This window comes from Anomaloglossus baeobatrachus, chromosome 9 (genome assembly GCF_048569485.1).
Source record: "Anomaloglossus baeobatrachus isolate aAnoBae1 chromosome 9, aAnoBae1.hap1, whole genome shotgun sequence".
In the NCBI taxonomy this organism is placed as follows: Eukaryota; Metazoa; Chordata; class Amphibia; order Anura; family Aromobatidae; genus Anomaloglossus; species Anomaloglossus baeobatrachus.
The window spans coordinates 23,810,646-23,939,033 of record NC_134361.1 but is presented as its reverse complement, the minus strand read 5'-3'; the positions used below and the strand labels follow the sequence as shown (position 1 = coordinate 23,939,033).

General features: G+C 50.6%; 3 protein-coding genes and 1 long non-coding RNA gene across 6 annotated transcripts in view; 3 read left to right on the top strand and 1 right to left on the bottom strand.

The window, feature by feature from the left end:
* APOM (apolipoprotein M) overlaps positions 1 to 535 on the top strand; it is a 17,936-nt gene extending 17,401 nt beyond the window's left edge. For both annotated transcript variants that reach the window (XM_075323294.1, XM_075323293.1), the window contains exon 7: positions 458 to 535. In XM_075323294.1, coding sequence (XP_075179409.1) covers positions 458 to 480 — 23 coding nt within the window. In that variant the 3' untranslated portion in view covers positions 481 to 535. The remainder of the gene's footprint in view (positions 1 to 457) is intronic.
* Positions 536 to 24,771: 24,236 nt separating this feature from the next.
* Positions 24,772 to 29,073, bottom strand: LOC142250951 (uncharacterized). 2 transcript variants are annotated; one of them, XR_012725279.1, is made up of 8 exons: positions 28,970 to 29,073; positions 28,586 to 28,615; positions 28,279 to 28,415; positions 26,554 to 26,583; positions 26,292 to 26,376; positions 25,607 to 25,636; positions 25,286 to 25,435; positions 24,772 to 24,860 (listed from the first exon to the last, which is right to left on the bottom strand). It is a non-coding gene; the product is annotated as an uncharacterized LOC142250951 (long non-coding RNA). The 2 variants fall into 2 exon arrangements; XR_012725280.1 differs by having other exon boundaries at positions 25,324 to 25,435.
* A 261-nt stretch (positions 29,074 to 29,334) lies between these two features.
* On the top strand, positions 29,335 to 116,068 carry DDX39B (DExD-box helicase 39B). Its single transcript, XM_075323285.1, has 11 exons — positions 29,335 to 29,439; positions 70,749 to 70,975; positions 71,120 to 71,247; positions 71,448 to 71,540; positions 92,727 to 92,910; positions 94,479 to 94,597; positions 105,266 to 105,397; positions 106,791 to 106,900; positions 107,133 to 107,277; positions 114,427 to 114,574; positions 115,544 to 116,068. Exons 2-11 carry the CDS (start codon positions 70,765 to 70,767, stop codon positions 115,558 to 115,560), a joined length of 1,287 nt encoding a protein of 428 aa, XP_075179400.1. The 5' UTR covers positions 29,335 to 29,439; positions 70,749 to 70,764; the 3' UTR covers positions 115,561 to 116,068.
* Positions 59,632 to 62,147, top strand: LOC142250944 (uncharacterized). The gene has a single exon (XM_075323283.1). It carries the CDS (start codon positions 59,688 to 59,690, stop codon positions 61,764 to 61,766), a length of 2,079 nt encoding a protein of 692 aa, XP_075179398.1. The 5' UTR covers positions 59,632 to 59,687; the 3' UTR covers positions 61,767 to 62,147.
* Positions 116,069 to 128,388: the final 12,320 nt, after the last annotated feature.

Sequence of the window (128,388 nt, the reverse complement as noted above, 5' to 3'; positions counted from 1 at the left end):
ATTTTTTTTTATATATATATAAATTTAATAAAATGTATATTTTTTTATAGGCATGTCTGTCCTCCTTTTAACATATCCTTATGTGTGGACATATGCTTGATCACCATACTGGGAATTATGTATTTTCATACCATGGTTAAAATATTTTACATTTCTGTCTAGGGACCCCTGTACTCGGTGCCAAATTGTGTCTGCAGCCGTGTAGCACTTACTCAGTACCATATTCCCATATTCACACCCCCACTTGGTGCTCCTAGGCTGCAATATGTGGCCCAGATACATAGGGTACACTGTGCCCCAATACCCTGTATCCGGGCCGCCCCCATGGAGCTCTGACCCTTGCTGCACCGTGCTCGAGGGTGACACTGCCTTCTGCTGGTAACACCTGGTATAGCAACTCTTCATACAGACATCACTAGTAACTTTGACTTTCATATTTTCTCTTTTCAATCATCAGAAAAGTGTCCTGAGGACGAATAATCCCGGCGTTAATAGAAGAGGAAGAACTGGTGTGAAATAACTAATAAACTGAGTCTGTATGTCTCCTCAGGATTTTATGTCTCTTCAATTCTCAAAAATTCTATTCCGTCTCTTGTGATTGACCTCTATGGAGATTAGTGCATCTGCATCCTGCCACACTGTGTCTTGGTGGCCTGACTCTCTATAGCAGCCATGTACAGGATGTGTGTCCCCCTCCATTGACTTCTATGGGAGTTAGGCTGGAGCTGCACGATGACTCTGGACCCAACACGAGGCCAAAGATCACAGTATCCGATTCTGCTTATTGTATTGGAAGGTAGCGGAGCCAAAAACACGACATCACCAGAAATCCAGTAGGCCAAAGTCACTGTCACAGCCTTATGGAGAGACGAGAGCCAGTAATGCCCTTAGGGCTCAATAGAGAGAGTCGTATACACCTCTATAGAGTGTAGATATACCAAATTTCCTAACTTGCTGTCATTGGTAATATGTAGGGATCCTAGAGGTGAGCAATGTACACACAACCCCTATAATTAGTAGTGATCCAAGGGGTGACCAATGTACACACAACCCCTATAATCAGTGGGGATCCTAGAGGTGAGCAATGCACACATAACCCCTATAATCAGTGGGGATCCTAGAGGTGAGCAATGTACACACAACCCCTATAATCAGTGGGGATCCTGGAGGTGAGGAATGTACACACAACCCCTATAATCAGTGGGGATCCTAGAGGTGAGCAATGTACACACAACCCCTATAATCAGTGGGGATCCTAGAGGTGAGCAATGTACACACAACCCCTATAATCAGTGGGGATCCTAGAGGTGAGCAATGTACACACAACCCCTATAATCAGTGGGGATCCTGGAGGTGAGCAATGTACACACAACCCCTATAATCAGTAGGGATTCTAGAGGTGAGCAATGTACACACAACCCCTATAATCAGTGATGACCCTAGAGGTAACCAATGTACACACAACCCCTATAATCAGTGGGGATCCTAGAGGTGAGCAATGTACACACAACCCCTATAATCAGTGGGGAACCTAGAGGTGAGCAATGTACACACAACCCCTATAATCAGTGGGGATCCTGGAGGTGAGCAATGTACACACAACCCCTATAATCAGTGGGGATCCTAGAGGTGAGCAATGTACACACAACCCCTATAATCAGTGATGACCCTAGAGGTAACCAATGTACACACAACCCCTACAATCAGTGGGGATCCTAGAGGTGAGCAATGTACACACAACCCCTATAATCAGTGGGGATCCTAGAGGTGAGCAATGTACACACAACTCCTATAATCAGTGGGGATCCTAGAGGTGAGCAATGTACACACAATCCCTATAATCAGTGGGGATCCTGGAGGTGAGCAATGTACACACAACCCCTATAATCAGTGGGGATCCTAGAGGTGAGCAATGTACACACAACCCCTACAATCAGTGGGGATCCTAGAGGTGAGCAATGTACACACAACCCCTATAATCAGTAGGGATCCTAGAGGTGATCAATGTACACACAACCCCTATAATCAGTGGGGATCCTGGAGGTGAGCAATGTACACACAACCCCTATAATCAGTGGGAATCCTGGAGGTGAGCAATGTACACACAACCCCTATAATTAGTGGTGATCCAAGGGGTGAGCAATGTACACACAACCCCTATAATCAGTGGTGTTCCCAAAGGTGAGCAATGTACACGCAACCCCTAAAAGCAGTGGGGATCCTAGAAGTGAGCAATGTACACACAACCCCTATAATCAGTGGTGATCCTGCTGGTGAGCAATGTACACACAACCCCTATAATCAGTGGTGATCCAAGAGGTGAGCAATGTACATGCAACTCCAATAATCAGTGGTGATCCTGGAGGTGAGCAATATACATGTAACTCCTATAATCAGTGGGGATCCTAGAGGAGAGCAATGTATACACAACCCCTATAATCAGTGGTGATCCCAGAGATGAGCAATGTACATGCAACCCCTATAATCAGTGGGGATCCAATAGGTGAGCAATGTACACACAACCCCTATAATTAGTGGTGATCCAAGGGGTGAGCAATGTACACACAACCCCTATAACCAGTGGTGATCCCAAAGGTGAGCAATGTACACGCAACCCCTATAATCAGTGGGGATCCTAGAGGTGAGCAATGTACACACAAACCCTATAATCAGTGGTGATCCCAAAGGTGAGCAATGTACACGCAACCCCTATAATCAGTGGGGATCCTGCTGTTGAGCAATGTACACACAACTCCTATAATCAGTGAGGATCCTAGAGGTGAGCAATGTACACACTACCCTTGTAATCAGTGGGTATACTAGAGGTGAGCAATGTACGCAATGTACGCAATCTCTATAATGAGTAGGGATCCTAATTGTGAGCAATGTACACACAACACTTGTAATCAGTGGGGATCCTAGAGGTGAGCAATGTACATGCAACTCCTATCAGCGGGGATCGAAGAGGTGAGCAATGTACACTCTAAAGTTCATACATGAGACCCCCAGGGACCTACTAAGGTAAAGCGTATGTTCATAGGCACCAGGCCACTGTGACCATGTTACCTCCGCCTTCCTCATCCCTAACCACGATAGGCTACTATGGTGGCTAAAAAGAAAAAGACAGTGTGGCTTTAGGATTACCCGGGATGCAGCCTGCAGATGTGGGTCCACCTATACAATTTCTTGTGGGTGGTGGAGGCCCTACGCCCATTGTGTCTTCCCTTTTAATTTATATAACCCATTCCTAAAATCTTCTGTGCTGTCGGTGAATGTTTCTAACTTGTTTTTATAGTCACCAATTTCTCCCTATAAAAAAGGGTGGTTATTATCTGACCGGGTCGGAGTTTTTTGAGGTTGCAGGTATTTAGGGTGAACAAGCTAAAATACCATGACAGAGTAGTGTCTTGTGTATATCCGACATGGTGGGGTGGGGGTCCGGACCACCCTCTTGTTATACATCAAGGTCCATTCACAGGTGAAGCCCGGATTTCTGTGCCCAGTTACGTGGAGCTGAGCTGCCGCCTTACCATGTACCTGTGCTACATAAATAATCATAGGGCGAGGTATATACGTTGCAGGTCTCGGCCCTCACATTTCTCAGCCCTGAGTCATGTTTCTTATTGTTCACATTTCCGTCTTATCTCCTTTACCCATGGACTCTATAGACAGGAATAAGGCCAAGCACCGGTCTTAAGGTCCCCATTACACGTTAGATAAAAGTCTACCGTACCTGATGATTTCGGCCTTACATGGTCTCTTTCTGACATTACCTCCCAACAGATGATGTTTAGGGAAAAGAAGGATCGGAGGTAGTTGGAATTTCATTATGATCCTTTTGTTTTTCTATCGGCTCGTTGAAAACACACAAACGCTGAGCCCAACCGGGTGCTCACGTGTAGTGCTAAGTCGGAAGAGATAGTTAATAGTTCCTGGTTGTGTAGGTCGGTAAAGCTTTAGGCTATATTCACACATCAGTTTTTTTCCATCAGGCACAATCTGGAAAAAAACTGATAAAACGGATCCGGCGCCGGATCCGTTTTATCCCCATTGAATTGTATTAGCGCCGGATTGTGCCTGATGGCCTTGCGTTGCATCCGGCTTTTGACGGATCCGGCGTAATTACTCAATGCGGCGGCCGGATGGAACGTCTCATTGAACGTTTTTTGTCTGTGGAAAAAAAAGACATATTGCGCCGGATCCGGCGCTGTACGGCGTGATTTACAATGGAAGTCTATGGACGCTGGATCCGGCGCGATACGGCGTGATTTACAATGGAAGCCTATGGGGCAAAAAACAGATGCAGCCGCTGGATCTGTTTTTTTAAACTGAGCATGCTCCAATTTATTGTAAAAAACAGATCCAGCAAAAAAAAAAAAAGACAACGGATGAAACTGATGCAAAAACGGATGCGCTGGATCCGTTTTTTGACGGATCCAGTATACCGGATCCGGCAAAAAAAAAGGATCCGGTGTATCCGTTTTTGCATATTCTGTGCAGGATCCATTGCATCAGGCACACGCCGAATTGTGCCTGATGCCAAAAAACTGATGTGTAAGCATAGCCTTACATGTTCTACTCCAGTCATTGGGCAATTTCCGAGTTTGCCATCTCTGAATTTGGTGAGGTAAAAGCCTTGTTCGGAGTCAAGCTTTTCAGAGATGATCTATCAATCTAGAAAGTGGTGGCAGGAACAAATCATGATAAATCCATCCACCAGATACCATCAGCTTGGACTGGCAGTGCCAAACAGTACATGTGTTACGACTGAACCCTAACACTCTCACGGGGATGGACAATCCAGGGGAGATATAAAACCTGAAATCCACAGGTCCCAAAACAGGCTAATACTTGCCCTAGACCTGACTCTGATGTGTCCGTGCCTGACCATGGAGGTTGACACCCTAAGATCACGTAATGGCGCCACCACTCGTCGACGACCGACCCACAGTGTCCTTAACTGCATCCTTAGCTATAAACCAAGTATAACATAAAAAAAAACAATAAAAGGAAGAGCATACCGGCAGAGGGTGAAACACAGGGCTAGGAGTGTGCCAACACAGTCATACAGGAATGATAGAAGGAAAGAAACCAAATAGAATAAGAGTACATGGAAACCCTCCTAAACCTAATAGGAGATAACTGGGAAGGGATTCGCACAAGCTACAGTGAATAGAAATAACAATGTCTCAGTAACAAAAACCTTATACGTGGAGCTGGGACTCCAGACAACCATTCATCCAGATATATAGCCAGCACTGAGGCATGTGAGTAGTGAGTATAAATAGACCCTCCCAAAATGTGATTGGGAAAACCAACTGAGAAAGTGCACACACCTGAATAGAAGTGAAACAGGAAGGCAAAGAATAAGAAAGAGAGACAAGAGATCCTTCAACAGTTGGACCAACACAAAACAGGCTGTGGTCCAACTAAGATGGACCAACAACCATAGACCACCTGGATTGGAGAAATGTCAACTTGTCATTTCTATCAACCAGTCACTGCTATGTATGAGGAGGGCCATCAATCATTTTCCACCCACCACCCTTAAAAAGGAGTACCATTTGAAGCACAGTGCCCTGTCCTTCCCCTTGTGTGAACATGGTTTCATTAAACAATGCCAGAGCTGATTAGTTTAAGCCATTCCATTCTGGGATTTTCCATAATTGTTCTTTAACCGTGGCCTTCAAACTATTAACAGTGATGCTATAGGTATTCGATCAAAGAGGAATGAAATATTCAAATGTTTTCCAAAGTTTGGAGCTGAATTACGAGTCCAGAATTGGCAATGGTTAAAAAAAAAAAGTGAGAACGTGAAAGCACCATTAAAAGGGAACTTGTCACCAGATTTGGGGCCTATAAGCTGTGGCCACCACCACCGGGCACTCATATGCATAATTTTAACATGCTGTATATAAGAGCCCAGGCCGCTGTGTAGAGCGTAAAAATCACTTTATAATACTTAAATCGGTCACTGCGGTGGAGTTGGGTCATATGGGCGTCTCCGTTGTCCGAAGCCGCCGTCTCCTCTTTTGGCCATCTTCGTCCTCCTTCTGAAGCCTGGGTGCATGGCGCGTCCTACATCATACACAATCGCCGGTCGCACGCAGGATCACTACAATATTTTGATCTGCCCTGCTCAGGGCAGATGAAAGTGTGCCTGCGCAGGACCTCAATGCCGGCGAGTGTGGATGGAGTAGGACGCGTAATGCACCCTGGCTTCAAAAGAAGGATGAAAAAGATGGCCGAAAGAGGAGTCGCTGGCACCGGAGAACGGAGACGCCCATATGACCCAACTTCACTGCAGCGACCGTTTAGGTAAGCATTATAAAGTGATTTTTTACGTTATACACAGCGGCCTGGGCTCTTATATACAGCATGTTAGAATGCTGTATATAAGAGCCCACTGGTGGTGGCCGCAGTTTATAGGCCCCAAATCTGGTGACAGGTTCCTTTTAACCCCCAATTCTAGACCTTACTGGTCAGACCTCAAGCAATTAGATATCAATATATCTTCGAGGTGGGACTTGCAGAAGAGCCTCTATGTGCATACTTTAGAAGCCCTTGAAAAATTGGTTTACGTCAGTGAGGATTCAGTAGCAGTTTAGTACCGTGATCTCGTGACCCTGTCAAGCAAGTAGCAGGCACCAGGTTCATAGAAGGGTCCCCCAGGGCCTAAAATATATAGATGACTTGTTCTTGGTGGACAATACGTCGTTTCGCTCCGTTTCTCACGGTCTACAGAATGGAAAATGTTGTTTTCTCTGTAAACATTACAAGGCCGGTGGAATTCGGGGTGTGTAAATGAGAAGTACTGAGAGACTGTTCTTCAGTGGGATGTGTGTGGGCACGAGAAAACCTCGTAAGTACTTTTCCAATTATTAAAATATATTGTGGTAGAGTACAGAGAAAATAATGAGAAAATGATCCCAAACCCTGTGCATAATTTGAGATGTTCAGAAGACCACCGATTATCTACACCGGCTTAGCTTCATTGACCGCAACATCAACAGGATTTTTAATTGTGGAACCACCACAAATTTAGTGTATTTGTTGAACTGGTTTGACTGGATCCTGAAGTGTATGAAGCTACATCTCTGCTCTTACAGACATCCGTTGTCCAAACAGGACTCCTTAAAGAGAACCTGAAACTTGCCACAAACACTTACTGTTTTGTTTTTTTCACCAGGTGTAAATGTCACCATTCTCCTGAATCTGGCGATATTTGGCTTTTGTTCCCTCACCTCTTTGTTCCTGAGATAAAAGGAAGAGGCAGCCGTATATTTTAGAATGAATCAGAACCCGGCTGCACGATTGTGGCTATTTATATTTTTGTCTGAAACATTCCGAAATTTTTTAGAAAATTGAGTTTCAAGATCTGTCTAGGGACCATAGCTGGAGAAGACACTAGTCTGGCATGAGCGCTGCCTTTATGCCGTTTTTTTTATACAACCCAGATGGTCACTATCCAGGAGAGAGGTCACGATTGTGGTCGCAAAAGCTGCAACCACGACTATGCTCAGTCGGGAGGGTGGGGGCGCTTGCGACATCAGGGTCCAGTTTACATGAATTTGCAAAAACAACGAAGAAACCTGCCAGCTCCCTGCACCACACTACACGCCACTGGCCAATCAGAAGCTGGCAGCTGACGGCAGCTTACCAGTCACAGGCAGTGCTTGTCAGTGACATTATACACTGCCTGAGCCAGCAAGTTGAAGTTAGCTGCCAGCTACAGAGGAGGACGTCGCACGTAGTGTCATTGGAGGAAGGTACAAAAAATTGGTTTCTTTTTAAAATGTGCTGGAGAAGAGAGGCAAAACAGGGGACATTATACCAGGAATGGTCCCAAGATGGAGGACTTTAATACAGGATGGGCAACATTATACCTGGAAGAAGCCCAGCATTGAGGACATTATTACAGGAAGGGGTCATGATGGGGACATTAATACTGGAAGGGGCCCAGCATGGAGGACATTATTACAGGAAGGGGTCAGGTGGGGGACATTATTACTAGAAGGGGCACAGCATGGAGGACATTATTACAGGAAGGGGTCAGGATGGGGACATTAATACTGGAAGGGGCCCAGCATGGAGGACATTATTACAGGAAGGGGTCAGAAGGGGGACATTATTACTAGAAGGGGCACAGCATGGAGGACATTATTACAGGAAGGGGTCAGGTGGGGGACATTATTACTGGAAGGAGCTTAGCAAGGAGGACATTATTACAGGAAGGGGTCAGGAAGCGGACATTATTACTGAAAGGAGCCCAGCATAGAGGACATTATTACAGGAAGGGGTCAGGAGGGGGACATTATTACTGGAAGGTGCCCAGCATAGAGGACATTATTACAGGAAGGGGTCAGGAGGGGGCCATTATTACTGGAAGGAGCCCAGCATGGAGAAAATTATTACAGGAAGGGGTCAAGAGGGGCACATTATTAATTGCAGGGGCCCAGCATGGAGGACATTATTACAGGAAGGGGTCAGGAGGAGGACATTATTACTAGAAGGGGCCCAGCATGGAGGACATTATTGTCGTAAGGGGTCAGGAGGGGGACATTATTACTGGAAGGGGCCCAGCATGGAGGACATTATTACAGGAAGGGGCTAAAATGGGGGGTATTATTAAATAAAAGGCCCAACACAGGGGTCATTATTACTGTATGGCGCCTAGGATAGAGAGCATTATTACAGGAAGGAGCCAGGACAGGTGACATTGTTACATGAGGGTGCAAACGTGCATGTCTGTATAGAATCTAGAATGCTACAAGGGCACATACATCTGATCAACACTTAGTGGGAGCTCAGGTCCAAATTTTGCATTGGGGCCTATCAGACACTAATAGCCACTAGCGCTATCGATTACATTTTAAAAGCCAAAATGCAGGCAAGATGAGCCACAATCCTCTTACGTGGTGATTGTCCAGGGCAGATCACAATAAAATCAAATACACCAATGTGAAACGTTAACTTTTTCGCAATAAAGTAGTACACAGACGTCATAAATACATTTCAGAGTTGTCTCTTACACATCTTATCAGTGCATTCTCGCCTCCTCTGTCACAATAACTGGATGAGGACCATCCAGAGGACCGGCAAAGTCAACATTATATGAAGCAACTAGCCCAGAGTTTCATGTACCATTAAACAAGGCACTTGCCTAAGCCAGCACATATATATTGATCTATTATCGTTTTTTGTCTGTTACTCTATCACCCAACCATTTCTGGCTCAGAAGGAGCATTGATCCCTGTAGTGATTCTTCTCTGGTCCCCGTTCTGTAGACAAAGACCTTGATTTCCAGTGGGCAAATATTGACCTTCCATGTCTTTCCAATCGTCTGAAACCTAAATGGTCCCACTTTACTGTTTGGCACAGATACAAAGTCTTGAAGACAGAAAAAGTTTATAAAATCCTTAAAATAATATTATTTAAATTATTGCTTCCTAGACGCCTCTTTGTGATAAAGGATTGACTTGGTACCTTCACAGTTTTGTGGGATCGTGATAGTAAAAAATATGGATTTTCTTTTGTGGACCACATTTTGAAGACCAGTTTATTTCTGCTACATGTTCCCTTCAAAAACATCATCCATAAATCAGTCAAAAACAGTTCCTTTCAAGTTTTCTCAGGCATGCCCTACTTCCTCTTCTCCTTCACTCTCCCACTCATCTTGGGAAGCTCCTTCATCATCCTCGTCCCCACCAGCCCATCTGTCTTCTGGATGTCCAACTTCACTTGTAATCTCATCCTTCTGGTCACTTAATTTTTCTTGTTCTTCTTCTTTTTCCTGCTCCCTGCCTTCTTCTTGCTCTGCTTTCAGGCTTACAATTAAGACCAATGTTTGTAAAATACCATAAAATGATGCCAACTGGAAAATGTATTCTTGGGCCAGCCAAAAAAGGAGATACATGCCATACGTTGTGGCCAAGAAACTGGCAAGTCCGTGAATCCACAGCTTGAGGGCTCCTTGAAAACCAAAAATATCCAACGTTATACGAAATACTGGTGAAAAAAGCCACAGACAGCCAGAGGCACAAATATCTATGATGTGATGGACCAAGTTGATGCAGATCTGAAAGTGTTCGAAATCAATGTTAGGATGAGCAGAGGTCCTTGCCTTCTCACCTTTCCTTAAGGAAGGAAGAAGCAAACGGAGGCTTGGTAAACTTGGCAAAGGCAGTACCGGGAAAGTCCATCGTTTTGATTTTTGGGGAGAGCTGTCTGGTTGTGATGGAGTACCTTGTGAGGAACGAAACAGTTTGGGTAGGAATGCCGATGGAGAAGGCCACTTCATTGACTGATACATGAACATCTAAAAGGGATAGAAAAGAAAAGGTGTCAATAAACAAAAATACAGCATATGATTAATTTGCACTGAAACTATAGGCACACAAAATTAGTGCCGATCAACTACCGGTAAATTACAACGTACATCAATGTTCACACATCCTCAAAGTATATGCTGTAAGGCTCAATGTATGCAGGTAGGTTGCATCTATCCCAGAGTTAATTCACCATATCAGGTGGGTGACATGTTGGCCTATCTACGTAATCTATTGTGCCAACCTTTCAGCGCTTCGGCTATAGATTGTGACTCCGGATGCTTTCTGGACAATCATTTTTCCAGGACCCTAAGGGGGACCTGCTCCAATATTTGTGGCGAGTCTCATGCACATTTTCACTCTTAGCATTTTATGTGGTTATTTGCATTACCTGACCTTCGATACTGCATCTGGCCTTTGTCTGTCCATTACCAACCTAGATTTCTCCTGACCACATGTATAACATACCTTGGTATAATTTGCCTGACCATCTCCTGTGGACTATCCTGGGACCACAGCCTGGTGTCCAACTGGTAAAGTCCTTCTGGTGAGAAATGGAGGTCACCATAGACTAGGCACATCTGTTTTGTTCTTTTTTTGGTGCCTGGAACTGTTTGGAGAGGCAAAGCTTCTTCAAACATCTTTAAGTGTGACTTGGCCTCATGTCTCGAGAAACCAGTTGTCTATGAACCTACTGCTACCTCGCCGAGAACTGGCATCCAAAAACGCTCTTGAGTTAGGGTCTGTAAGGAGCTTCACATCCGAAATCCTCATTTTTATGCAGTCTTACACGAGGGGCTGCTGATAAGTCTTTGGCTTTGTGATCTTTTTTCTTTCTTTGGTAATGAATGTTACATCACATGAAAGCCTTATGTGTCTAATGTACTGTCTGAAAATTTTATGTTTGTTGCTTATGGCAACAGTGTTCTACGCACGCGGGAAAACAAAATGTCGGAGTCTAATGCAATATTCACAGCAACTGAGAGCAGAGGAGTGATAAAATTTTTGTTTCTGTAAGGAAAGTCTGCGAAAGATATTCATGGTGATAGGTCGCAGACATTGGGGGATCAATGCCCTTTATATTCCACCGCTAAGAACTGGATTGCCAAATTTAAAATGGGCCACTTCAGCCCCAATGATGAGGAATGTCCTGGATGACAGAGTGGTTGTTGTTCCGGAGATCGTCGATGCTTTGCACACCTTCATACTGGAGAATCGACAAATTTCAGCTAAAGCCATAGCAGACATCATGGGGATTTCCTGTGAACATGTTTGTGTCATTATCCATGAACATTTGGACATGAGGAAGCTTCTGCAAAGTGGATTCCCAAATGTTTGACAACAGATCAGAGAAGCATGCGAGTGAAAAATTCCTAGGCCAATTGTCAGCGTTTCCAGACTGATAAAAACTTTCTGGATCGACTGGTCACTATGGATGAGACCTGGATTTATTTGTATGACCCTGAAAACAAGGAGCAGTCAAAAGAGTGGAGGCACAGTGGTTCTTCTTGTCCAAAGACGTTCAGGGTGCAAAAATCAGCCACTAAGGTGATGGCGTCTGTGTTCTGGGATAAGGTGGGCGTTCTGCTAGTGGACTACCTTCAAAAGGGTTCCATCATCAATGCAAGGTATTACATTGAACTTTTGGACCAATCGAAGGCAGCTCTGAAGGCCAAAAGGCTTCAACCTGTCCAAAGGAATCTTGTTCCTGCAAGACAACGTCTCTGCTCACACTGCACAAGTGACCACGGCAAAACTGGCAGAGCTGGGCTTCCAGCTGGTGACCACCCATCTTATTCCCCAGATCTAGCTCCCTCCAACTATCATCTGTTTCCAAACTCGAAGAAACACCTCAAGGCACCAAATTTCACCCCATTTCTGATGCCATGGCTGCTACGGATGCCTAGTTTGAGGCACAACCAAAATCCTTCTTTTTGCTAGGCTTACAGAACTTGGACTACCGATGTAAGAAGTATGTTGTCATCATCATCCTATCTCGTTTCTTTCTGGACAAAGCCAAAGACTTATCAGCAGCCCCTTGTACATAGTAGAGCTGGATATACACATGACGTAGAGATATACTGGGTCCCACTAGTTGAGGAAAAGGTTCAGGGTTCAGCTGTTTTTGATCTATTGTGTATGGTCAGGAGTCCAGATCCTTATACTATATTACCTATAGGGTGTCTCACACAAGACTACGCATCATTAATCACTTCATTACTAATCCTTCCAAGAAAACCCTGATCAGTCATCAGATAGTAACGTGACATGTCGGCACAGTTACGAGCTCCTGACAGTGGAGGAATGTGAACCTTCACATTGCGATAGTTTTGAACATGAACATTCTCTGAACAAAAAAAAAAAAAAGTTGAGCAAGAACCAACAACTATAAGTCTACGAGGAGCTAAAATCCTGGAAATAACCTAGTACATTTCCAGAAATGAAAGGAAAACAATACCCTTGTTGTTTCATCGCTCTATCCCACATTTAGGACCTTCATCCATTAGCGAGAGGGAAGAGCTGCTCCAAAAACAACATCTCTCACCCCAATATCACTCATAGATCAGTGTAAAATTCTAAAATAAAGTTGTAAAATGCAATAACTTCCGTAAGTTCGTGCTGAAATGCATCATGTCAAGGACTTTTGACTACATGGTTGCCCATGGATACGTCCTGTTGTTCTTTCATGACAGGTCGCACATGCTCAGTAGATACCAGCTATTCTGGAGAGCAGTGTATTGTTTAAAGATAGTGCCCCAGACTGTGGGGTGTTCTGGGTCGCCTCTTGCTCCCTCCTCTCCCCTCCTCCCCTTGCTTGTTGCTATTGTCCCTCAGGGCTTGCTGTCCTGGTCCCGGTGCCTTGTAGGGATGGGGATGTGGACGCCCCTGCCCCTCCCCCCCCCTTGTTGCCGTTTTCCCATATAACACCCCTTTACTTCCTGGGGGCGTCCTCTGCCCCCCATGGTACTGGGATCCAGCTATAGTGGATATCCTCTTGCAGAGAGACCCTGCATAAGTGATGGCACCGTCCTCATTGCACAGGGTGGACATGGCCATGGTGCGCCCCCCACTCCGGTCAGAAGAGGAACAGTTCCCCTCCTCTCTGACAAGCGCTGAAGTATCAGCTACTAAAAACAGTAGTTTTTTTTATTGGAATTAAGAATATTTATATCTGCGCTTGTTATAAATACAATATATACACAATCGGGCCTTTATCCACAATGCCTAAAAGAGACATGGTCTTGCGTTGTTCCTAGCAACCAATCAGAGCTCAGCTTTCATTTATAAAACAGCTCTGGTAAAATGAAAGCTGCTCTGTGATTGGCTGCTACAGGCAAATATGGAGTCAGGAGAAAACATAATGGGAATATATCTAAAACACATACAAAATCGGAGGATTAGAAAACTTTACACAGGGTGGTGGGACAGATAAGAGCAGGGCCGGGTCAAGGTTTATGTGAGCTTTTGGGTGATAGGGGAGAGGTAGATATGAACTTTTATATTTTTTATTTTGTTTTGTTTTTTTTTTACATTTTCTATTAATGCTTTTAGGAAATTCCAATTAGGGATGACTCGATCTCTCATACAAAACACTACCAATGACCTGAATCCTAGGAAGCCAAGCCATAGGTTATGTATCGTAGGTGTAAAAACATGGCAGACACTAAGGCCTTCAGTAGAGATGGGAGGGGACGATAAGATTAGCTATATCGGCAAGCTGCACACGCCGATATAGTTAAAGGTAGCACAGCTCCGGGTGGGCCTCTGATGAGCATGGGGCCTGGGGCGAACGCACCCTCTGCCCCCCAGTAGCTACGCTGCTGATTGAAAGTAAAGGGACAGCGCAGCTCCTTTCTCACTGAGAGGAGCCGGCTGTTTCTCTGTAGAGCGGTTGCCGGGCCCCCAACCCTGCTGGGCCCGGTCATGGTGGTGACCTCTGCGACCGCGGTTGTTAGGCCCCTGATCGGAGGGGACCTCTTTCTACATTTCCAACCCCAAAGTGCCGCAGTCACAAATGACAGTAGTATCTAAGAGGTTGAACTGCTAAAGTTGAAGCTATCTCAGATCTTACCAGTTAGGCTCAGGTGCCGGCTGTATAACATCATGATAGTACTATAATAATACTATGGGCCCATATTGTACCACCATGATTTTATATGAAGGCATATGAAAAGTTCTATGGCGTGCTATGTTCCAGAACAATTATCTTCTAGGTATATTGGTGTCTCTGGAAGATTAAGGTGCCTTGTAGAGGTACCAAGTGGTGGCATAAGGATTGACCATAAACCTGTAGCCACTTGTCGTGCCACCTAAAAAAAAAATAATTGCATCACCGGTGGAATATAGCACTCATAAATGTATGGCGTGTCACTTAGATTGTGACAATACTTGTAAGGTGATCATCGGCTCCATGGAGCCTGCTCTACCACCATGAGGCACAGTCATCCGAGAGAGGTCACAAGGAGAGGTCACCAGCACGTAAAAATAGTAGTTCTCCTGCAGGAGGACGGATCAGGTAACTGACAATTAGCTGCAGGGTGAAGACAACTGGAGATGAGCAGGACACATGTTAAAAGAGGGCTGCCGGCAGAGGAGGGGGGAGTGGAGAATTATCAGGACTGCCATGCATGTCTAGATGATGGGGAAGACATCTGCTGGTCCTGGAGACAATACATCTGCCACCTCTATTATTGTCGGAAACGTATAAGAGCATCAACAAAAGCGAAAAGCAGGACATCAGTTCCCTACACCTGGAAGAATTTGACCGATGATCATAAATGGTCCAAATCTTCCCATACAACAGCAATTCTTGGAGCAAAATATGGGCAACATGCAACCATCTGATGTTCAGAGCCCACATTGGAGTTTCGGTCATACTTGACTGCAAGCATAGCTCACAGTGTCGGGCAGTTCTTGCTGTCAATATGATGGAAACCTCGGTAGGACCCTGACGGAACCCAATAGGGTGGAAACCGTGGGGTTTGTTATGTCAATGTGAACAGAGCCTATTACAGAAATTAAACAAAAAATACCCTCCTCCCCAATTGATCATGTTCGAAGTCCACATTTGGGTTTCGGTCACCGTGCCGGGCAGTTCTTGCTGTCAATATGATGGAAACCTCGGCAGAACCCAGAAAGATCCCAATAGGATGGAAACTGTGGGGTCCGTGATGTCAATGTGAACAGAGACTATTACAGAAATGAAACAAAAAATACCCCCCTCCCCAATTGACCATGTTCGGATTCCACATTGAGGTTTCGGTCACCCTTGATTGCAAGAATAGCTCACCGTGCCAGGCAGTTCTTGCAGTCAATATGGGGGGAACCTCAGTAGGACCCTGACGGTTCCCAATGGGGTGGAAACCGTGGGATCCGTGATGTCAATGTGAACACAGCCCATTACCAAAATGAAACCCAAAATACCCCTCCCCCAATTGACCATGTTCGAAGTCCACATTGAGGTTTTGGTCACCCTTGATTGCAAGAATAGCTCGCCATGCCAGGCAGTTCTTGCAGTCAATATGGTGGGAACCTCGGTAGGACCCTGACGGATCCCAATAGAAAGGAAACCGTGGGTTCCGTGATGTCAATGTGAGCACAGCACATTACCTAAATGAAACACAAAATACCCCCCTCCCCAATCGACCATATGCTACTTGCCTTCTGAAGTGTTTTTGTGATCCGGAGGAGGGAGGCGCAGTATTTTCACTCGGGGTGATGGTTGAGATAATTCCAAAAGTTGGACTAAGTTCAGGACTTTCTCTGCTCCTCGTCCTCCGTCTCTCCGCACTTTCAAAGCATTCTTCTCTTCACACTTTTTTCCTAGTCCCGTCTCCTTACACTTTTCCTTCTTTTGGATTCATGGACTCGTCCGTCTTCTTTTGACTCACTTTCTTAACCTTTTTGGTTCCATTTAGGCTGTAACCTTCCAGTTTCTCTCTCCCGTCCTGCCAGCTCACAGTCCCCTTCTCTCTTCCACCTCTCCTTTAGGTAGGAGGTAATCTGCACGGTGCTCTTCACACACAATAGGTGTGGTCTGCCTTCCTCTGTCTTTTCTCTGTGCCTCCCTCCTCCTCCTTCTCTTTCTAGGTCCTCTATGTCTCATAGCCGGAATTCCAAAAAGGGTGCAGCTGCTACGGAAAGCGTCAGAGGACATCCTCTCACCAGACAAAAGGCTTATTTTTTTTTATTTTTGCAAATCTCCGCCCTCAAATGATCATCCCTAGAGATCCAAGTTTTGCTGCTGGGCACAGAATAAGAGGGAAGAGGAGCTGCTGACCGCGCTCCAAAATAGGAAGGGGCAGCAGTGACCACAACTGGGAAAATGCAAGATTGCAGAAACTGCCACGTCCTCCTATAGCGCCAACATATTCCGAAGCACTTTACAATTAACTGGGACATGTCCAGACAATAAAACAAAGGAACACAGAGTTTACAGATACAGGAGGAGTGAGGGTCCTGCTCGTAAGCTTACAATCTATAGGGGGACACAGTAGGTAGACCATGCTTGTAGTGTCTGATCCGGCCATCATTATGATACTGGTTTTCATATAAAGTTGCATGATCCGGTCATCAGACAGTAACTGTATAAGTGCACATACTGTACGTGCTATTGCCTGTATGGAGGATGTGAGGACAGATTAATAGGAGAGAAAAGGTTACGATTAACAGAAGACGGGAACAGGGAGCGTTATGTTAGTGAGTTGAGGTGATAAGCTTGTCTAAAACGTGGGGGCTGCATATTAGTTGCATGGTTTGGGGTAGTGCATTCCAGAAAACTGGCGCAGCACAAGAAATGTTTTGGAGGCAGAGGTTCAAATTATGGAAGATGTTGGTTTAAGATAAGAAAAGGGACAGGTAAGTGACGGAAGGAGACTGCGGGGAACATGCTTTTGCATGCGTCCTCATCACATCCTGGCCATATGATTCGGTCCATTCCAGTGGGACAGTTCCTGCGCCTCCGTAGGATCTGTTCCACTGATCTGGATTTCGAAAAAAGAGCCGTTGACCTTAAGCATAGATTTTATGCAAGAGGTTACAGCAAGCGATGTGTCAAGAGAGCCTATAACAGGGCAAGACATTCTATTCGCCATTCCCTGTTATATGCTCCCAAGAGACCTCAAGTATGTGATACTCTAAGATTTGTCACGGATTATCATGGCCAATTTTCAGCGATGAGATCATGTCTGCAGAAATTTTGGCCCATTTTACGGGCTGACCCGATCTTGGCCAAGATAATTCCGGACAGACCCATGTTGAGTATTTGGAGATCTAAAAATCTACGCGACCTTCTTGTTGCCAGCCACTATGAGGGAGTCGCTCAGCCTTCTCCGTTTGGCCCTGTGACCCCTCGCACTGGCTGTGCACCCTGTGGCCGCTGCGTGGCCTGTCCAAACGTGGACAGGACGGATTAATTCTCCGACTCCATGGGGAAACATACTTTTTCCATCAAAAAGCACATCACTTGCACAACAACGGCGGTAGTCTACTATGCCACCTGCCCCTGCCCCAAAATTTACGTCGGCTTGACGACTAGGCAGTTTAAAGTGCGCATTCGAGAGCACGTGAACGGGATAGTTGCAGCAGCAGATTATCTTGATATCTTATCATTAAAAACTATCCCACGTCATTTTAGACAATATCATCAGTCTAATCCGACGTTGTTACGGGTCAGAGGTATCGACCACCTTGATTCCAATATCCGTGGTGGCAAGATTAGCCAGAGATTGGCCAGGATGGAAGCTAGATGGATTTGGACTTTAAAAACTCTCCACCCCATGGGTCTAAATGAAAATATTTCTTATGCCTCATTTTTGTGACGGTCGTGGTCCTCTTTTTTGAGGGGGTTTATCTTTCTTGGTTTTAAAATGATATACTTATATGTTCCTTTTTATTTATTTATTTATTTAGGCGCCCTCTTTTCATTTGTGGGATGTGTCCTGCATGTGATTGTGATCTGTGTACGTGGCCGGAGTACACTGAATGACTAGGGATGTGTTATGGCTGGACCAAACAAGAAATATCCTATATGAAGAAAGAAGTCGACAATTATGATCTTTAGTCCTTCCTTAGCGATGTTTATCCCCTGTCGTTTGGTTGTGGGTGTGTGTGCATGTATTTATGTATATGCATGCACGGGTATGTATGTGCATATATGTGCATATGTATCTACACCCCATATATGCGTGCATGTGAGTTTTGTATGCATGTGTGTATACATGCGTGTGGGTGTATGTGTGGGTGTGTGTGTATTTGGTGTGCATATGTGTGTGTATGTAGGCACATATGTAGCACGTGCATGTGCACGCATGTACATATATATGGGTGTGTCCCCGTGTGGGTGTACGCATGTGTATGTATGTGTGTATATGTGCGCGTGTGTGCACGCGGGTATGTGTGTGGGTATGTGTGTGTGTGCGTGTCTGCACGTGTGTGTGAATGTGTGTGTGTGGGTATGTGTGTGGGTATGTGTGTGTGCGTGTATGTCTGCACGTGTGTGTGAATGTGTGTGTGTGGGTGCGTGTCTGCACGTGTGTGTGAATGTGTGTGTGTGTGTGTGTGGGTATGTGTGTGGGTATGTGTGTGTGCGTGCGTGTCTGCACGTGTGTGTGAATGCGTGTGTGTGTGGGTATGTGTGTGGGTATGTGTGTGTGCGTGTCTGCACGTGTGTGTGAATGCGTGTGTGTGTGTGTGGGTATGTGTGTGGGTATGTGTGTGTGCGTGTCTGCACGTGTGTGAATGCGTGTGTGTGTGTGTGTGTGTGTATGTGTGTATGGATGCGCACATGTGGGTATAATCAATTACAATTACATGTATCTTTGTGGATATTGCTTTTTTCTGTCCCTTTTGAAATTGATCCTTATGTCATTTTGTAATTATATTATGGGATATCCACATTTGTTAGTTATTTCTATGTTTATATTCAAATGCGGTAAATTGCCTGAGTTGTAAGTACTATATGGTGCTTGATAGCAATATATAATGACATATATGATGGCAACTTTATATTTAATTTTATTTACATTGGCTGTTCAGTGCTATATGTTTACTATAGCATATCCAAGATTTCATATTTCGGCCACATTCCACTCTTACTTTTGTAACAGATCCCGTGGTTCTAGCTGACGCGTGTGTGCCGCAGGCGCCGGGACGCCATCGCGGTGCCGCACTGAATTACCCAGCGTGACGTCTGCTTACATGGCCGCCATGTGATGCGCACACGTGGCGGTCATGTGACCGGAACTGTCAGGCTGGGAGCGGCGCGGCGCGCGGTGAGCGTCCATGGTTGCCCGTGGCGCTGCGCGCGTCACGGACATGCCGATCCACGATGATTGGCGGATGCCCTATTTTAAAGCCCCACTTCCCCTCACTATACCACGCCCCCTGACGAAGGCTTCACTGCCGAAACGGCCGTCGGGTTGTACACAGGCTTTGGTTGATCACAGCATCTCTCCGGGTAATAATGATTAATTGAACTGGTTTTGGTTTTTCTGGCATTTGGGGCGCCAGGGTCCCTCCTCCACCCCTTTCCCCTCATACATGGTATGACCCATATTAATAATATAAATATTTAATATACATTACATATGGTTGCTATGAATGCCATAAGGGGTAATTTGTTCAGACTGGGACCTTAGTATACTGATGTTCAGCAGCTCTTTTAACTGCCTGGAGGACTACTGACTTTTTGAGCATATATATGTGTAAATTATTTTTCATATGATATATCACATTCATTGATTGTTAATGATCTGTCAGTAGTTGGGTATGATCCCTTTATTCAGTGATCACCTGCCTATGTCCACACTTGGTCTGTGCCGCTCCGCACCTTTCCATTTAATAAAGTTTTTCACTTTTTGTACCTTGGACTCTGGTCGTATTTTTCTCCAGTTTGTATCTAAGTATAAACGACTTGTCCTAGTCCCCATCCAGTCATTATGATCATTATGGTGTACTATATTGTTACATAATTTTTCTGATAAATTATGGTGTGGCTGTGGCTTTTCTTTAATAAGTGATAGACAGAGCAGAGGGATGAGGTATAGGGTGGTGCAGCACTGTGGAGAGCTTTGTGGGTGAGAGGTATAAGTTTGTATTGCATTTTATAGTGAATGGGTAACCAGTGTAATGACTGGCACAGGGTGGAGGCATCGGTGAAGCGGCTGGATAGAAATACGACCCTGGAAGCCGCCTTCAGGACGGATTGGAGAGGAGAATGTTTGGTTAGAGGGAGACTGAGCACTAGTCCAGACGAGAATGAGTAAGAGTGACAGTCAGGGGTTTTGCAGTTTTAGACCGCTTTCACACATCCGGCTTTTCTTCACTTTGTCGGATCCGGCGCGCTCCCGTACAGTGTATACAGTACAATGGTCGTGCAACAAGCTCTGGTCACGTGCTGTGATCAGAGCATGTGACCCGGAAGTTGCGGCGCTGCCACTGTACTGTATCATACTGTACTGGTGTGCGCCGCATCCGTCAAACCGGCGAAACGCCGGATGTGTGAGAGCGCCCTTAAAGGTGAGAAACAATTGGATTCTGGAGATGTTTTTAAGATACAGGTGACATGAGCGAGTGAGTGATTGTCACCACGTTTTTGCTCCCCCATCTGAGAGCAGCATAATGAAGAGACAGAGACCCTGATTCCAGTGATGTCACTTACTGAGCTGCCTACTGTCATTTTGATAAAATCACTGCAGATCTAGCCGTTATACAGAGCTCATAAATATGCTGGACTACCTGTAGCACACCAAGTAGTCATGTAATGATAATCTGCTGCTGATTAAACAGTGATTTTATCAAAGCTACACTAAGCAGCTCAGTAAGTGACACATCGCTGGAATCAGTGTCTCTGCCCCTACATTACGCTGCTCTCAGGTTAGGTGGCAAAAACCTGGTAACAGATTCCGGACGAGCTCACCCAAAACGCGTCAGTTGCTTATGTTAAACTTATTCCATGGACTTCCATCATTTTTATTTTGACTCATTTTAATGATTATAAGATTTTAATTACATTAGTGCTGGATCAAACTTTTTCTACTTGCATCTCATGAAGTTCTGAAGCAGCTCTGTCGCACCTTGATTCTCAGAATCAATGGGAGTCCCAGCAATTATGACATCTAGCGATCTGTATACACCCTTCATCTGAGGTTTATACAGAATATGCTGCTCCAAGAGATGATCCCTGCACAGCTCTATACCAGTCTCCTCAAGCTCCAAATTCTCTTTCCCCTCCGTGAAATTTTTCACGTATCAAACACATACTCATTATAGCCCAGGGTGCTAGTAACGTCTGTCAGACACATCCGATTTTGATCTCCTCTTAGTATGTACTGAATTATGTATCACTAATTTCTGAGAGTCTGTATTTCTCCCCTCTGTAAAGTGCTACAGAATACGCTGGCACTATAGAAATAAAAAAGGTATTACGAGTCCATGAAAAATCACTCAAAGCTGTCTGAAAATCACTCAAAGCCGTCTGAAAAATCACTCAAAGCCATCCATGTTTTGTCTATTTTTAATACTGTAATGGATAGGAGAAATATTTTAAGTTTTGCATGTGAGAAAATCACTGATGGTAAAAATTGATCAAACCATGATGAAAATATGATCCAAAGCACAGATGGGATGTCTGAAGAAGCCCCAAACCCACTCACTGGAAGTCCATACTGTAAAGTCCTAGGCCCATATCCCACCATTATTCACTTATGGCACAGCTTTGTGCAACACTTGCCTATTACTTATACCATCATAAAGTAGGCTGTAGCCATCAGAATTTAAGATCATCACTCTGGAAAACCCAGTTTGCACAGGAGATGTAATAAATAGAGTTGAGCGAGTACCTAATTCATACTCGCGATACTCATAATGGAGTACTATCCAATACTCGCGTATTCTTTCCGAATGGCATGTGCAATGTAAGTCAATGGGGAAAACTCACAATGTAACGAGTAACCCAAATTCCACACTATTTGTGAGTAGCAAATAGTGCGGCATTCGGGTTACTCGTTACTTTGCGAGTTTTCCCCATTGACTTATATTGCACATGTCATTCGTAATGAATACGCGAGTATTAGGCTATGTGCGCACGCTGCGGATTTGCTGCAGAAAATGTCTAACATTTTTGCAGACATTCCCCAGCAGAACCTATGGCTTTAATAAAAAAAAAAAAAAAAAATGCTGTGCGCACACTGCGGTTTCTTTTATACCTGCAGATTTTCCGCTGCAGAATTAATGTGCATGTCACTTTTTTTCTGCAGGTACCTGCGGTTTTGCAATTAATAATTGTTAAAAATCCGCAGGGACCAACCTGGGGAAATACCGCACCAAAAAGCGGCAAAACCGCATGCGGATTTCGTTGAGGTTTTGGTGCGGTTTATTACCGCGGGTACGGGATTATTTCAGAGGGTCTGGTTTTTCCTCAACAAAAACTCACTTTCTAGTGCGCACATGGCTTTATACAATACTTGTTATGAGTATAGCGAGTACCAATAGTTAGCTACTCGATCAACTCTAGTAATAAATCCACGTGTATGGAAGCCTTGTGTTAGACGTCCATGGTTTGTAGTCTCCAGACCTCAGGCAATGGCCACAGCAGGAGAAATCAACCATTATATCAATGCAAGTCTTCTAATAAACATTAATGGAAGCTGCTCTGCTATATGGGGCAGCCGAGGCCTCCATGTCCGGAAGGCAAAGTTTGCAGATATTCTACAAGACCTGCATGATCAGAACTGGAGGGAGACAACTGGAGGGAGGTGGGGGGGATGAAGGGGGGGGGGGATCAATGCTTCTCCCTGACCCAGGGAACTCAAGGACTCCTGTGATCATTTCTTCCACCTTGATGGAGAAGTCCCACAGCGGCTTGTTTGCTGAAAATTCTGGATTTGTAACGTGGTTTTTGCTACCACATTTCCTGCAGCATTATGCCATGCATTGCAAATAACACCTAAAACCAAGTTGTTGTTTTTTTTTTTATAAAGGACCTTGGTGCCATCTAAAAAACCCAACCCTATAAAAAAAAAAAATTTAATAACTGAAAAAAAGTATTATTTTGCTTAAATATTTGTTTTTAATTGAGAAAAATATATAATAAAAAAAAAGTAAAACATTTTTATATTTTCCACTCTTAAACATTAGGGGGAGCAGTTGCTGAAATCCAACTGTAGAACTAGCTCACATTACAGCTGCAGTAAAAGTGGGCGGAGTCTGCTCTCCTGTGTGTGACGTCACAGCTTCCCCTCCTGTTCTGGGGTGTTCGAATATAAAAATTTACATATAAAAAAAAAATAGGGAAAATGACATTTAGGGACACAGTGCGGAGCCATTTTGTTGGGGACTGCAAAGTAATCCTAATGTCTAAAGTATTACCAAGGACAGCTGCATGGTGCTCCCCACACAGCGCTCTGCCACACACCCATCGTGTACACTGTGCTCTGTTCAGCTGACGCCTGAGGTGCGCACACGAAAGCGGGAGGAGCAGCAGTGGGAATGACAACAGCCCAGTGCCAGTACTCGCACATCCCGGGTGACAGAGGGAAAGTGCAGCACACAGCATATGCTGTGGGCTCCACAAAGATGGTGGTGATCTCCTCCCTCTGCTGTGTCCAGGTCACAGCAGGGAGATCTGTGTCTAGGGGTCAGCACACAACTATCAGATCCAAGGCAAATCCAAGATGGCACTGCCCAGTTTCAGTAAAACTAAATAAATTTTGTATTAAAATACTTTATTTCATAATCACTATTTTTAATACCAAAATAAAAAAAAACACCTTACCTTTATTTAAACTTAAGATTTATTGCTGGAAAAGAAGCTTTGCTCTGGATTTTAGTCATAGCACCTGAAAAGTGTAGACTGATGTGGCCTCTATAGAGCTCATACAAAACCCTAGGAGCCAGCAACATCCGGCAGCTACTACAAACCCCTCTTTTAGAGCAAAAGCCCCACAAGTGAGCACAGCCGGCCCGCTCATGATCACTACTGGTTTCAGAGATACTGTTTTTCAGCAAAACCTATAGGAGCAGGGCCCTTAATTGCAGCGATGGGTTACTTAGTGGGCTGCTGCTATTGTTGATAAAGATCATTAACATCTAGCAGTTCTCTGAATGCTGAGCTCTATATAATCCTTCCCACATCAGTGATAGCCAGTGGTAAGGTTGGGAAAGGCCCCAGATTTCCCATTCTTTATTACCCACATTTTACCCTATTTATTATTATAGCGCCATTTATTCCATGGCACTTTACAAGTGAAAGAGGGTATACGTACAACAATCATTAACAGTACAAGACAGACTGGTATAGGAGGAGAGAGGACCCTGCCCGCGAGACACAAGTCAGCCATTTTTCCTTGGCCTGCAGCTATCAGACGTTGTCACTTTGTAGCAATGAGGACGGCGCAGCGTTCTATAGACTGACACTAATAAGACTCGATTTAGGATTAATGGCTTGTTTTCATGATCTTTATTGCAGAATATCAGATTACAGAGTGGTGAGAGCAGCTCGGCTCCAGACGGCAGCGCTGGGAGATGCGGCTCCTGTAGAAAAGAGGGGGGACAATAAGTAAAAGGCACAGAAAGACCCAAATAATTCATTCTCCCCATTAGGGAGGCTACACGCCTCAAACTCCTCAGGTTCCCAATAGCCAGATATGATTGTAGTTCAACAATGGTGTTTATTGGGAATGATTCTGGACAGTTTCAGATGTGATGCAGCCCCCCCCCCCCAAAAACACAATGGTGCCCAATGGAAAATAAAAATGTGGCCACACTATGCTGCCAACCTGCACACAGTCAGCACAAGACAATCTGAGGGACTTTTGGGGAGGTACCGAGTGCATCAGAGCGTTTACTGTAACTTCATGAGAAGTCAGAGACTCTAGTCAGTGTCATCACATACACTCAGGCGAGAACCTGCCACCAGGGGGCCCCCTTACACTGCCCATAACTCATACCAGGCTCACCTTCAACTTGTCCGCAGCCCCTCGTAGTCCGGCCTCACCTTCAGCTTATCCACAGCCCCTCGTAGTCCGGCCTCACCTTCAGCTTATCCACAGCCCCTCGTAGGCCGGCCTCCCCTTCAGCTCCTTGAAGGCCGACATCACTCACTGCATCTACAGAAAGGATATTAGATCAGACTGAGGAGAGGGGAGAGCGGAGGAGCTGCAGAGGGGGGGCGGTCATCAGAACGCTGCGGTGATGACATCACAGGACGAGTCAGACAGCATGAGATCATCATGTACAGACCACAGAGGATTGAGAAATGGGGGAGAGGGCAGGCTTACCGCGTCAGGAGCTCAGCCCAGGACCACCACCTACAAGAGAAAGCGCAGAATAAACCGGGGCAGAGACCAAACACTGCAGAGTGATGGCGGCAGGACCGCACCGAGGAGGCCCCTGACCTCTGCCTCATACTGGCATGGTTTATCATATAAATGTGCAGTCCACAATCCATAGTCACAATGATACTGACAGGCCAATTAGTAGAATAGCACAAGCCAGTCAGTTATATGAGACCCCAGTAGTGTCACATGACTGCCAACCATGCTGCCATTACCCTGCGCTCACACAACCTCAACCCCCGGCAGGCTCTCCGCCAGTCACCCACCGCCAGCCCCTGGCGAGCTCTTCCCAGTGCTAGCCGCCCCGGTGGGCTGCCCCTTCCCTAGCCATTCCACTCCAGCAGTCTTCTCAAACACCCCTCCCCCCACCATCATGATGCTTAAGACATTCGGCAGCACATTTTACCATGGCAGCTGATAGCGGTGCCTACAGGCGCAGTACTGAGTGCATCAGAGCGTTTACTGTAACCTCACGGTAAGTCAGAGACTCTAGTCACAGTGTCATCACATACACTCAGTGCAGAGCCCACCACTAGGGGGTTGGCCCCGCTAGCCCACCACTTGTCCAGTGCAGCAGCACACTGCACTCCCTTACATGGCCCATGAGACCAGCCCTTTCCAGGCTCACCTTTGGCTCGTCCACAGCCCCTCGTAGTCCGGCATCACCTTCAGCTCGCCGGCAGCCCCCCGTAGTCCGGCCTCACTCACTACATCTACGGAAAGAATAATAGATCAGATTGAGGAGATGGGAGAGCGGAGGAGCCGCAGAGGGGGGGCAGTTATCAGAACGCTGCGGTGATGACATCACAGGACGAGTCAGACAGCATGAGATCATCATGTACAGACCACAGAGGGGGCGACTGAGAAATGGGGGAGAAGGGGAGGCTTACCGCGTCAGGAGCTCAGCCCGGGACCACCACCTACAAGAGAAAGCGCAGAATAAACCAGGGCAGAGACCAAACACTGCAGAGCGATGGCAGCAGGACAGCACCGAGGAGGCCCCTGACCTCTGCCTCATACTGGCACGGGGTTAGAGGACCAACCACCAGGATTTTGTGATATGAACTGGAGGCTATGCGATACAGGCACTAAGTTGCTGAGTGCAGGCATAGCTGTTGTAGAAAGATCAGATGCTTGGTTGATGACATATCTTTAATCAAAGTTACAGAAATGCCCTGCACTGACGGGTGCAATGGGGGAGCCTTTGTGAGTCGGGTCCTCTTGTTTATTCCTCCTCCTGGCTAGCCCCCTTTTCTTTATCTGAATATCGTACCACAATTGCTGTTGGCGGAGTCTGCACATTGCCACAGTAATTCTGTCTTCACTAAAATGGCGCTGGAGTCCACACATGCGCGTACCGGGATTCCGGCACCATTTTATACAAGACACTGGTGAAGACACAGGCATTGGTGCGTGCTCTATATCTGCCCACGTGCCCCTTCCACTTAAGTCTTCAATAAAATGGTGCTGGAGTTCGCAGTTCGTGCATGCAGACTCTGGCGCCATTTTAATGAAGACCATTACTGTGGCGCTGTCTATGCACCTAACAGTAATGGTAATGCAATAAAGAAAAGGGAAAGCCAGGAGGACGCTGGAAGAATAAACCCCGAGGACCCCAAAGGTCACCTACATTGCACCTGTGAAAGTGCAGTGCATTTCTGCTACTCTGATTAAAGATCTATTTCTGCAATCAAAATCAAATCTTTATATAGCGCTAACATATTCCGCAGCGCTTTACATATATCAGTAACCCTGTCCCCATTGGGGCTCACAATCTAAAGTCCCTATCTGTATGTCTTTGGAGTGTGGGAGGAAACCGGAGAACCCGGAGGAAACCCACGTAAACACGGGGAGAACGTACAAACTCCTTGCAGATGGTGTCCTTAGTGGGATTTGAACCCAGGACCCCAGCGCTGCAAGACTGCAGTGCTAACCACTGAGCCACCACAAGACTGCAGTGCTAACCACTGAGCCACCGTGCCACAATCAAGCATCACATCTTTCTGTATCAGGTATGCTGCATTCAGCATCTCACTGCCTTTACTTCATATTGCAAGATGCTGGATCCCTTTAGTATGTACAAAACACCACCCCCCCAATCTGCCTAAAAAAAAACAAACAAACAAAAAAAACAGGCCATGATCAGTTTTACGAAAGACCCCAGGCCACATGACTGCCAACTAGGCTGCTATTACCCAGATCTCACCGCTACCCCCTCCCATCTTTATACTCTAGGCTCCTGACCACTCCCACTTGCCTAGCCATTGCCCTCCAGGAGTCTCCCCTAAACTCTCCTCCCCCCCCCATGATGCTCAATATTTACAATATTTGTCTGCACCCTCTGTGCTGCCGCAGTCCACTATTCAGCACAGCCAGCACTACGAGACATTTGGCGGCACATTTTACCATGGCGGCGCCTACAGGCGCGGTACTGAGTGCATCAGAGCGTTTACTGTAACTTCACAGGAAGTCAGAGACTCTAGTCAGTGTCATCACATACACTCAGTGCAGAGCCCACCACTAGGGGCCCCCCTGGTCATCAATTGCTGTGGCCAGTGCAGCAGCACACAGCGCCCCCTTACATGATGCAGGATAACAGCTCTTTCTAGGCTCACCTTCAGCTCGTCGGCAGCCCCTCGTAGGCCGGCATCCCTGACCGCGGCCCCTCGTGGGCCGGCATCACTGACCGCGGCCCCTCGTAGGCCGGCATCACTGACCGCGGCCCCTCGTAGGCCGGCATCACTGACCGCATCTACAGAAAAGATAATAGATCAGATTGAGGAGAGGGGAGAGCGGAGGAGCCGCAGAGGGGAGCGGTCGTCAGAACGCTGCGGTGATGACATCACAGGACGAGTCAGACAGCATGAGATCATCATGTACAGACCAGAGGGGGCAATAAAGAAATGGGGAGGGGAGGCTTACCGCGTCAGGAGCTCAGCCCGGGACCACCACCTACAAGAGAAAGCGCAGAATAAACCGGGGCAGAGACCAAACACTGCAGAGTGATGGCGGCAGGACCGCACCGAGGAGGCCCCTGACCTCTGCCTCATACTGGCACAAAGTTTATCATAGCTACTAAAAAAACCTCCTGTGCAGAAGAAAAATGGTACAGTCCATGCAGTCACATGATACTGACAAGCCAATCAGCAGCAAAAGAGCTGTGAATCGGCATGTACCACTGTTGTAGCGAGGTGGCATAAACAGCAATGTGTCACGTGACTATCCACCGTGATACCTTCTATTTTAGCCTATAAATACTGCCCCCTATAGATGAAGCGCGGCCTCCTGCACATATATAGTGTGTACCTGGCTCCGATACCGCAGGATGGCAGAGATAGCACTCGGATTCCGGGGATCGCCCGCCGCCAGGTTTCAGGATTCTTCGCGCACAGGAAAAAGAACCCCCAGTGTGCCGACGGGTTCTTATATAGGCACTGAAGGCCCCTTCCCCCTCAGACTGGTTTCGAGCTGTCAAAGTGACGCCTGATTCCAAATGAAACAGACCCAGTCCCGTCATTTTCAACAATAAAGCAGAATAAATTGCGGGTTCCTCAGACGTTCAGGAGAATGAGCTGCCTGCTTGTCCCGGAGAGCTCCGCGCACTGAATCCCGCTCATACATTGTGATCAGGCACTGAGCCGGACAGCCTTGGCTGGCAGATACGTTAAGAAGGGCCTTCGCTCATCCATAGGGAATTTGCCAACCAGACGTCGCTTTCCACCGGAAGTAAAATCCGTGTCGTTGGCGCCTCAGGAGAAGAAGAAATAACGGCTGAGGTAAGCGGGACGTACTCCCGGCCCGGCATCTCCGCCATCCTGTCACACGGCCGTGATCCGGGGCCGTCCGCATAAAGGGCGCGAGGTCTCCGGCACTGCGCCCCCTATATTTCAGTCCCAGGAGCCGGGGGAGACAAGATGGAGGCAGTGAGGCTTCTGCTCTGTCTCGTCTGGGCCGCAGTGTCAGCCCCTGCACCTGTCACCACACCTCCCCGTGTCTGCAAGGCAGGCTGGGACTTGTAGTTCTCCAGAAGATGGCGTATTGCAGACTGTGGCTGCACCAGGTGCTTTCCATATAGAAATCCTACAGGAATCTCTACAGCGGAGACCGAGGGCAGAAACCTGCGCCCCAATGTGGGTGATGGAGACAATCCCCCCAGATGTCGTGATCTTACACTAAGGCGGCCATAAAAATGCAAACACCTGTGTGGGGGCGTCCACAGGGCGATAGGGGGTGGGGACACATTTTCGCGGGGCAAAGGGGGGACACATGTCCACGGGGCAATATGGGGGTGAAGACATGTCTGTGGGGCAAAGGGGGGGGGGGGGGGTGAAGACATGTCTGTGGGGCAAAGTGGGGGGGGGGGGTGAAGACATGTCTGTGGGGCAAAGTGGGGGGGGTGAAGACGTACCCGCAGGGCGAAGTGGTGGGGGGAGACACACGTCTGTGGGGCAAAGTGTGTGGGGGGGTGAAGACATGTCTGTGGGGCAAAGTGGGGTGGGGGGGGGGTGAAGACATGTCTGTAGGGCAAAGTGGGGGGGGGTGAAGACATGTCTGTGGGGCAAAGTGGGGGGGGGGTGAAGACGTACCCGCAGGGCGAAGTGGTGGGGGGAGACACACGTCTGTGGGGCAAAGTAAGGGGGGGACACACACATCCACGGGGCAAAGTAAGGGGGGGGGATAGACGTCCGTGGGGCAAAGTAAGGGGGGGGGGGGACAGACGTCGGCGGGGCTATGTGGGGGGGAGGGACAGACGTCAGCGGGGCGATGTGGGCGGGAGGGACAGCCGTCGGCAGGGCGATGTGAGGGGAGCGGTGGACACGTCCGTGGGGGGAGGGGCAGACACGTCCGTGGGGCGATGTGAGGGACAGGCGTCGGCGGGGGGGGAGGGGCAGACATGTCCGTGGGGTGATGTGGGGGACGGTCAGACGTCCACGGTGCGATAGGTGGGGGCGCCTGTCCGTGGGGGGCAACTCCCGTCTGCAGGGTAGTGGGGGGACATGACTGCCTGCAAGGGGGGGGGTGATGGGGGCAGGAATGGGTGCCGCAGCTCTGAGGACCCCTATAATGCCACACATGAGGGGAAAGGGACCGAGAGGACTTCTCCATACGGAGAACTTAAAGGGGTCTTCTGGAGAAGACCAGATATGGCCCAGCTGCAGGATGGGGCAATGGATATTGGGGTCTGTAGAAAGGAGGATGGAGGTAATGGATATTGGGGTCTGCAGAAAGGATGATGGGCACACGCCCGGCCGCCGCTCCATTCATATCTGTGGGGGCTGCGCTCTTATGTGTGGGGGTCGGCATGTACTCTTTCTAATGCCCCGTCCCCCAGACTAGTGACGCTCGGACCCCCACAGAGCAGCACGGCATCACCTGGGCTTCCTCCTGTTACAAGATGGCTCCAATCAGTGCCGGGACCACCGAGAAACTTTCCATCCCACCTCCTCATTAAATGCCGACCATCTTCTTTGTTCCTCGGTGCGGTGAGGCCACGTTCTATCGTTGTATTGGCATTGTATGATTTGGTATACTGCAAACAATAATCTCCCTTTTCCCCCCACCAAAAGTATTATTTTTTTTTTTTCTTGCTGAACTTTTTAAAACCTTTTTATCTTTTGAATTTATAAAGCGAAACAAACATAAGATCATAAAGCACGAGCCGTGCCGAGATCTATCCGAATAAACAATCACCGAGGGACGGGAGGATCGACCAAAGACATGAGCTCATTCCTCAGACCCCGGGGGCTGCACAGGAGAGGAACGATAAAGAGGAAAAACCGAAAAGAGAAGCGAATAGGGGGAGGATAAGGGGGGCTTTACACGCTACAATATCGGTCCCGATATCGCTAGCATGAGACCCGCCCCCATCGTTTTTGCGAGAGGGGCATATCGCTGCCCGTCGCGCACAAAATCGTGCACCCCCGTCACACATACTTACCTGCCCTGTGACCGGCGTACCACCTCCTTTCTAAGGGGGCGGGTCGCTCGGCGTCACTAAGCGGCCGCCCAATGAAAGCGGAGGGGCGGAGATGAGCGGAACAAACATCCCGCCCACCTCCTTCCTTCCGCATTGTGGGCGGGCGCAGGTAAGGAGAGGTTCCTCGTTCCTGCGGTGTCACACGTAGCGATGTGTGCTGCCGCAGGGACGAGGAACAACTTCGCCCCAGTGACAGCAGCGATAATTGGGAGAGGACCCCCATGTCAACGAGGAGCGATTTTGGACGTGTGAGGCAAATCCCGGGATATGAAGATGAATTATGACTCCAGTCATAATCTCTCATCACTCCCTGGCAGTGCCCCCTCCCTTCTTGTTCTCAGTGTTCCACTTACACCTCCATGGCCATGTCCTGTGATATGGAAATGAGGTGGTGTGGGAACAATGGACACAGGATGACTCCCTGCCGTCACCCTGTAACAAGAGTTGTATCTCATTAGCAAGGCTATGGAAATAGCCAGACAGAACGACTCCAGTAAAAAATGGTTCATATCTCGCAAGCCATATTTCCGATAAATATGGCAACCATAAAAATGGTGTCTCTGCATGCGGACGATGCCGGCACACCCTTTTTATGGGAGCAGGACATTGGGAAATGCCCCAGGCGTGATATCAGCCAATGGGGAACTGGCAGACAGGTCATGAGTCCCCTCGTTCTGTAGCTAAATTCATAACTGTCACAATGAGAGCATTGGCGTCCGCCTACGACGCTCCCAGGCAAAGTTATGGCCCATATTCCATGTTGGGATATTGTCCATAACTCAAGCCAGGGGTGGAGCAGTGCTCCCTGTGAGGTCACTAAGGTAGGAGGGGACCTGGATCTGCCCAGGTTGATAACCCTACTTCGGCCATTTTCCAGGGTTCTTTTCGCTGGGGGCACGTGTAGGAAACATCTGGGGGAAGGATCCTAGAAACCTGGCCTACAGCGCCCCCCTGTGGCCAGACGCACAAGGTAACTGATTGAACTGTGTATGCCTGTTTGTAAACCATGCTTTATCTGTAACTGTACTCTGACATATGTATATTCTGTAGATTCCCTATTGTATATATTGTAGTTTCTAGTGTGCTTTAGGCTGATTAAATTATATAATTAATCTTGGGCTGTTCTGTTATCTCGATCTTGAATCCCACGTCTGTGTGTTCGGCTAATAGTTACCGTGAAGCGGTTGGTGGCAGCGAGTTTGTGCCAAGGATTATTGTGGGGAGGCCAGTGAGATTCGGGGAGATTTTATATATTCCGCCCGCGGAGGTCGGGGAATATATACCCTACTCTCACCGGGGACCCTTCAATAATCGGCATAAGTAGTATAGCGGCCTCCTTGCTTATTGTCGGGCAATTCCATAATTGGCCTGACTATAAGAGGGGCGCTAGAGAGCGCATCACGTGCTCTGTCGGTCGGGAGGCATAAAGGAGGGGTGACCCCCACTTGTTACCCCCCGATTGTGACGTACTGGTAGCCAGCGCGGGGGATTTCTGAGTGACCCCCCCGGTGGTTTGTGACATATTGGTGGCATAGCGGTGGGATCGAGATAATAGTGTGTGTGAGTGTGAGACCCATACTCCCAGACACTAAAGACTGCCTGCAGCAGCTGTGGCTGCTGGGGTCTTCAGACTAGCTCAACACTAGAGTGTCAGAGTGCAGATACTGTAAGGTGTGTGGAGGCATCAGGTGTCAGTTCTGTGTCAGTGACCAAAAGTCTGCAAGAATGGCTGATGGCACCAGGAGCAGAGCTATGCAACTGGCCAATGCTAAGGCAGGAGCCGAAGAGAGGGAGGACGGTGCTGTGGACAGCAATGAGGAGGTTGCCCACGAGTCCTCCAGGAGCTCGACGCCAGAAAACCGTTCTGCCGAGGACATTGCGCAACCTGGCACTGCTGGACAAGATGAGGAGGAGCTCACCCAAGGTTCCTCAACGAGCCAGATGCCAGCCCTCCGCTCTGAAAGGGACAGTGAATCGCCTAGCTCTGCAGCGTGCCGCAGATCACCACGTGCCATTCCACCGAGCCTGGGAGGCTCGGATAGCCTTCTTCAAATGGCTATGGCCCTTCTCCAGGCTGGAGACCAGGAGGGCTACAAGGGACTCCTGGCAGAGCGCAGGGCAGAGCGGCAAGCAGCGCGTGAGGCTGAGGCTGCAGAGCGGCAGGCAGCGCGTGAAGAGCGCCAGGCAGAGCGTGACTACCAGCTGCAGCTAGCTCAGCTCCGGCCCTCATCAGCCACATGTGACCTTCGAGACACCAAACTTCCAAAGGTCCGTGTTGAGGACTTCCCAGTGCTGGAGAAGGATGGAGACTTGGACTCTTTCTTGACTGCTTTTGAACGGACTTGCTTGCAGCACCATCTGGACAAGGACCAGTGGGCCAAATACCTGACCCCCCGTTTAAGGGGTAAGGCCCTGGATATCCTTGGTGACTTGCCTGCTGAGGCAGATCAGGGCTACGACACCATCAAGCGGGCCCTGATCCAACAGTACAACCTCACTCCAGAGTCCTACCGCAAGAAGTTCCGGAGCCTACAGAAGGGACCAAAGGACTCCTGGGCTGACCACCGGCGGGCACTTGCCCGAGCTGCCGACCACTGGACCCAAGGCCTGCAGCTTTCCACCGGACCGGAGATCCTGGACTTGTTCATCACGGAGCAACTCTTGTGGAACTGCCCTGAGGATCTCCGCCAGTTCATCCGAGACCAGAAGCCAAAGGGGTCCACGGCTACAGCTGCCCTTGCCGATGACTACACCAACAACCGGGCCCCTGAGGCCAGGAGAGCGGCCACCAGCAGCACCTGGAGAGGGGGTAAGATGAATTCTGCGACTGCCCCACCTGCCCCTAGACTGCAGGGGGTGTCCCCCTCAACTCCCCTCTCCAGGCCCGTGGCGGAACCAAGACGGTGCCACCAGTGCAACCTACCTGGACACTTCAAGGCCATGTGCCCTCAGCGTCCCAAGGCCCCGGCTCCGTCCCCGTCCCAAGGGCCGCCCAAGGTGTATTGTGTGGGTGGGGGTGGTGGTAGGTCCCTGGACAGCTTCCAACCTGTCACCGTCGGCCGGTCTGTGACCATAGGACTGCGAGACAGCGCCTCGGAGGTGACTCTGGTGCGGCCTGAGATGGTGTCCCCCCAAGACTTGATCCCTGGAAAAACCCTCGCTGTCTCCGGGATTGGAGGCACTGACCCGGCGCTGCCTGTTGCTGACATTTATGTGGACTGGGGCGCAGGGCGGGGGGTGAGGGAGGTGGGGGTAACTGATCGGATCCCTGCAAACGTGCTACTTGGGACAGATTTGGGGCAGATAACCTCCCAGTTTGGGCCCCAACCAAGGGCTGAACCTTCAGCCAGTACTGACATGCCTCCGGACAATGTTAATGTGTTATCTATGAATGATGTAAGGGAGGAGGGAGTGAACTCTGATATTTCTGCTTGCATAGACACCATAGACACACACACAGCCGCAGCTGTGACAGGGGAGGGGGTCAGAGAAAGGTGTGACAATGCCTCTACAAGTAACCAGCCTGTGAGCTGGGATCTGCTGCCCTCTGCAGGGATAAGCAGAGAGCAGGGTGCTGCAGGGGGAGGACCAGTGTGTGGGGTGGGGGCTACCACAGCAAATGTGGGGTCCCCAGAGATTTCACAGCGGGGTTCTGTTGCTGCAGGAGGGGAACAGGCAGGTGAGATTGGGGCCGGTCCAGGAGCGGAAGTGCTCCCAGGTAAGATCTCGGTGCATGGTTCCCCCACAACCGGGGTGTCAGGAAGCCAGGTCGGTCTGCCTGAACCGGCGACTTGGTCAGGAACGGAGGAGGAGCAGGCACGACCCACGGTCGCAGCGGCTGTGGCCGCTGTCACCCGCAGTGGGAGTGCTGGAAGCCAAGGGGCCTCCCGGAGGTCCGATAGCTCTTCCCCTTCTGACCAAGTGGCAGCCGAGTCAGGTGGAGGCCAGGACACAGGTCCCGGGGTACTGACTGAAGATGTGACAGTCTCGTCGATTCTGGCCACATCTAGTCAGGGGTTTCAGGCAGCGTTAGAAGCTGACGACAGCCTGAAAGCTCTTAAGGAGCAGGCGGCACAGCCTCCCTCGGACTCGGACCCGGAGCGAGTGGTCTGGGACCAAGGACGGCTGTACCGGGCCACGGTCCAGCAGGGTTCACCGGAGGCGTGGCCCAGGGACCGACAGTTGGTGGTACCCTATCCGTTCCGGACGGAGTTGTTGCGGATCGCACATGAGATTCCGATGGCCGGACACCTAGGGATCGCTAAGACCAAGGCCAGGTTAAACCAGCATTTCTACTGGCCAAAAATGGGGGCCGATGTGGCTGCCTACTGCCGTTCGTGTGAAACCTGTCAGAGAGTGGGGAAGGCGGGGCCACGCCCCAAAGCCCCACTAGTATCTCTGCCAATCATCGATGAGCCTTTCAGGAGGGTGGCTGTGGATCTGGTCGGCCCGCTGGCCATCCCCAGCAGCTCCGGGAAACGCTTCCTACTGACGGTAGTGGACTATGCCACCCGGTACCCAGAAGCAGTGGCCTTGTCGTCCATTCGGGCTGACAAGGTGGCCACCGCATTGCTGGAGATTTTCTCCCGAGTGGGTTTTCCCCAGGAAATGCTCACTGACCGGGGGACCCAATTCATGTCCCAGCTGATGGAGGCCCTCTGTAAGCAAGTCCAGGTGCGACATCTGGTGGCCAGCCCGTACCATCCACAGACTAATGGCCTGTGCGAGCGGTTCAATGGCACCTTAAAGCAGATGCTTAAGATGTTGGTCGACTCCCATGGGCGTGACTGGGAGCGGTATCTCCCACACCTGTTATTTGCTTACCGGGAGGTTCCACAGGCCTCAACAGGATTCTCACCGTTTGAGCTCCTGTACGGGCGACGTGTGCGGGGCCCCCTGGCTCTGGTGAAAGAGGCTTGGGAAGGGGATTTGGCCACCCCTGGAGTGTCGGTTATCGAGTGTGTCATGCGCTTCCGGGACAAAATGCAGGCCTTGACGCAACTGGTACACGACAATATGGCTCAAGCCCAGGCCGATCAGAAGCGTTGGTACGACCAGAACGCTTGTGAGAGGACCTACCAAGTGGGTCAAAAGGTGTGGGTACTGGTCCCCGTACCACAGGACAAGCTTCAGGCAGCCTGGGAAGGCCCATACCTCGTGTACCAGCAGCTCAACCCTGTAACGTACCTGGTCACCCTGGACCCTGCCCGTGGAAGGCGGAAGCCCTTCCATGTGAACATGATGAAGGCACATCATGAGCGGGAGGCATGTGCGCTCCCCGTGTGCAACCTGCCCGAGGAGGGAGAAGCGGAAACCCTCTTGGATATGCTAGCCCAGGTTAGGGCAGGCGGATCCATTGAGGATGTGGAGGTTGGCCACCAGCTCTTGGAAGACCAACGGTCCCAGCTGTGGGCCACCCTCCTCCCCTTCCGGGGGTTGTTTACCAACCAGCCCGGAAGGACTGACTTGGCTGTCCATCACGTGGACACTGGGGATCATCCCCCGATCCGGCGTTCAGCATATCGGGTCTCCCTGGAGGTGCAGCAACACATGCGCCAGGAGATTGACGAGATGCTGAAGCTGGGGGTGATCCAGGCATCCAACAGCGCTTGGGCCTCGCCTGTAGTCCTCGTCCCTAAGAAGGACCGAACCACTCGGTTCTGCGTGGACTACAGGGGGCTCAATGCGGTCACGGTCGCCGATGCGTACCCAATGCCACGCATCGATGACCTGCTCGATCAGTTGGCCGGGGCTCAGTACCTGACCATCATGGATCTGAGCCGGGGATATTGGCAGATCCCCCTGACTCGCAAGGCCAGGGAACGCTCTGCCTTTATTACCCCATTTGGACTGTACGAGTCCACGGTGATGCCATTCGGGATGAGGAATGCCCCTGCCACTTTCCAGCGGATGGTCAACACCCTGCTCAAGGGACTTGAAGGGTACGCGGCCGCGTACCTGGATGACATTGCCGTCTTCAGTCCCACCTGGGAGGACCACCTAGAGCATCTAGCACAGGTGCTCAGGCGGATCCACCGGGCAGGTTTGACCATCAAGCCGGGAAAGTGTCAGCTGGCCATGAGCGAGGTCCAGTACCTCGGTCACTGGGTAGGTGGGAGAACACTGAAGCCCGAGCCTGAGAAAGTGGAAGCCATCGCATCCTGGCCCACCCCCAGGACCAAGAAGCAGGTGATGTCCTTCTTGGGGACCGCTGGGTACTATAGGAGGTTTGTTCCATGCTATAGTAGCCTGGCAAAGCCCTTGACGGACCTCACCAAGAAGAAGCTGCCCTCTGCAGTCGATTGGACAATGGACTGCGAGACAGCCTTCCGGGCCCTAAAGGACGCCCTGTCCAGCCCGCCCGTGCTACAGGCAGCCGACTTCACGCGGCCGTTTGTAGTACAGACCGACGCCAGTGACTTCGGCCTCGGTGCGGTGCTCAGCCAGGTGGACTCTGCGAGCCAAGAGCACCCAGTCTTGTACCTGAGCAGGAAGCTGTTACCAAGGGAAGTTGCCTATTCCACGATGGAGAAGGAGTGCCTGGCCATAGTGTGGGCCCTGCAGCGTCTGCAACCCTATCTATACGGGCGCCACTTCATCGTGGAGACGGACCACAATCCCCTCAGCTGGTTGCACACCGTCTCTGGGACGAATGGGCGATTGTTGCGATGGAGCCTTGCGCTCCAGCAATACAACTTCACCATTCGCCACAAAAGGGGCCGTGACCACGGTAACGCAGACGGGCTGTCCCGACAAGGAGAGGTCGCGGACGGGCGCACGGGGGAACACCGGAGTGTGCTGCCCCCTAGCGCCCTCAAAAGGGGGGAGGTGTGAGGCAAATCCCGGGATATGAAGATGAATTATGACTCCAGTCATAATCTCTCATCACTCCCTGGCAGTGCCCCCTCCCTTCTTGTTCTCAGTGTTCCACTTACACCTCCATGGCCATGTCCTGTGATATGGAAATGAGGTGGTGTGGGAACAATGGACACAGGATGACTCCCTGCCGTCACCCTGTAACAAGAGTTGTATCTCATTAGCAAGGCTATGGAAATAGCCAGACAGAACGACTCCAGTAAAAAATGGTTCATATCTCGCAAGCCATATTTCCGATAAATATGGCAACCATAAAAATGGTGTCTCTGCATGCGGACGATGCCGGCACACCCTTTTTATGGGAGCAGGACATTGGGAAATGCCCCAGGCGTGATATCAGCCAATGGGGAACTGGCAGACAGGTCATGAGTCCCCTCGTTCTGTAGCTAAATTCATAACTGTCACAATGAGAGCATTGGCGTCCGCCTACGACGCTCCCAGGCAAAGTTATGGCCCATATTCCATGTTGGGATATTGTCCATAACTCAAGCCAGGGGTGGAGCAGTGCTCCCTGTGAGGTCACTAAGGTAGGAGGGGACCTGGATCTGCCCAGGTTGATAACCCTACTTCGGCCATTTTCCAGGGTTCTTTTCGCTGGGGGCACGTGTAGGAAACATCTGGGGGAAGGATCCTAGAAACCTGGCCTACAGCGCCCCCCTGTGGCCAGACGCACAAGGTAACTGATTGAATTGCATACCTGTTTGTAAACCATGCTTTATCTGTAACTGTACTCTGACATATGTATATTCTGTAGATTCCCTATTGTATATATTGTAGTTTCTAGTGTGCTTTAGGCTGATTAAATTATATAATTAATCTTGGGCTGTTCTGTTATCTCGATCTTGAATCCCACGTCTGTGTGTTCGGCTAATAGTTACCGTGAAGCGGTTGGTGGCAGCGAGTTTGTGCCAAGGATTATTGTGGGGAGGCCAGTGAGATTCGGGGAGATTTTATATATTCCGCCCGCGGAGGTCGGGGAATATATACCCTACTCTCACCGGGGACCCTTCAATAATCGGCATAAGTAGTATAGCGGCCTCCTTGCTTATTGTCGGGCAATTCCATAATTGGCCTGACTATAAGAGGGGCGCTAGAGAGCGCATCACGTGCTCTGTCGGTCGGGAGGCATAAAGGAGGGGTGACCCCCACTTGTTACCCCCCGATTGTGACGTACTGGTAGCCAGCGCGGGGGATTTCTGAGTGACCCCCCCCGGTGGTTTGTGACAGGACGTTTTTGCAACAATCCAAAATCGCTCCTAGGAGTCTCACACAACGAGATCGCTACAGCGGCTGGATGTGCGTCACAAAATCCGTGACCCCCAATGAGATCGCTGTAGCGAAATCGTAGCGTGGAAAGCCCGCTTAAGGGGGGACGGTGATATGAGTGTTCCCAGGAGGGCCTCGGGAGCAGATCAGGTCTCCCCCATAACGGTGGGATAATCCAATGTTCTAAATTCCTTCTAATAACACTAGGCTTTGTGGAAACGCTCATAAGGCTACATGCACACGCTGCATCTTTTTGTGTTCACAAACTGCAGCCAAAACTGCACCTTGTCAGAGAGAGCCTGGAAATGTCACAAAAAACGCTTGTAATTTTAGGTGCGTTTTCGCTGCGTTTTTGTGACAAATGTTGACAAAAACGCAGGAAGAATGAACATGCTGCATTTTTTTGTCACAAACCTTTGACAAATAAAACGCTGACAAATAAACTGCAAAATGTGCGCAGCAAATCTGACTTCTCATAGACTTTGCTGGGAAGTCACAGAAAGTGCTGACAACAAAACTGCAGCCAAAAAACACAGCAAAAAACGCAGCGTGCGCATGTAGCCTAAGGCCATGTGCCCACGGGAGATCGCACCTGCGGACCTATCCGCAGTTACAGCCAGGGCTGTGGAGTCGGTAAGCCAAACCTTCGACTCCGACTCCTCAATTTCTCTTGCACTGACTCCGACTCCTACATATATTGCTTATAGTTAGGTGAAAAATTTATTGTAATACATGAACATGTGTATGTGAACATCAGACATTTAATATTTCTTTGTCGCTCTATTGGGAGACCCAGACAATTGGGTGTATAGCTACTGCCTCCGGAGGCCACACAAAGTATTACACTTAAAAGTGTAAGGCCCCTCCCCTTCTGCATATACACCCCCCGTGGGATCACGGGCTCCTCAGTTTTCATGCTTTGTGCGAAGGAGGTCAGACATCCACGCATAGCTCCACTGTTTAGTCAGCAGCAGCTGCTGACTATGTCGGATGGAAGAAAAGAGGGCCCATATGGGGCCCCCAGCATGCTCCCTTCTCACCCCACTTTTGTCGGCGGTGTTTGTTAAGGTTGAGGTACCCATTGCGGGTACAGAGGCTGGAGCCCACATGCTGCATCCTTCCCCATCCCCCTTAGGGCTCTGGGTGAAGTGGGATTTACCGGTCTCCAGGCACAGAGACCGTGCTCCGTCCACAGCCCCTGGGGAATCTGCTGGATATGGAGCGGAGTATCGTCAGGGACAGGGCCCTGCTACACCAAGGTACTCTGTGTCCCCGTACAGACCGCGCGCACACTGCAGCATTGCTGGGTGTGTTAGTGCGCCGGGGACAACAGCGCTGCGCGCTGGTGCCATTCCTATCTACAGCTTTGCTGAGAGGGGACATGTATTTGAAACTGCCGCGCGGCCGCTGTTGTCAGTGTTTTCGCTGCGGCGCGGCTGGGACTTGTGGTGCGGCCTAGTTTCGCTTCGTTCCCGCCCCCAGGCCTGCCAGTCAGGGGAAGGGCGGGACGCTGTGCAGAATGTCAGCACAGAGGTTTGCATACTCCAGCCCTCACACTGGGCACAGTGGGACGCCAGTTTCCCGCACTTTTGTTTGAGGCACGCCCACGATCCACCTCTCTTCACAGGACGCCGGCAGCCATTCCTGTGCGCAGTCTGAGCTGGAGAGAGGAGACTGGGAGACCCAGACACGGGATTCTGGTGCCCACACACCCGCTTTTCAGCGGGCGGTAAGCTGCCCTCAAGGGCTGACCCCCACTGGTGCCGAAGTGTATATTGTATTTTATGCTTGCAGCTTTACATTCCACTGTACGGTCGCTGGGGATCCTCTGCTATATACCCTCCTAGATTCTCAGAGGACACAACAGCATGTCGACCGCAAAAAGCGAAGGTGCCAAGGCACAGGCTTTCTATGCTGCTTGTACCGCTTGTGAGGCTGTTCTACCGGCAGGTGCCACTGACCCCCATTGTGTGCAGTGCTCAGCCCCTGTGGCAACTGCTCGGCCGGGGCCTCTGCTGGAGGTGACCCAGGCAGAACCTCCTGTAATTACTGTCCAGGTGACAGGGACGGAGTTTGCAGTCTTTGCTGACAGATTGTCTGTGACTATGACTAAAATTCTTGAAACATTGCAGTCTAGACCAGTACCTCAGGCCATGGACACTGTTAACTCATTGCTCCCTGGTCCCCCTCAGTCGGAACAGCTCCGGGATCCGGGGGTGTCTCTTGCATCCCAGGGTGATGGCTCTGACACGGACGACAGTCCCAGACAGCCTAAGCGAGCTCGCTATGAGCGGCCCTCGACTTCATCACACTGGTCAGGGTCCCAGCAGGAGGACTCTCTGTTTGATGAGACAGAGGTTGCTGATCAGGATTCTGATCCTGAGACCGCTCTCAATTTGGATGCACCAGATCATGACGCCATAGTGAATGATCTGATAGCGTCCATCAATAAAATGTTGGACATTTCTCCCCCTGCTCCTCCTGTGGAGGAGTCAGCTTCACAGCAGGAGAAATTCCATTTCAGGTATCCTAAGCGTAAATTGAGTACTTTTCTGGACCACTCTGACTTTAGAGAGTCAGTCCAGAAACACCACGCTTATCCGGATAAGCGTTTCTCCAAACGTCTTAAGGATACACGTTATCCCTTTCCCCCTGACGTGGTCAAAGGCTGGACCCAGTGTCCAAAGGTGGATCCCCCAATCTCCAGGCTTGCGGCTAGATCCATAGTTGCAGTGGAAGATGGGGCTTCACTTAAAGATGCCACTGACAGACAGATGGAGCTCTGGTTGAAATCCATCTATGAAGCTATCGGCGCGTCGTTTGCTCCAGCATTCGCAGCCGTATGGGCACTCCAAGCTATTTCAGCTGGTTTGGCGCAGATTGACACTGTCACACGTACATCTGTTCCGCAAGTAGCGTCCTTAACCTCTCAAATGTCTGCATTTGCGTCTTACGCTATTAATGCTGTCCTAGACTCTACAAGCCGTACGGCAGTGGCGTCCGCCAACTCCGTGGTTTTACGCAGAGCATTGTGGTTAAGGGAATGGAAGGCAGATTCTGCTTCCAAGAAGTGCTTAACCAGTTTGCCTTTTTCTTGTGACAGACTGTTTGGTGAGAGATTGGATGAAATCATTAAACAGTCCAAGGGTAAGGATTCATCCTTACCTCAGCCCAGACCAAATAAACCCCAACAGAGGAAGGGACAGTCGGGGTTTCGGTCCGTTCGAGGCTCGGGCAGGTCCCAATTCTCCTCGTCCAAAAGGACTCAAAAGGATCAGAGGAGCTCAGATTCTTGGCGGGCCCAGTCACGCCCAAAGAAAGCAGCCAGAGGAACCGCTACCAAAGCGGCTTCCTCATGACTTTCGGCCTCCTCTCTCCGCATCCTCGGTCGGTGGCAGGCTCTCCCGCTTGGCGACATTTGGCTGCCACATGTCAAGGACCGTTGGGGTGAGAGACATTCTGTCTCACGGGTACACGATAGAGTTCAGTTCTCGTCCTCCAACTCGATTCTTCAGAACTTCTCCGCCTCCCGGCCGAGCCAATGCTCTTCTGCAGGCGGTGTGCTCTTTAAAGGCAGAAGGAGTGGTGATCCCTGTTCCTCTTCAGGAGCAAGGTCACGGTTTTTACTCCAACTTGTTTGTGGTGCCAAAGAAGGACGGGTCTTTCCGTCCTGTTCTGGACCTAAAACTGCTCAACAAGCATGTGAAAACCAGGCGGTTCCGGATGGAATCCCTCCGCTCCGTCATCGCCTCAATGTCTCAAGGAGATTTCCTAGCATCAATAGACATCAAAGATGCTTATCTCCACGTGCCGATTGCTCCAGAACACCAGCGTTTTCTACGCTTCGTTATAGGAGACGAACACCTTCAGTTCGTAGCCCTGCCTTTCGGTCTGGCGACAGCCCCAAGGGTCTTCACCAAGGTCATGGCAGCAGTAGTAGCAGTCCTGCACTCTTAGGGTCACTCTGTGATCCGTTACTTGGACGATCTACTTGTCAAGGCACCCTCTCAAGAGGCATGCTAACACAGCCTGAACGTTGCACTGGAGACTCTCCAGAGTTTCGGGTGGATCATCAACTTTTCAAAGTCAAATCTGACCCCAACCCAATCGATAACATACCTTGGCATGGAGTTTCATACTCTATCAGCGATAGTGATGCTTCCGCTGGACAAACAGCGTTCACTACAGACAGGGGTGCAATCTCTCCTTCAGGGCCAGTCGCATCCCTTGAGACGCCTCATGCACTTCCTGGGGAAGATGGTAGCAGCAATGGAGGCAGTCCCTTTCGCGCAGTTTCATCTGCGTCCATTACAATGGGACATTCTCCGCCAATGGGACGGGAAGTCGAAGTCCCTGGACAGGAACGTCTCCCTTTCTCAGGCGGCCAAGGATTCTCTTCAGTGGAGGCTTCTTCCCACCTCATTGTCAATAGGAAAGTCTTTCCTACCCCCATCCTGGGCGGTGGTCACAACAGACGCGAGTCTATCAGGGTGGGGAGCAGTTTTTCTCCACCACAGGGCTCAAGGTACGTGGACTCAGCAAGAGTCCACCCTTCAGATCAATGTTCTGGAAATCAGAGCAGTGTATCTTGCCCTACAAGCCTTCCAGCAGTGGCTAGAAGGCAAGCAGATCCGAATTCAGTCGGACAACTCCACAGCGGTGGCATACATCAACCACCAAGGAGGGACACGCAGTCGGCAAGCCTTCCAGGAAGTCCGGCGGATTCTGACGTGGGTGGAAGACACGGCATCCACCATATCCGCAGTCCACATCCCGGGCGTAGAAAACTGGGAAGCGGACTTCCTCAGTCGCCAGGGTATGGACGCAGGGGAATGGTCTCTTCACCCGGACGTGTTTCAGGAAATTTGTCGCCGCTGGGGGAGGCCGGACGTCGACCTAATGGCGTCCCGGCACAACAACAAGGTCCCAGCCTTCATGGCACGGTCTAACGATCTCAGAGCTCTGGCGGCGGACGCCTTAGTTCAAGATTGGTCGCAGTTCCGGCTGCCTTATGTGTTCCCACCTCTGGCGCTGTTGCCCAGAGTGCTACGCAAGATCAGGTCCGACTGCCGCCGCGCCATCCTCGTCGCTCCAGACTGGCCAAGGAGGTCGTGGTACCCAGATCTGTGGCATCTCACGGTAGGACAACCGTGGGCAATACCAGATCGGCCAGACTTGCTGTCTCAAGGGCCGTTTTTCCATCAGAATTCTGCGGCCCTGAGCCTGACTATGTGGCTATTGAGTCCTGGATCCTAGCGTCTTCAGGACTATCTCGAGAGGTCATTGCCACCATGAGACAGGCTAGGAAACTATCCTCTGCCAAAATCTACCACAGGACGTGGAAGATATTCTTCTCTTGGTGCTCTGCTCAGGAAGTTTCTCCCTGGCCATTTGCTTTGCCTACCTTTCTTTCCTTCCTGCAATCCGGGTTGGAAAAAGGTCTGTCGCTCGGCGCCCTTAAGAGACAAGTCTCTGCGCTATCTGTATTTTTTCAGAAGCGCCTAGCACGACTTCCTCAGGTACGCACGTTCCTGCAAGGGGTTTGTCATATCGTCCCTCCTTACAAGCGGCCGTTAGAGCCCTGGGATCTGAACAGGGTTCTAATTGCTCTCCAGAAACCGCCTTTCGAGCCTTCGAGGGATGTTTCCCTGTCTCGCCTTTCACAGAAAGTGGCCTTTCTAGTAGCGGTCACGTCTCTTCGGAGAGTGTCCGAGCTAGCAGCGCTGTCATGCAAATCTCCCTTCCTGGTGTTTCACCAGGACAAGGTGGTTCTGCGCCCGATTCCGGAGTTTCTCCCTAAGGTGGTATCCCCCTTTCATCTCAATCAGGATATCTCCTTACCTTCTTTGTGTCCTCGTCCAGTTCATCAATGTGAAAAGGATTTGCATTTGTTGGATCTGGTGAGAGCACTCAGAATCTACATTTCCCGCACGGCACCTCTGCGCCGCTCGGATGCACTCTTTGTCCTTGTCGCTGGCCAGCGTAAAGGGTTGCAGGCTTCCAAATCCACCCTGGCTCGGTGGATCAAAGAACCAATTCTTGAAAGCTACCGTTCTGCTGGGCTTCCGGTTCCATCAGGGCTGAAGGCCCATTCTACCAGAGCCGTGGGTGCGTCCTGGGCATTACGGCACCAGGCTACGGCTCAGCAAGTGTGCCAGGCGGCTACCTGGTCGAGTCTGCACACTTTTACCAAGCATTATCAGGTGCATACCTATGCTTCGGTGGACGCCAGCCTAGGTAGACAAGTCCTTCAGGCGGCGATTGCTCACCTGTAGGAAAGGGCCGTTTTTATGGCCCTATCACGAGGTATTATTTTACCCACCCAGGGATTGCTTTTGGACATCCCAATTGTCTGGGTCTCCCAATAGAGCGACAAAGAAGAACGGAATTTTGTTTACTTACCGTAAATTCCTTTTCTTCTAGCTCTAATTGGGAGACCCAGCACCCGCCCCTGTTTTTTTGTATACACATGTTGTTCATGTTGAATGGTTTCAGTTCTCCGATATTCCTTCGGATTGAATGTGCTTAAACCAGTTTATTGGCTTTCCTCCTTCTTGCTTTTGCACTAAAACTGAGGAGCCTGTGATCCCACGGGGGGTGTATAGGCAGTAGGGGAGGGGCCTTACACTTTTAAGTGTAATACTTTGTGTGGCCTCCGGAGGCAGTAGCTATACACCCAATTGTCTGGGTCTCCCAATTAGAGCTAGAAGAAAAGGAATTTACGGTAAGTAAACAAAATTCCCTTCTTTTTATGATACAATAATCAATATATTTGGATAGAACATAAATATATTTATTGGATACAACTTTAGAACACAAAAAACTGTAATAAATTGTAAATATGTAACTATGTAATATACAGTAGATTACATATATATCTTGTGTATGTGTGTGTGTGTGTATATATATATATATATATATATATATATATAATATATATAATTTTTTTTTTGTTTTTTGTGTTCTAGAGTTGTATTCTAATATATTTATGTTCTATCCAAATATATTGATTATTGTATCATAAAAATAATTAAATGTCTGATGTTCACATTGTACAATAAATTTTTCACTTAAATATAAGCATTATACTAAATGTTATTATTTAGTAAAATATTCAGCACATTCTGCATTGCACTGTCCCCAATTTATTTTATATTTTAGGAGTCAGAGTCGGTGCATTTTATACCGACTCCGACTCCACGAAAATGAGCTCCGACTCCACGACTCCAACTCCACAGCCCTGGTTACAGCCGCGGGTTTCCCGCAGCTGCCCGCCGGCCTCCACAGCTATTTTTAGCAGCGGTAGTACAGCGATATAGCTGCGGTAAACCTGCGGACTTTCATGCCATTTAGGCTGCTTTCACACTACGTCTTTTTAACATGCGTCCTGAACGTTTTTTTGCTGCAAAAGCAGATCCTGCTTTTACAGCAAAAAACGCATGCAAACGCATGTGTTATTTTGCAGGATCCTGTCACTGGATGTTTAGGGGCGGGCATTGGAGTCATGTGATCGGGAGTGAGGGGAACTAAACGTGCCAGACTGGGAGCCGGCATCTGACAGCTGCGGAGGCTCGTAACCAAGGTAAACATCGGGTATACTTGCTTGGATACCCGATATTTACTTTGGTTACGAGCGTCTGCAGCTGCTAGGAGCCGGGCTCCCTGCACACGCAACCAACGTAAACATCGGGTAACTAAGATAAGTGGTTACCCGATATGTACCTTGGTTACGAGTGTCCGCAGCTCTCAGGTGGAGGAGAGGGAGGGGGAGAGACAGAGAGAGAGAGGGAGGAGAGAGAGGGGGAAAGAGACAGAGAGAGAGAGGGAGGAGAAAGATAGACTGATCACGGAGGCTGGCTTCTGGGCATGCTCAGTAGAGCAAGCAGGATCCTGTCTATCAGCATGCCAGCGTTCACATGCGTTTGCGTACAGTATAGTCAGGATACAGTAATTTGCAGAAGTTGGACGCAGCTCAAAAACGCTACAAGTAGCGTTTTTGAAAGATGTTAAAAAACTGCAAGTCGCTGGATCCTCACTATAACGCACGCAAACACAGGTGAACGCAAGTTAACGCAAGTCCATTGCAAATGCATTGAAATGAAAACGCATTTGTACTGCATCCGTTTTTGCGTTAAAAAAACGTTCAGGACGCATGTTAAAAAGACGTAGTGTGAAAGCAGCCTTACCTGTGGAAGTCCCGGCCTCTATCTGCATAGTGGAGGGCTGGGATTTCCGCAGGTAATTCCGCAGGAATAATTGACATGCAGTTACGTGCGGCAGCATGTTCCACAGCCGCACTTTCCGCAGCGTGGACACAGACATTTCCCATAGGATAACATGGGGAGTGTCTGTACATGCTAAAACCTGCAGATTTATCTGGAAAATCCAGATAAATCCACAGGTTTGCCGCAGCAAAATCCGCAGAAGCAAGCTCCCGTGGGCACATGGCATGAGTGTTATTGATCGTAGAGGTGCGTTCTTCCATTAATATCATTTACTTTAGTGAACCAGAGGGAGATTGTCGGAGCGGTTTCTTCCTTCCGGAGCCAGGGACACACAATCTTCCAGTCGTGATTAAGGGAATGTGCCCACGATCAGGACTTGCAGTGTTCAGAAAGCAGCGAGTCCTGACCGGGGAGGGGGCCGCATGTCTCCTCCGCAGGAGACCGCAGCTGCTTGTACCCACGATCAGGGTTCAGTGCGCTCCAGTCCCTCGCTTGTGTTCTCCCTACGGAGGCTGCATGGGATTCCGCAGCAAACAATTGACATGCTGCGGTCTGGAAAGTCGCACCACAGGTCAGTGTTTGCTGCAGAAAAAACAAGCACAGTGGGCACAGGATTTCTAGAAATCCATCCACTGTGCTTGTACTGTACAACGCAGCGGTTTGGACGCAGCTGAGGTAGGCTGCATCCAAACCTCTGCAAACACTGATCGTGGGTGCGCAGCCTAAGGCTATGTGTGCACTAGAAAAGTGATTTTTCTCAAGAAAATTTCTTGAGAAACTTCTGGGAGTTGAAGATTACCGCAGTTGCGGTAAAAAAAACGCGGGAAAAATGCATGCGTTTTTGCCGCGATTTTGCCGCGTTTTTTCCGCAGGTTGGTCCCTGCGGTTTTTTTTATGCTGAACTGCAGTAAATAATATAAATAATAGATAATCGATAGATAGACAGATAATGGATAGAGGGAAAGATGGATGGATAGATAGATAGATAGATGAGAAAGACCTATATAATGTCCCACCCCCCTGCATTTTCTAAGCTGGCACCCTTTAGTGACTTTCATGTGGCACTAAAGGGTGCCTAGCCTTGTATTTAGCCATAAAATAAATAAATAATTAAAAAAAAATGACGTGAGGTCCCCCCATCTTTTGTAGCCAGCTAGGGTAAAGCAGATGGCTGCAGCCTGCAGACCACAGCAGGCAGCTTCACCTTGGCTGGTAATCCAAAACAGAGGGCACCCCACGCTGTTATTTTACATTAAATAAATAAATAAATAAATTAAAACAAAAAACGTGGGGTTCCCCCCCCCCAAATTGGATCACCAGCCAAGGTAAAGTGGACAGCTGGGGTCTGATATTCTCAGACTAGGGAGGTCCACTGTTATTGGACACTCCCCAGCCTAAAAATAGCCGGCTGCAGCCGCCCCAGAAGTAGCGCATCCATTAGACGTGCCAATCCTGGTGCTTCGCCTCCAACTCATCCCGTTGCCCTGGTGGCAGACTGGGTAATATATGGGGTTGATGCCAGATGTGTAATGTCACCTGGCATCAAGCCCTGGGGTTAGTGATGTCACGCGTCTATCAGATACCCGACATCACCAACCCAGTCAGTAAGAAATAAAAAATAGACAACAAAAAAAGTTATATTTGAAAAAACACTCCCCACATTCCCTCTTTCACCAATTTATTGACAAGAACAATCAAATCCGGGTCCGGCGTAATCCAATAAGGGGGGGGGGGTCCCACGACGATCCATACCATAGTTACTGTCCCAGTCAAAGAAGAACAGAAGGTTCCCCATTGGCTGGGAGAGTAATGCAGTGACCTGAGCTAACATCAATAGCCCAGGTCACTGCAGGGGATGACGAGCGCTGCTGCCAGGAGGATAGATGAGATCATTACCTGCTGTGATCATCTCCTGTACTGCTGACGTCAGCGCTGTCACTGACTTCTATGCCCGCCGCGTTCTCAGCTGTATCGCGAGAGCCCGTGACGTCACCGCTAGTGACAGTCTCGGGCCACGGGCATAGACGGCAGTGACAGCGGTGACGTCAGGAGGCAGGAGATTGTCACAGCAGGTAATGATCTCATCTCGCCTCCTGACAGCAGCGCTCGGCATCCCCGCGGCTGCACGCACTGCTGTGTGTCAGTGTCTGCCTGCGCTGCAGGGTGACAAGCTGCTGACACTGCGGGCAGACACTGACACACTGCAGGGCAGGCAGCGGCGGGGCCGGAGCGGGACACAGACTGCACGGGCACCTGGAGGTCAAACATTTCTCAAGAAATATCTGCAGCAAAACCGCGGGTAAATCCGTGGGTAAAACGGCCCAGTGCGCACATAGCCTAAAGGTTTTACTATAGATTTTAACCCCGCTGTTCTGTTTGGGTCCATATGATTCGAAATTTGAGACCCTCCATATCACTTATGCGGATCTGAAACTTGACTAATTGACTTTCCATCATTTGAGGGGTTCTTACTATGAGTGTTTTGTTTTTTTTTTTTTTTTGTGCTACACGCTAATTGTTACACTTGTACTGTTTGGGTCAATGTGACCCGATAACGTTTTAGGCCCTGTGCGCACTAGAAAAAGGATTTCTTTATCGTTCCTATGGGAGACCCAGACCATGGGTGTATAGCTACTGCCCCCGGAGGACACACAAAGTTACTACACTCAAAACGTGTAGCTCCTCCCTCCTAGCATATACACCCCCTGCTAGCCAGTCCTAGCCAGTTTCTTGCTTTGTGTCAGGAGGATCCACACACACACATGCATCCCTTTTTGATTTTTCATTTTTTACAAAGATTTGGAAGAAAAGCGGGTCCACTGGACCCCCGGCATGTCCCTTCACACTCCCCTGGCGGCAGTGCTGTTAAGGTTGACTTCAGGGCAGGAGCCCTTCATGCCGCGCTCCTTCAACATCCCTTAGGGGCTCTGATTTGAAGTGGGAGCCAACACGGTTCTCACTGCCTTGCAGGAGACCGGCCTCCATCCGCAGCCCTTGTGCAGGACCCTGCTGGACGGAGCACTGACCCCCACCCCACAGGGACTGGACCCTGCGTCTCAAAGCTAAGTATAGAGACGTTTATTCAGAGGGTCTTTCTGCATGTGGGGCACTTTTATTGGGGGGGACAGTGATTGCTGAATAATGCTGCTTTGTTTACTGTGTTTCCGGCCGGTTCCACAGTTTTTACTGAGAACCGCGCCGATGAGGCCTGATTTTCGGCCGCATGCATAACTTTAGGCCCCGGCTTAGGCCCGCGGCCTAGTTTCGTTTCGTTCCCCTGCATGTCAGGCATGCAGGGGGACGCTGCAGAGCCGCCCGCCGGCCGCTCTGCACAGGGGAGGACGCTCCGTTTTGAGGTGATGATTCCCTCCCCTGTACATCTCCTTCGCCCTCCGATTCCCGCTCCTGGGTTAACCCCCGCCTCCCCCCCTCACTCTGGCGCCATTTTCCAGCGTCTTAGTACACTGGTCGGCGCTGGCTGCCCTGCAGCACAGGGAGGGAATACTGGCTGAGGGTCCAGGCTTGGAATCCGGAGGGCACTCATAATATGGCCTGATAAGTCACAACCCCTGGTTGTGCACTTTTTATACACTCTCAGGCATTCTGAAGGAGTTAATTCTTTATCATAGAATCTCCTCCTCAGCAGCATGACACTCTCAGGCATGCTGAAGGAGTTAATTCTTTATCATAGAATCTCCCCCTCAGCAGCATGTCTCACTCTAGCAGCAAAGCTACAAGGCTGTACTCTACATGTGCTGCATGTAACCTCATATTGCCTGAACCGGCACACTGTAATGGTTCTTAGGTGGGAGTCCCCCCAGGCTGAACCCCTGTCTTGGGTATTCTACGCATGCTGGACAGAGCCCCCACCTCTGCAGCATGTCTCACAGAGCGAGGCTGCAGGCTGTTTCTTTATTATCCACTGCAGGTAGTCTCGTACGGCTATACCGAGCTCCTAACCACTGTGGCCCCTCAGCATGGGGGCTCATTAATGGTCCCTCCAGCTGCTCCGGTTTTGGTGGCTGACCCCCATAGGATTCCTATTTCCAGGGGTCGGCTGTCCCGGCATCTGCTGAGCATGCAGTTCCCCTCTCAGGGCGTTTTCTGCTCGCTCGGCCAAGCTCACAAGGGACTCTCCTTCTGGGCTCAGACCCCGTTCTCCTGACAGGGAGACGCAGGGTCCCCTGTCCTCCCCGTCCCGCAGCTCCGATTACGAGCTGATTCACCGGACGAGGAAGATGTCTCTACCGCGGACACGGACGCTACTTTATGTACATTGATCCGTCCGTAGGTGACGCAGATGCGAATGATTGGCTTGCGTCCATTATTCTTGTGTCCGCCTGATCAGGGGAGTATTCCCCGCTGGCAGAAAGGCACAGTTTACCTTTAGCAGGTCAAGGAGTGTGTTACTTAACCACTCCAGTTTTCAGCCCGCTGCGTCCAAGCCCACAGCCTATCCTGCAGACCCCACAGCGGGGTTCTGCTGCCTGTCTCCCCCTCCCTTCAGAGAGGGTAGCCACTCCGGTCTAGACTGCCCGGTTAGTTGTATCAGTGGCTGACGGCACCTCTATAGGATTCTACCGTACATTAATTTTGTACTGGACCTCACTCCGCTCTGAGATGAAGCGTGTTTCTGAGGACTGTGTTTCCCCTGTCCACCCATGGTGGTCAAGAAGTGGGCTCATTCACTTCAGGTGGCTCAGCCCGGACCGTTATGTCAGTGGCGGATGGCTCCTCACTTAAGGTTCTGCGGTCCGCCCGGTTGTCCTTTGGGCCAAGTCGGTATGGGAACGGCAGGAGCTTGTTCTCCTCAGCTTACAGCAGTGCGGTTTTTTGTAACTTCTCTGCTTCTCTGGAGGAGATGCATTCTCTCACAGGGACTCTATGCCCAAAACGGTTGCCTGAACTCCAGACTTCAGTCTTTTCATCCTCTGCCAGGTCTGCCATGCTAGACGCCGCACGGCGGTGGTCTGGGCTACCTTCCTCGCTATCCGCAGGCTCCTGTGGCTTCGAAATTGGAAGGCAGATGCCTCTATGGAGGTTCCTGGCTGGGCTCCCCCTTGGTGGGCCCAGTTTCCCCGGAACCAAGCTGGGTGAAATTAAGGAAGCTCTTGGCGGGGAGTGTGCTTCCTCGCCACAATCCTAAACCAGGGAACCTGTCCAGGGCAGGAATCAGTTGAGGTTTCGGTGGTTTCCGTTCCTCCATCTGATCGTCCTCTAGCTCGGCCTAGGTTCATAGAACCAAATGGCTCGAAGCTGCGTCTTCAGAAGACCGCAGGAGATGCTGCCACTGAGCCAGCTTCCTCCGAGCTATCTAGCCACGCCAACAACCTCCTTGGTCGGTGGCAGGCTCTCTCCACTTGGCGACGTATGGTTCTAACACGTCTCCGTTCAGTGGGGGCGGGATTATATCTCCCATGGCTACAGGATGGAATTCTGTCCACCCGCCAAACAGATTTTTTCTGTCAACTCCTCCCGGCTCCAAGGCCGCCGCCTTCTCACAGGCCGTGGCATTTCTTGCAGACCAATGGAGTAATTGTACCGGTTCCCGACTGGGAACGGTTCTGAGATTTTTGCTTAAATCTATTCCTAGTCCCCGAAGAGGGCGGTGCCTTCCGACCTGGATCTTTAGCTTTTCAAGCATAGTCAGGTGTGGCGTTTTCACATGGAGTCTCGGTCTTGTTCCGTGTGTTTTTCACCGGATCAATCAAGAACCCAAGGAGATTCCCTAGCAGCCATCGGCATCAGAGATGCCTATCTGCAGGGGTCAATCGCAGTTTCACACCAGCGTTGACTACGTTTTGACAATCGGAGTGGTCCAATTCGTGGCTCTTCCCTTGGGGTTAGCCACGGCCCCTCGAGTATTCTCATTGGGGCAGCTGTGATTAGGGTCCTGCACCCCTAGGGATTGCCAGTGATCTTTTGCCCTGGACGGCCTTCTTGTCGGGGCTTCATCCAGTGCTGACTCTTAGCAGAGTGCTTCGCTCACTCTCGCCACTCTAACCTATTCGGGTGGCTTGTCTTTCTGCCCAAGTCCACTCTGACTTCGAACCAGAGGTTCTCAGGGACGCAATTCGAGACTCTATCGGCACTTGTGAAGCTGCTCTTAGTCGATCAGTAGTCCCTCCGCTGGCGGTCGGCGTCGTTCTATCAGACACCATATACAGGTGCTGGTCAGACGGTGGCATCAATGGAAGCGATTCCTTGCCCAGTTTCTCCTGCGTCCTCTGAGACTGGATGTTTTCCGCTGTACAAGCGAACTCCCTCCTCCCACGGGGTGGTGGCTTCGCCACTGACCAGAGGCTCGTTTCAGTGGTGGCTTCGGCCACTCTGTCTCAGGAGCGCTCCTTCCTGGCCCCGTCCCGGGTGAGCCTCACCAGGATGCTAGTCTATCCGCCTTGGGAGCAGTATATCTCCACCGTGGAGCGCAGGGCGCTTGGACTCTGTCCGAATCAGCCCTCTGGATCAATGTGCTGGAAATCAGAGCTGTATTTCTAGCTCTCTAAGCCTTCACCATCTGTTGGCAGCTAGGCACATTCGAGTCCAGTCGGACAACGTGACAGCGTTTTTCCTACATCAGCTTCCAGGGCGGGACACTCAGCCGCCTGGCAATCTTGGCGGCTCAACATTCTTCAGTGGACAAGGGACTCCTAGTCCACCGTATCCGCAGCCCACATCCTAGATGTGAAAACTGCGAGGCAGACTATTTCAGCTGTCCAACCGTGGTCCACAATCCTCAGGTTTTGCGGTAGACACACTGGTTCATGTTTGACCCCAGCTTCGTCTCTTTACGTATTTTACCCTCTACCTCTTGTCCAGAGTCCTGCGCAAGATCAGTAAAGAGGGCCGTCGGGTCATTCTCATACTCCAGACTGACCCAGGCAGGCTTGGTACTCTGACCTGCTCCTTCTGTCTGTTGGGTTGCCATGGCATCTTCCGGACCGTCCAGACCTTTTCTCAAAAGGTCCGTTTTTTCCATCAGAATTCTGGATTCTCAGATTGACGGCGTAGCTCTTGAGTCCCGGATCTTGGCGACTTCTGGTATCCTTCCTGAAGTCATCTCCGCTATGACTCGAGCTCCAAAGTGTCCTTTGACCTTTTTGGCCTTGCCGACCCTCCTGTCCCTTCCACAGTCCGGTCTACAGCTAGGACTATCCCTCATTAAGGGACAGGTCTCGGCTCTGTCAGTATGTGCCAGCGGCGTATCGTCCGGCTGGCTCCGGTGCGCTCCTTTAAGGGCGCATCTCACATCATTCCGCCTTTCCGGCGGCCTATGGAGCCCTGGGACCTTAATCCGGTCCTCCCGGTTCCCGGAAACCCCCCTTTGCGCCTCTTGGGGAGGTTTCTTTGTTTCATCTTTCACAGAAAGTAGTCTTTCTAGTGGCTATATTTTCCCGCCAGAGAGTTCTGGCTGCACTCTCTCGGAGTCACCCCCTTTTTTTTTGGTCTTTTGCATCAAGACAAGGTGGTCTCCGTCCGACTCCGGACTTTTTTCCCTAAGGTGGTTACTGCTTCCACCTTATCCGGGGCAATTTTCCTGCCTTCCTTTTGTCCGGCTCCTGTTCATCGCTTGAGGAAGCGTTGCATATCCTGGATCTGGTGCGGGCGCTCCGGATCTATGTGTCTCGCACCGCCGTTATTAGGCGGTGCACCTCTCTCTGGTGCTGACTGCTAGTCAGCGTAGCGGTCTCTCTGCATCTAAGCCGACCCTGGTTCGTTGGCTTAGGTCGGCCATTTCGGAGACCTACAAGTGTACTCAAGTGCCTTCCCCGCCGGGGATCAGAGCACATTTGATCAGACCTGTCGGCGCCTTTTTGGGCTTTCAGGCACCAGGTTACGGCTCAGTAGGTCTGTCAGACTGCAGCTCGAATTAGTCTGCATACTTTTTCGAAGCACTACCCAAGGCATGCTCATGCTTTGGCAGACGCGGGCTTGGGCAGACGCATCTTTCCGGCGTCTGTCGCCCATTTGTGAAGTTAGGTTTGCCTGCTTCTCAGTTGTCTGTTTATTCCCACCCATGGACTGCTTTTGAACGTCCCATGGTCTGGGTCTCCCATAGGAACGATAAAGAAAAAGAGAATTTTGTTTACTTACCGTAAATTCTTTTTCTTATAGTTCCGTCATGGGAGACCCAGCACCCTCCCTATTGCCTGTTGGCAGGTTTCTTGTTCCGTGTGTCTTCACCGGCTGTTATTGTTGTAGACAGAGGTTCCGGCTCTTCCGGATTTTACTCTCTCTTCTTGTGGGTGGATGTCCTCCTTCAGCTTTTGCACTAAACTGGCTAGGACTGGCTAGCAGGGGGTGTATATGCTAGGAGGGAGGAGCTACACGTTTTGAGTGTAGTAACTTTGTGTGTCCTCCGGGGGCAGTAGCTATACACCCATGGTCTGGGTCTCCCATGACGGAACTATAAGAAAAAGAATTTACGGTGAGTAAACAAAATTCTCTTTTTTTCTCACGCAATCTCTTGAGTGAAAGATTGGCGCACTTGCGTTTAAAAAAATGCACCAATAACGCATGCGTTTTTGACGTGTTTGTGGTGCGTTTTTTTTTTTTTTACCATTGCGTTATTTTACCAATATCTATGGCAATAACCGCAGGTACCTACAGAAAAGAAGTGACTGCTCATTCTTTTTCTCAAGAAATTCCGCAGAAAGAATTCTCTTGAGGGAAAAAAACACAGCGTGCGCTCAGCTATTTTTGTTTTTTTTTTCCCATAGGTTTTGCTGGGAAATGTCTGCAGAAAGGTTACAACCATTTTCTCAAGAAATTTCTGCAGCAAAAACGCAAAAAAAAACCCGCGGGTAAAAACGCAGCGTGCGCACAGGGCCACATACAGTTCAACAGGTCACCAATTATTTCTGCCTGCAAAATGCATTTGTTTTCCTGTGTACTTCATCTCATTATTCATAAGGGTGGAGATGTCACTGTTCAGTAACCAAGTACTCACCCAGTCACTGTGAGAGAAGACACTGGATTCTGTGAGAGGACCGCGAGCTGTGAATACACCTCTATACAGGTATGTAGCACATAAGCTTTGCTTTTCTTCTCAAATTCTTCAATTCGGTTTAGATTGCATACTGTAAAGCCATTTTTTGATTAGTGTGTCATGATGTAAGCTAATGTGTGCCTGTCTAAAGGTCCCCTAAAGGCCCCGTCACACATAGCGAGGTCGTTAGCGAGATCGCTGACACGTCACAGGTTTTGTGACGTCAACCGCAACCTCGCTAGCGATCTCGCTACGTGTGACACATAGCAGCAGCCGCCCCCCCCTGCGATCTTGCTACGTGTGACACATAGCAGCAGCCGCCCCCCCCCTGCGATCTTGCTACGTGTGACACATAGCAGCAGCCGCCCCCCCCACCCCTGCGATCTTGCTACGTGTGACACATAGCAGCAACCGCCACCCCCCCCTGCGATCTTGCTACGTGTGACACATAGCAGCAGCCGCCCCCCCCTGCGATCTTGCTACGTGTGACACATAGCAGCAACCGCCACCCCCCTGCGATCTTGCTACGTGTGACACATAGCAGCAGCCGCCCCCCCTGCGATCTTGCTACGTGTGACACATAGCAGCAACCGCCACCCCCCCTGCGATCTTGCTACGTGTGACACATAGCAGCAACCGCCCCCCCCTCCCCCTGCGATCTTGCTACGTGTGACACATAGCAGCAAACGCCACCCCCCCTGCGATCTCGCTACGTGTGACACATAGCAGCAACCGCGTCCCCCCCCTGCAGCGATCTTGCTACGTGTGACACATAGCAGCAACCGGCCCCCCGCTGCGATATCGCCGATCGTACCTGAACATCCTGGTCCATTTTTTGATCGTTGGTGTCCTGCTGGGCAGCATGCATCGCTGTGTTTGACGCCATAACAATGACAAGCGACCTCGTTGGCGACTCAGAACTCAGCGACGCAGGCGTGTTTTTGCTTTGTCTTTTGAACACCCCCTCAGCTCCGATTGGTGGTCACATCTGCGTTATGATTGGGTGACCTTGCCATAAAGAAGGCAACGTAGTAGGAAGGAAGCGCTACTGCGTTGCCTTCTAATGGCAAGGTCGCCCAATCCGAGAATGACAGCACGGCAGTAGTGGCCACCAATCGGAGCAGAGCGGTGTGGAAAAGGCAACGCAATAGCACGCCTGGGTGGAAACACTACGCCTCTATCGAGGTCTGAGTCGTCAGAATAGCTGCTGTGTGACAGGATCCCAACGACCACCGAGGTCGTTATACGGATCGCCGTATCGTTGCTGCATCGTGTCTGTTTGCCTTCTCACTTGCGACCATGTAGCGACGTACCAGCAATACTGACCAGGTTGTATCGCTGTCGGGATCGCTGGAACATCACTACGTGTAACGGGAACCTTAGGCTTGTGTAGACTGAATGTTTGTCTAGGAGGGGATGTATTCTCGCTGCTGTGATATATCGATTGCATGGATGAGCGTTGAGTACAGATTTGAACAGGGTCTGTTTTAGGGCCCCATCACACACACACCGGTGCACCCCCCCTGCGATTGCGATGCTGCAACGTCACAAAGGCAAGGCTCCAGCATCGCATGCGCAGCGGTCACACCGCACGCTCTTCATCGCTGGGAGAGTATGATGCGTGACAACCGTTCTGCTACAACACCGTATACTCTATGTATATTATTATTTACTATTATAGCGCTATCAATTCCATGGCGCTTTACATGTGAAAGGGGTGTACATAATAGGGACAATTACAATAATCATAAACAATACAAGGCACAGACTGGTACAGAAGGATAGAGGTCCCTGCCCGCGAGGGCTCACAGTCTACAAGGGATAGGTGAGGATACAGTAGGTGAGGGTAGAGCTGGTTGTGCGGCGCTGTATCAGACTGAGGGCTATTGTAGGTTGTAGGCTTGTCAGAAGAGGTGGGTCTTCAGGTTCCTTTTGAAGCTTGTCAAGGTAGGCGAGAGTCTGATGTGTTGAGGTAGAGCATTCCAGAGTATGGGGGAGGCACGGGAGATATCTTGTACGCAATTGTGGGAAGAGGAGATGAGAGGGGAGTAGAGAAGGAGATCTTGTGAGGATCTGAGGTTGCGTGCAGGTAAGTACCGGGAGACTAGGTCACAGATGTAGGGAGGAGACAGGTTGTGGATGGCTTTGTAGGTCATGGTTAGTGTTTTGAACTGGAGTCGTTGGGTGATGGGAAGCCAGTGAAGGAATGGGCAGAGAGGAGAGGTCGGGGAGTAGCGGGGGGACAGGTGGATTAGCCGGTCACCATAGTTTAGAATAGATTGTAGGGGTGCGAGACTGTTAGAAGGGAGGCCACAGAGCAGGAGGTTGCAATAATCCAGGCGGGTATATGGCGTATACGGTGTCATATCCCCGCTGCCGTTACAGCAGAATACGTACAATGAAAAAAAGTCTAGCTTTTCTTTTCCGTCGTACGAGGCGCACCAGGGGGGCCCGATTGTAGCAGCGTGTCACACAGAGCGAGCCTGCAACGTCACAGATTATACGCTCGAAACGACAACACCTGTGATGGGGCTATTACTGTCGTATATAAGCTATTTTTGTTGTAAAACTGGTTATAGCTTTTTTTTTTTTTTTTCTTTATATAATTTTTTTTTTTTTTTTATTTCATAGTGGTGACTCTACCTCCCCGTGCAAGTTGGGACTGTGCATAATTTCCAAATAATTGGATAAATGGATACAAAATTGGATAAAATGTCTCGAAAACGTCTATTGACTGACGCGGAATTGGAAGAGGTGGTCCACGCCTCTGATTCAGAAGATGATATCCCACAGGAAGACGTGTCCGAAGAGGAGTACCACATGAGTGACGGGGAAAGCAACGCTGAAGAGTCTGATTCTCAAGAGGAACATGAAGAGGAACATGAAGAGGAACATGAAGAGGAACATGAAGAGGAACATGAAGAGGAACATGAAGAGGAACATGAAGAGGAACATGAAGAGGAACATGAAGAGGAACATGAAGAGGAACATGACACCCATTCTGAAAACGAGGATTTAATTTGGAACTTGTGGCCTAGTCAGGCTGGAAAATTGTCCTCCGACAATATCCTAAAAGCTACTCCTGGTCCTACTGGGTACGCTATATCAAGAATATCCGATATAGGATCAGCATTCGCATTGTTCCTAAATACCACGATCCTCAATATTGTAATACAGATGACAAACCTTGAGGGACAACGAGTTTATGGCGACAAATGGGACAAATTAGATGTGACGGCTCTAAATGCTTTTATCGGGTTACTCCTTTTAGCCGGAGTATACAAATCTTACGGTGAAGCAACTAAAAGTTTGTGGAATTCCGAAACCGGCCGCCACATATTCAGAGCTACGATGTCTCTGGAAAGGTTTCATGAGATCTCTAGAGTGCTGCGGTTTGATAATAAAACCGATGAAAATGAAGGAAGAGCTAAAGATGAACTGGCCCCTATTAGAAGTGTTTGGAATAAATGGGTAGAGATTCTACCAAAATTGTATAATATCGGTGAAGCTGTAACGGTCGAGGAACAACTGGTGGCGTTCCGAGGCAGGTGCCCGTTCAGACAATATATACCGAGTAGGCCGGCAAAGTACGGCATCAAGATATGGACACTTTGTGACAGCAAAAGTTCATACGCTGTGAACGCTCAAGTGTATACAGGAAGACATGCCGGAGAAAGAGCTGAAAAAGATCGGGGTATGCGAGGAGCGCTCGATTTGAGTCATGGACTAGAAGGACAAAATGTCACAATGCCGGACATGTTAGATAATGCCACAAAAGGGGTAGTTCATACTCTAGATCAAGCAATATCAACATACACATGCAAACGCAAAACCAACCGCTGGCCAATGATTATATTTTACAACGTTCTGGATGTTTCTGCGTACAACGCATTTGTTTTATGGAGAGAAATCGACCCCAATTGGAACAGAAATAAGCTGCATAAAAGAAGGATTTTTCTCGAAGAATTAGGAAAATCCCTGGTTAGGCCATATATCGAAGCCAGGAAAGTAAACCCCCGAAGTGAGGGAGCGGCAGCCATTGTGAATAGTGTCCAGCACCACGCTCAAGAAAGAGCCACCACCAGCACAGCTGCGATACCCACGGCCTCCACGAGCACAACTACAGTACCCACGGCCTCCCCCAGCACAGCTATGGTACCTACAGCCTCCCCCAGCACAGCTACGGTACCCACGGCCTCCACGAGCACAACTACGGTACCCACGGCCTCCACGAGCACAGCTACAGTACGCACAGCCTCCACCAGCACAGCTACGATACCCACGGCCTCCACCAGCACAGCTACGATACCCACGGCCTCCACCAGCACAGCTACGATACCCACGGCCTCCACCAGCACAGCTACGATACCCACGGCCTCCACCAGCACAGCTACGATACCCACGGCCTCCACCAGCACAGCTACGATACCCACGGCCAACACCAGCACAGCTACGATACCCACGGCCTCCACCAGCACAGCTACGATACCCACGGCCTCCACCAGCACAGCTACGATACCCACGGCCAACACCAGCACAGCTACGGTACCCACGGCCAACACCAGCACAGCTACGGTACCCTCGGCCTCCACCAGCACAGCTACGATACCCATGGCCAACACCAGCACAGCTACCAGCCGAAAAAGGAGGAGATGTAGCTTCTGTCCATCTTCTTGTGACAATAAAACAAATCTGACATGTGCTGGGTGTGCAAAATATGTATGTAAAGGACATGTGTTTTATTATTGTGTTCAATGTATAAATGCATGAACCTGTTTTCAACCTTTTTACAAAGAAAAACTGGAGTTTTTATTATTTATCATGTGGTGTTTTATAAAATATGTTATCACAAAGTTAGATTTCATGTTATAGTAATAGAATTCTAAAGCCTGTTTGTTATTTGTGCGCAGAATGCTGTAAAGTGAACCTACTGTATTTTTCGGATTACAAGACTCACTTCTCCTCCCAAAAATTTGGGAGGAAAATGATGGGGGCGTCTTAAAATCTGAATGTAGCTTACTGGGGGGTAGTGAAGAGGGGTCAAAGAAGCCAGGGGCAATGCTATGCGGTGTGCTTCCGGCTCGGCTCTGTGCGGGGCTGCTTTGCGCAGCAGGCGGTGAGTCACGGGTCATTCTGAAGATGTCGACGGTGAGGGCTTCTTCAAATAATGGCGCCTAGAGTCGGAGCGTGTGCAGATGGAGGTCTTGGCTCAAGCTCTCATCAGCGCATGCGCCAAATCGGCCGCTATTATTTTGAAGAAGCCCTCGCTGCCCACATCTTCAGAATGGCCCGTGACTCACCGCCTGCTGCGCAAAGCAGCCCCCGCAGTGAGTACTGGGCCCGCCTATGTACCACTCGCAGAAGTCCAATATCGCCCCTGCCCCCTGTGTCCTCCCCGCTCCGCTGCCAGCCCCCTTCTCTGGTAAGACACCACTGGATTATAATACGGACCCCATGGGTTTTGTTTTTGTTTTTTTTTTGTTTCTCCTCCAAATTTGGGGTGCGTCTCATAAAACGAAAAATACAGTGATTGCAAGCAGTCCGTGTAATATTTTTCTGAAAAAAATCAATAAAAATTACGTTTTAATTTGTCATTTGTTTATGACCAGCCGTGTTCACATACAGTTTAATAATGTAATAGGTATCCAAATAAAACACAGTAGCTAAAAATAAATATTTTAATAAGTCGGGTCATATTGACCCAAAACAGTACAAGTGTATAGTAAATGCGAACAGAACCGCAGGGTTATGGGGATGTCACAGTGATGGAGGAGGGCACTGGCGCAGGCATGATAGGAGGTTTGTGATTTTACTCCTCACCTGCTGCACCCTCCTCCAAAAAGAGAGGATCCTACTGGACCAGAAAATGTGCAACTTATCACCCTCCTCACCCCCCATATCTCTAGCATGGGGGGGATTCCCCTTTGGGAAGGTGGAGTGCAGGCGGGCCTGGACCCTATACCACCGAGAGAGCGATTTATACCCGGCCTCATGAAAACTGGAGCAGATAGATGGTTTATGCATTAAGATGAAGATACGTTTCTCTTGATCTTTTGTTAGAGAAAAGCCCTGATCACCCTCCCATTGAGTCCGACAATTGGTGTTGGGTTGATTGAAGGGGTTCAGACAGCAAAAAGTATGAGGATAACAAGGGTCTCAATGGCCGTATCAGAGTACGCAACCTCAAAAACAGACTTTCTTTGTCGCTCCATTGGGAGACCCAGACAATTGGGTGTATAGCTTCTGCCTCCGGAGGCCACACAAAGTATTACACTTAAAAGTGTAACCCCTCCCCTCTGCTATACACCCTCCCGTGCATCACGGGCTCATCAGTTTTATGCTTTGTGTTGAAGGAGGCACACATGCACACAATGCTCCACATTTTAGTCAGCAGCAGCTGCTGATTATATCGGATGGAAGAAAAGAGGGCCCCTAACAGGGCCCCCGGCATGCTCCCTTCTCACCCCACTCAGGTCGGCGGTGTTGTTAAGGTTGAGGTACCCATTGCGGGTACACAGGCAGGAGCCACATGCCGTTTTCCTTCCCCATCCCTTAGGGGCTCTGGGGAAGTGGGATCCTAACCGGTCATCCAGCCACTGGGACCGGGCTCCCTCCGCAGCCCCTGGGGGAATCTGCCGGACAGGAGACGGAGTATCGTCAGGGACATGGCCCTGCATCTACAGGTACTCTGTGTCCCCGTTGGGACGGTGCATGAAGCACCTTGGCCTCAGACGCAGCTGCGACTGCGGTGTGGATTTTTTGTCTGGGACTACCGCGCCGACCGTGCCTGTTTGCCGGCCGCGGTTTTTACTTTAGTCCCCGGCTTTTGCGGCCTAGTGTGTTAAACTCCCGCCCCTGAGCCTGCCAGTCAGGGAGAAAGGCGGGACGGTCGGTATGATGCCGACAGTGAGGGCTGGAGCACACTTCGCTGTCCTCCGCCCCCCTCACTGATCACTATGGGCCACCAGGTTCCCGCACTTTTGCGGTTCCGCCCACGGCTCTCTCCTCCCCTCGGAACGCCGGCAGCCATTGTTATAATTCTGCCGGTGGAGGATCTCAGAATCTGCTCCACTGCTCTGGGAGAGGGGGATCCTAACCGGTCGCCATGCCTGGGACCGGGCTCCATCCGCAGCCCCTGGGGGATTCTGACGGACAGGAGACTGGACATCATCAGGGACAGAGCCCTGCATCATAAGGTACTCTGTGTCCCCTGAGGGACAGTGCATGCAGCATCTGTGTTACAAATGCCGCAGCGGTTGCTGAGTGGTTTGTGAGACTGGGACTACCGCGCCGACCGCGCCATGTTTGCCGGCCGCGTTTTTAAATTTAGTCCCCGGCTCTTGCGGCCTAGTACCATATACTCCCGTTCTCGGGCCTGCCAGTCAGGGGTAACGACGGGACGGCCGACTGGACGTCGGCAGGGAGGGCTGGAGCATACGTTGGTATCCTCCTTCACCCTCACTGAGCACTGTGGGGCACCAGTCTTCAGGTGCTGTCCCCCCCTTGGTGCCGCAGTGTATATATATATATATATATATATGTTTATTTATATGGTATATGATCTCACTGTTCGGCAGCATTATTTGCTTTTGGCTGTATACCCTCACTGATTACTCTGCGGACGACATGCTATTGTCTGCTCTTAAAGAGTAAGGGTGCCAAGGCACTGGCTTATTTTACAACCTGTACCTCTTGTGCGGCTATATTACAGGCAGGTTCCACATACCCTCATTGTGTACAATGCTTGGCCCCGAGGGCACTCACTCAGCCGGAGCCTCCGGCACTGGTGGGACCCTCGGCCAGGTGGTACCGCCGGTTTCCACTGCACAGATGACAGGGACAGAGTTTGCATGTTGGAATCAGCAAATCTCTGAGTAGCTTTCACATTTGGGGGTCTGCTAAGATACTGGAAGCCTTGCAGTCCAGACCGATAACACAGGGCCAGGGAGCTGTGCGTTCATCGCTCCAGGGTCCCTCTGGGTCGGTACAACAAGGGGCTCCTGGGGTAACACCCAGATCCCACGGTGAGAACTCCGTCACGGACCGGGGCCTCTGATAGGCTAAGCGGGCCCGCTGGGAACCTTCCCCGACTTCATCAGGAGTGCGTGTTTCGATCACTCTAACTCCAGAGGGGCCGTCCAGAAGCACAGAACTTTACGGACAAGCGCTTACTAAGCGCCTTATTGACACACGTTACCCTTTTCCCCCCTGACGTTGTTAAGGGTTGGGCTCAGTGTCACAGGGTGGATCCTCCACTCTAGGCTGGCGGCTAGATCCGTAGTATTAGTGGCAGATGTCCATCTCTCACGAATGCCACTGACAGGCAAATAAAGCTTATGATGAAATCCATCTATGAAGCCATAGTCGCATCTTTTGCTCCAGCCTTCGCAGCCGTGAGGGCACTCCAAGCTATCTCAGCTTCTCTGGCTGAGATTATTGCGGTTGCACATACCTCTGCCCCGCAGGTTGTGGCCTTCTCTTCTCAGGCTCAGGCGTAGCTTTTTTCGTTCTACGCCATGAACGCCGTTCCTGGACTCTGCGAGCCGTACAGCGGTAGCATCCACCAATTCGGTGGCAGTCTGCAGGGCCATGTGGCTACGTGAATGGAAGGCAGGCTCTGCTTCCAAGAAGTTCTTAACCGGTTTGCCATTTTCTGGCGACCGTTTGTTTGGCGAGCAATTGGATGAAGTTACTAGACAGTCCAAGGGAAAGGTCTCGTCCTTGCCCCAGTCCAAAGGTTTCGGTCATTTCGGTCCTCAGCAAAGTTCCGTTCCTCCACGTCCAACAGGTCAGAGGAGGGCTAGAGGAACTCTTCTGCATGGCGGTCTAAGTCACAAGGCGGCTTCCTCATGACTTCGGCCTCACCAAGACCGCGTCCTCGGTCGGTGGCAGGCTCTCCCGCTTTTGCGACGCCTGGTGGCCACATGTCCAAGACCGATGGGTGAGAGACATTCTGTCTCACGGTTACAGGATAGAGCTCTGCTCTCGTCCTCCGACTCGTTTCTTCAAAACATCTCCGCCCCCCGAGCGAGCCGATGCACTTTTTCAGGCGGTGAACACTCTGAAGCCTCGATGTCACAAGGAGACTTCCTAGCATCAATTGACATCAAGGATGCTTATCTCCATGTGCCGATCGCACCCGAGCTTCAACGCTTTCTGCATTTCGCCATCAGGGACGAACACCTTCAGTTCGTGGCACTGCCATTCGGCCTGGCGACAGCCCCACGGGTCTTCACCAAGGTCATGGCAGCAGTGGTGGCGGTCCTACACTCTCAGGGCCGCTCGGTGATCACTTACCTAGACGATCTTCTAGTCAAGACACCCTCCTGGGTGGCATGTCAACACAACCTGACCATTGCTCTGGAGACTCTCCAGGGGTTCGGGTGGATCATCAAATTTCCAAGGTCAAAACTGACACCGACCCAATCACTGACTTGCCTCAGGATGGAGTTTCATACTCTCTCAGCGATAGTGAAGCTTCCGCTGCATAGTCAGCGTTCACTACAGACAGGGGTGCAATCTCTCCTTCGGGCCCAGTCACCCCTTGAGGCGCCTCATGCACTTTCTAAGGAAGATGGTGGCAGCAAGGGAGGCAGTTCCCTGGCGCAGTTTCGTCTGCGTCCGATTCTATCGGACACCGCAAATGGGACAGGAGGTCGACGTCCCTAGACAAGAACGTCTCTCTTTCCCTTGCAGCAAAACCTCTCTTCAGTGGTGTCTTTTTTCCACTTCCTGGGCGAAGGAAAAATCCTTCCGGCCCCCAGCCGGGGCTGTGGTCACGACGGACGCGAGTCTGTCAGGGTGGGGAGCGGTCTTCCTCCACCACTCGGCTCAGGGAACCTGGACTCCGACAGAGTCCTCCCTTCAGATCAATGTTCTGGAGATAAGGGCAGTGGATCTAGCCCTAACGGTATTCCAGCGGTGGCTGGAGGGCAGGCAGATCCGAATTCAGTCGGACAACGCCACGGCGGTTGCGTACATCAACCACCAGGGCGGCACACGCAGTCGTCAAGCCTTCCGAGCAGTTCGGCGGATTCGGCTGTGGGCGGAAGCCACGGCCTCCACCATCTCCGCAGTTCACATCCCGGGCGTAGAAGACTGGGAAGCAGATTTTCTCAGTCGCCAGGGCATGGACGCAGGGGAATGGTCTCTTCACCCGGACGTGTTTCTAGAGATCTGTTGCCGCTGGGGGAACGCCGGACGTCGATCTAATGGCGTCTCGGCACAACAACAAAGTCCCGGCATTCATGGCTCGGTCCAAGGATCACAGAGCTCTGGCGGCAGACGCGCTAGTTCACGACTGGTCGAAGTTTCGACTGCCTTATGTTTTTCCTCCTCTGGCACTACTGCCCAGAGTGTTACGCAAGATCAGGTCAGACTGTCGCCGCGCCATCCTCGTCGCTCCAGACTGGCCGAGGTGATCGTGGTACCCGGATCTGTGGCACCTCACGGTGGGTCAACCGTGGACACTCCCAGACCGACCAGACTTGCTGCCTCAAGGGCCATATTTCCTTCTGAATTCTGCGGCTCTAAACCTGACTGTGTGGCCATTGAGTCCTGGCTCCTAGCGTCATCAGGGATATCTCCAGATGTCATTGCCACCATGAGACAGGCCAGGAAACCAACGTCCGCCAAGATCTATCACAGGACTTGGAGGATCTTCTTATCCTGGTGCTCTGATCAGGGTTTTACTCCCTGGTCGTTTGCCTTGCCCACTGTTCTTTCTTTACTTCAATCCGGAATGGACAAGGGCTTGTCTCTCGGCTCTCTCAAGGGACCAGTATCGGCGCTTTCCGGTCCCACCTTACAAGCGTCCGTTAACACCCTCGGATCTTAACAGGGTGCTGACGACTCTTCAGAAGCCACTTTTCGAGCCGATGCGGGATCTCTCTATCTCGCCTTTCGCAAAGGGTGGCCTTCCTAGTGGCAGTCACATCACTCAGAAGAGTGTCTCAGCTAGCAGCGCTGTCATGCAAAGCCCCCTTCCTGGTGTTTCACCAGGATAGGGTGGTTCTACGTCCGGTCCCGGACTTTCTCCCTAAGGTATCCCCGTTTCATCTCAATCAGGATATCGTCTTACCCTCTTTGGGTCCGCATCCAGTTCACCAATGTGAAAAGGATTTGCATTTATTAGATCTGGTGAGAGCACTCCGGCTCTACATTCTCGCACGGCGCCCCTGCGCCGGTCTGATGCGCTCTTGTCCTGATCGCGGGCCAGAGTAAGGGATCTCAGGTTTTAAAGTCAACCTTGGCTCGGTGGATCAAGGAACCGATTCTTGAAGCCTACCGTTCCTTTAGGCTTCCGATTCCTGCAGGGCTGAAGGCCCATTCTACCAGAGCCGTCGGTGTCCTTGGCATTGCGACACCAGGCTACGGCTCGGCAGGTGTGTCAGGCGGCTACCTGGTCGAGTCTGCACACTTTCACGAAACACTATCAGGTGCATGCCGATGATTCGGCAGATGCCAGCCTAGGTAGGCGACTCCTTCAGGGGGCAGTTGCCCACCTGTAAGAGGGGCCGTTTTTTCGGCTCCTTTTTATCGAGGTATTCTTTTACCCACCCAGGGATTGCTTTTGGACATCCCAATTGTCTGGGTCTCCCAATGGAGCGACAAAGAAGAAGGGAATTTTGTTTACTTACCGTAAATTCCTTTTCTTCTAGCTCCTATTGGGAGACCCAGCACCCGCCCCTGTTCCCTTCGGGCTGTTGTTCTTTTGTGTACACATGTTGTTCATGTTGAATTGTTCTTTTGGTTCATGGTTTCAGTTCTCCGAACATCCTTCGGATTGAATTTACCTTAGACCAATTTATAAGTTTCCTCCTTCCTGCTTTGGCACCAAAACTGATGAGCCCGTGATGCACGGGAGGGTGTATAGCAGAGGGGAGGTGTTACACTTTTTAAAGTGTAATACTTTGTGTGGCCTCCGGAGGCAGAAGCTATACACCCAATTGTCTGGGTCTCCCAATAGGAGCTAGAAGAAAAGGAATTTACGGTAAGTAAACAAAATTCCCTTCGTTATTATACAAAAGGTTCTAGGAGGAAGTGAGTGGGAAAACTGAGCAATATCCAGGGGAGAGAGAGAGGAGGCTGAAGGCCAAATATGTCCATCCCCAAAATGAGCCCCTCTGCAGCAGGTGTTGTCAAGGGAGGAATTTTGGGTAAAGACTGCTAATGGTATCTTCATACAAGGAATCCAGAGACGGTGCCGTATTAGCTGTATATCAGTGCCGATGTATCAATGTATCAGACAATGAACATACAGACATGTTCTCTCCTTCAGCCAGCGTCATCAACTGACTCGTGTATATTGAAAGAAACTTAATTGTACAAAATGCCACGTTGGCCTTGAAGCTAAACAGGGAGTAAGGAGTGTTCCACTCCTTAATTTCTCTCAGCATGTTATAAAACACATCTTTGTTAAAACATTCTTTCTGTGTGAACACTACTGATAAGACCTTTACTCATCATTAAAAGACTTCCATCGTTTGTACATCTATTCACTTATTCTTGGTAACCCCTTCATGACTATACAGCTTTGAATTATATTATAGGTCTGTGCAATTGCTACATAGACAGACCGATAATTATGCTACTACATCTATATTTTGATTATTTACATACACAGATATTCTTATTACGCTTAAACTAACAAGCTATAGCTCAGACCACCTTCACAGAGTCGCCGGGCTCTGAGAGCCGTATGCTTTCTATGGATAGAGATTTTTGCAATGGCCAATTTTATGTGTGTGTGTATATATATATATATATATATATATATATATATATATATATAATATATAATTTTTTTTTTTTTTTTTGTGTGTAGCGAGCAGCTATAGATCTTAAAGGAACCGATCATCAGGGTTTCTCCGTATAACATATGGCCGGCTCCTGTGGCTTCTATGATAGCTAACTACAATGCTGTATATATGTCCCCAATCCCCCCCCCCCCCCACACACCAAAAAAAAAAAACTATTATACTCAGACGGTCCAGTCCGCTGGTCGTGATCCGGTGCCTCCTCTCTTCTTGCTTCATGTAGGTGATTCGTCTCATGTCATCCACACCTCCTCCATTGCACTGATACGCAGGAGCATGGATATTAGGACATGTATACAGCATTGTCGTATACTGTATTAGGCTGTACGTTATACAGGGTATATACCTGGTGACCTGTTCATTTTAGCTTTTCTCCGCTTTGCGTTGGTGGCCACTGTTGGGCACGTAGGCTACTATAAGGATGGATGCCGAGAAATTTGTCCACGAAAGGGACAAGTTGCTAAGAAGCGTATGCCGCACAGTCTCTACGTCTCTCCACAGGGGGTCCTCTCTGTGGGAGAGACCTGTCCACTGCACTTTCCTGTACAATATTGCTTGTAGCGTATGGAGAAACACATCAAGTACCACAAATGGTTGGAGTGGTCCATGGGGGACATCGTTTGTAAGCGCTTCCCTGTACAGATAGACAGGATATCGGTAAAACAAAGGCAGAAAGAAACTGGATACATTAGGAAAAGCTGCAGTTTGCCATCTATCCCCCATCCCTCCAAATATGGTCTATCTGCCTATGTCGCTAGATTAGGGCATTTCTTTGGGATGTGCAGGTGTTAGTTACATCCCGACCTTTCCGATGTGCCCTGGGACGTGCGCAGGAGCTGATCCCTGTGTAAATGTCAGTCCTGTGGTGACGAGATCTCCGGTTTCGCTCCCTCACCATCCTACACTTCTTTAATCCACCGTCTTTGTGTTCCAGATCCTTTAGGAGAATCATGGCAGAAACCGACGTGGACAACGAGCTCCTGGACTATGAAGACGACGAGGTCGACACCCAGGCCGGGGGCGACGCTCCGGACATTGCCCCCAAGAAGGAGATGAAGGGATCCTACGTGTCCATCCACAGCTCCGGATTCAGAGACTTTCTCCTGAAGCCTGAGTTGCTCCGGGCCATCGTGGACTGCGGGTTCGAGCATCCGTCAGAAGGTGAGACGACCGGCGGCAAAATACTGCAGGGAGGACCTGGTGCTGGGGAAGACCCCATCCAGAGGCAGATTCAGTGTTTTCTACATGACAATTTGTTTTTTTTTTATTTTTTAATCTGATCTTGTTCCTTTTTTACCTTTTCAGTACAACATGAGTGCATCCCTCAAGCCATCCTGGGCATGGACATCCTGTGCCAGGCCAAGTCTGGGATGGGGAAAACGGCTGTGTTCGTCTTGGCCACGTTACAACAGCTGGAACCGATCACTGGACAGGTAACGTCGGCTGCGATCTCCCGACCCCCCCCCCCTCCTCATTAGATTATTACCTATGTGAGCTCAGGTTTCCAGACGAAGAGGGAACAATTAGAGCCGATGTAGACATCTCCGACCCCCAAACAGTGTAGGGGAGGAATGTGAACCTGTGACGACTTCTCCCAGATGTGATTACAAGGTATCTGATCTTTTTCTTCCAGGTTTCCGTGTTAGTCATGTGTCACACCAGAGAGCTGGCCTTCCAGATCAGCAAAGAGTACGAGCGATTCTCCAAATTCATGCCGTCTGTCAAGGTAACGGTGTCCTCCTGTCCTTAGATTGCCCCTCATACTGCCACATATAGGATGTTATTATCGGGGTCTTTGTGGAACTCATGTCTGACACATAGAGGATTTTATAAGAGGCTTGATGACCTCCAAACCGGTTTGTTATAACCGGCCCCCTGATCATCCGGGTTTTGTAACCCAGATTTCTAGCTCAGATGGGTGACTGGCATCAGATGGGCCAGACTGTCCTCGGTGTTGTGTTCTTCAGAGCGCAGTAGTACTACTGTGAAGGCCTAGGCTATGAATCGTTTGTCCAGTGTAATATAATAAGATAATCTGTCCTTTGAGTGCTTTATGTATTGCTTTTCCACATATACCTAATTGAAATATTGACGGAATGTATAACCGAAACAAATTATGCTCCGGGCTAAGTAGAATAAGTTTTAGTTCATGAATAAGTAACTAACATTCTTGAATAGAAGAGATACTCATCTGTAGTTTCAAATAAATATCTGACCTTGTTCTATCCATAGACTCTAGTCTGTGCCAAGACACACCTGAAATGCTTTACTAAGGAATGTTGCTCAAATAAGGGAATGAGCTAGACCCAAGCTAATTGGTTGATTAAAAGACAATGCAGAAAAACTGTATAAGAATGTTATGCTTTGAATACAAGGGTTAGAAGAGCACTGTGCTTCTCCCGTATAGAGACACGTCTCTGTGTGGTCATTTTTCCTGATTCATATACATCTGCGCAGTTCTGATCTGGAATCCTCCTCCGAGACCCTGAGAGAGATCCCCTAGAGGTCTCCCCCCAACACTTCTAAGACATATTTATCTATAGGGGTCTCCACATAAATCCCTCCCTTTATGAGCTTTATGATGAATGGAGAACACAAGGAGTTAAACGCTTACAAAAGGTTTTATTGATGTATTCCAAAATGGCAAGTTTTATATAAAACTCATTAGAAAAGGAGAAAGAGCGGTAAAAAATATGGACCCCCCAAAAGGACGCAGTATGAAAATGAAGACACTGGTGCAAAAGCATTCAGCCTTAAACCATCATAAACGCAGAAAAAGCAACAGCAAACCACATTATATGATATCTAGTATGGTTCCTTCTTTTGTGGTTCCCACTTCAACTGTTCAACTAGCAGCAAGTATGTCATATATATGAGAATCTCATAAATAATAAGATGTGGAAATGACACAATTAGAGGAACATCCACAGCAGCAGACACGGGTCTATGTATAAATATCACTTCCTAAATATGAGCATCTTGGCTGCCCACAGGGGAATCACTGACATGAGTTCATACCCATGAATGAGGTACTAATCTGTGCAAATCAAGCGTTCCACCTGAGCAAGTCCCCAACGTGCCTTTCTTTGGCGCTCCATTGGGAGACCCAGACAATTGGGGTGTATAGCTATGCCTCCGGAGGCCACACAAAGTATTACACTAAAAGTGTAAAGCCCCTCCCCTTCAGCCTATACACCCCCCGTGCTGCCACGGGCTCCTCAGTTTTTATGCTTTGTGCGAAGGAGGCAGACATCCACGCATAGCTCCACAGCTTAGTCAGCAGCAGCTGCTGACTATGTCGGATGGAAGAAAAGAGGGCCCATAACAGGGCCCCCAGCATGCTCCCTTCTCACCCCACTCTTGTCGGCGGTGTTGTTAAGGTTGAGGTATCCATTGCGGGTACGGAGGCTGGAGCCCACATACTGTTTTCCTTCCCCATCCCCCTTAGGGCTCTGGGTGAAGTGGGATCCTATCGGTCTCCAGGCACATGAGACCGTGCTCCATCCACAGCTCCTGAGGACTCTGCTGGATAGGAGCCGAGTATCGTTCAGGGACATGGCCCTGCTACTTTGAGGTACTCTGTGTCCCCGTGGGGACCGCGCACAGCAACACTCCAGCATTGCTGGGTGTGCTAGTGCACCGGGGACCGCGGCGCTGACTGCGTTTGTGCCTTTACACACTGCAGCGTCGCTGAGTGTGTTAGTGTATGGGGACTGCCGCGCTGACCGCCGCTGCCATTGTTATCACTGCGGCGCGGCTGGGACTGTTAGTGCGCCGGGGACTTCCGCGCCGACCGCGCTTATACGGCGGCCGCGCTTATAACTTTAGTCCCCAGCTTTTGCGGCCTAGCCTCATTCTTTTCCCGCCCCCAGGCCTGCCAGTCAGGGGAAGGGCGGGACGCTGTAAAGGACGTCAGCAACTGAGGCTGGAGCATGCTTTGCATACTCCACCCCCCTCACTCTGCACAGTGGGGCACCAGATTCCCGCACTTTCTAGGGCACGCCCACGGCCCCCTCCTCTCCTCAGGACGCCGGCAGCCATTCCTCTCAGCTCTGCTAACGCTGGAGAAGGGAGACAAGCTCAGGGAGACCCAGGCAGGAATTCTGCTGACCACACAACCGCATTGCGCGGGCGGTAAGCAGCACCTAGGTGCTGGCCCCACTAGTGCAGAAGTGTACTTATAGATTATATGATTATAGACTATACTTTACACTGTATGGTGCACTGTTGATTTTTGTCTATATACCCTCCTGTATTGCTCAGAGGAGACAACAGCATGTCGTCCACAAATAGCAAGGGTGCCAAAGCACAGACTTACTATGCTGCCTGTGCAGCATGTACGGCTATACTGCCGGCAGGTTCCACTGACCCTCATTGTGTGCAATGCTCGGCCCCTGTGGCACTTTCTCAGCCGGAGCCTCTGCTAAGGGCGGCCCAGGGAGAACCACCTGTTAACACTGTCCAGGTGACAGGGACGGAGTTTGCAGTTTTTACTGAAAGACTTTCTGAGACTATGGCTAAGATATTAGAAGCCTTGCAGTCCAGGCCAGCATCTCAAGCCATGGGCACTGTGGAATCATTGCCCCCTGGTTCCCCTCAGTTGGAACAACAATGTTCTACCGGGGTGTCTCATAGATCACAGGGTGAGGTCTCTGACATGGAACGCAGTCCCAGACCGACTAAGCGAGCTCGCTATGAAATCCCCTCGACATCATCACATTGTTCAGGGTCTCAGCGAGAGGACTCTCTGTATGATGAAGCGGAGGTAGCTGATCAGGATTCTGATCCTGAAGCCGCTCTCAACCTTGATACTCCTGATGGGGACGCCATAGTGAATGATCTTATTGCGTCCATCAATCAAATGTTGGATATTTCTCCCTCAGCTCCTCCAGTGGAGGAGTCAGCTTCTCAGCAGGAGAAATTCCGTTTCAGGTTTCCTAAGCGTACAATGAGTATGTTTCTGGACCACTCGGACTTCAGAGAGGCAGTCCAGAAACACCGAGCTTGTCCAGATAAGCGTTTTTCCAAGCGCCTTAAGGATACACGTTACCCCTTCCCCCCTGACGTGGTCAAGGGCTGGACTCAGTGTCCCAAGGTGGATCCTCCAATCTCCAGACTGGCGGCTAGATCCATAGTTGCAGTGGAAGATGGAGCTTCACTCAAGGATGCCACTGACAGACAGATGGAGCTCTGGTTGAAATCCATCTATGAAGCTATCGGCGCGTCTTTTGCTCCAGCATTCGCAGCCGTATGGGCACTCCAAGCTATCTCAGCTGGTCAGGCGCAAACTGACACACTCACACGTACGTCTGCGCCGCAGGTGGCGTCCATAACCTCTCAAACGTCGGCATTTGCGTCCTACGCTATTAATGCTGTCCTGGACTCTGCGAGCCGTACGGCGGTTGCAGCCGACAATTCGGTGGCAATACGCAGGGCCTTGTGGCTACGGGAATGGAAGGCAGATTCGGCTTCCAAAAAGTGCTTAACTGGTTTGCCATTTTCTGGCGACCGCTTGTTTGGTGAGAGATTGGATGAAATCATCAAACAATCCAAGGGAAAGGAAACATCCTTACCCCAGGCCAAACCAAAAACACCCCAACAGAGGAGGGGACAGTCGAGGTTTCGGTCCTTTCGGGGGGCGGGCAGGTCCCAATTCTCCTCGTCCAAAAGGCCTCAGAAGGATCAGAGGAACTCCGACGCATGGCGGTCCAAATCACGCCCTAAAAAGACCGCCGGAGGTGCCGCTACCAAGGCGGCTTCCTCATGACTTACGGCCTCCTCACACCGCATCCTCGGTCGGTGGCAGGCTCTCCCGCTTTTGCGACACCTGGCTGCCACAAGTAAAAGACCGTTGGGTGAGAGACATTTTGTCTCACGGTTACAGGATAGAGTTCAGCTCTCGTCCTCCGACTCGATTCTTCAGAACATCTCCGCCTCCCGAGCGAGCCGAGGCTCTTCTGCAGGCGGTGGGCATTCTGAAGGCAGAAGGAGTGGTGGTCCCGGTTCCTCTTCAGCAACAGGGTCACGGTTTCTACTCCAACCTGTTTGTGGTTCCAAAGAAGGACGGGTCTTTCCGTCCTGTTTTGGATCTAAAACTGCTCAACAAACACGTAATGACCAGGCGGTTCCGGATGGAATCCCTTCGCTCCGTCATCGCCTCAATGTCCCAAGGAGATTTCCTAGCATCGATCGATATCAAAGATGCTTATCTCCACGTACCGATTGCTCCAGAGCATCAGCGCTTCCTGCACTTCACCATAGGAGACGAACACCTTCAGTTCGCGGCACTGCCGTTCGGCCTGGCGACAGCCCCAAGGGTTTTCACCAAGGTCATGGCTACAGTAGTTGCGGTCCTCCACTCTCAGGGTCACTCGGTGATACCTTACTTAGACGATCTGCTGGTCAAGGCACCCTCTCAAGAGGCATGCCAACACAGCCTCAACGTTACTCTGGAGACTCTCCAGAGTTTCGGGTGGATCATCAATTTTCCAAAGTCAAATCTGACACCGGTCCAATCGCTGACATATCTTGGCATGGAGTTTCATACTCTTCCAGCGATAGTGAAGCTTCCGCTGGACAAACAGCGTTCACTACAGACAGGGGTGCAATCTCTCCTTCAAGGTCGGTCACACCCCTTGAGGCGCCTCATGCACTTCCTGGGGAAGATGGTGGCAGCAATGGAGGCAGTTCCTTTCGCGCAGTTTCACCTGCGTCCTCTTCAATGGGACATCTTACGCAAATGGGACAGGATGCCGACGTCCCTAGACAGGAACGTCTCCCTCTCTCAGGCAACCAAAGCTTCCCTTCGGTGGTGGCTTCTTCCCACCTCATTATCGAAGGGGAAATCCTTCCTACCCCCATCCTGGGCGGTGGTCACGACGGACGCGAGTCTGTCAGGGTGGGGAGCAGTTTTTCTCCACCACAGGGCTCCGGGTACGTGGACTCAGCAAGAGTCCTCACTTCAGATCAATGTTCTGGAGATCAGGGCAGTGTATCTTGCCCTAAAAGCGTTCCAGCAGTGGCTGGAAGGCAAGCAGATCCGAATTCAGTCGGACAACTCCACAGCGGTGGCTTACATCAACCACCAAGGTGGAACACGCAGTCGGCAAGCCTTCCAACAAGTCCGGCGGATTTTGATGTGGGTGGAAGCCACGGCCTCCACCATCTCCGCAGTTCACATCCCGGGCGTAGAAAACTGGGAAGCAGACTTTCTCAGTCGCCAGGGCATGGACGCAGGGGAATGGTCCCTTCACCCGGACGTGTTTCAGGAGATCTGTTGCCGCTGGGGGATGCCGGACGTCGACCTAATGGCGTCACGGCACAACAACAAGGTCCCAACATTCATGGCTCGATCTCAAGATCACAGAGCTCTGGCGGCAGACGCCTTAGTTCAGGATTGGTCGCAGTTTCAGCTTCCTTATGTGTTTCCCCCTCTGGCACTGTTGCCCAGAGTGTTACGCAACATCAGGGCCGACTGCCGCCGCGCCATCCTCGTCGCTCCAGACTGGCCGAGGAGGTCGTGGTACCCGGATCTGTGGCATCTCACGGTCGGCCAACCGTGGGCACTGCCAGACCGACCAGACTTGCTGTCTCAAGGGCCGTTTTTCCATCTGAATTCTGCGGCCCTCAACCTGACTGTGTGGCCATTGAGTCCTGGATCTTAGCGTCTTCAGGATTATCTCAAGAGGTCATTGCCACCATGAGAGAGGCTAGGAAACCAACGTCCGCCAAGATCTACCACAGGACGTGGAAAATATTCCTGTCATGGTGCTCTGCTCAGGGTTTCTCTCCCTGGCCATTTGCCTTGCCCACATTTCTGTCCTTTCTTCAATCCGGATTCGAAAAGGGTTTGTCGCTAGGCTCCCTTAAGGGACAAGTCTCTGCGCTCTCTGTGTTTTTTCAGAAGCGCCTGGCCAGACTCCCACAGGTACGCACGTTCCTGCAAGGGGTTTGTCACATCGTCCCTCCTTACAAGCGTCCGTTAGAACCCTGGGATCTGAACAGGGTGCTGATGGTTCTTCAGAAACCACCGTTCGAGCCAATGAGGGATATTTCGCTCGCACGCCTTTCGCAGAAAGTGGTTTTTCTAGTAGCAGTCACTTCACTTCGGAGAGTGTCTGAGCTAGCAGCGTTGTCATGCAAAGCTTCTTTCCTGGTGTTTCACCAGGACAAGGTGGTTCTGCGTCCGGTTCCGGAATTCCTCCCTAAGGTGGTATCCCCCTTTCATCTCAATCAGGATATCTCCTTACCTTCTTTTTGCCCTCATCCAGTTCTCCAGTGTGAAAAGGATTTGCACTTGTTAGATCTGGTGAGAGCACTCAGAGTGTACATTTCTCGTACGGCGCCCCTGCGCCGCTCGGATGCACTCTTTGTCCTTGTCGCTGGCCAGCGTAAAGGGACACAAGCTTCCAAATCAACCCTGGCTCGGTGGATCAAGGAACCAATTCTCGAAGCTTATCGTTCCTCGGGGTTTCCGGTTCCCTCAGGGCTGAAGGCCCATTCTACCAGGGCCGTGGGAGCGTCCTGGGCCTTGCGACACCAGGCTACGGCTCAGCAGGTGTGTCAGGCTGCTACCTGGTCGAGCCTGCACACTTTCACGAAACACTATCAGGTGCATACCTATGCTTCGGCAGATGCCAGCCTAGGTAGGCAAGTCCTTCAGGCGGCGGTTGCCCACCTGTAGGACGGAGCCGTTACGGCTCTATTATGAGGTATTATTTACCCACCCAGGGACTGCTTTTGGACGTCCCAATTGTCTGGGTCTCCCAATGGAGCGACAAAGAAGAAGGGAATTTTGTTTACTTACCGTAAATTCCTTTTCTTCTAGCTCCAATTGGGAGACCCAGCACCCGACCCTGTTTTTGTGTACACATGTTGTTCACGTTGAATGGTTTCAGTTCTCCGATATTCCTTCGGATTGAATTTACTTTAAACCAGTTTATAATTTTTTCCTCCTTCTTGCTTTTGCACCAAAACTGAGGAGCCCGTGGCAGCACGGGGGGTGTATAGGCTGAAGGGGAGGGGCTTTACACTTTTAGTGTAATACTTTGTGTGGCCTCCGGAGGCATAGCTATACACCCCAATTGTCTGGGTCTCCCAATTGGAGCTAGAAGAAAAGGAATTTACGGTAAGTAAACAAAATTCCCTTCTTCGCAATATCATTAGGGGGATGGGAGGGGTGCGGTGCACTCTACTGCAAAGCAGGGCTTTAAATACTGTTGGTGCCAATCACGAAGACCTAGCACCAGCCAATGACTCCAAGTTGAGCGGCGCATGCATGCTCTACTGCATGCACACCCCCAAACACACATTGGCTGGTGCTAGGTCTTTGTGATTAGCATCAACCATATTTAAAACCCCACTTTGCAGAGACGTGCACCAGATCCCTGCCATCTCCCTGATGAAGTGGGATGCATAATGTTGTGACACATGTATCTGGAATATACTGTAATTTCTTTGTCGCTCCATTGGGAGACCCAGACAATTGGGTGTATAGCTTCTGCCTCCGGAGGCCACACAAAGTATTACACTTTAAAAAGTGTAACCCCTCCCCTCTGCTATACACCCTCCCGTGCATCACGGGCTCATCAGTTTTTATGCTTTGTGTTGAAGGAGGCACACATGCACACAATGCTCCACATTTTAGTCAGCAGCAGCTGCTGATTATATCGGATGGAAGAAAAGAGGGCCCCTAACTAGGCCCCCGGCATGCTCCCTTCTCACCCCACTCAGGTCGGCGGTGTTGTTAAGGTTGAGGTACCCATTGCGGGTACACAGGCAGGAGCCACATGCCGTTTTCCTTCCCCATCCCTTAGGGGCTCTGGGGAAGTGGGATCCTAACCGGTCATCCAGCCACTGGGACCGGGCTCCCTCCGCAGCCCCTGGGGGAATCTGCTGGACAGGAGACGGAGTATCGTCAGGGACATGGCCCTGCATCTACAGGTACTCTGTGTCCCCGTTGGGACGGCGCATGAAGCACCTTGGCCTCAGACGCAGCTGCGACTGCGGCGTGGATTTTTCGTCTGGGACTACCGCGCCGACCGTGCCTGTTTGTCGGCCGCGGTTTATACTTTAGTCCCCGGCTTTTGCGGCCTAGTGTGTTAAACTCCCGCCCCTGAGCCTGCCAGTCAGGGAGAAAGGCGGGCCGACAGTGAGGGCTGGAGCACACTTCGCTGTCCTCCGCCCCCCTCACTGATCTCTATGGGCCACCAGGTTCCCGCACTTTTGCGGTTCCGCCCACGGCTCTCTCCTCCCCTCGGAACGCCGGCAGCCATTGTTATAATTCTGCTGGTGGAGGATCTCAGAATCTGCAAAGGTTTCCCACTGCTCTGGGAGAGGGGGATCCTAACCGGTCGCCATGCAGGGACCGGGCTCCATCCGCAGCCCCTGGGGGATTCTGACGGACAGGAGACTGGACATCATCAGGGACAGAGCCCTGCATCATAAGGTACTCTGTGTCCCCTGAGGGACAGTGCATGCAGCATCTGTGTTACAAATGCCGCAGCGGTTGCTGAGTGGTTTGTGAGACTGGGACTATCGCGCCGACCGCGCCATGTTTGCCGGCCGCGTTTTTAAATTTAGTCCCCGGCTCTTGCGGCCTAGTACCATATACTCCCGTTCTCAGGCCTGCCAGTCAGGGGTAACGACGGGACGGCCGACTGGACGTCGGCAGGGAGGGCTGGAGCATACGTTGGTATCCTCCTTCACCCTCACTGAGCACTGTGGGGCACCAGTTTTCAGGTGCTGTCCCCCCCTTGGTGCCGCAGTGTATATATATATGTTTATTTATATGGTATATGATCTCACTGTTCGGCAGCATTATTTGCTTTTGGCTGTATACCCTCACTGATTACTCTGCGGACGACATGCTGTTGTCTGCTCTTAAAGAGTAAGGGTGCCAAGGCACTGGCTTATTTTACAACCTGTACCTCTTGTGCGGCTATATTACAGGCAGGTTCCACATACCCTCATTGTGTACAATGCTTGGCCCCGAGGGCACTCACTCAGCCGGAGCCTCCGGCACTGGTGGGACCCTCGGCCAGGTGGTACCGCCGGTTTCCACTGCACAGATGACAGGGACAGAGTTTGCATGTTGGAATCAGCAAATCTCTGAGTAGCTTTCACATTCCAGGACTCAGTCTATGGACAGAGAGTCTGCTAAGATACTGGAAGCCTTGCAGTCCAGACCGATAACACAGGGCCAGGGAGCTGTGAGTTCATCGCTCCCGGGTTCCTCTGGGTCGGTACAACAAGGGGCTCCTGGGGTAACACCCAGATCCCACGGTGAGAGCTCCGTCACGGACCGCGGCCTCTGATAGGCTAAGCGGGCCCGCTGGGAACCTTCCCCGACTTCATCAGGAGTGCGTGTTTTGATCACTCTAACTCCAGAGGGGCCGTCCAGAAGCACAGAACTTTACATACAAGTGCTTACTAAGCGCCTTATTGACACGCGTTACCCTTTCCCCCCTGACGTTGTTAAGGGTTGGGCTCAGTGTCACAGGGTGGATTCTCCAGTCCCTAGGCTGGCGGCTAGATCCGTAGTATTAGTGGCAGATGCCATCTCTCACAAATGCCACTGACAGGCAAATAAAGCTTATGATGAAATCCATCTATGAAGCCATAGTCGCATCTTTTGCTCCAGCCTTCGCAGCCGTGAGGGCACTCCAAGCTATCTCAGCTTCTCTGGCTGAGATTATTGCGGTTGCACATACCTCTGCCCCGCAGGTTGTGTCCTTCACTTCTCAGGCGTAGGTTTTTTTCGTTCTACGCCATGAACGCCGTTCCTGGACTCTGCGAGCCGTACAGCGGTAGCATCCACCAATTAGGTGGCAGTCTGCAGGGCCATGTGGCTATGTGAATGGAAGGCAGGCTCTGCTTCCAAGAAGTTCTTATCCGGTTTGCCATTTTCTGGCGACCGTTTGTTTGGCGAGCAATTGGATGAAGTTACTAGACAGTCCAAGGGAAAGGTATCGTCCTTGCCCCAGTCCAAAGGTTTCGGTCATTTCGGTCGGCAAAGTTCCGTTCCTCCATGTCCAACAGGTCAGAGGAGGGCTAGAGGAACTCTTCTGCATGGCGGTCTAAGTCACAAGGCGGCTTCCTCATGACTTCGGCCTCACCAAGACCGCGTCCTCGGTCGGTGGCAGGCTCTCCCGCTTTTGCGACGCCTGGTGGCCACATGTCCAAGACCGATGGGTGAGAGACATTCTGTCTCAAGGTTACAGGATAGAGCTCTGCTCTCGTCCTCCGACTAGTTTCTTCAAAACATCTCCGCCCCCCCGAGCGAGCCGATGCACTTTTTCAGGCGGTGAACACTCTGAAGCCTCGATGTCACAAGGAGACTTCCTAGCATCAATTGACATCAAGGATGCTTATCTCCATGTGCCGATCGCACCCGAGCTTCAACGCTTTCTGCGTTTCGCCATCAGGGACGAACACTTCAGTTCGTGGCACTGCCATTCGGCCTGGCGACAGCCCCACGGATCTTCACCAAGGTCATGGCAGCAGTGGTGGTGGCCCTACAGGGCCACTCGGTGATCACTTACCTAGACGGTCTTCTAGTCAAGACACCCTCCTGGGTGGCATGTCGACTCAACCTGACCATTGCTCTGGAGACCCTCCAGGGGTTCGGGTGGATCATCAAATTTCCAAGGTCAAAACTGACACCGACCCAATCACTGACTTGCCTCGGGATGGAGTTTCATACTCTCTCAGCGATAGTGAAGCTTCCGCTGCATAGTCAGCGTTCACTACAGACAGGGGTGCAATCTCTCCTTCGGGCCCAGTCACCCCTTGAGGCGCCTCATGCACTTTCTAAGGAAGATGGTGGCAGCAAGGGAGGCAGTTCCCTTGCGCAGTTTCGTCTGCGTCCGATTCTATCGGACACCGCAAATGGGACAGGAGGTCGACGTCCCTAGACAAGAACGTCTCTCTTCCCTTGCAGCAAAACCTCTCTTCAGTGGTGTCTTCTTTCCACTTCCTGGGCGGAGGGAAAAATCCTTCCGGCCCCCAGCTGAGGCTGTGGTCACGACGGACGCGAGTCTGTCAAGGTGGGGAACGGTCTTCCTCCACCACTCGGCTCAGGGAACCTGGACTCCGACAGAGTCCTCCCTTCAGATCAATGTTCTGGAGTTAAGGGCAGTGGATCTAGCCCTAAAGGTGTTCCAGCGGTGGCTGGAGGGCAGGCAGATCCGAATTCAGTCGGACAACGCCACGACGGTTGCGTACATCAACCACCAGGGCGGCACACGCGCAGTCGTCAAGCCTTCCGAGCAGTTCGGCGGATTCGGCTGTGGGCGGAAGCCACAGCCTCCACCATCTCCGCAGTTCACATCCCGGGCGTAGAAAACTGGGAAGCAGATTTTCTCAGTCGCCAGGGCATGGACGCAGGGGAATGGTCTCTTCACCCGGTCGTGTTTCTAGAGATCTGTTGCCGCCGGGGAACGCCGGACGTCGATCTAATGGCGTCTCGGCACAACAACAAAGTCCCGGCATTCATGGCTTGGTCCAAGGATCACAGAGCTCTGGCGGCAGACGCGCTAGTTCACGACTGGTAGCAGTTTTGACTGCCTTATGTTTTTCCTCCTGGCACTACTGCCCAGAGTGTTACGCAAGATCAGGTCAGACTATCGCCGCGCCATCCTCGTCGCTCCAGACTGGCCGAGGTGATCGTGGTACCCGGATCTGTGGCACCTCACGGTGGGTCAACCGTGGACACTCCCAGACCGACCAGACTTGCTGCCCCAAGGGCCATATTTCCTTCTGAATTCTGCGGCTCTAAACCTGACTGTGTGGCCATTGAGTCCTGGCTCCTAGCGTCATCAGGGATATCTCCAGATGTCATTGCCACCATGAGACAGGCCAGGAAACCAACGTCCGCCAAGATCTATCACAGGACTTGGAGGATCTTCTTATCCTGGTGCTCTGATCAGGGTTTTACTCCCTGGCAGTTTGCCTTGCTCACTTTTCTTCTTTCCTTCAATCCGGAATGGACAAGGGCTTGTCTCTCGGCTCTCTCAAGGGACAAGTATCGGCGATTTCCGGTCCCACCTTACAAGCGTCCGTTAACACCCTCGGATCTTAACAGGGTGCTGACGACTCTTCAGAAGCCACTTTTCGAGCCGATGCGGGATCTCTCTATCTTGCCTTTCGCAAAGGGTGGCCTTCCTAGTGGCAGTCACATCACTCAGAAGAGTGTCTCAGCTAGCAGCGCTGTCATGCAAAGCCCCCTTCCTGGTGTTTTCACCAGGATAGGGTGGTTCTACGTCCGGTCCGGACTTTCTCCCTAAGGTATCCCCGTTTCATCTCAATCAGGATATCGTCTCCCCCTCTTTGGGTCCGCATCCAGTTCACCAATGTGAAAAGGATTTGCATTTATTAGATCTGCTGAGAGCACTCCGGCTCTACATTTCTCGCACGGCGCCCCTGCGCCGGTCTGATGCGCTCTTGTCCCTATCGCGGGCCAGAGTAAGGGATTTCAGGTTTTAAAGTCAACCTTGGCTCGGTGGATCAAGGAACCAATTCTTGAAGCCTACCGTTCTTTTAGGCTTCCGATTCCTGCAGGGCTGAAGGCCCATTCTACCAGAGCCGTCGGTGTCCTGGGCATTGCGACACCAGGCTACGGCTCAGCAGGTGTGTCAGGCGGCTACCTGGTCGAGTCTGCACACTTTCACGAAACACTATCAGGTGCATGCCGATGATTCGGCAGACGCCAGCCTAGGTAGGCGACTCCTTCAGGCGGCAGTTGCCCACCTGTAAGAGGAGGCCGTTTTTCGGCTCTTTTTATCGAGGTATTCTTTTACCCACCCAGGGATTGCTTTTGGACATCCCAATTGTCTGGGTCTCCCAATGGAGCGACAAAGAAGAAGGGAATTTCTTTGTCGCTCTATTGGGAGACCCAGACAATTGGGTGTATAGGCTATGCCTCCGGAGGCCGCACAAAGTATTACACTCAAAAGTGTTAAGCCCCTCCCCTTCTGCCTATACACTCCCCGTGCTCCCACGGGCTGCTCAGTTTTTTGCTTTGTGCGAAGGAGGCAGACATGCACAGCACAGCTCCACAGATTAGTCAGCAGCAGCTGCTGACTAGGTCGGATGGAAGAAAAGTGGGCCCATATAGGGCCCCCAGCATGCTCCCTTCTCACCCCACTTTTGTCGGCGGTGTTGTTAAGGTTGAGGTATCCATTGCGGGTACGGCGGCTGGAGCCCACATGCTGTTTTTCCTTCCCCATCCCCCTTAGGGCTCTGGGTGAAGTGGGATCTTATCGGTCTCCAGGCACTGAGACCGGGCTTCATCCACAACTCCTGTGGAGCCTGATGGATAGGAGCCGATACCGTTCAGGGACATGGCCCTGCATCTTAAAGGTACTCTGTATCCCTATGGGGACCGCGCACGGCATCACCTCAGCTTTGCTGGGTGTGCTAGTGCACCGGGGACCGCGGCGCTGACCGGGTCTATATGTGCCATTACACACTCAGCGTCGCTGAGTGTGTTTATATGTAAGGGCTACCGCACTGACCGCCGTTGCCACGGGACACTGCGGCACGGCTGGGACTTGTAGTTCGCCGGGGACTTTCACGCGACCGCGCTTTTACGGCGGCCGCGTTTATTACTACAGTCCCCGGCTTCATTGCGGCCTAGTTTCCCTTTTTTTCTCCCGCCCTCAGCCCTGACAGGCAGGGGAAGGGCGGGACGCTGCACGGAGCGAGCAGCAATGAGGGCTGGAGTATGATTTACATGCTCCACTCCCCTCACTGTGCACAGTATGAGCGCCCGTTTCGCGCTCTTTCTAGGCCACGCCCACAGCTTCCTCAGCTCGTCAGGACGCTGCAGCCATTCCTGTCAGCTCCACCGACGCTGCAGAGAGGGACATATTCATAGGAGACCCAGACACGGTCTCTGGTGGCCTCACAACCGCTTAGGCGGCTGGTAAACAGCACATGTGGTGCTAGCCCCATGGTGCTGTATTGTATGGGTACATTATTTGTGTACTGTATATAATTTACACTGTATGAGCACAGTCCTTTCTGGCTATATACCCTATTGTGTTACTCAGGGAAAACTATAGCATGGCGCCCACAAAAGGCAGGGGTGCCAAAACACAGGCTTATTATGTTGCCTGCGCCGCATGTAAGACCCAGGTGGCAGCAAGACCCCTGTGACACTTCCTCAGCCGGATCCTCTGCTAAGAGGGGCCCAGGGGGAGCCACCTGTTGTCACTGTCCAGGTGACAGGGACTGAGTTTGCAACCTTTAAGGATCAACTATCTGAGACTATGGCTAAGATACTAGAAGCCTTGCAGTCCAGACCGGTATCTCAGCAAAGGGACTCTGTTGAATCATTGTTCCCTGACCCCCCTCAGTTGGACCAACAAGGTCCTCACGGGGTATCTCATACATCCCAGACGGAGGGTTCGGACTTAGAACCTAGCCCCAGATCGTCTAAGCGAGCCCGCTTAGAATTCCCTCGACATCATATTGTTTAGGGTCTCAGCGGGGGGATTCTCTGGTTGATGATGCGGAGACAGCTGATCAGGATTCTGATCCTGGGAGCGCTCTCAATCTTAATTCTCCAGACGGGGACGCTATAGTGAATGATCTTATTGCATCCATTCATCAGTTGCTGGATATTCTTCCCTCAGCCCCTCCGGCGGAGGAGTCAGTTTCTCAGCAGGAGAAATTTCGCTTCAGGTTCCCCAAGCGTACACAGAGTATGTTTCTAGACCACTCTGATTTCAGAGAGGCAATCCAGAATCACCATGCTTGTCCGGATAAGCGTTTCTCTAAGCGCCTTAAGGATACACGTTATCCTTTTCCCCCGGAAGTGGTTAAAGGTTGGATTCAATGTCCCAAAGTGGATCCTCCAATCTCCAGACTGGCGGCTAGATCCATACTTGCAGTGGAAGATGGGGCCTCGCTTAAACATGCCATGACAGGCAGATGGAGCTCTGGATGAAATCCATCTATGAAGCTATCGGAGTTTCTTTTGCCCCAGCATTCGCAGCCGTATGGGCGCTACAAGCTATATCAGCAGGTCAAGCGAAAATTGAAGCGGCCGCGCCACAAGTGGCTTCCATTACCTCCCAGACCTCGGCAATTGCGTCTTACGCTATGAATGCTGTCCTGGACTCTGTGAGCCGTACGGCAGTTGCGACCGCCAATTCGGTAGTAGTCCGCAGGGCCTTGTGGCTACGGGAGTGGAAGGCAGATTCCGCTTCCAAAAAAGCGTTTAACCGGTTTGCCAATTTCTGGCGACAGGCTCTTTGGCGAGCGCCTGGATGAAATCATCAAACACTCCAAGGGAAAGGATACATCCTTACCCCAGCCCAAGCAGAACCTCTCCCAACAGAGGAGAGGGCAGTTGAGGTTTCGGTCCTTTCGGGGCGCGGGCAGGTCCCAATTCTCCTCGTCCAAAAGGTCTCAGAAAGAACAAAGGAACTCTGATGCATGGCGGTCTAAGTCACGTCCTAAAAAGGCCATTGGGAGCACCGCTAACAAAGCGGCTGCCTCATGACTTTCTACCTCCTCTAGTAGCATCCTCGGTCGGTGGCAGGCTCTCCCGCTTTTGCGACACCTGGCTGCCACAAATAAAAGACCGCTGGGTGAGAGACATTCTCTCTCACGGTTACAAGATAGAGTTCATCTCTCGTCCCCCGACTCGATTCCTCCGGTCCTCTCCGCCTCCCGAGCGAGCCGTGGCTCTTCGGCAGGCGCTGGGCACCCTGAAGGCAGAAGGAGTGGTGGTCCCTGTTCCTCTTCAGCAACAGGGCCACGGTTTTTACTCCAACTTGTTTGTGGTCCCAAAGAAGGACGGGTCTTTCCGTCCTGTCCTGGACCTGAAACTTCTCAACAAACACGTAAAGACCAGGCTGTTCCGGATGGAATCCCTCCGTTCCGTCATCGCCTCAAGGTCCCAGGGAGATTTCCTTGCATCGATCGATATCAAAGATGCTTATCTCCACGTTCCGATTGCCCCAGAGCACCAACGCTTCTTGCGCTTCGCCATGGAAAACGAACACCTACAGTTCGTGGCACTACCATTCGGCCTAGCAACAGCCCCACGGGTTTTCACCAAGGTTATGGCTACTGTAGTAGCGGTCCTCCATTCTCAGGGTCATTCTGTGATCCCGTACTTGGACGATCTGTTGATCAAGGCACCCTCTCAAGAGGCATGCCAACACAGCCTCGACGTTACCCTGGAGACTCTCCAGAGTTTCGGGTGGATCATCAATTTTCCAAAGTCAAATCTGACACCGGCCCAATCGCTGACGTACCTTGGCATGGAGTTTCATACCCTCTCAGCGATAGTGAAGCTTCCGCTGATCAAACAGCAGTCACTACAGAAAGGGGTACAGTCTCTCCTTCAAGGCCAGTCACACCCCTTGAGGCGCCTCATGCACTTCTTGGGGAAGATGGTGGCAGCAATGGAAGCAGTCCCTTTCGCGCAGTTTCACCTGCGTCCCCTTCAATGGGACATCCTACGCAAATGGGACAGGAAGCCGACGTCCCTCGACAGGACCGTCTCCCTCTCTCAGGCGACCAAAGCCTCCCTTCGGTGGTGGCTTCTTCCCTCTTCATTATCGAAGGGGAAATCCTTCCTTCCCCCATCCTGGGAAGTAGTCACGACAGACGCGAGTCTGTCAGGATGGGGAGCGGTTTTTTCTCCACCACAGGACTCAGGGTACGTGGACCCGGCAAGAGTCCTCGCTTCAGATCAATGTTCTGGAAATTCGGGCAGTGTATCTTGCCCTGAAAGCGTTCCAGCAGTGGCTGGCAGGCAAGCAGATCCGAATTCAGTCGGACAATTCCACAGCGGTGGCATACATCAATCGCCAAGGCGGCACACGCAGTCGTCAAGCCTTTCAGGAAGTCCGGCGGATCTTGATGTGGGTGGAAGCCACGTCCTCCACCATATCCGCAGTTCACATCCCAGGCGTGGAAAACTGTGAAGCAGATTATCTCAGTCGCCAGGGCATGGACGCAGGGGAATGGTCCCTTCACCCGGACGTGTTTCAGGAGATCTGTTGCCGCTGGGGGGTGCCGGACGTCGACCTCATGGCGTCCCGGCACAACAACAAGGTACCAATGTTCATGGCACGGTCTCAAGACCCCAGAGCTCTGGCGGCAGACGCCTTAGTTCAGGTTTGGTCGCAGTTTCAGCTCCCGTATGTGTTTCCTCCGCTGGCACTGTTGCCCAGAGTGTTACGCAAGATCAGGGCCGACTGCCGCCGCGCCATCCTCGTCGCTCCAGACTGGCCAAGGAGGTCGTGGTACCCGGATCTGTGGCATCTCACGGTCGGCCAACCGTGGGCACTACCAGACCGAACAGACTTGCTGTCTCAAGGGCCGTTTTTTTCCATCTGAATTCTGCGGCCCTCAACCTGACTGCGTGGCCATTGAGTCCTGGATCCTAACGTCTTCAGGATTATCTCAGGATGTCATTGCCACTATGAGACAGGCTAGGAAACCAACGTCCGCCAAGATCTATCACAGGACGTGAAAAAATTTTTTGTCATGGTGCTCTGCTCAGGGTTTTTCTCCCTGGCCATTTGCATTACCTACTTTTCTGTCCTTCCTTCAATCTGGACTGGAAAAGGGTTTGTCGCTTGGCTCCCTTAAGGGACAAGTTTCTGCGCTCTCGGTGTTTTTCCAGAAGCGCCTAGCTAGACTTCCACAGGTACGCACGTTCCTGCAGGGAGTTGTCACATCGTTCCACCTTACAAGCGGCCGTTAGAACCCTGGGATCTGAACAGGGTGCTGATGGTTCTTCAGAAACCACCATTCGAGCCAATGAGAGATATCTCTCTCTCACGCCTTTCGCAGAAGGTGGTCTTCCTAGTAGCAGTCACCTCTCTTCGGAGAGTGTCTGAGCTAGCAGCGTTGTCATGCAAAGCTCCTTTTCTGGTGTTTCACCAGGACAAGGTAGTTCTACGTCCGGTTCCGGAATTTCTCCCTAAGGTTGTATCCCCCTTTCATCTCAATCAGGATATCTCCTTACCTTCTTTTTATCCTCATCCAGTTCACCAATGTGAAAAGGATTTGCACTTGTTAGATCTGGTGAGAGCACTCAGATTCTACATTTCTCGTACGGCGCCCCTGCGCCGCTCGGATGCACTCTTTGTCCTTGTCGCTGGCCAGCGTAAAGAGTCACAGGCTTCCAAATCAACCCTGGCTCGGTGGATCAAAGAGCCAATTATCGAAGCTTACCGTTCGGCTGGGCTTCCGGTTCCCTCAGGGCTGAAGGCCCATTCTACCAGAGCCGTGGGCGCGTCCTGGGCTTTGAGGCACCAGGCTACGGCTCAGCAGGTGTGTCAGGCGGCTACCTGGTCGAGCCTGCACACTTTCACGAAGCACTATCAGGTGCATACCTATCCTTCGGCGGATGCCAGCCTAGGTGGACGAGTCCTTCAGGTGGCGGTTGCCCACCTGTAGGAAGGGGCCGTTTTACGGCTCTATTACGAGGTATTATTTTACCCACCCAGGGACTGCTTTTGGACGTCCCAATTGTCTGGGTCTCCCAATAGAGCGACAAAGAAGAAGGGAATTTTGTTTACTTACCGTAAATTCCTTTTCTTCTAGCTCTAATTGGGAGACCCAGCACCCGCCCCTGTTTTTTTGTGTACACATGTTGTTCATGTTGAATGGTTTCAGTTCTCCGATATTCCTTCGGATTGAAGTTACTTTAAACCAGTTTATAATTCTTTTTCCTCCTTCTTGCTTTTGCACCAAAACTGAGCAGCCCGTGGGAGCACGGGGAGTGTATAGGCAGAAGGGGAGGGGCTTAACACTTTTGAGTGTAATACTTTGTGCGGCCTCCGGAGGCATAGCCTATACACCCAATTGTCTGGGTCTCCCAATTAGAGCTAGAAGAAAAGGAATTTACGGTAAGTAAACAAAATTCCCTTCTTTGTTTACTTACCGTAAATTCCTTTTCTTCTAGCTCCTATTGGGAGACCCAGCACCCGCCCCTATTCCCTTCGGGCTGTTGTTCTTTTGTGTACACATGTTGTTCATGTTCAATTGTTCTTTGGTTCATGGTTTCAGTTCTCCGAACATCCTTCGGATTGAATTTACCTTAGACCAATTTATAAGTTTCCTCCTTCCTGCTTTGGCACCAAAACTGATGAGCCCGTGATGCACGGGAGGGTGTATAGCAGAGGGGAGGGGTTACACTTTAAAAAGTGTAATACTTTGTGTGGCCTCCGGAGGCAGAAGCTATACACCCAATTGTCTGGGTCTCCCAATAGGAGCTAGAAGAAAAGGAATTTACGGTAAGTAAACAAAATTCCCTTCTTTCGTTTTATAAGATGCACCCCAAATTTAGAGGGGAAAAAAATGAGTCCATCTTCAAAGATATGGCGCCTGCACAGATTGAGCTACCGCCTCAATGACAATCCGAGATCTCATCTGCGCATGCGCCACCTCCAGGCACCATTTTCCTTAAGTCCGCTGTTGGGAGATCAATGGGCCGGAGGCGGCACATGCGCAGATGTGATCTTGAGCGGACAGCTTAATCTGCACACGCGATGACTCCGGGCGCCATTATTTGAAGCTGGCACCACCGACACTTTCAGGATGGCCCCTGCCTCACCACCCGCAGCCAGCACAGCCTGTCATCAGCATTGCCTGCAGCACCGCCCACAGAACAGCGCATAGCCCGCAGCACTGCACATGCCTCTGGTAAGCTACATTCGGATTATAAGACGCACCCCTTATTTTCCTTCCAAATGTTTGGGAGGAAAAGTGCATCTTATAATCCGAAAAATATGGTATATGCCGTTGCTGTGTGGAGGTCGCCTGAGCTATAGCTTGTTTGTTCAAACGTAATAAGAATATCTGTGTATATAAATAATCAAAATGTAGATGTAGTTGCATAATTATCTGTCTGTCTATGTAGCCATCGCATAGACCCATAATATAATTTAAAGTTGTTTAGTCATGAAGGGGTTACCAAGAATGAGAACAGATGTACAACCGATGAAAGTCTCTTAAGGATGAGTAAAAGTCTTATCAGTAGCTTCACACAGAAAGAATGTACAAGAAACAATGTGCTGTGAGAAATTAAGGAGTGGAAAACTCCCTGTTTAGCTTCAAGGTTATTCATGCATATTGTATAATTGGATCTATCTAATACACGGGGCAGTTGATGATGCTGACTCAAGGAGAACATGTCTTGCGTATTCATTGTCTGATACATTGATATATCAGCACTGGTATACAGCTAATACGGCACCGTCTCTAGATATCCCAAACGAAGACTCCATTCGCAGTCTTCATCCAAATTCCTCCCTTGACAGCTGTACTTTTGACCGCTGTGTTTGATGGTTTAGGGCTGAATGCTTTTTTTTGCACTGATGTCTTCGTCTTCATATGGGGTGAATAATTTTTTTTTTTTTTTTTCTGCTCCCTCTCCTTTACTAATGGGAGTTTTTATTCTCGCTTGGTGTTTTCTAATGCATTGGTGTTCTCCATTCTTCCTAAACTCTCTGGAGTTGCTTTGGGCCCTTTTAAACACATGATTCTTGTGCACAATGTCTCCTTTCTTTGCTGAATCATGCGTTTAATGGATGTTATTTACTTGGATGATTTATCCCGGACGAGCATTGTGTCTAATAACTTGGTCATTGTTATGTTTGGAGTTTCTGAGGCTGCCGTGTGGTGCTGAATTCACGCCTCCGTATTGTATGGTCATTGCTCGGATCTCCGTACTCTGCTGCATGTCTAACGGTACCACGGGCAGATATTAAGCTGTTAGTTTAGGTGGAGAGACCCCCAGTTGTGGTCAAAGCACAGGACTTACAACAAATTTCACAGCCTTCTTGCCTTGGGTTCTTGCAGAACCATTTCCCCAGTTTTCTTGTGTGGCCGTTACTATCCCCTTCATCTTCATCACCGTCCATTGTTGTGTTCCTCCTAGGTGGCAGTGTTTTTTGGTGGCCTTTCTGTGAAGAAGGACGAGGATATGCTAAAGAAGAACTGCCCCCATATTGTGGTGGGCACCCCGGGCCGAACACTAGCCCTGGCGAGAGGCAAGAGCCTGAATCTCAAACACATCAAACACTTTATCTTGGATGAATGCGACAAGATGCTGGAGCAGTTAGGTGAGTGTCTGCCCGGGCCCCGGGGGTCTGCGAATCACATCCACTGGTGGGCCCCGGGGATCTGCGTATCATATCCACTACTGGGCCCCGGGGGTCTGCGAATCACATCCACTGGTGGGCCCCGGGGATCTGCGTATCATATCCACTACTGGGCCCCGGGGGTCTGCGTATCACATCCACTGCTGGGCCCCGGGGGTCTGCGTATCATATCCACTACTGGGCCCCGGGGATCTGCATATCACATCCACTACTGGGCCCCGGGGATCTGCATATCACATCCACTGCTGGGCCCCGGGGGTCTGCGTATCACATCCACTGCTGGGCCCCGGGGGTCTGCGTATCGCAGCCACTACTGGGCCCCGGGGGTCTGCGTATCACATCCACTGCTGGGCCCCGGGGGTCTGCGTATCATATCCACTACTGGGCCCCGGGGATCTGCATATCACATCCACTGCTGGGCCCCGGGGGTCTGCATATCACATCCACTACTGGGCCCCGGGGGTCTGCATATCACATCCACTGCTGGGCCCCGGGGATCTGCATATCACATCCACTACTGGGCCCCGGGGGTCTGCATATCACATCCACTGCTGGGCCCCGGGGATCTGCATATCACATCCACTACTGGGCCCCGGGGGTCTGCGTATCACATCCACTGCTGTGACCCGGGGGTCTGCGTATCACATCCACTACTGGGCCCCGGGGATCTGTATATCACATCCACTACTGGGCCCCGGGGGTCTGCATATCTGCATATCACATCCACTACTGGGCCCCGGGGGTCTGCATATCACATCCACTACTGGGCCCCGGGGGTCTGCATATCACATCCACTGCTGGGCCCCGGGGGTCTGCATATCACATCCACTGCTGGGCCCCGGGGATCTGCATATCACATCCACTACTGGGCCCCGGGGGTCTGCGTATCACATCCACTACTGGGCCCCGGGGGTCTGCGTATCGCAACCACCACTGGGCCCCGGGGGTCTGCGTATCGCAACCACCACTGGGCCCCGGGGGTCTGAGTATCGCAACCACCACTGGGCCCCGGGGGTCTGCGTATCGCAACCACCACTGGGCCCCGGGGGTCTGCGTATCGCAACCACCACTGGGCCCCGGGGGTCTGCGTATCGCAACCACCACTGGGCCCCGGGGGTCTGCGTATCGCAACCACCACTGGGCCCCGGGGGTCTGCGTATCGCAACCACCACTGGGCCCCGGGGGTCTGCGTATCGCAACCACCACTGGGCCCCGGGGGTCTGCGTATCGCAACCATCACTGGGCCCCGGGGGTCTGCGTATCGCAACCATCACTGGGCCCCGGGGGTCAGCGTATCGCAACCACCACTGGGCCCCGGGGGTCTGCGTATCGCAACCACCACTGGGCCCCGGGGCCATAACCTCTAATGGCCTTGGCTCTGGGGGTTGGTATTGCAGCTCTATTTTAACCCTTTCAGAACCGGGACACTTTTCTGATTTTGCTATATAACCGCGTATGTTGGAATAGGTGTTATTTAATCGGTCACTAATGGTAGAATTGCACATTTTCTGTAATTTTCTTTCTTATAGACATGCGCAAAGACGTTCAAGAAATCTTCCGTATGACCCCTCATGAGAAGCAGGTCATGATGTTCAGCGCAACCCTGAGCAAGGAGATCCGTCCGGTCTGCCGCAAGTTCATGCAAGATGTAATGACCAACTCCTCACACCCCTCCTCCTCCTCCTCCTCCTGCATCGTCCCTCCGGCAGCCCCCGCCTGACATGGCCACCAAAGAGAAACGCTGAAACCAATCTACAAGCCACAGGGTCCAGTCCTGCCTGGTGTGACCCTAAAACCAGCTCTGCTCTCCCCTCCGTCACAGACATCTGTGCCACAAGAGAGAGTTGTTTTTTCTTTTTTTTTCATTTTTCTTCTTGCACGGCACTGTTACACATCACCGTTCTAGCAATCTTTGGCACAATATTTACAATGTTCCTAATGTTGCCAGCGTTGGTCAATCACATGTAACAACCCCATGTGATGTATCCACAAAGTATCACACGGGCACCAGCACTTGTGCTACATTAGCCGGGATGAAGCATCCAGTCCTGTGTGACACAACTGCCAACAACACAAGGGCCACACCGACAGCTACATCCAGATATAGTACCACGGTGCAAAGAAACGGGACATGGGACACCTCTGATCAAACACAACCACACGAGTCTCACACAATTATCCATGTGCGACTCTCCAGTGCAAAATCACTACACAGCGTCAGTGTGCAACACACCAGTGCAAAACCACGCTCCAGTGTCAGTGTGTAACACACCAGTGCAAAACCATTCTACAGGGTCAGTGTGCAACACCAGTGCAAGACCACGCTCCAGTATCAGGGTGTGACACATCAGTGCAAAACCAGTCTACAGTGTCCGTGTAAAACACACTAATGCAAAACCACTCTACAGTGTCAGTGTGCAACACACCAGTGCAAGACCACGCTACAGTGTCCATATCCAACACACCAGTGCAAAACCATTCTACAGTGTGTGCCATTCTCAAGTGCAAGACCACGCTACAGTATAAGGGTGTGACACACCAGTGCAGAACCACTCTACAGTGTCCGTGTAAAACACACTAATGCAAAACCACACTACAGTATCTGTGTGCAACACACCAGTTCAAGACCATGCCACAGTGTCGGTGTGCAACACACCAGTGCAAAACCACTACACAGTATCAGTGTGCAACATACAAATGCAAGGCCACACTACAGTATCTGTGTGCGACACACCAGTGCAAAACCACTCTACAGTATCAGTGTGCAACACATCAGTGCAAAATTAGTCAATATACAAGAGCAAGTCCACACTGCAGTATCAGTGTGCGACACACCAGTTCAAGGCCACACTACAGTATCAGTGTGCGACACACCAGTACAAATATCATGCTGTAAAGTGCCTGTTTTTGACACCCCAACCACCAAGTCACCTAAACCCACATGACGCCGCAGAACAAGTCACACTAGTAAGTCTCCTCACCACATTGCTACACGCGCCTTACTTATTTTTTATTTTTTTATTTTTAATCCCGCTGCACAATTTTGCTATTTCGTCTTTTTGACAGCATAAGCATTCACACACTTATTTCTTTTAATTTTTTTTTCTTTTTTTTTTTTTTTTATTACATGGGACACACCATTTTTATTTTTATTTTTTGTGTCTCTATTTTAATTTTTTTTTTTTTTTTTTGCTGACATTTTCAGTATTGTTTAAAGAAGACCTACACTTTTTTTTTTTCTTTTTCTTTCCTTAAACCATATGATAAGTGTTGAAATGACCTGAAGATCAGGTGGGGTGCAGGTTCCAAGACCCCTCCACCGGTCGCTCACAACCCCCGTGTGATGTGCTGCCTCTGACGGGAGTGTGGCCACAGAGCGGCGTACGAGCTCAATCGATAGTCTATTGCCCCTTCCTCCGCGCTGTGTACAGGACAATAGACATTGTTTTGAGCCCGTACACCGATCCCCGTGCACCCGGTCAGGCAGGAGCAGGAGCTTTCACATCGGACAAGGGTTTTAAGCAATCGGTGGGGGTCTCCAGACCTGGACCCCCTTACTGATCTGCCGGAAGTATTCAGTACCCATCATATAGTTAAAAAAAATAAAGGTCGAGCCTCTGTAATTGCTTTAATCCAGCATCTTCTAATCCGGCACGTATGTTCAGGGTAAGGGGAGAAGTTATCAGGGAGGCTCCTTATTTATGTACTTGGGCTTTAGGGACTTTTTAGGATTACTTAATGATGATGGCTGGTTTTGTGGATGCTGGATTAGAGGAATTTGTACTTCTTTTTTTTTTTTAAACCAGATGTTGATGCTCTTGGTTGAATCCAGAGCGATCACATTTTATTTTCTTAAAGGAGTTTTTATTAAAGCAAAAAAAAACCTAAAAAAACCCCCTCATGGCTTACCACCTAAATTCCTCGATGCTTAAGCGTCGGAGCTTTGGTGGTCGCCGCTTATTCCGCAGCGATCACGTCCCACCAATCAGTCACCTGACCGCTGCAACCAGTCACTATACATAGTGTGTGATTGGCTGCAGCAGTCAGGTGATAGGCGGGTTGCCGTCACTAGAGCAGCTGGGAAATTAAGGACCAAGTAATACTTTTTGGAAACTGCATTTTTGTTCTGTGACGTACTTGGTCGTCACATTTTTCCTTTTTCTGTGTTAGGGGGGGGGGCTGGATGAGCAGGTCGTCAGTATAGAGGGCACATAGAGCGCAGGTTTTTTTTTTATTTTTTTTCTGCAGTGGGCTCAGACCCTCTGAGAGGCGGCAGTTTTTACTTTTGTTACATTTTATTATCAGCCTTTAATAAAGAAAACAGGGGGCTAGGGGCGGATAATGGTGATTAGATGCAGAAACCAGAGAGCAGTAGCATGTGACAGTATTGGGAGGGTAAATTGGAGGTGCAGCTCCCTCTGGGGTTGAGTTAATGACCCATGTTTCCTACCGTTTGTCTTCTTCCATGTGACGTGTCTCGCTGGGTACCAGCGTCTGTACGGATCTGCTCTTGTAACGTGCAGCCACGTTTTTTACAAGGCGGCTCCGTATATACGGATGGGAATCAAGGTGTACGTTTTGACTGTATGGTATGTTTGCGTTTGCTTGCAAAGTGTTGTGTGTGGTGCAGCTAATCTGGAAATGCTCTGTCGGGGGCCTCCGATTTGGCTATACGGCTCATTTGTGCCAAGGCTATGGTTGCTGAATACACACCTGATACGATTACTGAAAAATTGGATGTAGACCCCCGACCGATCCTGCGCTGGTGCAGACCTGTGTCTTTGTGCAAGGAAAACTGACACGTAGACCCCATGCTGCATCGCAGCTTCTTTCCCTTCGTTTTTAGGACTGGGGGGGAGTCCCAGAGGTCAAATTCCCCCCAGTAATCGCTTCCTTTCTTCGATTGGCCACAGCAGAGCTATCAATCAAGGCTGGAAGTATTGAAAAAGCTTGCCATACATCACTCCAGCCCAGTGTGATATCGAATATATAAATCTGTGTGTGTGTGTGTGTGTGTGTGTGTGTGTCCACTAAAGGAATCCGCACTGTCACATTTACAATCACAAAATTTTGCACAGACACCCCATGTGACTCAGGAAACGTCATAGACTATGTTTTGACGGGAAAATTTAACTCCGCGCTTAACAGTTACTCTCCAAAAAAACCTGGCTCCATTTAAAGTCAATGGAGCTGGGAGCTACAGGTTATTAATAGGAGCTGTGATTGGTTGCTATAGGCAACGAAGGACATTCTTAGTATAAGAAGCTTATGTGTGAGGTAATATGATGTCGATGGGGAGACTGGGAAAGAGACAGACAGGGAAAGACAGAGAGACAGACAAAGGCAGACATGCATGAAAGAGACGGACAGAAAGAGACAGAGACTGGGAGAGTGTCAGAGGGACAGTTACTATCACGGGCAACGCCGGGTACTACAGCTAGTGTGTGTGAGTGTGTGTGTGTGTGTGTGTGTGTGTGTATATCTATGTATATCTATATATATCTATATATATATAGATAGATAGGATATATATCTCTCTATATCTATCTATCTATATATGTGTGTATATATATATGTATGTGTCTATGTATGTGTGTATATATATGTATGTATGTTATATATAAATAATATATTTTGGTAAAATAATAAAGCCTATACTCACCTCCAGTACCAGCGAAGTTCCAGTGGTGTGTGGGCTAGCGATGCCGCGGCTCAATTAAGAGTGTGGCGTCGCTCTAGCACCCGTGTCCAATCAGCGCCGGCTTCCTTCTCCCAGCCTTAGGACCAAACAGGAAGTGAGCACAGCCGCAGCACTCACTTCCTGTTGTTTATCTCGATTGGTCCGAAGGCGGGGAGAAGGAAGCCGGCGCTGATTGGACTCTTGGGCTAGAGCGACGTCACAACCCCATGTGACCCGCGGCACCGCTGGACCCTCACCAGGACGGAAGAAAAGTATAGTCTTTATTATTTTACCGGAAGTGTGGAATCGGAAGGGATTCCAGGAGGAGAGTGGTCAGCGTTGTGGAGCGGCTGAGCGGAGTTTGGCGTCTTCTGTTCTGTCCGATCGTGAATGCACGTTAAGAAAATGTACACCTTGAAGATGTGCGTCTGATAACCTCTTATTAAATTGTACCCTTTATTTCACAGGCTAAGATGGCTTCTCGCACAGTAGATTTGGCATTGTCTTGTAATACGGGTTTTATAGCAGATTTCTTGTCTTTAATCTGATGGCAGAGTAGGTTATAGGGAGAGACGCAGACGTCTGGCATGTAGGGGCCGATTCATCCAAGCGTTTACACCATGTTTATGGTGTATAACAACAGATAAAGTCTAAATTATTGCTTTACCTGAACATGCTCAAAATATTAGCTACTTGGTGTTCATACAGCACCTCCGCCAAAATGGGTGTTTCAGCACTCAGTCACCGAATTCATCAAAAGTTACACCATTACCTAGACCAGAAATGTTACTCCAATCCCTGACTGGAGTAGTATGTCTAGCGAGGGATAGCTCACGGAGGAGAACATTTTCTAAGTACCATATGCTTCTTAATGAATTTGGCTTATCCTACTTCGTCACGCCCCTTTATTAAGACTGGTGAGGACAACACCTCTGTCAATAACTCAGTTTTCTATAATTAGATTCAGGATTTTTGGTTATCTACTGCCTGTCGGGTATGAAATGAGGTCCTGCTTTCCCCTATGCCCAGTTGTAGAGTCCCTGTGAGTCCTTCTTTCTCCTCTGTCTGCTCATAGCCTACAAGTCCTGCTTTCCCTTGTGCCCGCTCGTAGAGAGCCTGCGAGTCCTGCTTTCCCTTGTGCCTGCTCGTAGAGAGCCTGCGAGTCCTGCTTTCCCTTGTGCCTGCTCGTAGAGAGCCTGCGAGTCCTGCTTTCCTTGTGCCCGCTCGTAGAGAGCCTGCGAGTCCTGCTTTCCATTCTACCTGCTCGTAGAGAGCCTGCGAGTCCTGCTTTCCCTTGTGCCTGCTCGTAGAGAGCCTGCGAGTCCTGCTTTCCCTTGTGCCTGCTCGTAGAGAGCCTGCAAGTCCTGCTTTCCCTTCTACCTGCTCATAGAGAGCCTGCGAGTCCTGCTTTCCCTTGTGCCCGCTCATAGAGAGCCTGCTTTTCCTTGTGCCCGCTCATAGAGAGCCTGCTTTTCCTTGTGCCCGCTCATAGAGAGCCTGCTTTTCCTTGTGCCCGCTCATAGAGAGCCTGCTTTTCCTTGTGCCCGCTCATAGAGAACCTGCTTTTCCTTGTGCCCGCTCATAGAGAGCCTGCTTTTCCTTGTGCCTGCTCATAGAGAACCTGCTTTTCCTTGTGCCCGCTCATGGAGAGCCTGATGTTCCTTGTGCCCGCTCATAGAGAGCCTGCGAGTCCTGCTTTCCCTTGTGCCCGCTCAGAGAGCTTGCGAGTCCTGCTTTTCCTTCTACCCGCTTGTAGAGAGCCTGCGAGTATTGCTTTCTTTTCTGCCTTCTCCTCAAGATCCCGAGTCCTGCATTCTCCTCCTATTTGCTTTTTGTAGATCATGTGAGTCCTGCTTTCCCTTCTGCTCGCTCAGAGAGCCTGCAGGGCCTGCTTTCCCCTCTGCCCACTCTTAGAGATCCTCACGAGTCTTGCTTTCTCCCCTATCTGCTCCAGGCGATCCTGTGAGTCCTGCTTTCTCATTTGGTCGCTCGTAAAGACCCTATGAGTCCTGCTTTCTCCACTGTCTGTCCTAGAGAGCCTGCGATTCCTGCTTTCCTGTTTGCCCACTCCTATAGATCCCGTGAGTCATGCTTTGCCTACTGCTCGCTCGTAGAGATCCTCCGAACCCTGTTTTCTCCTCTGCTCCCTCAGTCCTGTTGTCACTTCTGCCTGCTCCTAGAGATCCTGCCAGTCTTGCTGTCACCTCTGCCCGCTCCTAGAGATCCTGCCAGTCCTGCTTTCACCTCTGCTTGCTCCTAGAGATCGTGCCAGTCCTGCTTCCACCTCTGCCCGCTCCTAGAGATCCTGCCAGTCCTGCTTCCACCTCTGTCCGCTCCTAGAAATCCTGCCAGTCCTGCTTTCACCTCTGTCCGCTCCTAGAGACCCTGCCAGTCATGCTTTCACCTCTGCTTGCTCCGAGATTTTGCCAGTGCTGCTTTCACCTCTGTCCGCTCCTAGAGATCCTGCCAGTCCTGCTTTCACCTCTGTCCGCTCCTAGAGATCCTGCCAGTCCTGCTTTCACCTCTGCCCGGTCCTAGAGATCCTGCCAGTCCTGCATTCTCCTTTGCCCGCTCCTAGAGATCCTGCCAGTCCTGCATTCTATTCTGTTCGCTCCTAGAGATCCTGCCAGTCCTGCATTCTCCTCTGCCCGCTCCTAGAGATCCTGCCAGTCCTGCATTCTCCTCTGCCCGCTCCTAGAGATCCTGCCAGTCCTGCTTTCTCCTCTGCCCGCTCCTAGAGATCCTGCCAGTCCTGCTTTCACCTCTGCCAGCTCCTAGAGATCCTGCCAGTCCTGCTTTCACCTCTGCTTGCTCCTAGAGATCGTGCCAGTCCTGCTTCCACCTCTGCCCGCTCCTAGAGATCCTGCCAGTCCTGCTTCCACCTCTGTCCGCTCCTAGAAATCCTGCCAGTCCTGCTTTCACCTCTGTCCGCTCCTAGAGACCCTGCCAGTCATGCTTTCACCTCTGCTTGCTCCGAGATTTTGCCAGTGCTGCTTTCACCTCTGTCCGCTCCTAGAGATCCTGCCAGTCCTGCTTTCACCTCTGTCCGCTCCTAGAGATCCTGCCAGTCCTGCTTTCACCTCTGCCCGGTCCTAGAGATCCTGCCAGTCCTGCATTCTCCTTTGCCCGCTCCTAGAGATCCTGCCAGTCCTGCATTCTATTCTGTTCGCTCCTAGAGATCCTGCCAGTCCTGCATTCTCCTCTGCCCGCTCCTAGAGATCCTGCCAGTCCTGCATTCTCCTCTGCCCACTCCTAGAGATCCTGCCAGTCCTGCTTTCTCCTCTGCCCGCTCCTAGAGATCCTGCCAGTCCTGCTTTCACCTCTGCCAGCTCCTAGAGATCCTGCCAGTCCTGCTTTCACCTCTGCTTGCTCCTAGAGATCGTGCCAGTCCTGCTTCCACCTCTGCCCGCTCCTAGAGATCCTGCCAGTCCTGCTTCCACCTCTGTCCGCTCCTAGAAATCCTGCCAGTCCTGCTTTCACCTCTGTCCGCTCCTAGAGACCCTGCCAGTCATGCTTTCACCTCTGCTTGCTCCGAGATTTTGCCAGTGCTGCTTTCACCTCTGTCCGCTCCTAGAGATCCTGCCAGTCCTGCTTTCACCTCTGTCCGCTCCTAGAGATCCTGCCAGTCCTGCTTTCACCTCTGCCCGGTCCTAGAGATCCTGCCAGTCCTGCATTCTCCTCTGCCCGCTCCTAGAGATCCTGCCAGTCCTGCATTCTCCTCTGCCCACTCCTAGAGATCCTGCCAGTCCTGCTTTCACCTCTGCCAGCTCCTAGAGATCCTGCCAGTCCTGCTTTCACCTCTGCCAGCTCCTAGAGATCCTGCCAGTCCTGCTTTCACCTCTGCTTGCTCAGAGATTCTGCCAGTCCTGCTTTCACCTCTGCCCGCTCCTAGAGATCCTGCCAGTCCTGCTTTTTCTTCTGCCCGCTCTTAGAGATCCTGCCAGTCCTGCTTTCTCCTCTGCTCGCTCCTAGAGATCTTGCCAGTCCTGCTTTCTCCTCTGCTGGCTCCTAGAGATCCTGCCAGTCCTACTTTCTCTTCTGCCCGCTCCTAGAGATCCTGCCAGTCCTGCTTTCTCTTCTGCCCGCTCTTAGAGATCCTGCCAGTCCTGCTTTCTCCTCTGCTCGCTCCTAGAGATCTTGCCAGTCCTGCTTTCTCTGCTGGCTCCTAGAGATCCTGCCAGTCCTGCTTTTGTCAAGGGAGGAATTTGCGTTGAAGACTGCTAATGGAGTCCTCATTTGGGATATCCAGAGACGATGCCATATTAGCTTGAATATCAGTGCCAAAATATATATATATATATATATATATATATATATATATATATATATATATATATATATATATATATATATATATATATATATATATATATATATATATATATATATAATCTATCAACGTATATAAGACAAAGAACACAGACATGCTCTCTTTTCAGCCAGCGTCACCAACTGAACTAGTTTAATAAGCTAGATCCAATTATACCGTAAGCATGAAGAACCTTGAAACTAACAAGGAGTGCGTTCACTCCCCAATTTCTCACATCACACTCCTGCCCTCCCGTACATTCCTTTTGTGTGAACGTTACTGATAAGAGTTTGTAGCTTCACATTTTGGCTTCATTATCTTTGGTTAACTCCTTCATGACTATACAACTTTGAATTATACTATAGGTCTGTGCAATTGCTACATAGACAGACAGATAATTTTGCATCTACATTTTGATTAGTTATATACACAGATATTCTTATTACGTTTAAACAAACATACTACAGCTCAGGTGACCTCCACAGTCCTCCCTTAATAAAATATCTGTGAATATTATTAACCTTAAATTTAAAATTTTTCCCCATTTAGATATATTTTATTATTTGGGACTTTAATTATATCCATATCTGTATATGTGGGCTTTCTATGGGATTGTTGTTTAATTTAACACTATAGGCTTTAGCTCCCCCCTTAAGTACTTATTTTTATTTATTAAACATAACTCTATGATTTATAGGGGCTATTAGAATTGGCATTATTACTCTCATTAGGGCACATTATCCTGATTAAGAAAAATTGAATCTAGACCTTATTTAAAAATTAGCACATAATTAAAAAACAAAAAAACAACAAAAGGACATTTGGAAATTGTCCATGGTTCAGCTCAGGTGACCTCCACACTTTCACCTCTGCTCGCTCCTAGAGATCCTGCCAGTCCTGCTTTCACCTCTGCCCGCTCCTAGAGATCCTGCCAGTCCTGCTTTCACCTCTGCCTGCTCCTAGAGATCCTGCCAGTCCTGCTTTCACTTCTGCCCGCTCCTAGAGATCCTGCCAGTCCTGCTTTCTCCTCTGCCCGCTCCTAGAGATCCTGCCAGTCCTCCTTTCTCCTCTGCTTGCTCTTAGAGATCCCCAGAGTCCTGTTTTCTCCTCTGCCCGCTCCTAGAGATCCTGCCAGTCCTGGTTTCTCCTCTGCCCGCTCCTAGAGATCCTGCCAGTCCTGCTTTCACCTCTGCCTGCTCCTAGAGATCCTGCCAGTCCTGCTTTTACTTCTGCCCGCTCCTAGAGATCCTGCCAGTCCTGCTTTCTCCTCTGCCCGCTCCTAGAGATCCTGCCAGTCCTCCTTTCTCCTCTGCTTGCTCTTAGAGATCCCCAGAGTCCTGTTTTCTCCTCTGCCCGCTCCTAGAGATCCTGCCAGTCCTGGTTTCTCCTCTGCCCGCTCCAAGAGATCCTGCCAGTCCTGCTTTCTCCTCTGCCCGCTCGTAGAGATCCTCCAAACCCTCCTTTCTCCTCTGCTCGCTCCTAGAGATCTTGCCAGTCCTGCTTTCCCTTCTGCCTACTCGTAGATGTCCTTTCTCCTCTGCTTGCTCATAGAGATCCTGCCAGTCCTCCTTTCTCCTCTGCTTGCTCTTAGAGATCCCCAGAGTCCTGTTTTCTCCTCTGCCCGCTCCTAGAGATCCTGCCAGTCCTGCATTCACCTCTGCCTGCTCCTAGAGATCCTGCCAGTCCTGCTTTCACCTCTGCCCGCTCCTAGAGATCTTGCCAGTCCTGCATTCACCTCTGCCCGCTCGTAGAGATCCTCCAAACCCTCCTTTCTCCTCTGCTTGCTCATAGAGATCCCCAGAGTCCTGTTTTCTCCTCTGCTTGCTCATAGAGCGCCTGCAAGTCCTGCTTTCCCTTTTTCCCGCTCATAGTCTACGAGTTTTTTACACATAGGTAAACCTGTTTCCCAGACACAGTGACTGCTCTTTTGTATACGGCGTGTACACAGGGACAGCTGTCTTATACTATAACCAGGCAGTGGAGGAAGCACGGCTCCGCGGCTTTTCTTTAGGAACTTGCAGTGCAACCACCCAAAATTGCATTCTAGGTGTCGCGTTGTCTTCTGAGTAGATGTCCAGTATGCATAATGAGGGAACCGGCATAGATCCATTATTAATACGGCCGTGAATGTAGACGTGACGGACGAGCCTTGTGGGTTTGGGATTCCCTATTATTCTTGTGTAAGTTTCATTCTGCCTGCGAGACGCCAGCTTAGCCTGAGAACGCCGCCATTGTAGGACGCCATCTTGTTCCAGTCCTCCCCTGTGATGATAAAGCCGGCGCCGCCCCTTACTGTTTAACCCTTAATTTCCCACCCCCTCCTCCAGCCAATGGAAATCTTCGTGGATGATGAGACCAAGCTGACGCTTCACGGCCTGCAGCAATACTACGTCAAACTCAAGGACAATGAGAAAAACCGCAAACTTTTTGACCTCCTGGACTTGTTGGAGTTCAATCAGGTGACTCAGGTTTCTATTGTTATCTCTGGCATTAAGTGGTGGACGATGGCGGTGTCCTTCCAGGTTCCAGGACAGCCCCCTCCTGTAGCCCGGCATCTGAGCTGTGGACCCAGGGGCAATAATCACAGGGAAGGCGCAGGTCTGGCCACAATTGTAGAATCTGAACTATGCAAACCTATGTGTATCCATGGTTACAGACTACAAACAAGCCCTAAATGTAGTCTGCGCCATGTGACCGCAGGAGCAGACTACACAATTTGGGCCCCGATTTCATCATTTTCCAATTGAAGGTTTTTTTTTTTCTTTGTATTTGCTGGTATTTTTTTTTTTTATTCAAATTCTTCAGAATCGCGCACGTGGTTCAGAAATGTGTTGCAAAATCAAAAATTCTTTTGTCTATAGGTGTTTGACCAAGTCGAAAATTCTTTAAAAAGTGGCAAAAAAAATGCTCCAAATTTAACGACCCCTCTAGAAACCCTTACTGCAGGAGAAAACTGGAGTGAGATGCGCAAAAAACCAAAATGTTGGTTAAAGTCGCATTTCACTAATCAGTTTTTCGAAAGTGGGGATAAGAATTTAAAAAGTGGCACAAAATGTAAATGGCATAAGGCTCTAGTACTGAAGCTACTAAAAAAACAAACCCCAAAACCCAGGAAAGTGGAGAAATGACAATGATGAATTGGAGGGTGGGGGGGGGGGGACGGGCAGGCAATGTTTTGTTGAGCATGTTACCATGGCGACACGAGGGTCTACATGAGAGCTGTGCACACAAAACGGTAGATATTTAGAACATTTGCCCCAGCTGCAAAATTTAATAGACCACTGCAAAATTGTCAGTTTTTCTGATTTTTATCTTAATATTTTTGAGTAAAATGTAAATTGTTCTTTTATTCTATAAACTACTGACTTTCCACCAGTCTGTCACACTGCTTTTGGGTGACCTTATGCCACTCCTGGTGCAAAAATGTAAGCAGTTCTTTGTTTGATGGCTTGTGACTATCCATCTTCCTCTTGATTACATTCCAGAGGTTTTCAATGAGGTTCAGGTCTGGAGATTGGGCTGGCCATGACAGGGTTTTGATGTGGTGGTCCTTCATCCACACATTGATTGATCTAGCTGTGGGGCATGGCCCATTGTCCTGCTGGAATAACCAGTTCTCAGAGTTGTGGAACATTGCCTGAGCAGAAGGAAGCAACTGTTTTTCCAGGATAACCTTGTATGCGGCTTGATTCATAGTCCTTCACATATTGTTTGAACTTTGCGAAGGACGTATGACTCGAGCCACATACAAGGTTATCTGTACACACACAAACCCTATCTTTATAATGTGTTTGTGGTGGGATTTGCCGTGATTTCAGAAGGAACAAGACTAAACCTCCAGTTTTATTTTAGGTGGTCATCTTCGTCAAGTCCGTCCAGCGCTGCATCGCTCTGGCTCAGCTCCTGGTAGAGCAGAACTTTCCGGCAATTGCTATTCACCGCGGGATGCTACAGGAGGAGAGGTAGGAACGGGGGGTGTAGACTAATGCAAGAGTGAAAAAACACCTACCTCAACCATGTGAGCGAAAACGCCCCCCCCCCCTCCCAAAAAAACCTGCAATTACAACCCACCACTACTGTACATGTATCATTAGGTTGGCAGATATTGATATCTTATTCCCTGGAGAGCAGAGGAAAGGTAAAGCATGGTGGATGCCGTACTTTGATGGTCACACCTGTTTTCTTTAATGGCAGGCTATCCCGGTATCAGCAGTTCAAGGATTTCCAGCGCAGAATTCTGGTGGCCACAAATCTGTTTGGCCGCGGGATGGATATTGAAAGGGTGAACATCGCCTTCAATTACGACATGCCAGAAGACTCCGATACTTACCTGCATCGGGTACGTAGCCCGCCGAACACTCCAGTGGGCGATACCGTGCTATAGTGCAGGGTGTGACGGGCGGAGCACGGCACAGGAGTCTCTCTTAGTGCTCATCCACAGAACCACAGACCTGAATCGCTGAGTACAATCGGATTCCAGGGGCAAATCGTGCCCGCTGCCTCATGAATTGGAGGGTGGGGGGGGGGGGGGACGGGCAGGCAATGTTTTGTTGAGCATGTTACCATGGCGACACGAGGGTCTACATGAGAGCTGTGCACACAAAACGGTAGATATTTAGAACATTTGCCCCAGCTGCAAAATTTAATAGACCACTGCAAAATTGTCAGTTTTTCTGATTTTTATCTTAATATTTTTGAGTAAAATGTAAATTGTTCTTTTATTCTATAAACTACTGACTTTCCACCAGTCTGTCACACTGCTTTTGGGTGACCTTATGCCACTCCTGGTGCAAAAATGTAAGCAGTTCAATTACGACATGCCAGAAGACTCCGATACTTACCTGCATCGGGTACGTAGCCCGCCGAACACTCCAGTGGGCGATACCGTGCTATAGTGCAGGGTGTGACGGGCGGAGCACGGCACAGGAGTCTCTCTTAGTGCTCATCCACAGAACCACAGACCTGAATCGCTGAGTACAATCGGATTCCAGGGGCAAATCGTGCCCGCTGCCTCATAATTGGAGGGTGGGGGGGGGGGGGACGGGCAGGCAATGTTTTGTTGAGCATGTTACCATGGCGACACGAGGGTCTACATGAGAGCTGTGCACACAAAACGGTAGATATTTAGAACATTTGCCCCAGCTGCAAAATTTAATAGACCACTGCAAAATTGTCAGTCCGCTGCCCCCGATATCTGACATGTGCACGGCCTCATTGACTAACGTTGGTCCACGTGTGATCTGATGTTTTGTTGGACTGCACTAGGACCAAAAATACAGCCCGTACTCTGCAGGTCACATTTCTTCAGCGCTCTATTGGGAGACCCAGACGATTGGGGTATAGCTACTGCCTCCGGAGGCCATACAAAGCACTACACTAAAAAGTGCAAGGCCCCTCCCCTTCTGGCTATACCCCCCCGTGGTATCACGGGTTCTCCAGTTTTCAAGCTTTGTGCGAAGGAGGTCAGACATCCATGCATAGCTCCACAGATTTTAGTCAGCAGTAGCTGCTGACTATTTCGGATGGAAGAAAAGAGGGCCCATATAGGGCCCCCAGCATGCTCCCTTCTCACCCGTTGATGGTGTTGTAAGGTTGAGGTACCTATTGCTGGTACGGAGGCTGGAGCCCACATGCTGCTTTCCTTCCACATCCCCCTGGGGGGCTCTGAGGAAGTGGGATCCTGCCGGCCTCAAAGCTCTGACGCCGGGCTCCATCCACAGACCCATTTGAACCTGCTGGATACGGAGCTGGAGTACCGTTCAGGGACATGGCCCTGCACCATTACAGGTACTCTGTGTCCCCGGACACACAGACACAGCACACTCCAGACTTGCTGGGTGTGCTAGTGCGCCGGGGACAGTAAAGGGTTACAGTCACTGCAGCTTTGCTGAGTGACTTTGTGTATTGGGAACTACCGCGCCGGACGCTCCGGGAGCGGCGGCGCGGCTGGGACTTGTAGTTCGCCGGGGACTGGGCGCCGACCGCGCTTTTACGGCGGCGGCGCTTATAAATCCAGTCCCCGGCTTCTGCGGCCTAGTGCCGCTTCGTTCCCGCCCCCTCCCTGTCACTCAGGGAAGGGGACAGGCGCTGAGCAATCAGCAGCGCCGAGGGCTGGAGCCTTATTTACATGCTCCAGCCCTCTCACTGCACACTGTCGGACGCCGGATTCCCGCTCTGACTTGGGGCACGCCCACGGCCCGCCCCTCCTCACACGAGCTGGGGAAGACGCCGGCAGCCATTACTGCAGTCCGAGCTCGGACTTTCGGCAACCAGGCAGGACGGTGGCGACCATACACCCGCTTATAGGCGGGCGGTAAGCGGCACACATAGTGCTGACCCCAATATATACTGCAGTGTGTACATGTGTATTTTAACTGCATAGGTCGCTATATGCCCGCTTGGAGAGCGACACATCAGCAGCAGGAAAGCAGGTGTGCTAAGGCACAGGCTTTCTAGGCTGCTTGTATTGCACGTACTGAAGTGTTCATTTGTGTGTATACTTGTATGCTATACATTGCACGGTACAGTCGCTAGTCTTAGCTATATTCTCCTGGAATGGCTAGACTACAGCAGCAGAAAACCAAGGGTGCTGGGGCACAGTTTTTCTAGGCTGCTTGTATTGCATGGGCTGCAGTGTGCATTTGTACTTGTGCTTGTATGCTATGCATTGCACTGTATGGTCACTCTTCTGGGCTATATTCCCCTAGATGACTAGTCTACAGCAGCAGAAGAGCAGAGGTGCCAGGGCACAGGCTTCTATGCTGCTTGTATTGCTTGTGCTGCAGTGTTCATTTGTACTTTATGCTTGTATGCTATACATTGCACTGTACGGTCACCAATCTTGGCTATATACTTCTAGATGGCTAGTCGGCAGCGGCAAAAAAGCAACACAGATTTTCAGTGCTGTTTTTACTACATGGGATGCCGTTCATGACACCGTCCCATTGTGTGCATGCTCCCCTGTAGCACTTCGTCTGCCGGGGTCTCTAGCACTTCATCTGCCGGGGTCTCTACTAGTCGTGGCCAAAGAAACCACCTGTCATCCCTGTCCAAGGACAGGGACGGAGTTGCAGTTTCGACAGATATATTGTCATAAGTTGGAGATTTGCAGTCCAGACAGGCCATGTGCAATCTTCCTGACCAACCTCATTTGGAACGGGGGGGTCCCAGGAGGACTCTCTGTATGATAAGGCAGCTCTCCAGGACTTTGATCCTGACATCGCTATCGATCCGGATACACCGGATGGTAACGCCATACGGAATGATCCTATAGCGTCCATCAATGGAAGGTTGGATCTTTCTCCCTCAGCTCCCCCAGTGGAGGAGTCAGCTTCACAGCAGGAGAAGTCCCTTTTCAGTATCTCAAACGGATATTGAGTATTTTTCTGGCCACGCTGACTTCAGAGAAGCAGTCCAGAAACACCACGCTTACCAGATAAGCGTCTTCTCCAAACGTTTTTAAGATACACGTTATCCCTTTTCCCCTGACGTGGTCAAGCGCTGGACCTAGGGTCCAAAGGTGGATTCTCCAATCTCCAGGCTTGCGTCTAGAGCCATAGTTGCACTGGAGATGGGGCTTCAATTAAAGATGCCATTCACAGACAGATGGACTCTGGTTGAAATCTGTCTAGGAGGCTATCGGCGTGCCGGTTGCTCCGGCATTCACAGCCGTATAGGCAACCTAACCTTTTCAGCTGTTCTTGCGCAGCTGGCCTTGAGCACATGTACATCTGTACCGCAGAGGCGTCCGTAACCCCGTAATGTCTGCACTGCGACTTACCCTATTAATGCTGTCCTAAAAGTACAGTCGAGGTTTCGGTCCTTCCCAAGCTCGGGCAGGTCCCAATTGTCCTCGTGCAAAAGGGCTACAAAACCTCAGACGGGCTCAGATTCCGGCCGGGCTCAATCACGCCCAAGGAAGGCAGTCGGAGGAACCGCTACCAAGGCGGTCTCCTCATGTCTCTCAGCTCTCTCTCTCTCTCTCCGCATCCGCGGTTGATGGCAGACTCCCCCGCCTTTGGCGACATTTAGCTGCCACAGGTCACAGACCGGTGGGTGACGGACATTGTGCTCACGTGCACAGGACAGTGTTCTGTTCTCGTCCTCCGACTCCATCCTTCAGAACGGCCCCACCTCCCCTCCGAGCAGATGCCCTGCTGCAGGCGGTGGACGCTCTAAGAGCAGAAGGAGTGGTGATCCCTGTCCCCCCTCAGGAACGAGGGCGAGGGTTTGTACTCCAATCTCTTTGTGGCTCCAAAAAAGGACGGCTCCTTCCGTCCTGTTCTGGACCTAAAACTGCTCAACAAGCATGCGAACGCCAGGCGGTTCCGGATGGAATCCCTCCGATCCGTCATTACTTCAATGTCTCGAGGAGATTTCCTTGCCTCAACAGACATCAAAGATGCCTATCTCCACGTGCCAATTGCTACGGAGCACCAACGTTTTCTACGTTTTGTGATAGGAGACGACCATCTTCAGTTCGTAGCCCTGCCATTCGGTCTGGCGACAGCCCCACGGGTGTTCACCAAGGTCATGGCAGCAGTGGTAGCAGTCTTGCACTCTCAGGGACACCCGGTGATCCCTTACTTGGACGATCTACTCGTCAAAGCACCCTCTCAAGAGGCATGACAACGCAGCCTGAATGTTACGCTGGAGACTCTCCAGACTTTCGGGTGGATCATCAATTTGGCAAGGTCAAATCTGTCACCGACTCAATCACTAACGTATCTCGGCATGGAGTTTCACACTCTATCCGCAATAGTGAAGCTTCCGCTGAACAAGCAGCGTTCACTGCAAACAGAGGTGCAGTCTCTCCTTCAAGGCCAGTCGCACCCCTTAAGGCGCCTCATGCACTTCCTAGGGAAGATGGTGGCAGCCATGGTGGCAGTTCCCTTTGCGCAGTTTCATCTGCGCCAACTGCAAGGGGACATTCTCCGCCAATGAGACGGGCAGTCAACCTCCCTGGACAGGAAAGTCTCCCTTTCCCAGACGGCCAAGGACTCTTTGCAATGGTGGCTTATTCCCACCTCATTGTCACAGTGAAGATCCTTCCTACCCCCATCCTGGGCAGTGGTCACGACAGATATGAGTCTGTCAGGGTGGGGAGCAGTTTGTCTCCGCCACAGGGCTCAGGGGACGTGGACTCAGCAGGAGTCCACCCTTCAGATCAATGTTCTGGAAATCGGGGCAGGGTATCTTACCCCACTAGCTTTCCAGCAGTGGCTAGAAAGAGAGCAGATCCGAATCCACTCGGACAACTCCACAGCGGTGGCATACATCAACCACCAAGGAGGGACGCGCAGTCGGCAAGCCTTCCAGGAAGTCCGGCGAACCCTCATGTGGGTGGAGGACACAGCATCCGCCATATCCGCAGTTCACATCCCGGGCGTAGAAAACTGGGAAGCAGACTTCCTCAGTCGCCAGGGTATGGATGCAGGGAAATGGTCCCTTCACCCGGACGTGTTTCAGGAAATCTGTCGCCGCTGGGGGGTGCCGGACGTCGACCTAATGGCGTCTCGGCACAACAACAAGGTCCCGGCATTTATGGCACGATCGCGCGATCACAGAGCTCTGGCGGCAGACGCCTTAGTGCAAGATTGGTCGCAGTTCCGGCTCACATATGTGTTTCCACCTCTGGCACTCTTGCCCAGAGTACTGCGCAAAAAATCAGATCCGATTGCAGCCGCGTCATACTCGTCGCCCCAGACTGGCCGAGGAGATCGTGGTACCCGGATCTGTGGCATCTCACGGTCGGCGACCGTGGTCACTACCGGGCCGGCCAGACTTACTGTCCCAAGGGCCGTTTTTCCATCGGAATTCTGCGGCCCTGAACCTGACTGTGTGGCCATTGAGTCCTGGATCCTAGCGTCTTCAGGATTATCCCAAGGGGTCGTTGCCACCATGAAACAGGCTAGGAAGTCCACCTCTGCTACGATCTACCACAGAATGTGGAAGACTTTCTTAACCTGGTGCTCGGCTCAGGGAGTGTCTCCCTGGCCATTTGCATTGCCTACTTTTCTTTCCTTCCTGCAATCGGGGTTAGAAAAGGGCTTGTCGCTCGGCTCCCTTAAGGGGGAAGTCTCGGCACTATCCGTGTTTTTTTTCAGAAGCGTCTAGCACGTCTTTCTAAGGTGCGCACGTTCCTACAGGGGGTCTGTCATATCGTACCCCCGTACAAGCGGCCGTTAGATCCATGGGATCTCAACAGGGTATTAGTTGCTCTCCAGAAGCCGCCTTTCGAGCCTCTGAAGGAAGTTTCCTTCCTCGCCTGTCACAGAAGGTGGCGTTTCTCGTTGCGATCACATCGCTTCGGCGAGTGTCTGAGCTGGCAGCTCTGTCATCCAAGGCTCTCTTCCTGGTGTTCCACCAGGACAAGGTAGTGCTGCGCCCCATTCCGGAGTTTCTCCCTAAGGTCGTATCCTCATTTCATCTTAATCAGGATATATCCTTGCCTTCCTTTTGTCCTCATCCGGTTCACCGGTATGAAAAGGACTTACGTTTGTTAGATCTGGTGAGAGCACTCAGAATCTACATTTCCCGCACGGCGCCCATGCGCCGTTCCGATGCACTTTTTGTCCTTGTCGCTTGTCCGCGCAAGGGGTTGCAGGCTTCTAAAGCCACCCTGGCTCGATGGATCAAAGAACCAATTCTTGAGGCCTACCGTTCTGCGGGGCTTCCGGTTCCTTCAGGGCTAAAAGCCCACTCAACCAGAGCCGTGGGTGCGTCCTGGGCATTACGACACCAGGCTTCGGCTCAACAAGTGTGCCAGGCAGCTACCTGGTACAGTCTGCACACTTTCACCAAGCATTATCAGGTGCATACCTATGCTTCGGCGGATGCCAGCTTAGGTAGAAGAGTCCTGCAGGTGGCAGTGACACCCCCGTAGGGGAGGGCTGTTTTGCAGCCCTAACATGAGGTATTTCTTTACCCACCCAGGGACAGCTTTTGGACGTCCCAATCGTCTGGGTCTCCCAATAGAGCGCTGAAGAAGAAGGGAATTTTGTTACTTACCGTAAATTCCTTTTCTTCTAGCTCTTATTGGGAGACCCAGCACCCGCCCTGTTGTCCTTCGGGATGTTTTTGTTGTTTGCGGGTACATATGTTGTTCATGTTGAACGGTTTTTCAGTTCTCCGATGTTACTCGGAGTTAATTTGTTTAAACCAGTTATTGGCTTTCCTCCTTCTTGCTTTGGCACTAAAACTGGAGAACCCGTGATACCACGGGGGGGTATAGCCAGAAGGGGAGGGGCCTTGCACTTTTTAGTGTAGTGCTTTGTGTGGCCTCCGGAGGCAGTAGCTATACCCCAATCGTCTGGGTCTCCCAATAAGAGCTAGAAGAAAAGGAATTTACGGTAAGTAACAAAATTCCCTTCTTTGCTTGGCCAGCTCTAGCACCAGGCATAACTCGGTGTATTCATATTGCAAACGTTACTCACCATGTTTATCTCTGCGCCTCCTGTGACGTTCTGTCTCTGACCCTCGTTATTAGGTGGCCCGAGCGGGCAGATTTGGCACCAAGGGTCTCGCCATCACATTCGTCTCCGACGAGGGAGATGCCAAAATCCTGAATGAGGTTCAAGATCGTTTTGAGGTGAACATCAGCGAGCTGCCCGATGAGATCGACATTTCGTCATACAGTGAGTGCCGTCGTCTTCTCTATGAATTCTTTCCAGTCCGATACATCCCACCGGTCACATACTGTAAGACTTGGCAAGGAGAGGCCTAAGGAGTGGCGGCTCTTACACACTGTTTCAGACAGACCTCTCTCCGTACGGAGTTGATGGTGTTGTCTAAAAGCGTCTCTGTGTGAAGGCCTAGGCTATGAATTGTTTGTCCAGTGTAATATAATAAGATATGTCCTTTGCTTGCTTTATGTATTGCTTCTCCACATATACCTAATTGAAATATTAACGGAATGTATAACCAAAACAAATTATGCTTAGGACTAAGAAGAATAAGTTTAAGTTCATGAATAAGTAACTGACATTCATGAATAGAAGAGATACCCATCTGTAGTTTCAAATAAGTAACTGACATTCATGAATAGAAGAGATACTCATCTGTAGTGTCATGAATGAGTAACTGACATTCATGAATAGAAGAGATACTCATCTGTAGTTTCAAATAAGTAACTGACATTGTTCTATCCACAGACTCTCGTCTATGCTTAGACACACCTGAAATGCTCAAATAAGAGAATGAGCTAGATCCAAGCTAATTGGTTGGTTAAGAGACAATGCAGAAAAACTATAAGAATGTTATGCTTTGAATACAAGGGTTAGAAGAGCACTGTGCTTCTCCCGTATAGAGATACGTCTCTGTGTGGTCATTTGTCCTGATTCATATGCACAGTTCTGATTTGGAATCCTCCTCCGAGACCCTAAGAGAGACTCCCTGGAGGTCTCCCCCCAACATCTGCTCCTCCCTGACCATAGATTGTCCCTGGTAATGCTGTCATAATGTGATTCAGATACTATGGAAGCATGGGGGAGCCTTCTGTGCTCACAATTATTTGCCATAGACCAACTACTACCCACGTGAGATTGTTATGATCAAGATGTAATTGAGCGGGAAGATTTTAATCACTTCTGTTTTATCTCTCCCAGTTGAACAGACCCGATGAGGGAGGTCTCCAGCTGTGGACGCCGCACCCCCCCTGTCCATTCCTCCGTGCACCAGCGTGGGGATTACCGGTCACCAGCTATTCTGACGTGGAGCATGGCTCTTCCCACCTGCATCCAGCAGACCGTCGCTCTCCTGCGTTGTCCTCTTTGACAGTGACACGTTCTCCAACATGAAGAGAACATGGACGCCGCTTGAAGAAATATGCCGGAGAAAATTGAAAAATGAAATTTTGGACAAGTTACTGCCCTGTTGGGCGTAGTGTTAAGTGTAGTACATGGCCGCACATCCCGATTCATTCATTAATGGCAGAAGCTTACTGTGAGTGATACATTGATTTCTCCGCTGCCGTGTACCCTGCATCCAGCCCCTTGTGTAGTTCTGGTGTAGTATTTTTAGTTCAAGTTTTATAAAGTGAGAATGAATATTTTTTTTTTTTTTTAAATTACGGCACAGTCTTGTGTGACTTCTACCGTGTCACAAGGATTAAACATATATTGTGTTCCTCAGTAGCTTTGTCGTGATTTGAACGATCGAATCGCTGGTGTTTTCAAGGTTTCTAGAAGCCAATGAACAAGATATGACGAAACGCTCAATGGGTCATTACCTAGAACAGAAGAAACCCATCCAGAGATCACAAATGTCCATACATAAATGGAAAAGACAACTGCGAGGGAGCTGCTCCCATAATAAACTTGCCCCTTAACGACCGCGGGTAGTAAAGTTATGTCCTAGCGGTCATAGGTGGGGATCAGTGCACATGTCAGCTGATTTGTACAGCTGACATGTGTGCCTGCTAGGCACGAGTGGAATCGCTATCAGCCCGTGCCTTTTAACCCCTTTTAGCCCCATATTAACGGCGATAGCGGTAGATCCGTACTCCCCGCCCAAAACCGGAAGTCACGTGATGTGATCACGTGGAACCGGTGGTTTCCATGGTATCACAGGGTGATGTGGCGACTCCTTTGCTCACATGACTCAGGTCCTGGAAGAAACAGCTGAGTACTGGCTGTTAGAAGAGATGATTTCTCCCGGTCTGAGCGACGCTGCTCTGATCGGGAGAAATGAATGAGAGATCAGACATCTGATCCTTATAGTCCCCTAGGGGACCTAGTAAAATAAAAAAACAAACCCTAAAAGTTCAAATCCACCCCCCTTTCGCCCCATTGAAAATGGATTAAAAAAATAAAAATACACACATTTGGTTCAGAAATGCCTGATCTATGAAAATATAAACTCAATTAATGTGATCGATAAACAGCATAGTGGCAAAAAAATTCCAAACGCCAAAATTACCTTTTTTTTTTTTTTTGTTTTTTTTTTGTTTTTTTCGGTCGCCACAAATTTTGCGCTAAATGCAATAACAGACAATCAAAACTTAACATCTGCACAAAAATGGTACCGTTAAAAACGTCAGCTCGAGATGCAAAAAATAAGCAGTCACTGAGTCATAGATCAGAAAAAAATGAAAACTCTATGGGTTGCGGAAAATGGCGCAAAACGTACGGCACTTTTCTTTATCGTTCCTATGGGAGACCCAGACATTGGGTATATAGCTTCTGCCTCCGGAGGACACACAAAGTACTACACTAAAAGTGTAGCTCCTCCCTCTGAGCATATACACCCCCTGGATAACCAAATATAGCCAGTTCAATGCTTTGTGTTCAGGAGGCATACATCCACACATGCATTCTCATCTGATTCTGATTTTTGGAAAGAGTTTGAAGAAAAGTGGGTCCAAGCCTGGACTCCCGGCATGTCCCTTCTCACCCCACTGTGTCGGCGGTGTTGTTAAGGTTGATTTCAGGGCTGGAGCCTTACATGCCGCGCCCCTTCACCATCCCTCGGGCTCTGGCTTGAAGTGGGAGCCAGCACGGTTCTCCCTGCCTTGCAGGAGACCGGTCTCCATCCGCAGCCCTTCAGGATCCTGCCGGACGGAGCACTCATCCCCAGGGACTTGAAACCCTGCGTCTCACAAGCTAAGTATCTGAGACGTTATTTTCGGGGGGTCCCTTGTACTTTATTGTTGGGGAGAGTGGGCTGTGTATCTATTCTGACATTTCCGGCCGGTTCTCTGGTTTTCACCTGAGAACCGCGCCGAAGGTGCCTGCGCGCCGGCCGCATAGTTTAAATTTAGGCCCCGGCTTCGCCTGAGGCCTAGTTTAGATTTCACTGCCCCTGCATGTCAATCATGCAGAGGGACAGTGCGGCCCCGCCCAGCGGCCGTTCGGCACAGGGGAGGGACACTCCTCTCTGAGGAAATATTCCCTCCCCTGTAAATCTCCTTGGCCCTCCGGATCCCGCTCTTAGAGTAGGCCCCGCCCCCTCTCCTCGCTCCGGCGCCATTTTATCAGCGTTCTTATGCCATGTCTGCACAGCGATCGGCGCTGGCTGCAGCATCTCTCTGGGGGTCCGGGCTGTGGGATCTGGAGGGCACAGAGACGTCCCAATGTCAAACGGTCTGGTAAGCCACAACCTCCGGTTGTGGACCTGCTTATATACTCTTTGGGGGTCATTCTGGCTCAGAGCCCCCACTTCAGCAGCATGTCTCACACGAGGAGCAAGGCTGCAAGGTTGTACTCAATATGCACTGCATGTAGGCTTGTACTGCCTGTACCGAGCACATATCCACATTGTGATGCCTGCTCTAACATGGTGGTGCCTCAGCCTGGAGTCTCATCCCCAGTGGTCCCTCCGGCTGCTCCGGCTCCGGTGGCTGAACCCCCGGCTTGGGCAGAATCCTTCTCGAAGTCTATCTCCCAGTCTTTTGCCGACTCCATGGGACAGCTGTCCCGGACTCTGCTGAGCATGCATAAGCCCCCTTCTCAGGGCGCCTCTGCTGCTACGGCTCGCTCAGCAGAGCTCACAGAGGATTCTCCTCTGGTCTCAGACCCCGTCCTCCTAAAAGGAGACGCAGGGTCCCCTCTCCTTCCTCGTCCCGCGGCTCTGATTCACGAGCTGACTCGCAGGACGAGGAGGATGCCTTTACTGGGGGCTCGGACGCTACCTCCATGTGCCCCATTGATCTGTCCGAAAGTGACGCAGATGTTAGTGCTTTGATTGCGTCCATTAATTCTGTACTGGACCTCAATCCGCCTGTATCAGAGGAACAACCCTCTCTAGCAGAAAAGCACCAGTTTACCTTGCCTAAGAGAACAAGGAGTGTGTTCTTTAACCACTCCAGTTTTCAGGCCACTGTGACCAAGCCTAGGGCCTGTCCTGACAGACTCTTCCCAAAGCGTGGTTCTGATGACCGTTTTCCGTTTCCACCACAGGTGGTCAAGGAGTGGGCTCATTCACCAAACGTAGACCCTCCGGTGTCTAGACTCTCAGCCCGGACAGTTGTATCAGTGGCTGATGGCACCTCACTTAAGGATTCCACTGACTGCCAGGTTGACCTTCTGGCCAAATCTGTATATGAGGCGGCAGGGGCCTCGTTCTCCCCATCTTTTGCAGCAGTGTGGGCTCTCAAAGCCATCTCTGCTTCTCTAGAGGAGATGCATTCCCTCACCAGGGACTCTATGCCCGAAATGGTTGCCTTAACTTCCAGGCTTCAGCCTTTTCATCCTTTGCCATGTCTGCCATGCTGGAGGCTTCTCACCGCACTGCGGTGGCTTCGGCTAATTCTCTCGCTATCCGCAGGATCTTGTGGCTTCGAGAGTGGAAGGCAGACGCTTCTTCAAAGAAGTAACTTGCTGGGCTCCCATTTGCTGGGTCCAGGCTGTTCGGTGAACAACTGGATGAAATTATTAAGGAAGCTACTGGCGGGAAGAGTACTTCCATGCCACAAACTAAAACCAGGAAACCTGTCCAGGGCAGGAACCAGTTGAGGTTTCGTTCTTTTCGTTCCTCCAACTGGTCGTCCTCTAAGCCCTCGGCCTCGTCCACTAACTCAGTCAAGGACCAGAAACCCAACTGGCGCACGAAGCCGCGTCCTCAGAAGACCGCAGGAGCTGCTGCCACTAAGGCAGCCTCCTCTTGACTATCTGGCCGCGCCAGCAACGTCCTTGGTCGGTGGCAGGCTCTCCCACTTTGGCGACGTGTGGTTTCAACACGTCTCCGATCAGTGGGTGCGGGATATCATCTCCCACGGCTACAGGATAGAATTCTCTTCCAGCCCGCCAAACAGATTTTTTCTGTCAACTCCCCCCTGCTCCAAGGCCGCCGCCTTCTCACAGGCCGTGGCATCCTTGCAGGCCAACGGAGTAATTGTACCGGTTCCCGCCCGGGAACGGTTCAGAGGTTTCTACTCAAATCTCTTCCTAGTCCCCAAAAAGGACGGTTCCTTCCGGCCCATCCTGGATCTCAAGCTTCTTAACAAGCATGTTCAGGTGCGGCATTTTCGCATGGAGTCTCTGCGATCAGTCATTGCCTCAATGACCCAAGGAGATTTCCTAGCATCCATCGACATCAGAGATGCCTATCTGCATGTGCCAATTGCAGTTTCACACCAGCGTTGGTTACGTTTTGCAATCTGAGAGGAACATTTCCAATTCGTGGCTCTCCCCTTCGGGTTAGCCACGGCCCCTCGAGTATTCACCAAGGTCATGGCACCAGTGGTTGCGGTTCTGCACCTCCAGGGGTTGGCAGATCCCTTTTCCTGGACGACCTTCTAGTCAAGGCTTCATCCAGTGCAGACTGTCAGCGGAGTGTCTCGCTCACTCTCGCCACTCTAGTCCAATTCAGGTGGCTTGTCCTTCTGCCCAAGTCCACTCTGACTCCGACCCAGAAGCTCACGTACCTAGGGATGCAATTCGAGACTCTGCCGGCACTTGTGAAGCTGCCCTTAGTCAAACAGCAGTCCCTCCACTGGCGGTGCGCTCTTTGCCGAGGCCCCGCCGTCATTCCATCAGGCACCTAATGCAGGTGCTGGGTCAGATGGTGGTGTCAATGGAAGCGGTTCCCTTTGCCCAGTGCCATCTGTGTCCTCTGCAGCTGGACATTCTCCGCTGTTGGGACAATCGGACTTCCTCCTTGCACAGGTTAGTGGCTCTGTCGCCACAGACCAGGGGCTCCCTTCAGTGGTGGCTTCGGCCCCTCTCTCTGTCTCAGGGACGCTCCTTCCTGGCCCCGTCCTGGGTGATCCTCACCACGGATGCAAGTCTATCCGGCTGGGGAGCAGTATATCTCCACCACAGAGCGCAGGGCACTTGGACTCCGTCCGAATCAGCCCTCTCGATCAATGTGCTGGAAATCGGAGCTGTGCTTCTAGCTCTCTTAGCCTTTCACCACCTGTTGGCGGGCAAGCACATTCGAGTCCAGTCAGACAACGCGACAGCGGTTGCCTACATCAACCACCAGGGCGGGACACGCTGCCGCCTGGCAATGTTGGAGGTTCAACGCATCCTTCAGTGGACGGAGGACTCCAAGTCCACCATATCCGCAGTCCACATCCCAGGCATGGAAAACTGGGAGGCAGATTATCTCAGCCGTCAAACCGTGGACAGCGGCGAGTGGGCTCTGCATCCGGCAGTGTTTCGGTCAATCTGCCGCAAGTGGGGCACTCCGGAAGTGGATCTTCGCTCCCACGATCCTCAGGCCTTTGCAGCGGACGCGCTGGTCCAAGATTGGTCCCAGTTTCGTCTGTCTTACGTGTTTTCCCCTCTAGCTCTCTTGCCCAGAGTCCTGCGCAAGATCAGAATGGAGGGCCGTCGGGTCATCCTCATTGCTCCAGACTGGCCCAGGCGAGCTTGGTACCCAGACCTGTTCCATCTGTCCGTAGAGGTGCAGTGGCATCTCCCGGACCGTCCAGACCTTCTCTCACAAGGTCCGTTTTTCCGCCAGAATTCTGCGGCTCTCAGATTGACGGCGTGGCTCTTGAGTCCTGGATCTTGACGACTTCTGGTATCCCTCCTGAAGTCATCTCCACTATGACTCTGGCTCGGAAGTATTCCTTGGCCAAAATCTATCACAGGACCTGGAGAATTTTCCTGTCCTGGTGTCGCTCTTCCGGCCATGCTCCTTGGCCTTTTTCCTTGCCGACCCTCCTGTCCTTTCTACAGTCCGGTCTGCACATTCCGCCTTACCGGCGGCCTTTGGATCCCTGGGACCTTAATCTGGTCCTCACGGCTTCGCAGAAACCCCCCTTTGAGCCTCTTAGGGAGGTTTCTTTGTCTCGTCTTTCACAGAAAGTGGTCTTTCTAGTGGCCATAACTTCCCTCAGGAGAGTCTCTGATTTGGCTGCGCTCTCTTCGGAGTCACCTTTTTTGGTTTTTCATCAAGACAAGGTGGTTCTCCGTCCGACTCCAGACTTTCTTCCTAAGGTGGTTTCTCCTTCCACCTTAACCGGGACATTTCATTGCCTTCCTTTTGTCCGGCTCCTGTTCATCGCTTTGAAAAAGCGTTGCATACTCTGGATCTGGTGCGGGCGCTCCGGATCCATGTGTCTCACACCGCTGCTATTAGGCGGTGCACCTCTCTTTTTGTGCTAACCACAGGTCGGCGTAAGGGCCTCTCGGCTTCTAAGCCGACCTTAGCTCGTTGGATTAGGTCGGCCATTTCCGATGCCTACCAGTGTACTCAAGTGCCTCCCCCGCCGGGGATCAAGGCACACTCGACCAGAGCTGTCGGTGCCTCTTGGGCTTTCAGGCACCAGGCTACGGCTCAGCAGGTCTGTCAGGCTGCCACTTGGACTAGTCTGCATACCTTTTAGAAGCACTACCAAGTGCATGCTCATGCTTCGGCAGATGCGAGCTTGGTCGGACGCATCCTTCAGGCGGCTGTCGCCCATTTGTGAAGTTGGGTTTCGCCTACTTCTCAGTTTTCTGTTTATTCCCACCCATGGACTGCTTTGAGACGTCCCAATGTCTGGGTCTCCCATAGGAACGATAAAGAAAAAGAGAATTTTGTTTACTTACCGTAAATTCTTTTTCTTATAGTTCCGTATTGGGAGACCCAGCACCCTCCCTGTTGCCTGTTGGCAGTTTCTCGTTCCGCGTGTGATCACCGGCTGTTGTTGTAGACAGAGGCTCTGGTTGTTCCGGTTCTTGCTCTATCTCTACTTGTGGGTGGCTGTTCTCCTTCAGCTTTTGCACTAAACTGGCTATATTTGGTTATCCAGGGGGTGTATATGCTCATAGGGAGGAGCTACACTTTTTAGTGTAGTACTTTGTGTGTCCTCCGGAGGCAGAAGCTATACACCCAATGTCTGGGTCTCCCAATACGGAACTATAAGAAAAAGAATTTACGGTAAGTAAACAAAATTCTCTTTTTTTCGGACAAACTTTTTTTTTTTTTACCCCTTAGATAGAAGTAAAACTGTAGATGTTTGGTGTCTACGAGCTCACACCGACCTGAGGAATCGCACCGACACATCAGTTTTACCATATAGTGAACACTGTGAATAACACATCTCAAAAACAATAGTGCTATCGCACTTTTTTTTTGCAATTTTTCCGCATGTGGAATTTTTCTGTTTTCCAGTACACTGTATGGTAAAACATATGGTTTCATTTAAAGTACAGTTCTTTCCGCAAAAAATGAGCCCACACATGACCAGATTGACCGAAAAATTAAAGTTACATCTCTCGAAAGAAGAATGGTGAAGAAAAAAAACGGAAAGCGAAAAATCGGCCAATTGTGAAGGGGTTAAAGATGAGTGTACAAAATAATCGTCTCCTTGCTCATAACATAGAGGAAGGGAAAAAAAATTACAACCAAGTTGTTCAGTCCGTGCACCGTAGAACTTGCAGGTGTGGAGAGAAGAGCAGGTACGGGCCTTAGGGTGTGTGCGCATGCTGCATCTTTGTGGTGACCAGTCATGCATGTTTTTGGACCAAAAAAGAAATCCTAAAATGGAGGGTTCAAAGGTGCAGCCAAAAAAAACCAAAACATGCAAACAGAAAAACTAAAATCTCAGACTTTATTGGGGAAGGAAATGCGTGCAGTTTTGGTCCAAAAACTGCACCGAAAAATATGCAGCGTGCGCATGAGGCCGTAGGCTACTTTCACACTGCGTACCTCCCCCGTTGAGTGGTCCCATCATGGCGTCCATCCGAATCTCCCGTAAAACGGGTTTTGGACGTATGCTCCAATGGGGGCCATTGAGTATAATGGTGCATACTGAGTCAATGGGTGCTCTGTTGTGCATGATTTTCGGGAGTATACATCTATTGGAGGTGAACGCACATATGTAGGAGGCTGACACCCAGACTCAAATAGGTGTATACTCTGAAAATGGTGCACGACAGAGCACACCTTGACTTCATCTGCATCATCATAGTCGGTGGCCCCTGTCTAAGCATACGTCCAAAGCCTGTTTTGCAGGGGAGTTCTGACGGAAGCCCCAATGGGACCACTGAATGAGGAGAGAAACGCAACGTGAAAGCGGCCTTATACATTAATTATTATAGCGCCATTTATTCCATGGAGCGTTAGAAGTGAAAAGGGTATACATGAAATCAAGTACAATAATTATGAACAATACAAGGCACAGACTGGTACAGGAGGAGAGAGGACCCTGCCCACGAGGGCTCACAGTCTACAGGGGAAGAGAAGACCCTGCCCGCGAGGGCTCACAGTCTACAGGAGGAGAGAGGACCCTGCCCGCGAGGGCTCACAGTCTACAGGAGGAGAAAGGACCCTGCCCGCGAGGGCTCACAGTCTACAGGAGGAGAGAGGACCCTGCCCGTGAGGGATCAGAGTCTACAGGAGGAGAGAGGACCCTGCCCGTGAGGGATCAGAGTCTACAGGAGGAGAGAGGACCCTGTCTGCGAGGGATCACAGTCTACAGGAGGGGAGAGGACCCTGCCCACGAGAGCTTACAGTCTACAGGAGGAGAAAGGACCCTGCCCGCGAGGGCTCACAGTCTACAGGGGAAGAGAAGACCCTGCCCGCGAGGGCTCACAGTCTACAGGGGAAGAGAAGACCCTGCCCGCGAGGGCTCACAGTCTACAGGAGGAAAGAGGACTCTGCCCGCGAGGGCTCACAGTCTACAGGAGGAGAGAGGACCCTGCCCGCGAGGGATCACAGTCTACAGGAGGAGAGAGGACCCTGCCCGTGAGGGATCAGAGTCTACAGGAGGAGAGAGGACCCTGCCCGTGAGGGATCAGAGTCTACAGGAGGAGAGAGGACCCTGTCTGCGAGGGATCACAGTCTACAGGAGGGGAGAGGACCCTGACCACGAGAGCTTACAGTCTACAGGAGGAGAGAGGACCCTGCCCACGAGGGCTCACAGTCTACAGGAGGAGAGAGGACCCTGTCTGCGAGGGATCACAGTCTACAGGAGGGGAGAGGACCCTGCCCACGAGCGCTTACAGTCTACAGGAGAGAGGACCCTGCCCACGAGGGCTCACAGTCTACAGGAGGAGAGAGGACCCTGTCTGCGAGGGATCACAGTCTACAGGAGGAGAGAGGACCCTGCCCACGAGAGCTTACAGTCTACAGGAGGAGAGAGGACTCTGCCCACGAGGGCTTACAGTCTACAGGAGGAGAGAGGACCCTGCCCGTGAGGGATCAGAGTCTACAGGAGGAGAGAGGACCCTGCCTGCGAGGGATCACAGTCTACAGGAGGAGAGAGGACCCTGCCTGCGAGGGATCACAGTCTACAGGAGGAGAGAGGACCCTGTCTGCGAGGGATCACAGTCTACAGGAGGAGAGAGGACCCTGCCCACGAGGGCTCACAGTCTACAGGAGGAGAGAGGACCCTGTCTGCGAGGGATCACAGTCTACAGGAGGAGAGAGGACCCTGTCTGCGAGGGATCACAGTCTACAGGAGGAGAGAGGACCCTGCCCACGAGAGCTTACAGTCTACAGGAGGAGAGAGGACTCTGCCCACGAGGGCTCACAGTCTACAGGGGATGTGTGAGGGTACAGAAGGAGAGAGGACCCTCCCTGTGAGGGCTCACAGTCTACAGGAGGAGAGAGGATCCTGCCCGCGAGGGCTCACAGTCTACAGGGGATGGGTGAGGATACAGTAGGTGAGGGTAGAGCTGGTTGCCCTGCGGTGTATTGGTCAGAGTGTTGTAGGTTGCAGGCTTGTCAATAGCTGAGGATTTGGAGGCTATCCTGTCCCAAGAAACCACAATCATCTTTGGTGGAGTGAAGCTGAACAGGCAGCCTTGCAATACCCCACAAATGGGCATCCTGATCAGGCGAGTGATGGTCTCAGGGTCTGCCAGTGCTTTGCAAGAAGAAGATAAAGCTTTCACCATGTTTGATGAAGTGGAGAACAATCATCAGAAAGAAAAGGCATTCCTTCAGAAGTGAGGACATCATCTCGGAGTCCTGCAGAGCCGGCTTCACTACTGTGTGTAAACTCTAATGTAAGTGCTGAGATCTAGGTGTCTTCTGGAATAGTAAGTTTAGCAGCCTTCAGTGGCTGCGGCTAGGTCTAAACATGCACCAAAGCGCGTAGAGAAAAAAACCCAAAACAACTTTTTAAAGGGCAACGTGAGGACGATCAGCTGACCAAGTGTTGAGCCCAGTAGTGCGGTTCAGACATACTGTGAGGGCAGAGAAACCTGTCTATCGAAAGAAGGTTCATGGAAGAAAGTCGCTCTACTGCGCTGGCCACCTCTTGTTCAGAAGACCCCCTAGATAGTCCTGCACGCTCTGTAAATGTTTTATAGGCTCAGGAAAACAGAAAGACAGGCCTAGGGGGAGAGCCGCCGACCTAAAAGACGAACATGGAAGAAAAAAAAACCCATTCAAACGATTCATGGTGTGATGGTGACGTGGTGTCCACGATGTTGGTCTTGGACGGACGTGAGGCAGCTGAGGGTCCACCTTCGGAGACGTAGCCCACTTGGTCAGAAGATCCTCAGGGAAAGGGTACTCAAGGTCTAAACATTCGCACTTGGAGGAATGTCGCTTCTATCCTTGGAGAGAACGTCCTCAAAATCAGAATCACTAAAGAAGACATTAGAAGACAGCAGAAGTAGACTCTCGTTGCTGGAGGAGGAAATTGGTGCTGAAGTTTGAGCATCTCCTGGATTGCAAGGAGGCTAGTGTGGAGCTCCGAGGAGATAAAATCCTTTAGGTAAACCTATACCCTAATGAGAAAAGAAGTGAGGAGGAGCATGCAAATGAGTAAGATGGCAGGCAGCAGTTCTGATAACTTTTCTGTGTAGGTCCTCCAGTTTAGAGGCGATGGTCTAGAATACTGGTCAAAAGCTAGTATTGTGCCCTCTGTGGGTGACAGCATGAATCAGGGAGCTGAAGAGGAAGCATGTCTGCGGATGTCTGTCTCAGAGGGCATCAGGCTGGAATGGGACAATGTGGATCTGTCAAAACAAACTTCATACTTTAGCATACAGACCTGATGAGTCTAGTGTACTTACTGTGATCAGCCATGTCGGAATGGTCTTATAACCACTTTTGAAAGTTTAAATGCAATCTCCGTCCGCCTAGCTTGACTGAGAGCTTTTCAATGTCCCTCCTCCCTGCAGAGATCTCACACTGCTCAGTACAAGCTGCAGCTGTCAGTCAGGCTGAGTGGGGAGACGTTAAAGGCATTTGGATTAAATGAGCTTTCTCAGTCTTTAGTTTGGACTATGTTTTTTTCATATTAGAACTATACACCCACTCAGACATGGGTTTTGATATTAAGTATAACTGCTTCATCAGGTCTAATAGCTATTTCATACCCTATTCAACCACATGGTGCAAGGTAACTAATTTTCTGCACTGTCAGAGGAGGCGTCACCACCGGCATGCCGCAGGAACCAACGGTGAAAGTCTCAGAATAATAAAAGCAGCAATACTCTGCAAAAACTAGTGCATGTCCTCATCATCTCCCGCCTCGACTACTGCAACCCCCTGCTCTGTGACAAAGCCATCCACAACCTTTCTCCTCCATACATCTGTGACCTAGTCTCCCGGTACTTACCTGCACGCAACCTCCAATCCTCACAAGATCTCCTTCTCTACTCCCCTCTCATCTCTTCCCACAATGGCGTACACGAATTCTCCTGTGCCTCCTCCATACTCTGGAACTCTCTACCCAAATATTTTAGACTCTCTCCTACTGTGAAAACTTTCAAAATGAACCTGAAGACCAACCTCTTCCAACAAGCCTACAACCTGCACTAACCCTCAGTCCACTAAATCGTTGCCCGACCAGCTCTACCCTCACCTACTGTATCCTCACCTATCCCCTGTAGACTGTGAACCCTCGCGGGCAGGGTCTTCTCTCCTCCTGTAGACTGAGCCCGCGTGGCAGGGTCCTCTCTCCTCCTGTAGACTGTGAGCCTTCGGGAGCAGGGTCCTCTCTCCCCCTGTAGACTGTGAGCCCTCGCGGGCAGGGTCCCCTCTCCTCCTGTACAATGTGAGCCCTCGCGGGCAGGGTCCTCTCTCCTCCTGTACAATGTGAGCCCTCGTGGGCAGGGTCCTCTCTCCTCCTGTACAATGTGAGCCCTCGCGGGCAGGGTCCTCTCTCCTCCTGAACAATGTGAGCCCTCGCGGGCAGGGTCCTCTCTCCTCCTGTACAATGTGAGCCCTCGTGGGCAGGGTCCTCTCTCCTCCTGTACAATGTGAGCCCTCGCGGGCAGGGTCCTCTCTCCTCCTGTACAATGTGAGCCCTCGCGGGCAGGGTCCTCTGTCCTGTACACTGTGAGCCCTCGCGGGCAGGGTCCTCTCTCCTCCTGTACACTGTGAGCCCTCGCGGGCAGGGTCCTCTCTCCTCCTGTACACTGTGAGCCCTCGCGGGCAGGGTCCTCTCTCCCCCTGTAGACTGAACCCTCGCGGGCAGCGTCCTCTCTCCTCCTGTACACTGTGAGCCCTCGCGGGCAGGGTCCTCTCTCCCCCTGTAGACTGAACCCTCGCGGGCAGCGTCCTCTCTCCCGCTGTAGACTGTGAGCCCTCGCAGGCAGGGTCCTCTCTCCTCCTGTAG

What these genes read in the sequence shown, in the direction of transcription:
- LOC142250944 (XM_075323283.1), top strand. Translation starts at nt 59,688, where the DNA reads ATGGATACAAAATTGGATAAAATGTCTCGAAAACGTCTATTGACTGAC.
- DDX39B (XM_075323285.1), top strand. Translation starts at nt 70,765, where the DNA reads ATGGCAGAAACCGACGTGGACAACGAGCTCCTGGACTATGAAGACGAC. An exon ending in GTTCGAGCATCCGTCAGAAG is followed by an intron (nt 70,976 to 71,119) that starts GTGAGACGACCG and finishes TTACCTTTTCAG; the next exon opens with TACAACATGAGTGCATCCCT. An exon ending in GCCGCAAGTTCATGCAAGAT is followed by an intron (nt 94,598 to 105,265) that starts GTAATGACCAAC and finishes CCCCTCCTCCAG; the next exon opens with CCAATGGAAATCTTCGTGGA.